At 38.8% G+C, this 139,621-nt stretch overlaps 17 protein-coding genes and 2 long non-coding RNA genes across 33 annotated transcripts in view; 10 read left to right on the forward strand and 9 right to left on the reverse strand.

The window, feature by feature from the left end:
• The first annotated feature begins 3,626 nt into the window (after positions 1-3,626).
• LOC147863890 (jasmonate-induced oxygenase 2-like) lies at positions 3,627-17,393 on the forward strand. The gene is made up of 3 exons (XM_087319543.1): positions 3,627-3,991; positions 16,291-16,612; positions 16,992-17,393. The coding sequence occupies exons 1-3, from the start codon at positions 3,642-3,644 to the stop codon at positions 17,232-17,234; spliced, it is 915 nt and encodes a 304-aa protein (XP_087175669.1). The 5' UTR covers positions 3,627-3,641; the 3' UTR covers positions 17,235-17,393.
• Positions 17,394-22,859: 5,466 nt separating this feature from the next.
• On the forward strand, positions 22,860-23,471 carry LOC147863891 (putative beta-D-xylosidase 5). The gene has a single exon (XM_087319544.1). It carries the CDS (start codon positions 22,917-22,919, stop codon positions 23,454-23,456), a length of 540 nt encoding a protein of 179 aa, XP_087175670.1. The 5' UTR covers positions 22,860-22,916; the 3' UTR covers positions 23,457-23,471.
• Positions 23,472-23,570: 99 nt separating this feature from the next.
• LOC147863892 (beta-D-xylosidase 4-like) lies at positions 23,571-27,196 on the forward strand. 2 transcript variants are annotated; one of them, XM_087319541.1, is made up of 7 exons: positions 23,571-23,904; positions 24,045-24,214; positions 24,372-24,469; positions 24,584-24,964; positions 25,335-25,793; positions 26,141-26,389; positions 26,830-27,196. In XM_087319541.1, exons 1-7 carry the CDS (start codon positions 23,587-23,589, stop codon positions 27,168-27,170), a joined length of 2,016 nt encoding a protein of 671 aa, XP_087175667.1. In that variant the 5' UTR covers positions 23,571-23,586; the 3' UTR covers positions 27,171-27,196. The 2 variants fall into 2 exon arrangements, with proteins under 2 accessions (XP_087175667.1, XP_087175668.1); XM_087319542.1 differs by having other exon boundaries at positions 26,836-27,196.
• A 2,607-nt stretch (positions 27,197-29,803) lies between these two features.
• On the forward strand, positions 29,804-31,175 carry LOC147863893 (uncharacterized). 2 transcript variants are annotated; one of them, XM_087319178.1, is made up of 4 exons: positions 29,804-30,145; positions 30,269-30,452; positions 30,578-30,668; positions 30,806-31,175. In XM_087319178.1, exons 1-4 carry the CDS (start codon positions 29,905-29,907, stop codon positions 30,959-30,961), a joined length of 672 nt encoding a protein of 223 aa, XP_087175304.1. In that variant the 5' UTR covers positions 29,804-29,904; the 3' UTR covers positions 30,962-31,175. The 2 variants fall into 2 exon arrangements, with proteins under 2 accessions (XP_087175304.1, XP_087175305.1); XM_087319179.1 differs by having other exon boundaries at positions 29,804-30,142.
• A 389-nt stretch (positions 31,176-31,564) lies between these two features.
• Positions 31,565-33,160, reverse strand: LOC147863894 (uncharacterized). The gene is made up of 3 exons (XR_015529811.1): positions 33,039-33,160; positions 32,584-32,662; positions 31,565-31,843 (listed from the first exon to the last, which is right to left on the reverse strand). It is a non-coding gene; the product is annotated as an uncharacterized LOC147863894 (long non-coding RNA).
• Positions 32,735-36,206, reverse strand: LOC147863895 (pentatricopeptide repeat-containing protein At5g39350-like). Its single transcript, XM_087319832.1, has one exon. It carries the CDS (start codon positions 36,146-36,148, stop codon positions 33,677-33,679), a length of 2,472 nt encoding a protein of 823 aa, XP_087175958.1. The 5' UTR covers positions 36,149-36,206; the 3' UTR covers positions 32,735-33,676.
• A 2,456-nt stretch (positions 36,207-38,662) lies between these two features.
• On the forward strand, positions 38,663-41,047 carry LOC147863896 (28 kDa inner dynein arm light chain, axonemal-like). The gene is made up of 8 exons (XM_087319875.1): positions 38,663-38,827; positions 39,206-39,285; positions 39,404-39,485; positions 39,581-39,661; positions 39,907-39,993; positions 40,377-40,484; positions 40,623-40,670; positions 40,794-41,047. Exons 1-8 carry the CDS (start codon positions 38,669-38,671, stop codon positions 40,938-40,940), a joined length of 792 nt encoding a protein of 263 aa, XP_087176001.1. The 5' UTR covers positions 38,663-38,668; the 3' UTR covers positions 40,941-41,047.
• Positions 41,048-46,118: 5,071 nt separating this feature from the next.
• On the reverse strand, positions 46,119-54,381 carry LOC147863897 (uncharacterized). 4 transcript variants are annotated; one of them, XM_087319777.1, is made up of 9 exons: positions 54,222-54,381; positions 53,526-53,631; positions 52,946-53,026; positions 51,041-51,193; positions 50,438-50,542; positions 50,239-50,349; positions 49,223-49,411; positions 47,262-47,375; positions 46,119-47,166 (listed from the first exon to the last, which is right to left on the reverse strand). In XM_087319777.1, exons 1-9 carry the CDS (start codon positions 54,320-54,322, stop codon positions 46,528-46,530), a joined length of 1,599 nt encoding a protein of 532 aa, XP_087175903.1. In that variant the 5' UTR covers positions 54,323-54,381; the 3' UTR covers positions 46,119-46,527. The 4 variants fall into 4 exon arrangements, with proteins under 4 accessions (XP_087175903.1, XP_087175904.1, XP_087175906.1 ...); XM_087319778.1 differs by lacking the exon at positions 52,946-53,026; XM_087319780.1 differs by lacking the exon at positions 53,526-53,631 and having other exon boundaries at positions 54,222-54,377.
• A 2,847-nt stretch (positions 54,382-57,228) lies between these two features.
• LOC147863898 (Aldolase superfamily protein) lies at positions 57,229-64,156 on the reverse strand. Of its 2 annotated transcripts, none has more exons than XM_087319783.1 (13): positions 64,016-64,156; positions 63,724-63,823; positions 63,485-63,563; positions 63,275-63,350; positions 63,092-63,175; positions 61,123-61,227; positions 60,959-61,039; positions 60,236-60,300; positions 60,058-60,127; positions 59,896-59,973; positions 57,898-57,995; positions 57,565-57,700; positions 57,229-57,482 (listed from the first exon to the last, which is right to left on the reverse strand). In XM_087319783.1, the coding sequence occupies exons 1-13, from the start codon at positions 64,133-64,135 to the stop codon at positions 57,336-57,338; spliced, it is 1,239 nt and encodes a 412-aa protein (XP_087175909.1). In that variant the 5' UTR covers positions 64,136-64,156; the 3' UTR covers positions 57,229-57,335. The 2 variants fall into 2 exon arrangements, with proteins under 2 accessions (XP_087175909.1, XP_087175908.1); XM_087319782.1 differs by having other exon boundaries at positions 57,229-57,488.
• A 2,115-nt stretch (positions 64,157-66,271) lies between these two features.
• Positions 66,272-74,588, reverse strand: LOC147863899 (uncharacterized). 2 transcript variants are annotated; one of them, XM_087319550.1, is made up of 7 exons: positions 74,405-74,588; positions 71,916-72,566; positions 71,742-71,840; positions 70,356-70,946; positions 67,547-67,873; positions 67,130-67,458; positions 66,272-66,847 (listed from the first exon to the last, which is right to left on the reverse strand). In XM_087319550.1, exons 1-6 carry the CDS (start codon positions 74,561-74,563, stop codon positions 67,189-67,191), a joined length of 2,097 nt encoding a protein of 698 aa, XP_087175676.1. In that variant the 5' UTR covers positions 74,564-74,588; the 3' UTR covers positions 66,272-66,847; positions 67,130-67,188. The 2 variants fall into 2 exon arrangements, with proteins under 2 accessions (XP_087175676.1, XP_087175675.1); XM_087319549.1 differs by having other exon boundaries at positions 66,988-67,458.
• A 1,999-nt stretch (positions 74,589-76,587) lies between these two features.
• On the forward strand, positions 76,588-77,250 carry LOC147863900 (uncharacterized). The gene is made up of 4 exons (XM_087319316.1): positions 76,588-76,649; positions 76,691-76,763; positions 76,925-77,005; positions 77,089-77,250. Exons 1-4 carry the CDS (start codon positions 76,588-76,590, stop codon positions 77,248-77,250), a joined length of 378 nt encoding a protein of 125 aa, XP_087175442.1.
• Positions 77,251-77,366: 116 nt separating this feature from the next.
• On the forward strand, positions 77,367-78,774 carry LOC147863901 (uncharacterized). The gene is made up of 2 exons (XR_015529814.1): positions 77,367-77,497; positions 77,597-78,774. It is a non-coding gene; the product is annotated as an uncharacterized LOC147863901 (long non-coding RNA).
• A 3,591-nt stretch (positions 78,775-82,365) lies between these two features.
• LOC147863902 (splicing factor U2af large subunit A-like) lies at positions 82,366-87,921 on the forward strand. Of its 3 annotated transcripts, none has more exons than XM_087319593.1 (18): positions 82,366-82,559; positions 83,360-83,613; positions 83,719-83,823; positions 83,981-84,048; positions 84,524-84,591; positions 84,684-84,728; positions 85,148-85,210; positions 85,384-85,441; positions 85,521-85,633; positions 85,718-85,833; positions 85,918-86,016; positions 86,115-86,190; positions 86,273-86,361; positions 86,450-86,513; positions 86,610-86,726; positions 86,813-86,894; positions 87,254-87,321; positions 87,429-87,921. In XM_087319593.1, the coding sequence occupies exons 1-18, from the start codon at positions 82,515-82,517 to the stop codon at positions 87,564-87,566; spliced, it is 1,668 nt and encodes a 555-aa protein (XP_087175719.1). In that variant the 5' UTR covers positions 82,366-82,514; the 3' UTR covers positions 87,567-87,921. The 3 variants fall into 3 exon arrangements, with proteins under 3 accessions (XP_087175719.1, XP_087175717.1, XP_087175716.1); XM_087319591.1 differs by having other exon boundaries at positions 82,368-82,559; positions 83,698-83,823; positions 85,151-85,210; XM_087319590.1 differs by having other exon boundaries at positions 82,369-82,559; positions 83,698-83,823.
• A 3,075-nt stretch (positions 87,922-90,996) lies between these two features.
• On the forward strand, positions 90,997-93,578 carry LOC147863903 (uncharacterized). Of its 3 annotated transcripts, none has more exons than XM_087320533.1 (7): positions 90,997-91,751; positions 91,960-92,055; positions 92,154-92,372; positions 92,527-92,587; positions 92,709-92,780; positions 92,923-93,038; positions 93,121-93,578. In XM_087320533.1, exons 1-7 carry the CDS (start codon positions 91,015-91,017, stop codon positions 93,221-93,223), a joined length of 1,404 nt encoding a protein of 467 aa, XP_087176659.1. In that variant the 5' UTR covers positions 90,997-91,014; the 3' UTR covers positions 93,224-93,578. The 3 variants fall into 3 exon arrangements, 2 of the variants coding, with proteins under 2 accessions (XP_087176659.1, XP_087176660.1); XM_087320534.1 differs by having other exon boundaries at positions 90,997-91,745; XR_015529874.1 differs by lacking the exon at positions 93,121-93,578 and having other exon boundaries at positions 92,693-92,780.
• A 3,525-nt stretch (positions 93,579-97,103) lies between these two features.
• Positions 97,104-103,589, reverse strand: LOC147863904 (RNA-binding motif protein 25-like). 3 transcript variants are annotated; one of them, XM_087319587.1, is made up of 10 exons: positions 103,101-103,575; positions 100,768-100,846; positions 100,554-100,656; positions 100,162-100,394; positions 99,936-100,079; positions 99,550-99,839; positions 99,331-99,464; positions 98,503-99,237; positions 97,828-98,390; positions 97,104-97,630 (listed from the first exon to the last, which is right to left on the reverse strand). In XM_087319587.1, exons 4-10 carry the CDS (start codon positions 100,369-100,371, stop codon positions 97,379-97,381), a joined length of 2,328 nt encoding a protein of 775 aa, XP_087175713.1. In that variant the 5' UTR covers positions 100,372-100,394; positions 100,554-100,656; positions 100,768-100,846; positions 103,101-103,575; the 3' UTR covers positions 97,104-97,378. The 3 variants fall into 3 exon arrangements, with proteins under 3 accessions (XP_087175713.1, XP_087175712.1, XP_087175711.1); XM_087319586.1 differs by lacking the exons at positions 100,554-100,656; positions 100,768-100,846 and having other exon boundaries at positions 97,828-98,384; positions 103,101-103,589; XM_087319585.1 differs by lacking the exons at positions 100,554-100,656; positions 100,768-100,846 and having other exon boundaries at positions 103,101-103,582.
• Positions 103,590-108,415: 4,826 nt separating this feature from the next.
• On the reverse strand, positions 108,416-112,831 carry LOC147863905 (type I inositol polyphosphate 5-phosphatase 8-like). Its single transcript, XM_087319551.1, has 10 exons — positions 112,699-112,831; positions 112,336-112,531; positions 111,893-112,003; positions 111,647-111,767; positions 111,387-111,497; positions 110,312-110,972; positions 109,723-109,934; positions 109,411-109,519; positions 109,033-109,199; positions 108,416-108,881 (listed from the first exon to the last, which is right to left on the reverse strand). The coding sequence occupies exons 1-10, from the start codon at positions 112,750-112,752 to the stop codon at positions 108,602-108,604; spliced, it is 2,022 nt and encodes a 673-aa protein (XP_087175677.1). The 5' UTR covers positions 112,753-112,831; the 3' UTR covers positions 108,416-108,601.
• Positions 112,832-124,513: 11,682 nt separating this feature from the next.
• On the reverse strand, positions 124,514-129,235 carry LOC147863906 (importin subunit beta-1-like). Of its 2 annotated transcripts, none has more exons than XM_087319552.1 (3): positions 129,052-129,235; positions 125,473-127,899; positions 124,514-125,086 (listed from the first exon to the last, which is right to left on the reverse strand). In XM_087319552.1, exons 2-3 carry the CDS (start codon positions 127,896-127,898, stop codon positions 124,888-124,890), a joined length of 2,625 nt encoding a protein of 874 aa, XP_087175678.1. In that variant the 5' UTR covers position 127,899; positions 129,052-129,235; the 3' UTR covers positions 124,514-124,887. The 2 variants fall into 2 exon arrangements, with proteins under 2 accessions (XP_087175678.1, XP_087175679.1); XM_087319553.1 differs by having other exon boundaries at positions 129,040-129,235.
• A 4,260-nt stretch (positions 129,236-133,495) lies between these two features.
• RHL2 (Spo11/DNA topoisomerase VI, subunit A protein) lies at positions 133,496-135,124 on the forward strand. The gene has a single exon (XM_087320406.1). It carries the CDS (start codon positions 133,551-133,553, stop codon positions 134,946-134,948), a length of 1,398 nt encoding a protein of 465 aa, XP_087176532.1. The 5' UTR covers positions 133,496-133,550; the 3' UTR covers positions 134,949-135,124.
• Positions 135,125-136,486: 1,362 nt separating this feature from the next.
• LOC147863908 (mitochondrial import inner membrane translocase subunit TIM22-3-like) overlaps positions 136,487-139,621 on the reverse strand; it is a 5,236-nt gene continuing 2,101 nt past the window's right edge. Inside the window, exons 2-5 of the mRNA XM_087320280.1 lie at positions 137,780-137,844; positions 137,628-137,700; positions 137,149-137,202; positions 136,487-137,017 (exon numbers count right to left, since the gene is read on the reverse strand). Of these exons, the coding sequence (XP_087176406.1) occupies positions 136,761-137,017; positions 137,149-137,202; positions 137,628-137,700; positions 137,780-137,844 (449 nt within the window). The 3' untranslated portion in view covers positions 136,487-136,760. The remainder of the gene's footprint in view (positions 137,018-137,148; positions 137,203-137,627; positions 137,701-137,779; positions 137,845-139,621) is intronic.

Below are 139,621 nucleotides of genomic sequence, written 5' to 3' on the forward strand. Positions count from 1 at the left end.
TGTCTTCTTTATCCATAGACAAGTATATATGTCTTCCTTTGTATGACACGTGTTAGGGAAATCACTCTTACAAGGCAAATTTCAATATCTAGCATAGATTCGAAGCATATTGTAATAATCATAACACCTCGATATTGTCGTGTGATTATTTGTATAAATTAAATACTCTTCCAATTAGCAAGTGGCAACTTAACATTTATAGGAAGTATACAATCTTGAGATCGTGACAACTCCATGTTACTTACATTTTCAAAGTTGATCGTCAACATTTGGATAGTCTTCCAATTATTATGTGATAATGCAACATTCCTAAGAATTTAAAATGCATTGAGATCGTGGCAATTCAATAGAAATTATTCTAGGAGTTGTAAACACAATGAGATCATGACAACTTAGCATTTCCTTGATTTTTTATATGGATAAAGTTAATTGATGAAACCTATTGTGGCAAAAAATGTCTTGGATGTGGAAAATGTAAAATTACTCTAATTATGGTATGCCAAATCGTCATTTTCCTATTTAAAAACTCATTCATAGCACACATTTCATATTTTATAACTACAAGCTACACATTACTTGTTTTGTCCAATTTTTCATATTCAAGCTTCGTTTTTTCTGACAACTTTAATTTGATTTTGGATCATAGTACGAACCATATGTACCATACGTGCATTCGCATTCAATGATGTTTCAATCACTCGAGTATTGTAAACAACCTCGAAGTATAGTAAATATCATACAATTGTATTCATTATGTAATGTAAGGTAAAACGTTTTCTAAAGTAAGAAAGTTAAGGTAAAAAACATAAAATAAAAACATAAGCATGTTTTCATAACATACACATTGGTTGCAAACGTATGAAAAAGAATGGTTGCAAATGCATTCGAGTATGTTAGATTCTATGTTTTGGATTACTAAATATCTATAACTACTCAAATATAATAAAATCAATTGTCAGTTACGACCAAAATGAGTGGCTAACTTGCCATTAACAAAATGCTTATTTGAACTCCTTACTAACATACCACTTCCCATTTGGCTCCTTCTACACTAGTCTTTGGGAAAACAACCTTGTCATTCACTAGAATGTTGGAACACAAATACTTAGCCAAATGGCAAGGATGTGTCATTAGTGCCTCACAATTGCCACTCATCCATCATTATTACATATGGATAGTCTTGTAACATCTAGCTAATAAAATGGTTTGCAACCACCAAATGCGACGGAATTTGTAGCTCAAATTTATGCCAATGTCATACTGCATGTCACACAATTATCTTAACATTTGCAAATACTAATGGATCATGTTTGAGTTGTATAGTATTGCTATTGGGTTGCCGGTCAACTTTACTAACTCAAACATCTTATACTTTCATTGTATATGATTGACATGCACAAGAATGGACAAAGACATATAATTGTCCCAAGTGAGATAACATGACACCTCAAACTTTGCCACTGAAAAAAGAGAGTTGAGTGGGTTCTGCCAAGAGTCTTACAAAAAAAGGCTTAGTGGAAAATAGCCACTTAGCCATTTCATGTCAATTTACAAAACACTAGTTCATTTGTTTAGGAGTTGTCCATCAACAATAACTTTTTATTCGTGAGGCAACGAGAGCCAAAAAATAAATAATCGTTGTCAAATGTAACAATTCCATATACAAGACAAAAGGGTATACAATCTACGAAGGACGGGAGTGGGTTGTCCATGATGAGAAGAGATGATCATGATCAGTAACCGATGGGTGAGAGAGAGAGAGAGAGAGAGAGAGAGAGAGAGAGAGAGAGAGAGAGAGAGAGAGAGAGAGAGAGAGAGAGAGAGAACTTGATTGGACATATGCCAGAAATAGGAGATTGACTATGATCTCAACAAATGATGCTTATCACAAGTTGATTGACAAACATAAGTGGATGGAAGAAAGTGTTATAAAGATAAGGGGGTTTTGTAAGCCCATTACCTGGTGGTTTCATGTGATCAAGGCAAGTTGGTGCTCTAGATTGGTGCTATGAGCTAAGGCATTCATTTGGTGAGTTACGGTTGGAGCTTTACCGTTGGGGGACGCATTAAAAAAAAGAAACATTGCTAGAGGAATGTGTTTTTTTGTTCAGTGGAATTACAACATAGTAGGCATTGATTTCTTTCATGCTTCGATGGCTAGGATGGTTTGGAGGTGTATCAATTTAGTGTGGATTCTCTAACTAGAGTAAGGGTATCTTCCTTCGGTTGGGTTTTTGCACATATGGAGAACAATGAACAAATGCCTCATTTCCAAATTATTTTTGAGTTCTTGAGGTATTGGGGGCTATGGTTCAATTGGAATATGCGGAATGCCTTCACTTTTGATTCACAAGTTGGGGTGAGAAAAACATGTTGTAAAGTTAAAAGGACTTCTTTTGTGGCAATTGACGGTGCTACAGAAGTCATGAAATCTCAACCATGAAGAGAGAGAACTTTGCAAGGTCACATATCATCATATACATCCTTAGAAGGGTTCTATACTTTGTTGTAAGTTAGTCACACTAAGACCAAATTTGGCCCATGAGACAATTGGTTTACAATAAAAATGGGGTATTTACCCATTCAAAGAGAGAGAGAGAGAGAGAGAGAGAGAGAGAGAGAGAGAGCTATGCAAGGTCACATATCATCATATTCGCCATTTGAATTGGTGTGTAGGGTAGCATTGAGTTTGGAGTCGTAGTAGTATTTATCTCCCTTATAATGAATCTATACTTTGTAGTAAGTTAGTCATGGTGGTGTATTTTTATTTACGAAAGAGAGAGAGAGAGAGAGAGGAAATAAGAAAAGAGGCTCGATATAAGGGGGAGGGGGGGGGGGGGGGTTCCACGTTTGTGTCGTACGAGAGATGAGCATGTACACGTGAGGAGACGTGGCATAGACATGGTTAGGGTGGTGGTGGGCGTATGGGAAATAGGAGACGGATGATTGATAGCACGAGACAAATTCATGGGTTGGCGTGTGAGACACGTAAGGCGCGTGTGATATTTGTTGTTGTTGTTATGTGTTATGGGAAGGTTGGTGTCATATATATATGTATATAATATATATATATATATTGAGAGAGGAGGAGGAGTAAATCAATCAACAAATTCTATCATCTTATCTATTCCTTTACCTTTTACTCTATAACATATGACATTAAACACTACTGACTACACTACTGAGTACACTACTAAAAGAAAAAGGAAGGGCAGAGCCTAGCCTAGGCAGAAGGAAGGAAGGAAGGAAGGAAGGAAGAAAAAGACAAAGAGACAACAGAACAGAAAGAGAGAGAGAGAGAGAGAGAGAGAGAGAGAAGAAGAAGAGAAGACAGAAAGGAAAGGAAGGCGAGAGAAGAGAGCAGAGAGAGCAGAGAGACAGACAGGTTTTGAAGTAAAAGTTACACAGAGCTCTCCTTCCGCCTTCATTTTTCTGCGTTTGGATCGGATTGGATGCAGGGCCCCACAACCATCGCCATCGCCATCGCCACCGCCACCACGTATGTGCAGGACCTGGCGGAGAGCTGCGTCAGCCTCCCCCCGGAGTACGTCAGCAGGCCGCCGCCGCCGCCGCCGCCGCCGGAGGAGGAGGAGGAGGAGCCGCTCCTCTCCGCCTCCGATGGCGACCTCCCCGTCCTGGACATGTGGTCCTACGATCAGTACCACCCGGCCGCCACTTCTTGCTTGCCGTCCGATTTCGTCCGCGAGCTTCGCCAGGCTTGCTCCGCGTGGGGCGCGTTCCAGCTGGTGAATCACGGGATCCCGGAGGACGTGCTGTCCCGCGCCCGCCACGCGCAGCGCCTCTTCTTCGGCCTCCCCCCCCACATCAAGCTCGCCTACGCCAACGACGTCTCAGCCGGACGCTACGAGGGCTACGGCAGCCTCCTCGGTGCCCATCGCCACGGCTCCGCGCCTCGCGACTGGCGCGATTACCTCTACCTCACCATCCTCCCCCGCTCCTCCAACTGGCCTTCCCACCCGCCTTGCTTCAGGTATGTCCATCTATACCTTTCTCCATATCAATATTACACACTCATTATGCGAAAATCTATATATAAATAGACGCGTATAGATGTTCGCATAGTATGAACCATACACACCATATATATGCGCATTCTCAGTCGACTAATGGTAAACACCCTCGAAGTAAAGTAAATTCCATACTTTTTGTATTCATTATTTACTATATAAGGTAAAACGTTTTTCTTAAGGTAAAAAAGTGAGAAAAAAGAGTGTTAAAAAAACATAAGTATATTCGTATGCTGAAAACGAATGTTTGAGCAGAAGAATGTGAATATTACGTTCTATAGATGTGCGTGTATATGTGTGTGTGTCTGTGTGCCTGAGAGAGAGAGAGAGAGAGAGAGAGAGAGAGAGAGAGAGAGAGAGAGAGAGAGAATTGTCATTGTCGGTCATTATATCGGAAGCTCGAATAATGTGGTCATTATATGAGAAGCATCATAGATGGTCGGAGCTGCTCCATGACAATGTCCAGTTAGCTCTACATGTAGGTAGGTGCTAGTAATGCCGGGTTGTTGGAAGTACCAAAACGTCAGGGATTCTCCACATGTGTGGAGGTGGTGTACCTAGAAGATCTTTCCTTCCTTCCAAAACATGCCATTAAAACATGTTACGGAAAGACACCCAGGATTTGCTTAAATGTATGTATGTATACACTAAATTAGCTTCACTCATGAACTCTGTCTATTCATCAAAGAACTATGGGATGTGTCACCTGGTCATGCCACATTTCAATCCTCCTCTAGGAAGGCCTTATATATAAAGGTAAAAAAAAGTCTTGGACAAGATTGTGGAACTATAGGCTGTAGATTGAGAAAAGAAAGTTTAAAAATGTAAGAGTGTAAAACAATCATTATTTCAAAGATGCTTGAAGCCTTTAGTGAATAATTATTACACGGCATATAGTTTGTGTCAAATCTTGATTCTTGATGAGAATGTTGGAATTCGAACCTTTATATAAATCGCTATGTCATAAGCTCTACTTTGGGAAATATTTTTTTTGGATTATTTTGTTACTCCAAAAATGATCAATTTCTTTGGTGTGAATTCAGGCTCTTCCTTGATACAAAGATTGCATTGCAATTTCAGGCCTTTCATAGCATCAAATTCGTTGATCCATGTAATATTATCAACTATTTCTTACTTTCTTTGTCTTCCCAAAATAGATAGTTACTCCTGGTACTCAAGAGACCTAGTCATACCATGACTGGAATCCACATCTTTGACCAGATGATTAGGGAATATGCAAGCTCATTTGAGTTTTTAAGTTTTGACACTATACGATAATGTGGTTTCTAGGGTCCCCTCTTTTGGACAACATCAATATTTCTTGAACTTTCTTACACGATCTATGTTCTAGATCAAAATTGCTCTCCTTTTTCTTAAGATTCGAGACATCCTATTGTTTTTGTGCAAAAATGCGTCAAGTTCGGGCATGTGTGGGTGGAAGAACTATGATTCTCGATAATCCTAGTTGTCTTAAAGAATATGTTAGAGGTGTTAGGACTGAACACATGCAATGATGAACTTGATTCACAAGGTTTCAAACCTCTTACCTCTGTATTAGAAACAAGATGTTTTAACCAACTAAGTGACGAAGGATATTTAGAATAAAGTCGAGATAATCAAGATAAGATGAGAAGCATCAAAATGTTTCTATAATGAATTGTATGGGTTGTTTGCAAAGTAGAAGTATGGTTTGTAGGCTAAGTAGAATTTTTGGTAGGATATTCGGTAGTATATTCTGGGTCCTCCCTCCTCACTTAATAAGGTGCCCTTATATAGGGTTCCTTAATGCACCTTTAACTAACTAAATGAGGAAGCATATTTATAATAAGTTAAGAGAATCAAGATACTAAATGGGCTCTCATCTTCTCACTTAATGAGGTGCCCTTATATAGGGTTCCTCATGTACTTAAGGCTAATTTTGTACCATCGCTTGACGCACATGTTTTATTTAGCCTTCGCTCAATGACTTGGAACCAACTTATCATTATCTAAATGGTAAGTGATTTTTTTCTATGTTTACAATCTCTATCTTAGTGGTAATTACATTGTTGTGCATGCTAAAGATACAGTTCTCGTCTCATTCCATTAATGAAGTGACATCTTATATATATATAATGTTTGATTCAAAATATTATCCTCTCATGCACTCTTTTTGTAATTGGGGAATGTATACTTAGTCTTGAGTTGATTGACATTTTCTTCCAAGGCCAATATGACAATTCCAATTTGTTAGATGTTTTTTTCGTCATCATTATAATACTATGCCAACAAGATAACTTGTTCATATCATATTCTTATAAACACTATTTTCAACTTGCAAAAAGGATATTTTATTACAATATTCAATTTCACAAGATAAAAAAAATCCTTATCATCTAGATTGACCATGTCGGCCTTGTCGGTCGGAACCGTCGACTCCTGTTCTTCCTCGCGCTCGCCTCTCCGTAGGCTCGTCCGACTCGTCGGTAGGTCCTTGCCGCGATCCCTCCTGTGCACGTGCCCCCACGTTGGCTCTTCGTCTGGCCCCTTGCACGCTCTGCTCTCCGCCGTATGTCTGATGTCCCCCGTTGGAGGAGCACCCACAGTGACCCGCTTGGCCTCAATCGTCTTGCGCGGTTGCAACCAGTCCGGAGCTTTTCTCACGCCGTCGTCCCCTCGCCCCCACCAACTTCTCATCTCGGGCTTGCCGCGACAGTCGTCGCTACCCCTCTTGCGCCGCCGAGATCTTTGAAGCGAGTGTGGAGGATCCTCCTCCAGCCCTTGATGTTGTCTCCGGTCGTCGCGTGTCCGTTACCGCGTTCCCTTGTTCGGCGTCGCCTGTGCTGAACGTTGTCCTGTAGTCACGTTTGATCCGGCCCGCAATGGCCACCTGCGTGACCCTTGTTCTGCCCCTAGGTGTGCCTTTCCGGCCCGACCCACCCCCATGCGTTAACTCCTTTCCGGCTCCTTCGGAAGTCGTAACCGGCCGGTAAGGGTTTCGCACTTAGACAGCTCATGTCTTGTCAGCTCTTATTGATGTTGGGCCCCGTTTCGTGCCGTCACTGTCCTTCTCTCTCGGTCTCACGTTGCCATGTTGGCTGAACAACTGGAGCCTCCCGATCGGTGTGAGGATCCCATAGGACCGGGTCTTCGTTTCTCCTTGCCGGAATTCGGGGTATCTTTTGTTTGAGTCACTCCCGACTCTCCTCGTGTCTTCCGCATTGCCAGGTCCTGTTCCCTGCCGCCACCATCCTTCTCTCTCGGGCTTACGTTGCCATGTTGGCCGAACAGCTGGAGACTCCGGATCGGTATGAGGGCCCCATAGGACCGGGTCTTCCTTGTCCTACATTCACGTAACACCTTGGTTGGTCGGTGCCTCTACTATCGCCACCTTCGTCCCCTTGCCGCCACCTTCCATTACCCTCGGTCTCACGTTGCCACGTCGGCTGAACAGCCGGAGTCTTCGGACAGGTGTGAAGGATCCTTCTTGGGCCTCCGTCTTGTTGGGTCACCGACTCGTGTACCAAGCGCGTCCAAACTTTGTCTTATCGGCCCTGCCGATCGGGCCCGTGTCCGGTTCGTGACCGCCTTGCCGGCCTCATACCTCCTTTCGCTCTGTTTTCCGTCATCCGATCACGTTCTCCTGCCGCCATCGTCCTTTCCTATAGGACTCACGTTGGCACTCGGGCCGACTGCCGGATCGGTGTGAGGATCTTCGTGGGACTTCCCCCTTTGGCGTCTTGGTTTCCCGCCTTGCCGCCGCCACTGTTCCTTACTCTAGTGTCTAGAAATGGTGTGTGTAAGGTCGCGGCTGCACAACTTGCCGTAGCCCCGACCTCCATGTTGGCCTCTTCTGCTAGTCATGTTCACCTACCACCACCGATCTCTCCTATAGGACCGATTTCGTAATGTCTTCTTGCCACCGACCCTTTTACTGGTGTCGGTGGATAGCATCTGCTCTGTGATCAACCAAGCCCCTCCTGGGCTTGATTCTCCAATGTTCAGAGTTTCGGCTCCGATGCCGATCCTGCCGGATTCGTTCTGAACCCTTGATCACCTTCTTCCCGATTCCCGAACTTCGCCCGGTCGGTCTTTCTCCCCATGTAAAATAGGGTGGCTCGTTCCACACCCTCTTCGGTATCGGCACCTTCATGCCGATTCTGGCCCCAGTCGAACAATCCACGACCGGATCGCGCTCCAACCGAATCGGAATGCCGCGCGGTTCGGTCCTCGGTCAGGTCGTTTCTTGGTCTCTTCGTACCTTTTCGCGGGCCATTTCCCATCCATCTTCGCTAGCATCGTGCCAGGACTCCTCGATACTGTCATCCATCTCCTCGATCTCACATGGGCGTAAGGGCCCGAATGTCGAGTTCTCCGGAATCGGTTCCGAGGGCTCTTGTCCGCTCCTTCCTCGTATCGTCTCGTCGATGATTCTCAGTCTCTCGCTGCTACCGCCTTCCTCCTCTTGGGACTCACGTGGGCACTCGGGCCCGACTGCCATCGTCTTGGGAGCAAGTGTGAAGATGCGTAGAATCGCCCGTCCTATTTACGCCCTTGTTCGTAGCCATCGGCTCCTCGTGGTCGGTGGTCATCCCTTTACCGATCACGCAAGCCCTGCCTGGGCTTGCCTCTCCAATGTTCGGAGTTTCGGGCTGACGTGCCCAAAACCGTCGGTCCCAACGTTCTGATTCTGTGATCGGTATCTCAGCCTTGTCCTTGTTCGTTCTATTTTCGCAAGCCGAGAGGGCGTTTTGTTCCGCTCCCTCTCCCGTGGTATCGTCGTATCGATCTTCTGCCATTGCACGAGGCAAGCTCGTCTCCTCGACGTCGGCTCGTGGCCTCGGTCTTTCCTCTTCCTCGAGCATTGCCTTGAGAGCTGCGTATGCCTCTACAATCCTGGCCCCGAAGTCGAGCCTTGCCGATTCTCTTTGCCGTTCGACCTCTTCCCGTTGTGATGGCGTGCCGTCGCGCGCCTTCCTCCTAGCCTTCTCAGCTCGCCCATCATCTAGCCGTTGGCATACCCTTTTGACCTTCGACCAGTCCTCGGTAAGGCCATTCGCTCCGTCCTCGTCTTTGAGCTCAATCCCGATGGCCTCCCGTTCCGCTCGGTCGATTGACTTAACGAACAATAGGACTTTGTCCGCCCCCACCGAACCTTGTTCCCGTTCTGGGAGCCGAGCAAGCCGTCGCTCGAACTCTCGGAACGCCTTTGTTGCGCCCCGGTGGGTCTTCGCCGACACAACCCACTGGTCGAAGCCGCGTCGTCCCCGGCTCTTCCGTCGTCCTCCATATGCCTGCATGAGCGCCTCTTCAAAGGCCTCCCACGAACTATGAGCTTCTCGAAGCTCCTTCACTTCCGCGTGCATACGGACGGCGACAACCCGACAGAAGAACTCCAGACTCAACGCCTCGTCTACGCCTCGCTCCATTTCCGCGTTGTAGGCTTCCAAGTAGAATGGGACCTTTGTCCCCGTTGAAACGGCCTACTCTTTCGACCACGCATTCGACAACTTGTTGCGCCGTCTCTCTTCTTGTTGTTGCTCGTCCAAACTCCCTCACCGCTTTGACAAAAAGTTGTGCGAAGTCATTTTCTTCCAACTCCATTCTCCCTTGCCGCCCTTCACGTCAGGTTCACCAAATATGTCACGTTGTTATGCACGTGCGAAAGGCGGGAGCACGGGGGCCTCGGACGAGGGAAGAAGGGATGCCAAGAAACCGACCTCAGACACGTGCCAGGGGGCAACCGAACACAAGAGAGGGAGAAAAGAGAGGGAGAGCATGCGCGCGACACCGACTCTTATGTACAACAAAACAAAGGAGGGGGCTATGCACCCAGCACCAACAGAGACACCATTATGCACAAACAGATATGACCATGTATATTACAAGGGAAAGAATACAACCCCGGCTTCGAGCCAAATCAAGGTAAGTTACAGCAGCAGTTTGTTGCCAAGCCGCCGATCGGGGAGCTCACGGGCTTGTCACGCCGAGCGGGGTCTTGGACAGGAGACCGAACAGAAGCAAAACCCTAAACAAACACGAACTCTCAACCCTCACGACGAGGAAGAAGAAGAAGAGAACTACCAAGTTAAAACCGCATAACCCTAATCTAATGGTATACCCTCTAACACAAAATGGGCAACCCTTTACAAAAGGGCACTCCCTTCCTTTTATAGAACAAGGAGAGGGATGGGTAACAATGTGGGATAAATCCCTTATTATATGGGATCCTCTCTCCCGAATTAACTATTGTCCGGCCCATAATGGCGCCCCTATTCTTTACACAATTTGTACAAGAGTGGGTACACATGGTGCACCTTGTCGATTCCTCCAATATCTCCTGGTTTCTCACCGTAGCCCAAAATCTTCACGACACCGTCTGTAGCATGCTCGCACCAGCGTCTTCACAATCGGCTCGTGCCCGCGCTCGACCTTCCTGTTGGCTTCCAGATTGTACGTTGTGCTGAGTGAAATCTTGACCCCTAGCCTGTCGAACAACTTCTCAGCTTCTAGCGCTTCCAGCTCCCCTTGGTCGGCCACAATCTTACCCACACACCCGTACCAGCAAATCACATATTCGATCAGGAACCGGCATACGGTTGCGGTCTTCTTGTTCGCTATGGCTCGACCTTCCTCCTGGTTCGTCAGTTCTTCTCTCGCGAGCACCAGGTACTGCATTTGTCCCACCCCATCAGCATCGTCACTAAATCGACCATCCACTTGAAGTGAATGGTTGGCAGTTAGGTCGGGTGCAGCTTGTCGCGGTGTCGAATACTGGAATGCATCCGACAGCTTTCGCATGTCGTCCGGAAATGATGCGCGTCGCGATACATCCCTAGCCATCAATGCTTCTCCTTCAATTTCTTGAATGTGGCCCATGTTCCTTGGTCTCCAAACCATGGGCTTTCGTGAAATTCCGATAGGAGCACCGCTTGCTCCTCTTTCTTGAAGGATGTTGCGGTATTCCTTGTGGATGTGTTGAAACAGGGCAGGACCATGGCATCTTGGGCCAAAGAACCGGTAGGAGTAGGAAGGTCTTTTGGATATATTCACCGGATCGGTTGACGGTCACATACCCGGTTTGGATCGGTTCCTGGAAGCCGGATAGTGAGTGCGCAGGATCAGAGATATGTTCCGTTCCGAACCGGTCGTTGGATAACGAGCAACAAGCACGCGGGCTTGGGACTTGGGTAAACACGAGCTAATGGACGGAGGTGCGTACGCAACACATAGAGAGCAATCGGATACAATGAAACGAAATAGATTATGCAAAGAGTACAACCGGACCTTGGCTGGTCACAAAGCCACGCTGTCGCAGAAATCCACGCGTACGTGTCGGATCAAGCGGGACCACCAGGGTCACGAATCAGGGAGAGATGGATACCAGAAGGCCGTTTTCTCAGGGGCTTGTTACACCGGCTGTGGCACCCATCAGGACGATCCCGGATGCGAGCCGAAAGCAACCGAACCAGACATATCCGAAAGAGTAGAAATCACGTGGCCCGACCAGGACCCAGTATATACAAGACAACAAGTCTCCGGACTGAAAGGGGAGACACGCCACGACTCAGAACGACTCAATGCACACACACACACATCACAAGCGCGTCCGGACAGAACGAAAACCCAAAGACACCGACACAGACATATGCACACTGAAGTTTTCTCATATGTATTTACAAGGGACACAAGTTACAATGCCGGTTTCAAGCCAGTTCAATACCAAACAAATACAACGACCATCCACAGGCAAGCTCCAGTGGGGCAGTAGTTGGGCTTGCCTACGCGACTGGAAGCCTAGCACTGAGAACAGGTCTTCTTACGGAAGCACAACAGTTGTCTACCGCCAAATAGCCAGTCAGTGAGCACTCGGGCTTGTCTACACGAGTGGGGGCTTGCACAGGAGATAGAGCTAAGAACGGAAACCCTCATAGCACAGGAACTCAGAACCACGCAACCCTAACAAAACCCTAGTATACGAAACTAACAAGACTTCACTCAAAAAGAGAAAACCCAACCCACATGACGAAGAAGAGGAAGACCTAAATGACACCCTAAAAGAAAGTAAGAAGAAGAGAAAGACTACCATACCTTAGATCTAACAATATATACCCTCCTAACTCAAAATGGGCAACCCCTTCACAAGAGACCCCTCCCTCCTTTTATAGTCCAAGGAGGGAAGGACATTACAATGTGGGATAAATATCCCCTATTATATTATTTACATTTCCTAATGTACATGTGCACATGTTGCACATCGACGACTTTGCCCATTCCATCCGGTTTTCTCACTATAGTCGGAAATCTTCACGACAACGCGCTCTTGAAACACACGCACACACCGAAACTCAAGATACTAAACCTTTGGTCGGAAGCTCACGGGCTTCCTGCGCAAGCAGAGGCTTCACCTTCTTCTTGGAGTCAGTACAGAGCACAAGACAGAGAGAGAGGAGAGAGAGCTCAGCACTCAAACCGACATCTCTTCGTCCTCCTCCCCGTTGAACCCAAAAACAGTCTCAAACCTCCCCTTTTGTAGAACAAGGGGGAGGTTGTTACATCACCCATAAAGACACTCGCTTCCGGGTAGAGATTTCCCTCGATTCCCTCCATCAGATATTATTATTATTATCTATGTGTGTGGCCTTAAAGTACCTATCGAACCATTCCTACCTAGTATTCCTCAATACTTAACTAATACCAACTTATTTACACATGATTGTACAAAAGACATTTCGTGTGCATCAATGCACCTCCCCGTTCACGCTCATCCGGCCCCTCTCCTCCTTGTAGCCGGAATTTCCCACGACAATGCGTGGATGATTATTGATTATTATAATCTAATGTATAAAGAGTACACTCATAAATGTTAAGAAGGGATAAAGTTGTAACGTGGAAAGGTATATGTGATGTATTCTAGTGAATTTGTAGTAATAGAGTAATGAATTTTGGTGAGTGGCTAAATGCATCTACATAGCAGTTTTCTTATTAGGTTAGATAAGCCAACAAACATATTTGGCTTCTATAGTTACCCTCCTCTCATATTTGAAATCATTTGATCCTACCACATGAACCCTTGTCATCACTTATCAGTGGGGTATCCATTCCTTCTCTTTGATTTCATCAATGTTATCATGATTTCTACTCTATGTGACAAGTGCAAATTACCCCCTAAATGTGGGCCATGAGAGATTCATGCATTTATAATTAGGAAATGTAGATGGGCTAGCAATAGGAACCGTAGAAAGTAATATCATGTCATTTCATCACTCCAGCATTGAGTTGTATTTGTATCTACTTGGTAGAGAATCACATACAGAAATGCGGTGTTAATTCTTCACTACACCATGTAGTTGTATTTGTATCTACTTGTTAGGAACGCATGAGCACCTCTTGTATCAAAACTTTTACAATCACGCATCAGCACTTCGCCAATATGATATTAATATGTTTGCATTTTATTCTTAGCTATGTTGAATGCTCAAACCATTGCATCAAAACTATTAGCATAGAATGGGTGAACTCCAAATACCCTATTTGCAATTGTCAAGGACACGATTGATTGTGTCCTAACAAATTCAAACATACTATAAAAAAGTGAGATGCTTGAAAATTTCAGGATCAAATTTATATATGGAATGAAACTAAAATAATAAAAAACTAGAGAATTACTTGGCCTCATAAAGGATGGTGGAAATTGAGAAAGTTGATGTTTTTGGAACAAGGATAAAGCATCTTTAAGGCTAGATGCAAGAAGATGTAAAGCTAAGATCGTGGCCAAAATGGTTGCAAAATGTGATGGCTTCGTCATAGCATTGACCATTGAGCTAAGTCATTCTCGAATTTCATTTCAGGAGTTAAGTTTGTTACTTCAAGAGGAATAGTTGCTAGATGGCGTAGGGAGAAACGTAAAGGTTTTAGGGGAAGATGCACAAATGTGGTAAAGAGGCACATATGGCTTAAGATTTCAACAAGGCATCTCCACACTAGGTCCATGATGAGAGAGTGAAGTTGTGGTTAATGTGGGAGGAAATGAATATTGTTGGGTTTCTAGGTAGAAATAAGCAACAAGACAACTATAGTATGGGTTCGCAAAACCAAAATATTCAACAAAATTATTGAAACTTCCAAACCTGGAAACCATACAAGTCGAATCCGTTTAAGAAAATCCATAAACCTAAATTGTTTGAAACCAATTATCATTTAAATTGGTAACCTTCGTGCATATTAAACCGTTAATGAGATTCTCAAATATAACCAATTAACCTATTTAGCTAATAATTTGTAGCAAACATAAAATAGAAATGATCAATTTTAAAACATGGATATAGAATTTGTAGCAAACCTTCAATAAAAATGATCAATTTTCATATTTAAAACATGATCAATGATCAATTTTAAATATGAGACGTAAGTTGACAAAGTTAATAAACCATGAGTAGTTCTAGCTCATCAAGTAGGAGTAATTACTTGTGATCTTGTTTCTTGTAACATATATTCACTTAATCAATAACACATCCAAATGGATTTCAGTCTTGTTTTCAAAGGTCAATGTGGCCTATGGGATCAAATGTGACACTTTCATGTAATAATGTGGAGTTGGGTAGTGATGCCAAATGTTTGAAATTTAACTAATGAACTTTGTAAATGAGGTAATGCACATTGTGAGTATATGAGAATTGTGTGTTAGAATAGGGTTGGATTAAAATTTTGAGGAAAGCAAACTTAAATGTGACCAAAGGTGGAGTACAATAATGATGTTTATCATGTATGGTATGTATGGTATGGGTACCTTACGTAAAGAGTTCCATCAAAGCTAAGGGTGCCATATATACCTAAGGAAAATAGAGTCTTGAGACATTGAAATAAGACAATATTTGACATGGCTCGATGTACATTTGATTTTTTCTTGGCCAAATTGGCGAATATTGGGGTCTACTTACTCAAATGAAGTCTCACATTGGTCATCGACAAGATGATTTCACTGGAGGCATCAAGTAAGAAACCTTATCCGTGCCTCTAGGTGCGCTTGTTTGCATATGTTATTTGTATAATATCAAACAAATTTGGATGACAAGAGTAGTTGATGCATCTTTGTTGAATATGGTCATGTCTTAATTATTACATTGTTAAGATCCTCTTGGTACAAAGAATATACTCAATTGAGATGTGGAATTTGATGTTCCAAATACCTCCGATGGGAGATAGGTATATAAATAGATTGTATTATCATTTTCAAGGCCAAGTATGATGTATGGGACTAGATTTGGCACTTCCCTATAGTTAGAGACCACATCTATGACTATGAGAGAACTATATGTTGCAATAAGATTGGATTGATAACTTATTAATACAATCTCTCGTTAGGTACAATATATAGCTTATTGATAGGGTTTATAATTGTGTTAATGACATATCTAACACATGTATCATATATATTTAACATATCGATATGGGTTAAATAAATTATACTCTTTTTATTTGTTAAATACTTCAAAAATACCTAAAGTATGCACTAGTTGTATGTTGAACACAATCTCCCATTTTTCTAAAAGAATGTCACAAACTTAAATAATTGCAATCATAATTGCCCAACCTTTTTAAACAATAGATCATATTATATTTCTTGAAGTTTATTTAATGCATAAATGCATCACTTTAGGAAAAACATTTAAGATTTATGATGAAACATACAAAAAATCAAGAAAACAAACAATTAGATTGAATTCACTCTTGGTAGCAATGAACAAGTCAATTAGTGTGGAAATCTCAAAACAAAACAATTTAACAAGAAAAAGTTAAATTCACACTGAATCCTAGAAACCATTCAAGAAATCCTCAAACTCTAAACAATTTAAACCTTCCAAACAAACCACTTATAAGAGCTTCAAATAAAATTGTTTAAAACCAAATCATTTTACTTGTTCTGCAAACAACTTGGAGCAAACATAAAGTTGAAATAATCAAAGGTAGTGAAAATAAAATATATGAACCATGAGTCATCAAAGGTAATAAACGACTTGGAGCAAACATAAAGTTGAAATAATCAAAGGTAGTGAAAATAAAATATATGAACCATGAGTCATCAAAGGTAATAAACGATCAGTACATTAAATATTTTATGTCATTGTATAAAAATAGTCTCAACTAAAATTGTTTCAATTAGATTGAATCTATATGCCCCAAATTGCAATGTAAGTATATGAGAAAGCTCATGGTTCTATAAGTGAAAATAATTAGTGTAATGTAATGATTAATATTAAAACAAATTTTTGTTTAATTGCAGGGAGGCAATCGAGGAGTTTAGCAATGAAGTCATACATGTGTGGAGGAGGCTGATGAGAGCATTAGGGGAGAGTCTTGGAATATCAAGTTTAGAGCAAACATTTGGCGAGTTGGATATGGGTTTGGCAATGAACTATTACCCAGTTTGTCCTCAACCAGATCTAACTTTGGGTTTATCATCACATTCAGATGTAGGCGGCATCACTGTCCTCCTACAAGATGAGCATGTTTCTGGCCTTCAAGTGAAGACACCTATGGACACATGGATGACAGTCCAACCAATAAAAAATGCTCTTCTTATTAACCTTGGTGATCAACTTGAGGTACATTAAGCACTTAAGTATCTAAAACCTAAATTGAATCACTATATTATAGGAAGTGGTAGGAGAAATTTTTATATACATAGAAATATAAATAACAAGTTGAAATACTACAAATATAACTTACTAGATTAAAAGTAGAGTCTATTTTATTGAATAAACATATTTTGGCATAAATTTTTTGAGCATTTTGGTGTCTTCCAAAGGTTATAATTGAGATTAACTTATTTGAATAAATATAAAAATAACAAATTCAATTAACACAAATATAACTCAATAAAGTAAAAGTAGTTTATTTTATCAAATAAACATATGTTGGCATCATGTTTTGGGCATTACAATGAAGTATACTCACACTAATGCATGTTTATTACTTATGTAGATCCTCACAAATGGGTTATATAAAAGTGTCGAGCATCGAGTGCTTGTAAATAGTGTTTCTCCTAGATTATCATTGGGATGTTTCATGAATCCGAGTAATGATGTAGTGGTGGCACCTTTGCAAGAACTTGTAGGGGATGAAAACCCTCCAAACTATGAACCCATGACATTTAAGCAATACAGGTCCATGATCAGGAGAACCGGAGTAAATGGAAAATCTTACATCAAATCAAGAGCTGCATAGAATTTTGAATTCATGTTGTAATAATGCAATGATGGTACCCTCCAATGTCATAGGAACTTGTAGAGTAGGAAAACCCTCCAAACTACCCATGAACAACATGCAAGCATACATGTCCTTGGTCAAGACAAAATTAGTGAATGTGAGATCGTAGAAATCCAATTACTAGGGTATTCCTTGTTGCGTGTGTTAGATGAATATGATTTTAGGAAATTGTCAAAACATGCTAATAAGCTAGAGGTAGAAGATGAAACTAAGATTGTGTTTGTTGAAAACAAAGAAAAGTTTGGTAAAAAATTGTGACATGCAAACACTTCCAAAAAACATGGGCATAACATCATGTTTTTCATGACAATACGCTCAACGTTAAACGCAATGTTTCATTGTCTCACTAAACTCTATGTTATGTGATGCAATTTTCGTGACACTAGACAACGATGTCAATGTTGCATTTTGAAAGAAGACAACCATGCAAGTGGCCAACTAGTGAATATGGTGGTCAGCTTGGAAGGATGTTGGTCCGAAATGGATGGTGTAATTCATCCAAGCACATTGAGATGCACCATGGCCACATCCTCAAATAGACTGTAGAAAACGATGGGGATATTCAACTTGACAACTAAATGAGTCATGTGATGATGGATATCTAGGCCAAGAACCTTCTCAAGGACATAAAAAGGAGGGGGGGGGGGGGGGGGGGGGGGGGCTACATCCACCAAGCTTGAGGAGAATGAAGAAAATATAATCCTTTTGTTATATAGGTGATCCATGACATAATTCACATTCAAGTGCCATGTTGGGATGACAAGATCAACCACACCTTATTTTGGGTATTCAAGTTGATGTTTACCGTATTGGGATGATGTTAGTAAGGACCAGTGTCAACCATTTCTCATCTTACTAATTAAATACTAACGGCTTCTATAAACTACTCAAGAGTCACCTCAATTTAAGTACTTGTTCTAATGCCCAAGATTCACCAATGTCATAAAGCATATTGAAGTTCTAATGTGTCGATTCATTGAAGTTTAGTAGACCTACTTCTATGAGTTTTCTAAGTATGAAAACTTGTTGAAATCGATATCTCATTATTGTGGCTCGTTTGAAATTTAGTGCATGTCACCTAAACAAGAAATATTCATATGTCCATGATAAAAAGTACTTGGATTGACATTTTCAAGCTCATGACTATACTGAAACCAATAGTAAGCAAGAACCTCATCAACCATTGAGATATCAACTAAACACGAACAAAATCAAAGGACACGGTCAATCAAAGGGATACAATAAACACAATACCTAACCTTCTCCAATGCAAGATGATGAGCAACACGATGATTAATTGTACAACCTTCACTCATTGGTGGTCATGTGAAAGAATTCCTTTGCTTTCATATAATCGTCTCTCCTTCAATTGGAGTTCAACCAATTTTGCATTGTTTCTTAGTTGTCTTTGCCATAAGTTTTTTGGCTTTGGTTGGTTGACCGATATTGGTTAAGTGGAGTGCTATATATCACTTGTATGCTCGACTTCTACAACTTTCTGCTCATAGGTGTTGGCATAAAAGGCCGACTCCTTCCACTTTGTATCTTAGTGTGAACATGTCTAAATAGTTAGTCCTTAGTAGATAAGCTCTAACCTAACATTGTAATGATAACCTTCTTGTATCTTGAGTCTTTGAGAGTGTAAGAGTTATAGAATAACGAGAGCTTCCATTAGAGCTTGAACAATGTCTACAGTTCCATCATTTTCTTTTGTCACACTCTCTGTGTTGTTTGTTGTGCACATAACAGACAAGTCCCCACATACTTCCGCATACATCTAGAACACAATATCCATCAACTGGTATAAGAGCGACTTGTTGTTCAGCGGCAACAAAAACATCAAAGACAACTGAAAGAAAAGACCAGATCAGTAAAAATCTCACTTTCAAAACAGAACATGGCTTCAACATCCGGTACAAAGAGTTGAAATCCGAAAGTTCGATGACAAAAACTTTGCCTTGTGGAAGGAGGTGTTGCAGGATGTGTTGATCATCAGAAGACAGGTCGAAGCCATTCGACACAGTGAAAAATATGCTTCGATGATAGGCGAAGAGTGGAGATCCATAGACGAAATAGCGTGCCCACCATCTGAATGCATCTGGTAAAAAATGTCTACTTCAACATGGCCAAGGAGATGACAACATTCTCGTTATGGGAGAAGCTTTCGGCTGTGTACGAAAAGATATCCTCATATTCGAAATTGATACTAGTCAGACAACTATTCAACAATGAGAGAAACTAATCCAACCACCTCCCACATCAACACCTTCAGTCGGGTGTTGTCTTACCTCTCCTCCCAAGGGATTCACTTCAAAGAAGAAGTTAAAGCCCTTGCCCTCGTATCGAGCTTGCCCGCGAGTTGGATGTGTTCTGCACGACCTTCGCCAATAGCAGCCCTAGGCTGAACTTGGATGAAACAATCGGCCAAATCCTCATTGAGGATATTCCGCGAAATTTGATAGGATTCACCGTCAACGAGTCGGCAGAAGCCCATCACGCGACCGAGTTGGTTGACCAACATAGTCGATTGAGAGAACAAGCCAACAAAACCGGTCGTAACACTAGTTGGCTGAGAATGAGGGGAGACCGACAACGGTCGAAGTCACGAAATATCTGACCAAGTGATTTCTACACACATTGTAGAAAAACCAATCACAATGTTTCTGATTGTTGGTCAATCAAGAGGAAAGAGAGTGGACGACGATTCGAGCGGAATCGAGGACGATTTGACTTGAACCACTCTCTAGTCGGCAACCAAGTCAATGTTGCCGACACCTGATCGGGAGAAAACCTCTCCTTAGAGGACTCAATGATCGGAGAAGTCCTCTACAATGCGCAAGATGCACATATGTGGTTGTTGGATTCTAGTGCCACATTCCACGTTGTCGTGAAGAATCGCGGCCACCGTGTGAAAGTCTAGTGAAACGGGCGGAAATGGCGAAGTGCACCATGGGCACATGTACATGAGAAAATGTATATAGAGGTAAAGAGAGGACTATAAGGTGTTAATGTGTAGTAAGGGTTAGGGTCCCTTGTAAAGGGGTCCTCCACTTTTGGGTTTCTTTAGGGAGCTCCGTTTTGGTTGAGATACCGTTATGGTGGAAGGCCCCACTCGCTCTTGGGAGTCCGTGAGCTCTCCAACTAGCGGCTTGACTGTAGACTCACGGTATTCTATTGTGGTGATTGATCGGTTCGGTGTCGGATGCACAGGTTCTTGTAAAAACATATATATAAACGGTTATTTGGTTTCATGTCATTTTGTGTTGTTCGTGGTGTCCATATCTCCCCTTCATTACCGGATCCGGAACAGTGTATGTGCGTGTGAATTTCTCTCTCTCTCTCACTCAAATCTTTCCTATGCATACCCTCTGACCCATGTTTATATACTCGACAATTGGCTGATGAGTCCCGGATATATCTGATCCTATATGTCAACGACATGCTGATTGCTAGGAGCAATCAAGCCGAAATCAGAAAGTTAAAGCGGAGCCTTCACGACAAATTCACGATGAAGGAACTTGGACAAGCCTAACACATACTGGGCATGGGGATCGAGCAAAATTCAACAATGAAGAATCTCCGATTCTCCCAATTCGACTACATCCGAAAGGTGATGAGGTGCTTCAACATGGAGAACGCAAAGCCAACACCAACTCTGCTTCCAATGTCGATCCGACTATCGGACAAAGATTCTCCTTCGACGGAACAGACAAGGAGAGAGAGCTCAATGGAAATATACCCTACACATCAGCCATAGGAAGTATCATGCACGCAATGGTGGCGACCAGACCCGATCTTGCATATGTTGTAGGGGTCGTCAGCCGGTACATGTAGAACCCATGATGGAAGCATTGGGAGATCGTCAAGCACATCTTCAGGTACCTAAGAGGAACCGAAGATGCACAACTGACTTTCGGAGTGACAAACTTGATTGAAGTCGAAGGCTACACCGACTCCGATTACACTGGGAATTCGAACAATTGGAAGTCGACATCGAGCTACATCTTCACCTATGGTGGCAACACCAAATCATGGAGGTCGAAGCTTCAAGAGTGCACGACCTTGTCTACCATAGAGGCGGAGTAGGAAGCGATCTGGTTGCACCGACTGATTGTTGACTTTTCGGCTAAGAGCCGAATCAACCGACCAACGCCGACCATCTATTGCAACTCATAGAGCACAATACACCTCATCAACAACCTTGTCTATCATGCCAAGATGAAAAATATCGAGCTGCGGTATCATCACATCCAAGGTGAACATCGAGGAGCTAGTAATCGAAAAGAAGCTCGAAGTCCGAAAGATCGACACCAAGGTGAACATCGTCGATTGCCTGATGAAGCCACATGGAACTACAACAAGCAACCGAGCAAAAGAAATCCGAACAAGGAGCTGAAGGGAAGTCGAAAAACAAGGGATTGAAGAAACAACATTGAGCAAGGGATACAGACTGGAGAGGAAACAATTGAGAGGTGAACAAAGTCGGATACAGATCGAGGATCCAACGAGGAGCACAAGAGCAAGGACGAGCGGACGACAACCAATCGACACAAGGCCGAAATAGAGAATCCGACAAACAAGCCAATTGGAACGGAAGACGATTGGAACAAGTCGATTCGACCAACTCGAACCAGTTGAACCTTGAGACTAGTCAAACTAAGGTAGACATCGACCTTAGCTTTGCGGACTCGGATATATGCCGAGTGACTTGTAACATAAATTTAGATTAATTTTGTATTCTAGGTTTGTTGGCAAGATAACCCCCAAATCACTTGTATATGTAGGAAAGAGTAGTCCTTTTACGGGGGAGTTTGTTGGCATAAAAGGCCAACTCCTTCCACTTTGTATCTTAGTGTGAACACGTCTAAATAGTTAGGGCTTGGTATATAAGCTCTAACCTAACATTGTAATGATAATAACCTTCTTGTAGCTTGAGTCTCAGAGAGTGTAAGAGTTGGAACCACGAAACTGTTGGAACCAAAACAGTTAAAAAAAAAAAAACACAAACCATTAAAACCACGGTTTGGTGGTTTGATGGTTCGGTTTTAGTTTTCAACTTAGGTCAAAATTCAAATTTAAAATTTAAAATTTTCAAATATTCAAAAGTTTAAAGATTTTCCTATAAAATGGAAAAAATTGTTTTAAAAAGAAAAACTATTAAACCGTTTAAACCGAACCGTTATGCCGTGGTTTCGCTGTTCGGTTCGGTTCAAACCGAGCCGTTGCCGACTGTTAACCATGGCCATGGCCATGACCATGATACATAACAGAACAGCCTTTCCCTTGGTGCGCCGCGTCGGTGGGGGCCAGCCTCGCTCACTCACTCACTCACACACTCGAATTTCACGTACATAATGAATAGACTATTTATTATGTATGTATATAGTACATATATACTGTATGTATATAGTACATACATACTATATGTATATGTACATACATACTGTATGTATATGTACATACATACTGTATATGTATCTAAATGTTTGGCATTAAATCCGAGAAAGAATTCAAACTTTATTGCTGGCTGCTTCTGGTTACTGCTTGCTGCTTGCTGGTCTGCTCTGCTACGCAGGTTATGGTGTTTTAAGTCGGCTATCCTGCCTGCCTGCCTGCCTGCATATATCCAGCTGCAGGGCCATGGCATTGCCTACACCTTCCCCTCCATCTCATGCCCACCGCTTCCTGCTCTCATGCTTTTCTGTTTATGTCCTCCTCCTCCTCTTCACCTCCTCCTCCTCGGGCCTCCTGCACCACCAGATCCATCTTCTAGGCACTGCAGATGCAGCTGCACCTGCACTGCAGCAGCTTTCAGCTTGCGAGAATGCATCATCTCCCAGCTTCTCCTATGGCTTCTGCAACCAGTCCCTCGCAGTCTCTGCGAGAGTGGCGGACCTGGTGGCCCGCTTGAGCTTGCAGGAGAAAGTAATGCAGCTCATAAACTCTGCACAGGGCATCGCTCGCCTCGGCATCCCCCCTTACCAGTGGTGGAATGAGGGCCTCCATGGGGTCTCCGACTCAGGCCCAGGCGTCAGTTTCCGTGCAGACGCAGGATCCAATAGCATCACAGGAGCTGTTAGCTTCCCCCAAGTCATCCTCTCTGCGGCCTCATTCAATACCTCGCTCTGGAAGGCCATTGCACAGGCATACTTTCCACAATATCTTCTTTGCCTACCCTAATGTATCTTCTTCTTTTAAAAAACAAAAACTCGGCCGACAGAGCTTCGATTGTGCTTATTTGTGATTATCTGCTGCTCTTGAAACCCTAGTTTTGAGAATGTGACCTAATGTTTTCAGCTTACGATCATGAATGTTGCAGGCTGTATCCACTGAGGCCAGAGGAATGCACAATGCAGGGCTGGCTGGTTTGACCTATTGGAGCCCCAATATCAACATCTTCAGAGACCCGAGGTGGGGGCGAGGCCAAGAGACGCCAGGGGAGGATCCTTTGCTTACAAGCAGCTATGCCATTAATTTCGTGAGGGGTCTGCAGGATGTCGATGCTAACTATGAGGGAGCTGCAAGGCAAGGCTCTGATGAGCTCAAAGTGGCAGCTTGTTGTAAGCATTACACTGCTTATGATCTGGAGAACTGGGAAGGTGTCACAAGGTTCGATTTCAACGCAGAGGTAGCATGTCTAAAAGGAAACTAATCTGTGACCTAAATTTGACCTGTTGATCAGCATTTGAAGGTTTTTCTTTTCTGTTTCCTTTCTTCCTTTGAGAGGGAGGGAGAGAGGAATGTCCAAGTGAATAATGTTTTCTGCAGGTTACACAACAAGACCTTGCCGACACCTACCAGCCTCCTTTCGAGAGCTGTGTTGTGGAAGGCAATGCTGCCTGTGTCATGTGCTCGTATAATCGTGTAAATGGGGTGCCATCTTGCGAAGACAAGGATCTCTTGCTGGGCATTGTAAGAGAGAAGTGGGCCTTAAATGGGTAAGCAAATTGAAGCATGAAAATTTCCAGTATTGTATTCAAATCTGTTGAAAGATAGATCTTATCCTCCTCCTCCTCCTCCTGGTTCAATTGGAACGTTTTCCTATCGTAGCATGATGCCTGGACTCTGAGAATAGCGTCTCTTTGATGGACTCAGGTATATCGTTTCAGACTGTGACGCAGTGGAAGTAGCATATGATGATGCTCACTATACAAGAACACCCGAAGATGCTGTGGCCAATGTTATCCTTGCAGGTAAAGATCATTTGTTCCTTCCATATATCACAAAGAGCTATTTTCCTAGTATCAAAGAAGGTACATGGAGTGGAGTTAATTCAACACACCTTTTCTTCCTGCTTTACATAACAGGTGTGGATTTGAACTGTGGGGTATTCCTAGCAAATTACACTGTCAAAGCTGTGGCTGAAGGCAAGGTCAGTGAGAGCAAAGTGGATGAAGCCCTATCACACTTGTACACTGTGCTAATGAGGCTAGGCTTCTTCAATGGAAATCCGACCTCCCAGAAACGCTTCGGGATGCTTGGCCCTTCTGATGTGTGCACCGAAGATCACAGGGAGCTTGCACTGCAAGCAGCAAGGCAGGGTATTGTCCTTCTGAAGAACAATGCATCAAGGAGTCATGACAGTAGTGCCCCGGTCGGCCTCCCATTTTCTCGGAGCAGCATCCAACGGCTTGCAGTCATTGGGCCCAATGCTAATGCTAGCTATACAATGATTGGCAATTATGCTGGTAAGATTAGCTCGTGATAAGATTTTGTAGACATTTTTTTTTGCATGACCATGATTCCTACAAAAGCAGCTATGGAAGAAGTGTATGATGTTGAACAATTGAACAACGATAATGATAATAATAGCAGAAAGACAAGGGATCGAGGTCCTAGCGATCTGCTTGTTTGTGTGAACCACTACTTCATGGTTTTGTTCTTATCACACTGCATATGTGGCTCATGGGTAATGCATATGCAACCCTTGAAGGGACAATGTCACTTCTCTGCAACGGACATTTATGAAACAATGGTCTTCGTCACATTCTACAGTTGGGAAACAAAATGAAGCGCTAAATCACGACGTTTTAAATGGAATTCTTGTCGATGACGCAGGAATGCCATGCCAATACACAACACCATTGCAAGGGCTGGGTGGATATGGGGCAAACATTGTTTATGCTCCAGGGTGTGCCGATGTGGCATGCAACTACAGCAATCCTGCCAACATGGAGGAGCAGGAGAAAGCAGTAAAGGCAGCCATGGGGGTAGATGGGGTGGTGCTGATCATGGGTCTGGACCAGTCCCAGGAGAGGGAAAGCTTGGACAGGAAGAGCCTGAGCTTGCCAGGGAGGCAGCAGGACTTGATTCTGAAGGTGGTTGGGACTGCCTGCGGCAGCAGCAATCATGCAGGCAGTTGTCCAAACATTGTGCTGGTCATCATGTCTGGTGGCCCCCTGGATATTGGTTTCGCCAAGAATCTACCCCACATCTCTAGCATTATCTGGGTGGGCTATCCTGGGGAAGCTGGTGGTCAAGCCCTTGCAGAAATCATCTATGGAGACTACAACCCAGGTATGTCTGATACGCAACATGTGCATGCAATACATACATTATACATGTATGTATACATACATTATGCATGCATGTATACATACATTATGCATGCATGTATACATACATACATACATACATACATACATACATACATACATACATACATCCGTACATATTCATGCATGCATCCATGTATGTGCATCCATGCATGCATACATACATACATACATACATACATACATATTGTTGTGATGAACTCCACATGCTGCTTGAGGAGGGGAATACTTATGTTGGTTATAGTTACACTCACTGGCATCATTTGGCTAACAATGCTTCTCATATTGGTTGGAATAAATGTAGTGCAGCTGGACGGTTGCCCATGAGCTGGTATCCCGAGAGCTACACCTATAAGATGCCCATGACAGACATGCACATGAGGCCCAATTCTGACACGGGGTACCCGGGCAGGACATATCGGTTCTACACTGGTGAAACCATCTTTGAGTTTGGGGATGGGCTCGGCTACACCAGCTTTTCACACTCCATCAGCTCCCTCACCCCAACCCATATCATTTTATCAATGCAACAATCATCCCAGCACTCCTCCGAAATTGGTAACTATGATTCTCTTCCCTCTTATTACCTAGTTCCTTCAAAAACCACACAAAGTTGTAAGATGGGCCTAGTGATTTGGGCAATTTCTCTATGAGCCCCAGGTTGGGAAAACAAGGGGCTACCCATGATGATCTTCACATGACACATTGCTGTTTTTGGTTGTTCAATAATTTCACATCAGTTTGGAAAAATCAATCATACACTAAAATGCTATCTCCATTTGCATGAAATTTGCTATGCATTTGCTCCCTCCCCACACAAACTTGAACCTTTTGGCCACGAAGAAAACAAAGATAAAAATTAGTATATCTGGAGCTTGGTTTTCTCCACATGGATGAAATCTATTTAGTTAGTAGTATTATATAAACATTGTCTTGCTTCACAAGAAAATACGTCTTCTAAATGCTTCTGAGTTTAGTTATCTTTCATTTTTTTGTAGCCACAGATTTCCATGTGAATAAACTCAAATGTGAGGAGCTCCACTTCTCCATTAAAATCAAAGTAAAAAATGTTGGTGACATGGCGGGAGATCATGTGGTAATGTTGTTGTGGAATCCTCCAACCGCGGCTATTAGTAAAGGTGCTCCAAGGAAACAATTGGTGGGATTTGAACGCATCCATGGCTTGCATCCTCAAGAAGAAACAGACATTTTGGTTGACCTAAATGTATGCAAGCACCTTAGTTATGCTCATGAAGAAGCTAATAAGGTTGTAAGCATTGGCATGCATACGATCACCGTTGAAGAACTTGAACATCATTTATTTGTTAGCATTGCCTAAGGAGGAGGATGCTATTGTTTCGTATCCATGTCATGCATACTCAAGAAGAAGCAAACATTGTGGTTGGCCTAAATATATGTAAGCACCTTAGTAAGAGCTAAAAAGCTTGTAACTGTTGGTATGCATATGATCACTGTACAAGACAGAACATTCCATTGCGTAACGTAATGGACAATGTTGAGGTTTGTCACCCACCGGTTGTGAAAAGTGGTGACATTTGTAATGTTGTTTGTTAAGGTAAGCAATCAGCTTGCATGCTCTTGGATAAGACAAAGCATGAGTTTTTTTATCAAGTCCAGTATGACATTTGGTGAACCAGTGGTAGGTGCCCAACCCAACCAACCCACTATGTGTGCCCTGATAATCCCACTTTCAAGCAACTTGTTAGCCTAGTATGTCGATGAATAACCACATGCTTAGGATGTTATGCATACCACTAAATTAAACATGCTTTTCTCGGATGAGGTCATGATGCACTTGGTCCTGGTCTCTTCGACAGTCTGAAAGTAATTGGAGTTGCCCTTGACTTATATAGCTTGTCCCTATAGACTTACATTAAATTCTTGTCTCCATCCACAATATCAAATACACTGTCACCCTTGCTTGTACACATTGCACAACTGTAAGGAAACCATAAGAAACAAGGGTTCGTAGAACATGGTTTGTTTGTTGGTATCACTGAATGAGAATAAAAGAACTCCCTATAACATCAAAATTGTGGACCCCCCCTTCCAAACAATAAATACATGGGTATGTATACTCATGCTTATTTGATTACACCTCAGGCTGACTTTGCATGCACACAAGTAGGCCCAATCACCTTAATGTGATCATCACCATGTGTGAACACAAGTGACATGAAATTTGTATCCACTACGACTTAGGTTGGACCTTGTTGATCTCATTGCTCACATGCGATGCATCACTACTATATAGGCAAAGTGCTAGCAATGACAAAACATGCCACACCTACCATCACATGAGTTGTTAATGTATGATGAGGCATTAAGCCATTTGCGAGGTTAAAAAGTCAATTGTAAGTGATGCATAAGCGGTTAATTAAGATAACATTTACGTGATGTTTGAAGTTGCCTATAAGTGATGATGGTTCATGCAATACCTTCCCTTATGAGTAGGTAGGATTTCCTCCTTCATGTGAATCTTAACTTGATAAAAATTTAGACCATTCTTTTCATTCCTAAATTTTTGCAAGGTGGTTGTTATATCCTACAACTATGCAAGGTGGTTGTTATATCCTACAGCTAGATCCATTGGCTCTTTTTGAATTTGGGATGGATATTGTTTCACTAGCTTCATAGTTCTCATTTCTTTGCCAAATTTTATGTATCCATTTCTTTCCCAACCAGTGATTTCATCACGTTACTTAACCTTGAATTCCTCTTCTTCCCCTTTTCTCATGGGTTAGATAACTTTGTTTTCCTATCAAAACTACATCTGGTAGTTGTACGATCGATGTATTGCAGTGCAATCCTCATTATGTTCACTTTTGGCGTCTTCAGAGATTATGTTCCATTTCCTATAATGCTTTATGCTCACAAATTTCAACCAAGGTCTTCTTAGTGACATCGGGTATCTCTCCTACATTTCATGTCAAAGTACTATTAGAATGTAAAGTTGATTATTTGGATCCAAAATAAGAAAGGTTCCCATTTCATCAATCTAATTTGTTTGCTTGTCTTCTCACTATTTGCATTGACTTTAGATACACTATCCAATAATACATTGATATTGTCAACCTAAGAATTCGCTTGATGATGACAAAGTGTTTGGGGTGGTTAAATAGATGAGCTACAAGTTTCCGTTGAATTTCGCCTTCTTTCTCCCCTTCCCTTGGGAATGCACTCTACAAGACCCTTTGTGGTTTGGATAAATCTTTCTACCATTTGTTGGTTGAGAGGGCAACTTCAAAATTAATTAAGAGGCATGTGATGGGAATCACAGACATACTTCATTGTCAAGTAGCGCATTCCATATTCCACACAATGAATGTTCCATTGGCCATGGTCAGAAAAACTGGTCGTCCCTACTCGAAGGTCCTACTTTCTTCATTTCCTACGATCATATATCATTGCCTACAATCATATATGAGCTGAACATTGATTTTGATTCGCGGATTTGATATCAGTTCCTACAATAATATATGAGCTGAACATTGTTTTTTGATTCGCGGATTTGAACCTAGCACTTGGGGCACATTTCCGTGGTGTATTTCGAGTCTTGATCCTTGGTGAGTTATATATCTTGGGGAGTGACAATTGTATGTAGAATAATGTGTATATATATAGCATACTCGAATGTAGTGGAAAACATTCTTTTAATATACGAATGAAAACGAATGCATATGTTATCTAAACATTTTTATGTTTTTTTTTAACACTTTTTACCTTAAATTTTTTTCTTACCTTATAATAAATAATGAATACAAAAATATGGCATTTAGTATTTACCATACTTCGAGGGTGTTTACCATACTCGAATGATTGAAACATTTCTCGAATGCTATGGCTCAAATTTCTAACCCTACGGAAACTTATGGTTTCTGCCTTCTTCTTCTTCTTCTTCTTCTTTCTTCTTGTTCAGAGAAGAACACACAGACAGAAAAGACAGCTTTTCCCGCCATTCATGAAATTCAAAATTTCCCATCTCGCCCCGATCAGCGATGGAGATTTTAGGAAGTAGCTAGAGACTGATCGATCCTGTCGTCTCCGTCGCCATGCTCAGCCGCCATCGCCGCCTGTCTCGTCCTCCCTTGAGGGATTTCTCTAACCAACAGGCACAGGCACAGGCACAGGCGAATCTTCTTCCTTCCCCCGCCGCTCCCACCATCTGCACCATCGCTCCCCATAGCCGCCATACTTCCCCATCCTCCGCCTCCCCCGACGCCTTCCGCACTGGCCCCGCCGACCTGTCTCCTCCTCCTTCCCCCGCCCCGGCTCAAGCTGCGCTCAAAGGTTGTTCGTACGTTTCCTTCTTCCTTTTTTTTTCTTTTCTTTTCTGCTCCTTTTACCTGGAGAAAGCCTCAGAAGGAAGGTTGCTCAGCTTCTTTGAGCGTTTCTTTTGTAACAATGCCCTTGCAGATTTGAACTACATGGAGGTGGACTCCAGTGTCGTCGTCTCCACCCCTCGAGTTAAGGTTCTTGAGAAACAAGCATCTCCTTCGTCTAAGGGAAGCCTTGTCACTTACAGCCGCAGAAAGCCTCCTTCATATGTCAGCATGAGCTGTCCTCCACCCGCCAATCACCAGTGCCACCGCAGAGACAGGCATGCATTCTCGTCTCATATTCCACAAGCCTTTGGATTTCAAAATCTATATAGATCAAGCGCAGCTCGCAGATTGTTTGAGGTGTTGGAAAGCAAACTAATCGGGTTTGAAACGTAATGTACAGAAGAGGGGCTGATGACGACTGGAACAATACAAGCCGTGTCAAGAGGGGGTTTTCTGCAATGATCTTCGATGGAGAAGACACCAATATGCAGGTGATTGTACTTCTATTTTCCGTTTCAATGATTTCCATGTTCTCTATGTCTGGTTTAAGCAGATATAATTGAGAAATGGGTAGCAGTAGGCAGATCTAAAGGCGTCATATTCCTATGATGTTTGAAACCGAATGCAGGTGGCTGCCTCGAAAAAGATGCGGAGGAGGTCTCTCCCAAACATGCCAAAATGGCTTCCTAAGGATTTTGTGTCAGAGCAGAAATACCATTTTGCAGAAGTAGATGCATTTCAGCTCATAGAGGAAGAGGGAGACCTGTCAGAAGAGGAAGATTAGCCTTTGGTAATGGCTGAGCCATTACAGCCTATGGTAATGCTCAGGGGGAGCTACATAGAATCTCCTGATTCTACAACCATGTATTCATCATGTTTCCACCGTGAAAACTTTTTCATGTGAATCTATGTATTGTTGCTTCTCGTTAGGCCCGCCACTGTGAAGGCTGTACCAGATTTTCTATAAATAATGCTACCACAAGCCTTTTCTTTTTTAAGTTTGAGAGGTTGCAAATGTTTCATTTTCATATATTAGCATCCAATATCCATTTCACATCAAAGTTGGAATCCATCATTTGTTAGTCATTTCAAAGGTTGCAGATGACTGAACATCTTCTCATATTTTCTGTAAAAGAGGGGATAAATATTTGCTCTTACAGTAAGTAGAAAGAAGATGATTCTCCTTATTGTTGTAGGCATTCACAGGGTTTTTTCTGGACATATCTATGTTGATTCCCCTTATACAAATTTTAAAAGAAGTTGGTGAAGTTGCCATTGAAGACAAGTTTTGGTGATGCAAATAGCAAAAAATGAATTTTATGTTATCTCAAAAAAAATTCGACATTTCACCAAAAGAAATGACATAATAATTGATGAAAATCCACAATGAAAATGTAAAGCTGGTGAGGCTTATGACGGAAATGCTACTATGTCTCTATCAGTTCTGCCTTAGCTTATGTACTTGCTGTACTATTGGCTCCTCCATCTCAGATTATAGGTGATGCCACACTATTGTAACTCTGTTGTTGCTATACCTCACTGTATTTATATTTTGTAAGATGCATGATGTTGAGAGCTATGGTCAAGAATATTTTGTCTGCACATTGTCATGTGGTCTGATTCACCGCTATTTAAACTGTGCTTGATTGGATCCACAATGACTAGTCTGCGAAATGGGATGAACACAATAGTGGCAATCAATTGCAAAATTTAGAGTAAAACCATCCCCCTGCCTTTGACAATTGACTTGAACGAGTTACCAAGCTGTTGTCAATAATAGAGATCACAGCCCAGCATGATGAAAGGGCTGGATGTTTTTTAAGAAATGTTTTAGAAGTAAATATTATATAGATAAGTTAAATAGACTTTATAAAGGATGCCCTCTTATTGGAATGTCATAAGTGGGATATGAGGTGATGTGTCTTACAACCTCAACTTTTTGTAAACTTATATATGCATGACACATCATGCAAGTTGTAAAATTTACATCAAGGGAACTTGGCAGTGGCATTGGGATTAGTCATAATCTGAAATTAAGTAATCGGACAGATGATAACACTGGACGATGTACCATCACTCATGGTATAGATGAACAACTTTCCAAATTGACTATTGTGTAGGTCATGTTTTTCTTCAAAATTTCATGCTTTAAATAAATTTAGAAACTGTTGTTTTTATCTAAATCGTTGACTAGAAGCTGATCATATCAGTGCTAGGGATGAAGAATTGGAACATTTATGCTAGAGGCTACAAACAAACATTTCTATGGTTTTCTTGTCAACAAAAATGATGAGTAGGGGCTATAACCTGATTGGGCACATTTTGGCTAGACAGGTGGTGTGTAGACTACAAACATTTCTATAGTCTTCTCATCAACAAATGGAAATGATGAGTAGGGTATGTAACCTGTTTTGGGCCACTTTGGCCAGGAGGTGGCACATTTATGGCCAAATCAACGTCTCCATTAGCAGTCTGATGAAGATCTCTATGAAGATGGAAGTAAATAATGCTTGAAATAGTGAAAGAAACAAATTAACAATTGTGCTGGAGGAATAGATTGAAGAATAAACCAGAAGAATCCACGGCATATGACTTTATTTTCCTGTTATTCTAATTTGAAACAGAAACATATTGCAACGCTGAAACCGCAGAATCCATGGCACAACACTTGAAATAGGCTTATGTGTGCATTTGGACAGGTTCATTGCTGTATATATTGATTGATACTTTAATGAATGGTCTTGTAACAACCATGACATATAATGCAAGGGCTTACCAAAATAACTACATATCATATGCTACCAGAGATAATTCAAATCTATAATTCTCTCCTAATATCATATATGGTTTTAGGAGGATACCCACGTCCAAGAGAAGGGCAAGCATTCTCCAAACGTGGACAAAAAAATTGTGGCATTTCCATTTGTTCTCTATCTGCTATGCCAGCCTTAAATATTTATGTGGCATCAACCAGATATGCACTTCTCAATGTGATCATAATATAGTTGAAAGTTTGTTATTGAGTTCAAATCTTCAAGATATGCATTAAGTCTTTAACAAGAACTTGGTACTGTTATTGTATCATCAAGTCAATGAAATTTTGAGCAGTCCCTATGTGATTATGACTATGAGCTGCATCAAAAATTAGTATCGAGTCAAGTTTCATCTAGTCAGTGTAGCAGAATGCTAAGCACTATTCACTAGCATGAAATCCTATATACAAGGTCTGGCAGCATTAGCTGGTAACAGCTTTACTGGTGATCAATTGATATACACCCCACATGTTTATTAACGAGGAGTACCATTATAGCAGGCAATCTGAAGAGTATCTGCTAGAAAGTTTGGGTTGATCTTGTTGATGTTGAATTGCTTCCTGAGATAAAATGTTACTTAAAACAAACCACTGTTTAGACATAGCCTCATACATATTCCCCGACACAGCAGAAACTCAACCAAAACATCAGGAGGTATATCAGTATAGTACACCTATCTCTTCGACTTAATCAAAATCCCAGCTTTCCACAAGTGCTCCTGCTTTCTGTCTTGAGATTTCTACCGCGGCTGCATAATCTTGCAATCCAGCCTCGGCATAGATGTTGGACATGAGAATATATGCAGCTGCCTGCTTGGGCTGCAAATGCACGGCATGATCAAATGCTCTTTTCCCCAGCTTCACATTGCAATGCTGTCTACACGCACCTAGCAAACACAGCCAAAACGCTACGTCAGCTTGCATGGGCAAGCTATCAAGCAGGGTTTCTATTAACGTGAAGTTTCCCGCACGCCCAAGAAGGTCCAACATAATGCTATAGTGTTTTAAATCAGGTCGGATGTGGTAGTCTCTACTCATGGATTGGAAGTATTCCAGGCCTTCAGCAACAAGGCCTGCATGACAACAAGCTGATAAAACTGCAGAAAAAGTGACTTCATCTGGCATCAAGCCAGCCCAAGTCACCATCTCAAACATATGTAAACAGGCCACAGCGTTTCCCTCTCCAGCATGACCAGCAGTGTATGCAGTCCATGACACAATATCCGGCTCTGATACCCCATTAAAGATCACTTGTGCATCTTTCATGCTTCCACAATCTGCATATGCATGAATTAGGGAGGCTGCTGTTGAGTGCATCTGATCATATCCAGCACAAATTATGGCAAAATGAACTTGAGAGCATAATTCTAAGTTCCCCATGCGACCACAAGCTTGCAGAACACAGTTCACTGCTACATCATCTAGTGGCACCTCTTCTTCTTCCATTTCTCCATACATCTGTATAGCTTTGTCTGCTTGGCCCTGTTCTAATAATCCTGAAAGAATTGCAGTCCATGAAAGCATAAGTGTAACGTCATCCAGGCTCACCTGCTGATCTTTCATTTGTCTATACAACTCTAGAGCTTTTTTGCCTTCACGTTGTTCAATATACACTGAGAACATTGCTGTCCATGACACGGTATCACATTGGGACATTGATCTGAAGACATCCTCAGCTTCTTTGATGGCCCCACACTTACCATACATATTCACGAGTGTAGTGCCAATGAATGGATACAATATAAAGTCATTCAAGCAGGCATCTAGATGTAAAGCTTCTCCAATGCTGAGTGACATTAGTTTGGAGGGTTCCCCATTTATAAGGATGGACTTTTCCATCTCTGCCAGTGAAGCACATGCTTGGAGAGCAATCAAAAACGTTAATAAGTCTGGAGTAACACCTTCATTTTGCATTTTCCAGTATAAAAGCAAAGCCTTGTCCCCATCATTCTGGTCAACATAAGCTGATATCATTGCATTCCAAGACGCTATATTTTTCTGAGATATTAAATCAAAAGCCACCTCTGCTTTGTCAATGGCACCACATTTACCATACATATTTACAAGTGTGGTTCCAACAAATGCATCAGTTTCCATGCCTCTCTCATGAGCAAATGCATGTACAGCACACCCTATTTCTAGAGACATAGGTTTAATTGATCTTCCTTCTACCAGTAATGCCTCTTCTTCTTCTGCAAGAAGAACACAAGCTTGCAAAACAGTAACACATGTTAGCTGATTTGGGCTCATGCCTTCCTCTTGCATCTGCCTGTACAATCGCAATGCATTTTCCCCTTGGCCCTGCTCCACGTATGCCGAGAGCATGGCCGTCCAAGACACTGTATCCCGACAATACATTGCGACAAAGACATTCTCTGCTTCAACAAGTGCTCCACACTTACCATACATACTAACAAGTGTGTTGCCAACAAATGCATCTGATGCCAAGCCTCTTTTCCGAGCATCCTCATGTATATGCATTCCCCTCACAAGATCCCCCATCCTACCACAGGCCTTGAGAAGGACAACAAAAGTAAAGCTGTCAGGATCAATCCCTTCTTCTTGCATATAGTGATGCATTTGGAGGGCATCTCGGTCTCGGCCACACTCAAAGAATGCAGAGATAATGGCCGTCCATGAGAAGACCGTGCGGTGAGGCAGCTTGCGAGCGGTTTCCCATGCATCATCTACAGCACCACACTTGGCCAGGGTGACCACAACATAATCACCCAGGTATCCACTCAGTGCACCTTGCTGCAAGACATGGTCTCGCACGTGCATGGCGAGAGATTTGGACCTGGTCTTGTTGCAGAGCCTGAGCGCAGTCAGGTAATCGAGGTGGGTGGGATGGCCTCCCATGTCGAGTTGTTCCTGGCGAGGCAACTCATCATCATGTGTATGCATTGAAACTACCCTCCTACTCCTACTCCTACTCCTACTCCTCTGCTGCAGCTGCATCGCTCTATACAATTGCAGGTCATTGCTGCTGCTGCTGCGAGATTCATTCACTTGAGACAGAGTGGAGGGAGAAGCTGCTATCTCCCAGTGGCGTCTCCGACCCTGCTTTGCTTCTGGAGGTCTCTGGACAAGAAACAACACATCCTGCTCCTTGCCAATCTGAAGGTCCAGTAACAGCAGCGATGGCGGAGACAGGTTCATACGCGAGATGGGAAGGAGGAGGAGATATCCTTTCTGTTTCCTGTAGGCTGCTCCTCTTCTTCTTCTCTACATTTCTCTATCTAAGTCATCTCTTCTACTTCTTCTTCTTCTTCTTTGGCAAGACTTGAACCTACGACCTCTAATTTAGAGATAAGGGATTTCTCTTCTTCTTCTTCTTCTTCTGCTTTGGCAAGACTTGAACCTACGACCGTTAATTTAGAGGTAAGGGCTTTCTCTTCTTCTTCTTCGGCTTTGGCAAGACTTGAACCGACGACCTCTAATTTAGAGGTAAGGGCTTTCTCTTCTTCTTCGTCTTCGGCTTTGGCAAGACTTGAACCTACGACCTCTAATTTAGAGGTACGGGCTTTCTCTTCTTCTTCTTCTTCTTCTTCTTCTTGTGGGTTGTTCCTTTTGGCATGGGAGCCTCTTCTTCCTTAGAGTGTCTCACTCCGATGTAAACACACAATTATATTGTGGTGCATAGTACGTAAATTTCGTGTTCGTCTAGCATAACATTCGTTTTCCTACGTTGGAAAACGAATGCGAATGTTATTCAAACATTCTTGTGTTTTTTTTTTGTTTTTTTCCATATTTTAGGCTTATTTACCTCATAATAAATAGTTAATCCAAAAGTATGGTATTTATCATTCTTTGAGGGTGTTTTTCTTACGCGAATGTGAATGCTATGTTGTGGTTCATACTATGTTGTGGTGTGCATGTGTTTCTTTATGCCACCCTTTTAGCACACCCTTTTTAGCTAAGTCAACCAAATAGGTACCTTTGTATCAACTATAAATTGAATAAGAATTAAGAAGCTAACAAGGCTGGTTTTGTTCTCTTATGTGCATATCACAATATTGATAAGCGATTGTGGAAAAAAAAACACTACAATGGTATCATGACTAAGTGGTGTCACTGCCAAATAGGCGAGACGCACACTCCACCAACTAGGAAAGAGTTTTCGACTCACTCCAATAAAATATTAATTGTCACCGTAAATACTCCTTTCCAACTTTCGAAGATATGCTCCGATTCCATGGCCTACCATCCGATACAAAAAACATTGTGCATATCCCAATTATAATACAATCCCCCTGATAATATCTCATAAAAAAAGAGGATGACAATCACCATCTCTAATCTCCAGTTGCACCAATTGTGCAAACACCTAACAATCGGCAACGGTTCGAGAGGGTCAAAACTGAACTGAACCATGAAACTATTAAACCGAACCATTTAAAAAAATTTCAAACCGTTATGTGATTAAACAAGTAAACCCGTGGTTTTGTGGTTCGGTTTTGGTTTTCAGGTTAGATCAAATTTTAAATTTCCAAAATTTCCAAAATTTTAAGATTTTCCTAAAATGTGAGAATAAGGTACGAAAATGAAAAGATGGTTTTAAAACAATTTAATTTAAAAAAAAAATAAAATAAAAAATAAAAAACCGTCACACCGTGGTTTCTAATGGTTGAAACTAAACCAAACCGTTAAAAAAACCCGAACCTGAGCTGAACTGTTTAAACCGTTAAGCTATGGTTTCGCTGTTCAGTTGAGTTCAAACCGAACCGTTGCCGATTGTTACAAACACCTATAATCTTTAAGAAACAACCATTATTGCATACAATCTCAATTTGTGTGGATTTGTGCAAATAACAGGTAGACAACGCGACGAAACTTGCCAAGCCAGAGAGATTTAAGCCCAAAATTTACAAGAAATAGGTTGGATATCATATGAAATCACGAGTACTATTGTCCACCTGAACATCGGAAAAGAAGCAATTATTTATTGCTAACTCACATGTCTTTAGGGGTAATCCTGAAGGAGAGCCCCCAAAAGAATCAATTACTTTCCAAAAGGAGACACTTTGCTAAAAGTGGCAATTCATAATGCCAAATATATTTATACTAAAGGTGCTCATCACGATTATTTATTTATTAGATTGCGGTCAGTTCAGGTGAATAACCTGCATAATTCTTATTATGATGAAATATTATGTATATATTTGGTCATATATGTATGGAAACGAAACGAGTGTGTGGGGTCGAATGAGTGAATGAATGAATTCAATTAAGGAAATCCATCCATGGCCATAGCCATTACAGATTTGCAGCAGCAGCAGTATTTCATATTTCGCCATTTCATTATATATTCCTATTTGCAGCAGATTATTAGTGTTTTTTTTTGTTTTATGTATGTAAATTCATACCCCCCCCCCCATCCAAAGGGTGCGCAGGCGGTTGTTTCTTCTTCTTCTTCTTCTTCTTCATTGCGTTGCTTTTGTTTCCTTATCTGATCTCCCTGTTTCGTAAGTATTTTGCCTGTTTCTCTGCTGTGTCCCAGAACAGGCCCTCTTTTTTTTTGGCCTCCCTCCCTTCGATCGATCAATCTCTGTATATCCCCTTCCCACAGATTTGCTGTCGATGCATATATAGCATCCGTCCATCCATCCATCCATCCATCCAGCAGGAAGGAAGGAAGGAAGGAAGGAAGGAAGGAAGGCCTTTGCAGGGACAAGTAATATGGGAGAGTCCGGCACTGCAGCCACAGATCAACAAGCGGCCCTCAAATCAGACGATGCACGTGCGGCATGGCCGTCCCTTGTCAAGTACAACAACCCCAGCGTCGTCACCACCAAGGACTCTGCTTCCCTCTCCCAACACAAAGACAAGTTGAAATCTGTATGCACTACTTTGTACTGCTTTTAAATATATGTGCATCTGTGTGTTCATTTTCTTGTATGTATATATATATATATATATATCTAGCAGAAATTCTAATTCACGAGAAATAGATGATCGTTTTACTCTCCAGACATCAAACACTGTATTAAACCATTATAGAACCAAAAGTAACACATTTTCTCTTAGGGTTATGTGTGTAGTTGAGAGATGAATACATGTTCCAGAATTTTACAAATCAAAGGGTGCAATTGAGAGTGCGCATTGTGACTCTAAGAGAGAGAGGGAGGGAGTTTTCTTACATTCTCCATTCTTAATACTAGTTGTATATCATGTGTTTATTTGGATACATGGCACATGCACACACACATACACTAGAACAAGAAAGCAGGCGCGGAACAGCAAAAACCAAGCATATTGCAAACAGAAGATGTCCTGGATTCTCTTCTGCCACCAAGGCACGTTACATTCTCTTTGCAAAATGAAGTGTTGTTACGTACATTATACATGCATATGCATTAGATATAGACAATTATAGGATGTAAATAAGTACTTATGTTGTATGCAAACTAGCAGGATATGGTCAGATGAAGGTGCTAAGTATATCCAACATGTCTCCAGCTCCCCTGCAACTAGGCTCGATGTTGTCAACCTTCAGGCAAGATGTCAAAAAGACATAGTTACTGTTATCTTACTCCAGTTACTGCTATCTTACTCGGGATTCCCAAAATGTTTGCATTCAATGATATTCAGGAGAAGTTGGACCAGGAATTGCAACGGAGACAAGCTCGTGAGACAGGAATTTGTCCCATCCGAGAAGAGCTCTATGCCCAGGTTTAATTCAACTTATTAATGATCATGACACCTCTAGTTAAAGGGATCAATCTTGAAATATGTAAGGGCCAAATGGAAAAATGTATGTGAAGCTCTTAAGCCTTACTGTCTTCAATGTTGGGTCGATATGAACATTGTTGCCAGGAAAACAATAATTTGAAATCTGTTTATATATAAATTTGAAGGATTATAAACATCAAATCCTCGTGTGATATATATTTGCTTTAGATTTTTGTATCATGCAGTGTTTTGATGAGATCATCCGTCAAGTGACCGTGAATTGTGCTGAGAGGGGCCTCTTGCTCCTTCGAGTGCGGGATGAGCTTCGAATGGTAGTAAAACATCGAGTGCTGCCTAAATTAATCCATTATGAACATTTGAAAGACTTCTAGGGTATGTATCATTGCAGATTCCTTCATCATCAACCTTTGCCTAGTTCCAAAAGGCTTTCACATAGATATCTGAGACAGTTGAGTCATGTAATTAGCTCTATTAGATGAAGCTGATTGTTACACATCTTCTGGCCTTATGCAGAAAATACCATAGTTTCCTGATCAATAGATCAAGCTATAGTAATAATAATGATATCTAATATTGGTTTAACAGCCATTAATTCATAAGACCATTTGGTAAGCTGAACAGTATTGATTGGTTCTAGTAAAATAGGCTCGTGATCTGGTCTGACTAATTATATCTTGAAGCAATTTTCCAACAGACCATTGCTGCATATCAAACTCTCTACGAGAGTAGTGTTGCATTCGGACTAAGAAAGGCTTTGCAAGCAGACTGCGGGAAAGTTAACATGGAAACTCGAATTCAGCAGGCAAAGCTTTTTATAACCCCCAAGAATCTAAACTCTATAAGTTAATCAGGGATTTTCTCTGGTATTTCCCCTGAGAAAGATCAAAGATACTCAAATTGATTAGCTTTTTTTTGTTGTTTTGGATGTTTAAATAAACAGTTGGAGATTGAAATCAAGGAATTGGATCGCCAAGTTGCAGAATGGAAGGTGGGCTCCTTTCATTAGATTAATAAAGAATTTGATGCGCCGACTTGTCATTCATGTGGTGTCCACCTTCTTTACTTAAACTTTCTTCTTGTTTGATGCATCACAATAATATGCATAATACAGAACAAATGTGATCTCATCGAGAAACGAGAGAGCGAGCGGAAGGCATATGATGACAAGAAACACGCAGAAGAGATCGCTTACTATACCAAGTCCAACAAACAATTGAAGACTCAGCTCGAAGCTTTCTTAGCTCCTGCAAAGAAATAACTATGCATTTTTTCCAAATCAGAACTGAATCTAATTAATATCTCATTGAGTAGTCCTCTGTGGTTGATCCACAGCATATACATACTCTTTTGGCTGATGCAATTTTTTGTATTGATGTACAAGATTCAAAACATGAGACACTTAATGATTACTGTCAAAACATTCAAAGGAATTGGTGAAGTCATGTAGATATTCTGTAAAACTAACTGACGAAGATGGAATACTCTCTTGGATTTGTCTCAACTGACAACACCTCAAGATGTGAATATTGCCAGGGTCTGGGACATGGGGAAAGAGGTATTAATTATTATGGGGCATCCTTCACTAGGCATAACACACCTAAGATAGCCTTGGAATCACACACTAAACTGGCTTAGATGCCATTAGTAACCTTGCATGAAATGCCTTAAGTAATTTCCAATGAGGAAGAATTAGTGTTAATGCAGAAATGAAGAAAAGGAAAAGGAAGAATTGTAAAAACATGGGAATACTAGTTTAGCATCAGAATGCTTTTCTACACTCTTTAGCCTTTCTGGTTTCAATTCAAAGCAAAACATAGTTGGTATCCTAAAGATTGTTGGCTTACTTCGAGTAATGTCAATGTTAGGCAACTAATGAGGTGTGATGAAGTTTTTTGGCGTACTTCTTGGAATGCCAATGATAGGCTATCTAAAGTGATTTTAGCCATAAAAGTTTGGGTGGCACGATTATTTGCTTGCTTCCTTCATGTGACATTCATGCTTGGCAATTTAAATGCATACAAAATCCTAGATATTTATGAAAAATAGCAAAGACCACGGAAAACCAATGCTACAACACATCCAACTATTTCTATTTTGTTGGATGTCATTTTCACTTTCGCTTTTGCCTAATGTAGTGTTTGAAAGTTTGCTTTTGCTTTTTTCTTCTCTAATGTGTTGTTCTCTCTTTTCTTCTCTTTTCTTGTGAACCTATGCTCTAACCCCTTGGGCTCCAATTGTCGTCCTTGCTAATGACAACCACATGCTTGCCTCCCCCTTGACTTTGCAATCATTGTTTCCTTGCCATCGTCGTTGACTTCATGGCCACAATTGTGAGGTTCACATGACATACATTAAGGACCAAGCTCAAGGAATGGAATGACAATAGGGATACACTTAAGACACTTCAATCATAATGAATTCAAATGTATGTTTCACAATATTATCAACTCCATGTCAACAATTTCCTCATTGTAAAGGAGTTGAAAAGTATTTTCTTGAACCTCAACATGAGCAAAAAGATGTTGGAAAAGCTCTTTCGACCCTCTCGAATCTTCTCTCATGAGATGGCCGTAATAAAGTAGCTTGCTAATATCCACAAAGTTTCCCATGAGAGTCTAGAATGCACCATGGCACGTGAACATAGAATGGACACCTCAATGAGGGTTTTGTATTTACTCCTGAGTGACAAAGAATATTGATTCACATACATGTCTCATCGAGGACATGGGGATTATAGCAAGAGTACGCTTCATACGTTTCTCCAAAACTAGTGTTACAAGCTTACCTTGTTTTATCCGTAGGATATTGGTATGATGGTGAAGCCGGTCTCACATTGGAGCCAACAACTAACAAGTGGTGGATGAGTCTTTATTACAAGCTTCTTCCTCGCTCTAGGTAGCTTCCAAAAACATGTGTTGCAAATAGACATACCAAAGGATAGGATCAAACGTAACATGGGAAATCACTGTGGGGTTGTACTTACGTTGAAGTCTCTTGATGACTTCAAAAAAGTAGGTTTTTTTTGTTAAGATCAAGACCATTAGGCCAAATCAAGATACTTACCAAATATTCAAAAAAGTTGGAGGATCCTATTGAGCTCGCTCAATGTTTCAAACCATATCATTTAGGCACCCCATTCTTAGAGGAGGAGAGTTCTCTCAAGTGGTGGTAAAAATCATATGGCACCAAGTTTATATTGATCTGAATAAAAATCAAGGTCAAACTATTTTGAGCATGCATCGGAAGAACATGCAAAGGTTGCAAAAGAAAGGTTCTATTTGTTACAATTACGGCTAGGAGAAAATGGTAAATATCTTACAAGTTCTATCATTAACAACTTGAAAGTTTTGGGAGTAGATTTAGTTATAATGAAGTGGTGAAATTTTCTCACGTTATCACCGATATCCAACAACATTATGAGTTTACATGCAACCTAGAATTTCAGGGAAGGTATATTTTGTAAAACATGTCAAACTTTTGGTATATTTCAGGGAAGGTATATTTTGGTAGTCCTTTGATATTCTAAAAACCTCGTTAATTGTCCAAAGCATAAGTACATATAAGACATTTGCATAAATCTACAAAATATCATAGAAAATGCAATTTATTTTTCTCATAGCTTTCTATGATAAAAAGTTAAAACAAAAGTAGCATCTCGTAACACTAAGTACAAACCCACATAATATCAATATCAAAGAAAGATAATATATCAGCACGTGAGTACATATTCATTTATCAACATTATGTTGATGTAAACGACCCACTTCTTCTAATATTTCTACCTTTCAAAGTAACAAAACAGTCACTGTGTATCATCTCTTTAAAATTTCTCTTATTTGGTGTATTGATTACCACAAAATTTAAGAGAGGTTGGTTTTTTTTTTCCAAAAAAATTACTACTTCCATTAGTTAAGACAATGTACATAGGATAGAGGTTGGTTTTTAAGAGAAACTCTTTTAGTTGCAAATGGTTATATTATATATATATATATATATATATATATATATATATATGAAACAACTTCTCATCCTCAAAATAAAATATCATGTTTTACTTTTACATATATATTGGTGAAGCAATGTATATGAATCCTTCCTAAAATGATTGCATAAAGCATGTAACTATTCCTTTCATGTAGCTTTCAATCCATAATAATTAATTGAGAAATACATGTTTTTTTAATTAGCAATAATTTATCTTTTTATGTGATATATCTCATATTGTGTACACAAGAAGGGGAACCTCTTTTGCCTTTTTGGTGGGCAAACGCTCCACTTATATAGAGGCCTCAAATGGGCAATTACACATGCATGCATGGTGCTTAACTATTACACATGATGGCCTCATGAGCAACCGCATGGGTTGTGTGCATGGTGCCTCGCATGGCCTCTCCACAATATGTTTCTTACCTTATACTTATCAATTTAATTAAGACAAATGTATCTCTCAATTAATGTAATGGGTATGTATATGTACCCTCATGCTTGGTTAATTTAAAAGATCTTGAGATCTTGCTATATATTGTTATATGAAGCCTACCATTTGTATAAAAGCCAAGTTTGTTGCTTCATGGCCTTGTATTTTTCAAGATATTTGTTGGAGACTTTTGCCTCGATTACGATAATCCATGTTGTCGTTTCTCATAGTTGATACCTTTTTGTTCCCAACTTAGAGCCCCTTTATGAGCCTTGTTATTTGGTATGACTTGGTGGACTCTTATGCCTCAATGGTTGTGGATTATAGCCAAGTTTGTCATTGGTCATAATTAGACTAACAATTGATTGACATTGACCCTTATAATTGTGCCACTAGGCCAACTTTGATATGTTACAAGGTGGTTCACTTGACTAGTGATCCCTATTATACTAAACATGTCCCTTCAAACTATTTGCATGGTTTCGTGTCAAGAGATGTTGAACATTAGACACATTAGAAAAACTCAAAGTAGCCTAAAAAGTAAACCCTATCCTCCAATTCTTAATGGATTGGAATCACAATAACCAAACAACTATGTCCCTTGGACTATATTGATACCAAATCAAATTGTATATCCTAAATGTATCTTAGAGTATGCATCCCTAATTTCCAATTACCCTTTTTCAAACTCGCGAATATTGCATACACTTCCACCACCTTAGGCTAAGTTTTTCCTTGTTCATGTGCGATGGATAGGTTCAAGTGATCCTAGAGTGCCCTACCTCTTGGTTAGCTTTCCCAACCCAACATAGGCCATGTGCCTAATTCATCGTGTCAAGTTGGCAAAGCCAAGATCCTCTAGGATTTTCCTCTTATATGGCACTCCCAATTCTACCTCATGCACATACATAAAATCCTATATAAAATGTAGAACATATTTGGGAAGCTATTTGGTTCACTTTTCCAACCCCAACCCTCAGGCATATATTGTAATTCCATGTTTGGGTCCCCCTAAAAGTTCTTTATAATTGTTTTCTCTCTCTCTATTTATATTTCTCATTCGCACTTCATCCATTCATTTTGTGAATCTTGCTTTCTCCATATAATTGGGATCTTTTTAAGTTTTGATGTTATTATTGTCCACATTGCACAACCATATGCCTAATGAGATTCAATCCATTGATGAATCACTCATGTATGATCAATGTCTTCGAGATGTATTCCTCCACATTTTCATTTATTCCCTTAGTTCCATGATGTTTGCACATAATAAGAAACTAGACTTCTCCATCCATAACCACAAGTGGCAACTTGTCAAATGTTTTGAACTTCTACCATTCAAATAAGTTTAGTTATAAAACTATTCTCCTCTTATCTATAGTTTACCCACTAATAAGATACCACCAACATATAGGCAAACACCTTGGCATGCAATGGGATTGAAAGTTTAACTACTAAGAAACTACTACTAATTTCACTATTATGAATGGTTTAGCCTACGACCTAACAAGAACTAATAGGCTCATTAGTGTTCTTGATTATTTAAACAACTTTGTCATGTATTTGTCAAATTTGGGTATTGTGTTGATCAACCAATAACTTGGCATTCATTAGTTTTGGCAAATTGATATTAGGTTCCAATAAAAAATCCAATAACTCAAGAGCTAACCCTAACATTCTTTATTGCTTATAATGAGACAGTACACTACAAGGTGCTTTTTGTACATATAATCTTGTCGCATGTGCATCTATGTAACATTGAAAATGCGTGAGAAGGATGCAGATAAGACAAGTGCTAACATGTAAAAGGGTGCACTTACTAACATCTAGCAAAGATACTACTAGTGGCCTATATCTACTTGATACAAGTGTAGACTTTCATAGAAACTCTTAAATTCCCCATCATATGCATCCCAAGGCCAAAACGCAGATGCTATCGTGATCCAACAACACATAGATGGGATTCACTTCCCCAATCCAGTTGCACAAGCCAGTCCAGAATCTATGGTTACCATAAACTAAGAAATTGCACGTTGCAATAACATTAGGCAAAGGAATAGTTGATCACATTACAAGATTAAACTAACTCATATATAATACACACTTTTCTTTTGTGCATTCTTGTGTACATTCTCTATTTGCTAACTCTGCTTATTGGCTTGCAATCTGCTTGACATGGACAGAATTTATACAGAAATCCAAGTCTTCCTTTCTGACCATATTGATTGCTCTTCTAACTCCCTGTGACCGCCAATTGGGATCAATAAATACAAGACGACCTTGCACTATTGGAGGGATATGAAACAATTGAAATGCTGTTGACAGATCCCCTCTGTGCTTGATGTGAAGGAAACATTTAAAAACCTTCTGCCACTTCAGAAATATTCAGCAAATTATAAGTTTGTATCAGTAGTTCACATCTCTCCAGCTAACTGACACTTAAAACATCATCATCACTTGTGAGAGATCCATACAACAAGTCATACCCACTATGATGAGATGGGTATGCAGCATCATCAGCTGGTGGATGTATTGTCTGACTTTGGGAGCTATGTATCTTTTGGAACAAATGCCTTAAAACTTTCTCTCTGTCCTCCCATGTCAAGTGGGAGATGTCCACCTTTGGGCCACCTAGTATTCTCACAGGTACTTGTTTCAAGCTCTGCATAATGTTAACAGGCATATTCTCCACATTATTCTTTGATACAGGAACTTCTTGGCTAGTCATTTTCCGGGTTGGGAGCAGCTGAGGGCTGGTCTTGCAGCGGATTAAAGGCGAGGATGGTGAGGCACCCCTACTGGCAGCGATGAGCCGATGAGAGTTGGTGGTGGACATGGTACTTATTGGCAGAGCCATTCTAGTTACTTGGGCTGTGGCTCGAGATGACATATTATTAACTGGAGCCTTTCTTGAATGCTTTTTTGATGTTTGAATATGTTCCATGACATGATGCAAAGACTCGATGAGGAAACTTTCGACCTCCCCCCGTTCTTTCAGCACTTGCTGTGCAAGCTGCCTCACTTTCCTCAGCTCATGGATTTTTGATTGTGCCAACCGCTTCAATGTCTATCATAAAACATTCAATGGAGATGGAAATAGCAATATCAGGAACTAAATCCTTATTATTCATGTGAGATACAATAGCAGTTGATGCATTGAACCTGTTTTTCAGCCTGAAGAGCTGCTGTCCGTTTCTTGTGCTCTTCTTCAATCTCTGTTCTCTCAGCACTATATTGACGGATCACTTGACCCAAGCTCTTCTCTAATTTTTGTAGCTGTCAAAACCAAGAATCAAGTCTCTCCTCTTCTTTCTTTTTCAAAATCCAAGAATCCAGGGTGAACAGAACTAAAATGCACTACACAAGGGTACAAGATGTATTTCTTTTTCACATTGGGGCTACACCCTAATTTTAATCGATTTTTATTGACCAATAGACCCTGATTGAAATCCCACAAGCTAACAACTAAGTTATATGTGTTTGGTCTTTCTATTTTTATAATCACAATCATATTAATTATGAAAAACAATACAGAGTAAGGTCAGTCGATCACCATAAAATACATAGAATTTATAAACCCTTCTCCAAACCATCACACTGAGAACAAGCCATGTTGAGACATGTTGAACAACAATGCAAATTGGGCATCATTAATTGAACAAAGATGGAAATCTCCCCCATCCCAAAGAGAAGTGCCATATTACCAGTTCCTTCTTTAAATATGTGGAGAAATTCCTATAAAATAAGAATGCATTGCAAATACACCAATCATGCCACGATCCGCAGAATCTCAGAAAGCAAAGACAACACTCAGCCAATGGTTGAAGTATCTCATCTGTACTTGAACAAAAACCTACTGGAGAGGAGAGAGTCTGAAACCCATAATAAAGTCCCATAGTCCAAAACATTAAACCAAACATTACATGCCTATGGACAATTGCAAGATCTATGTGAATACTGCACAAAATTTGTCTCCCTCAAGGATGGCTTACCACAGATTGTCCACAACTTGCCAGAGGATGGATTCAAATAGAGACTGAGGCAGTGCTCACAAAAAAATATGCCAGCCCAGAGTTTCCCCCACCATTAGAGATTGAAGCAGGACATGCTCTTTGAATTGGTACCTATAACTGAATAATTTTGCAAATAATGTGAAGGAGAGATTAAAAATGCACATCAGAGAGAAGTGCATTGTTATTCGCACCCATGGAATATTCTAGCGCCAAACAAGATATACACCTAACAGTGATCTCCTGGAAGAAATACCAAATAGAGATGGACTTCACTTCCAGTGTTTATACCAATCTATCACGCATTTTTGAAGACTCATTTGACTCATTTCAACATGTACATTTTCTTCAGTTTTGAGTGAGCTCTATAAAGTAGAGTACCATCATAGTTGTCTACCCTAACCACTTCAAATATTTTTTCCTCCGCCTCATTGAAATTTCATGTTCTTTTTTTATGCATCCTAAATAGGTTTGTGCATACCATGGAGTTAGATACAGTTTATGAGACCTATATGCATGTTGCTTATATTGATACTAATTTTGGCCCTTCAAAAGGAAGTGGGAGAAGATCCTAAGGAGAGATAACTGCGAAACCCTTCAGGAATATGAGCATAAAAAAAAAACAGGGTAGAAACTGAACCGTTTAAAAGGAAACACAGTTCAACTATTTAGAGAAAAGAACGCAATGTTGTACTTGAGGCGTATTTCATCAGAGGATGAATAACTTCAATTGCTAGATAGACAATGAATGAGACTCACTTCCTCGTCACAAAGTCCTATGGATCTTCTTGCTTCTAGGGTGTTCGTAGGGACATTGGGTGAAGTTAAGATTATGTGCACCTAAAGGGTTTCACGTTGAGGATGAAAATACTACAAGTGCATCTGGCATAATAAAAATTCATCTAGACAAACATATGACTGATTGGATACATAAGCAATCAATCCACATGTTCTTAATGTAATCATTATTTTTAAGCCTCCATGTTATAGATCTCACTCAATCTTGCTGATGATGGTTTTGACAACAAAGATAACATGACATAGTAGGAAAAGGCCATGTCAATGATCATCTTTTGAACACTGAGAAAATCCAGGAAAAAAGAAGAGTTATACCTTATTGCTATTGCCAGAAATACATCGTGCCTGGGTAGAGCTCCGTTGAAGGTGGAGAGCTTCAGCTTGTCGTAATAAATCAACATCACGAGCTAATTTTGCTGCTTCTAATTGCAAAGAAGATTTTTCCTTTTGGAGACCATTTGTAACTTCAACATGCATCCTCAACTCTTCTTGCAATCTCTCATTCTAGAGAAATGCAAGTTGAGTGCCATTGTTATCAGTTTCTTTGCTAATAAAAAAGGTACTGCCTTTAAAAAGAGAAATTCCATGGAATAAAACACACCGAGTAAAGCAAGAAATAGAAAGTGCCAAAAGGTTTGATGACCTAACCAAACAGCACACTTTTCATGCAGGATTCCTCCAAAATTAAATGAGCCTTTAAAGACACTAAACCAGAAGGCCGAATCAATAAGGAAAAACAGAATGGTTTTTTTCTCTCAATGATTTTTTATATTCTCTCTAGCCACACAAAGTCATTCCTTTATTTCCTGTGCTGACTAAAATTTCATCTTGATCACTCTGGTTACTATATCCTCCCATTCAGTAATTGTGAATTTTTTTGGAAGTGCAACTAAACCAGGTATGTCAGCAAGAGTGACAAAAGAGGTCATTTATGACTCTGATGAGCTTATAGTCTACCTTCACGAATTACATTATCTCGTGTATTGAACAGCAACCTTCCCCAGAGGAGGGTTCTACTCAATTTCAAATAGGGAATCCTCGATTGTCAGACATGTCAATCCCTGCTAAATTCTGAGCTCCATCAATATACAACATAAAACTGAGTATCAATAGGTGTAAAATTCCCAGAGTGGTTAAAAGTTTATCCATAGAGGACCATATCTCCAGAGTGATTTGATCTATTACTAAAGGGTAAACCACCATATGCAATGTAGTGATTTAGATATCCCCACCAGAGACCGTTCAGGATAGCTCCACAATGTATATACAAAAACGAATGAACATTTGTATTACACATCTTTCCAACAGTGTTACGGATTGAAAAGACCAACATCTTGAAGAATGTGCATAATTTTTGTTCCAACATGCTCCTCGATCTCCTTTTCAAGTTGAGCATGGATTTCAGCTAAACTCTTCTCGTAATCCCGTTTCAAATTATTGCTCTGAAAGATCACATCCGCATCATTATGTCATCCCCAGTTTGTTCATGATTGGACAAAAAAATCACAATTGTCAATAGTCAGAGCATACCTGCTCCATGTATTTCCTCTCAAGTTCCACAAGGTTATTTTTCTCCTTTTCTTGTTGCTCAATCAGCTGTTCTTTCCTCCGTTTAAGCTCTTCTTCAATTTCAATCTGAACAGTACAGAATCTAGCAGTTTAGGTGATTATTATATCATCTCTTACAAGACATTACTGCTTGATTGACTCCATAAAGAAGATATCCATTGCAAATCCGCATTTCCATGTTAACCGAAACTTAAATGACTTTGACAGGTTGACCACCTGTTGATTAGAAAATGAAAATGAAACTATATTGGAACACTTGATTTCTTCAATTTCTATTCTCATTCATGTTGTGATTTCAAGTAATTTTGAAACACCCACACAACAACTTATGTCTTCCAAAGCAGAGGCAACACATACAAAGTTTCCCATAATATGGAATAGTGGAGGGTGCTCATCTAATTTTGGCAATTGTATTGAAACATAGACTTCCACGATTGATATATCACACTCAGAAAGACCTGGGTAATCCAGGGCAGATCACTATCACACTCAAAACGACCTACGTAATCCAGGGCAGATCACACTTTAAACTGCAACCAGAGTTCAGGGAATTTATATATTTGCCTGGCAAGTACGGAACTTATGGAGAGATTGAAGCTCATCCTGCAGTGTATGTAATTGATTAACAACTTCAGCTTTTTCTTTGGTGAGAGTTCCGGTTTGCTCTTTTAGTTTTTCCTGCCACTCTCTCTGAATGCATATGATATATTCTTCTTTCTGCCTTACATAAAAAAGAAACAGAAAGACATTAAACCTTAGCTGTGCATACATTTTTATATGTCTTCAAAAGGTGGCTCGGTGACTTTCATTTACATTCATGTCTATTTATGTCTAAGTAATGAAAAAATTAGTGAAGTCATCACGTTGCAGTTCATGATCCGAAAATAGTTTGGTTCCTTGGTTCTTAATAGAATCAATCTACCATCTAGAAAGAAGAGCCCTACACTTGCTTTTCTGTTGTAGGCATTTGTCTAAACCTCAATTATCAGAGAATATGACTGACTTGACTGATTGACATCAAGGCCAAAAAGAAGAAGGCACATCTCGAGATATAACTTCGGAACTACCATTTTCAAAGAGTAGATCAGCTTGATTCTTCCATGAGGTTTCTTACTAATGGAAGCATGTGGAATAGCTAAAATCTAATTAAGACAATGTTTTGCCCAATTAGATGGCAGGGAGGGGACTGCATCTTTTGAGATCAGAGTTGCTTATCCACAATTCTTAAAAACATGGACAATTCCATTTCTGAGAAGTGTTCTTGCATTTCAATGCGTTCTAAATTTCATCATGTTCCAAATCTCTCTCCTCTGTGTTGACAATTTCTCCGCTCTCATGAGAAAGAAAGCAAATGCATGCAGAAAATCTTAGAGAAATCCTAAGCGTAAGCATGTTAAGAATAATGGTAACTTAACTGTTATGGATTTGTATATTGGTTATAAGGTCTTATTTGAGCAATCAAATGCAAGAAAGATAATCTGCTATAGTTCTCTTTCACACTTGCCTTCCTTCTTTACTATTGAGAGATAGGAATGGGGCTTAAGAAATTGGCCACTCACAATACAATGGATCTTCAAAGTATCAAGACCGAAATGGTTAATGTCTGGATTATTGCTATGTTTAACTGTGCATTGCAACATAGCATATCTCAAGATTGGAGTACGAATTGGATCAAAACTTACATAAATGATGTAAATAACTATTGGTAATTCTCAGTTCTCTTATGGAAAAGCTATTTGGATTTATAATGACACCTACCTTAAGTAAATGGGCTGAAAAGAATGGTAGGAGGGCTTACAAACAAGATGCTTTTCAAAACACCATAGTATCATCAATCACCTTGTCGTCGTTAACTGCTAATGGAAGAAAGTCGTTTTGACAGATAACAGATTCGGCTTGGCTTGTACTAGTTTTGATGCCATACGAGTGGAGTCTAATCACCTTTGCACATTACATCCAATGCAACTCTATGAATCTAAGCCACTCTACTTGGGTGATCTGCCTTCGATCAGATTAGAACCCTTTTTACCCGCATTTTTACCAATGGCATGGTATTTAAAATTATTGTATCATAGGTAACTACACAAGAGCATTCGTTGCTACACAGAGATAAGTGGAAAGTATATGATCATAATATAGTCCTAGGAAGGATTTTTGTCAACTCTCTAGCATGATGAGTAGCTCTCCACATGCCCCTGCATTAGCAACATTAGAGAGAATGTGGAGTCTTATCATAGCTAGCAAAAATTTGCCATATGTTAAGAACAAACGTTTGTGCTTCATGATTTGACAGTAATTTAATTTTGCATTTTGCTTTGGTTCGTTTTCAGTTTCTACCATTTCTTTAGGTTTCTCACAAGAAAGGAATCCAATGTTTGAATAAATTAAAACTTTATTTTGCATCATCTTCTTGAGCAGTAAGTGAAAATTGTCTCTGTATTCTTATAAAAACGATACAAGGAATATTACCTCTTCAAGCTTCAACTCAAGCTCATGCATGTATTCTTTGTCACGTCTTAGGCCTTCCTCATAAAACTCGGTGCTAGCAAACTACATGCCGCATACTCCAAAAATATAAGTTATGAAGCAAAAAGAAAAAGTATATACATTTAGATTTACTTTTATAAGAAACTTATATATACTGACTAGTAATATTTACACTTATCAGCACCAAAATATCCCTCACCAAAGAAGTGACATTGATAAAAGTACTCGTCAAAGTGATGAAAGAAGTGATTTCAACAATACTACCCAACAAAAGTAAAACACCATCATAAAGGCTGTCCCAAAAATTGTTTTGCATCAATTCATGTAATAGTCAGAAATGATTCAGCATGAAGAATAATAGTATTAGTAGAAACAAACGATATAATGAACCTTAATCTAATCTAATTCTTAACTTATTCATGACCTCAAATCTTACACGAGCATGAGGCTAAAACAAATAAAAAAAAGTTTCATGGAGCTAATCGAATGGATCTTGCTATCCACATCATCGATAAGAATTATATAATGTTCTACTCATTTCACTTATGAAAGTAACCCTTACTGCTTCTTGTTGAGTCACATCTCGATCTGCTTGAACTTTGTTATATTCTGTAACCAACCGTTCAATGCAACTTCTAGCTTCCTCCAGAGCATTTTTCTGCTCCTCACTGTTGACATTGCCAACGTCTCTCTCTCTCTCTCTCTCTCTCTTTCATAAGACATAAAGTGTGCATATGCATGTGTAGTATATATAGAAAATAATACTGTCCTCAAACAATGGCTTTAGTTAGCTTGTTAACTTGTAGTAAATATGTGACATGAGAGGTGTAATCAAGAAACACTGTCCAAGTAATATGAAATTTTGATTATTTCAAGTGTAGTCCACTACATTCTAAACCAGGACCTATCCTTGGATTCAGAAAATGAATTAGTTGACATCAATATGCTTCTCTTTAACTGTCTTGCTAACAAGAATATGACAATGATTCAGCCACCTCCTAATATAAACCAGTAATTACTTCCTCAAAACTTGAGCGAGTCTCTGAATGAATAATAATCGGATACTGTTTCACAAAAAATGAACTTTCCTCACTCGTTAGATCATGCTATTCATTCTAAACAGGAACCCATTCATCCGTATTTACAGTGAATCAGGAGATCAATTGGAGAGTTATTACAAGCATATAAATTCCCGCTCTCCCTCCCATTTTGAACTATGATTAGAAGCTGAAAATGATTCTGAGGAACTAGCACTCACGTGTAGATGTTGCTGGTCCTCTCTGCCTGTTGCACCTTCTGGATGACAGAGGCCACCTCCTGGGCCAGCGGAGTCGACTCCTTCTTCATGGCTGCATGCATACTCCACCTCCCCCTTCGTCTATGCCATCGCCATCGCCATCGCCATCGCCAATCGAAGAGAGAGAGGAAGAGAGAACTACGTTGAAGCCAAGAGACGCGCACCCCGCCCACCCTCAAATCTGTTGTTTCTTTAAATCTTTGTTTTGGGAGAGGGGTATGAGCCATCATTTGTTTTGTTTGTTTTGGTGTTTCCTTCTGTGTTACAGAGGAGGGTATATATATAAATAGGCCTTTGTAAAATGAATAAAGTGTTTCGATGACAAACAAACCATGAATGAAATCTTTTTCGGGTCGGGGGGCAGGGGCCTTCCTCGGGCTGGGCTGGCTGGCCTTTCCTATTAGGATCTTCTCATGGGGTCACACTTTCAGATAGTTTTCGATCTCTTGATGTAATCGGGGGAGGGAGGGTTGGGTTGGGGTTGGGGTTGGGGTTGGGGTTGGCATGTTTGGTTATCCGTATTCGAGACAATTTTTCGAGAGGTGAAGAGGACATGTATTTGGCAATTTGAATCGTAGCTCTCGTTTTTGGAAACCTCGGGGGCATTGTCACCTTAAAGAGTTCTAAATAAGCGAGCTAGTAAGGCGTCATAGTTTACCTTTTCCTGTTGGTTTTCCTATCACGTGGCCTCTCAAAATCTATAGGATCTTGATTGAGATCCCAATGTGATATGTCATTTGGTTATTTGTGGTGGTTTTTGTGTTACATATTTAATATGACTCTATTATTGATAGAAATGATTGCCTTACTCCAATACAGGGCTTCCGTAACTCTCTCTTCCAATTGCTTCTTCTTGGTTCTTCTTTCGATGGGTTAGAAATGACCTTCTTGTTTATTTAAATAAATTTAGGTACTAGTGGTGTTCTGTCTTATGTATTATTATTATTGCTCTAATTATATCCACTACAAACAACCGAACGACCTTGCGGTGGTCATTCATGTAATTGCCCACCTTGTCATTCAACATGTTGATCCTTTTCACATACAATGGTGTCATTACTAGGACCTCCTTGCCGTTCCCATTGTTGATACCTTCACCTTTGTTTGGCTTTTGTGGCATTTAATCACATTTTATTGTTGTTTAGTTTTGCCTTTCCGACTTTTTATTTTTCTAAAAAAATAAATCATCCATTGGTATTAAACTTGAGCAAAACAAAACAGTCCACTATATGAGTATTGCAACATATTTTACTAGAAAACTCTTGAACACTCATGTAGGCTTCAGCAATCCAAACACATTTAACATCCATATCAAGCAAGGAATTACAACCAACAACATTGGTTTCAAAAAAACCCCCTCTTTTTCCAAACTGAATATGGTTTTACCTTTCCGACTTTCAAATTTATTCTTCCCATTAGCATCAAGTGCATATTCCATTTCTAATCTTAAATATACTTTGTTTGGGATCCAAGATAGATAATCTTGCACATGGATTATAAAAGTACCAGAGAATTCATAGTGGCTACATTACTCTTTGAAGGTTTTTAATGGGTTGTTTCCCTATCATGTCTTGAAGGTCCCAAGATATGGCTGATCGTCATTAGCACTGGGCCCGATTCGGTTTCTTGGCCTTGAAACCAAACCAAACCATTTATTATAAATAAAAACCAAACCAAACTTTTTCAAAATTTTGAAGCCCTTTAAACCAAACCATTTAAAGAATAGGAGAAACCAAACCGTTTACGAAAAATTTAAAACCAAACCAAACCATTTTTTATTGATATTAATCATCATACTTATTATAAATTTGTGTGAGAAAATCATCATAAATTTATTCATCATACTTATCATAAATTTGTTATCATACTTATCATAAATTTTGTCATCATAAATGAAAAGGAGACTCTAATATAATGCATATAAAATTTAATAAGTTAAAACTAGAGTTTAAAATTAAAAGTTGAAAGTTGCCTATAGGGAAAACTAGAGTATTTTTTAATCTATAAACCTTTAAACCTTTAAACCAAACCACATAAACCGAAACCGAAAAGCCGATAAACCACTAAACCAATAAATTCAAAATCGAACCAAAACTGATTAGTAACATTTGAAACCAAACCAAACCGTTTATTTATTTTCGAACCTATAAACCGTCAAGACACAATTTTTCGGTTCGGTTCGGTTTGAGCCGAAACCGGGCCCATTGCTAATCGTCATTGAAAACTTTTTGTCTAGGCATCCTCCCTTCCCAATAATTCCTACCACAAGCCCTCACATAAGGATCAGTTTTTTCCATCTTATTTACTTGAGCATATTGCTTATTCAACATGCTATAGCCACATTTGAGTGTAAATGGTCTCACATTTGGCAAATTGAGCACATTTTCTTATTTAATGCACAATCTATTCACAAATATGAAATGTGTAGTTATATCATGCATGACACGTTTATTTCTAGTTTTGAAAACTTCACTCATTGTTTTCAAAACCTTTGTTATAGCAAGACTTGTGAAGCTACAATTAGTACAATATCAAAATGTAAAGAGCATGTTTTCCTTAAAAGAACTAATAGTGTTTCTATACTTGAGTCTCATGAAAACATGCTATAAAAAGCCCCTAGCTTTAATCCAGTTTCCAATGCAATTACATGAGCATTATAAGGATGGAGATGCAAGTGGTGATGTGCTTCTTGCAAAACTACTTGTGACATATTTGACCATATGCATTGACAAATGGAATGGTCAATAGTGTAACATGATCATAATCCTTTGTCAGTTTATTCAATTCAGCTACTAAGATTCCCAAGTCCACATCTTCTTACTAGGAATTACATAAAAAATAACATATTAAAGTTTACTTAAAATGTCTCATACTCAGTTATAGTTTCTTTCCATGCATGAACTTAAAGAAATACAGAGATTGTTAGATACAGAAAACATCCATAGTAATCTTAAATGGGCGTAACACATGAACCAAACAGTAGAGGTTTTATTTATGGAAGGCAATGAAATTGTCAAAATACACATTTCCAAACATGTAACGCAAATGGTTTAATGTATTTATATTGTAAGTGTTTCAAACATTCGGAGGCGGCCATATCTTGGCAAAGTAATCTTCCAAACGTTTCCTGTTGCTGATATACCCCTCCAACCCTTGACCTAATAGCTCCTCGGCAGCAGCGCCCAATCCCTCAGCAAATCTTCCTTGATCCCAACTCTGCAGCTGCAACTTAAATGTGTATTTGTATCACAAGTTTGAAATTAGATCTTGGAGAATAAGCACACACATAAGGGGTAGCTCCTACCTCTTGCTCGGTGAAATTAAATGTTTCCGCTTCACCTGGGCTAAGTAGCCTAGAAAAGGAGTACTTGTCATCCCTTACAACTTTGGTCTCTTGTAGGGATTGTAATAACTTAAGAGGCACAATCACATAATCAACACTGAAAATTCAAACATGCCACTTGATAAGAAGCATTTCATCTAATGCAACAAATAACTTGTAGGAAAGTTGTTCTGTATTCCTCTCCTTTTATCTAGTATATTGTGACACTTAGCCAGACACTATCAAACGTCACACATCACTAGTTGTTAACAGTTAAAAACATATTTTAGATATTGGGAGGCATCTGTTATCCACCCGAGAACGCTGAAAAGATCTTGTTTATTTCGAACAGCAGCCGCCATTAACTTTGTCTTTGATTGACTCTTGTGAATGTAATAATATGCTTTTCTCACCTGAAGGCAAAGGACAATATTGATCAATAACTCTCCACCATAAACTAAAAGAAAACTAAAAAAGTTGTTACTGATCTTGCCAAGAAATACGACAGGAAGTAGACAGCTTCACCAACAAGAGCACTCTAAGAGTTTCAATGGGAATCCGGACAACAGATGCTAGATAGTGACTGTGAGGACCCTGAAGGGCTAGGGATGACTGGTCAATATAGGTGACTCCTAATCCCAACTATGTGACCTGGGTGTGAATTTCCTGTTTCAAGTATGATACAGGATCTGGATCCATCAATTCCAATTCATAACTATCATAATCTACAAACAATTAGAATCTTCCAGTACTAAACTGGGTATCCTATAATCTAGTGATATCCATCCCGGCTTCTCTTCATATGGGGGGCTCACAAAGTTGGATAAGTTACCAAGAGGTCGGCATTTGAGATAGCTCTAACATTTATGACGTCACCGTCTCTCAATGTAAGTTGCCAAGGTTTAGGGATTCTTTTAGTTGCAATAAAAAACCCTATAATGCAGAAGAATGAAACCCTAGAAAAGAGCGCAGTGCAAACCCTAAAACTCGAAATACAGATAGACAACTGAGCTTGCATGAAGCCCAACACAACTTATAATAAAATCTAAAACGCAACAAATATCAAGGATCAATCAGCTGCAACGTAAACCCTAAAATACAGCATAAAGAAACCATAAAAAGGGAACACATTCAAGGGGTGGGTTCTGTTGTCCCCCCCTCTGTTCTTCGCTTTCTTGTGACCTCATCCATTTTTTGGGCCAGACTTTAAGTTTGGATTACCACGTTTCTGGTCTCATTTAGAAGACCTTTGCTAGTTTGTTTGCCATTTCGTTGAGTAGGATCCTCTTCCGTGGAACTCTTTGAGCACTATGATTTTTGGGAATCTCTTAAAACCTTCATAGCATCGATATGGCTTTTTTAAAGCAGTACGAAATCCTCCAGATTGCCATGAACTTAATGGTAAGGAGTCATGCTATTGTTGTTTATGTCTTGGGTTCGATTCCCAATTTTCTCATCTCTCTCTCTCTCACATTAGTACCATGGTCCCATAGGTCAAAATTGGCCTCTTTATGGATGATAAAAATTCTAATTCTAATTCTAATGAAGTTACAGGATTAATGTTTCTATCTAAATGAGGGGTGGACACAGGGTCTGCCATTCCAGGAATCTTTTTCGTTAGATGTAATGTTTTCGGCTCAACATGATGAAACGCAGATTCAAATCTTCCAAAATTATAAAACTCAAACAAGAAATTTTACTTAAGTTGGACATCCAAAATCTATTGAAGAAGCAATTCACAACATGTTATTTGATTGCAATGCTTATAGTTCACAGTGCAGTGGTGTTTCTCCTTCCTTAGTCATCCCGAATTCCCCTAGCAATCTTTCTTAGCTAAATTAGTGTTTCTCTAGGATATTAGCCTACTGCATGTAGATGAAATGATACAAGCTGACATAAAATACATGAGTTGGATATTAGCCTACTGCATTGGCTTCAGCAGAAGATACAGACAAAATCTGCATTGCATTTTTATGTCACAGACACCAAGATATTATAAATTTTATGTGCAGAATAAGCAAACATTCCAGGTTTTTGTTGCTTCCATCTCTGTCTCACTGGTATTATTCGTGCCATTCTGTTGTTGATTTATACAGTCAATCACATCTCCATAAATTCTACCAAGTGCTCCAACTATGCATCTACACATATCTAGGGATTTAGCTTTAGTTTTCAGTCTTTTCAATTTACACACACCAACCCAGGATCAGGTGTCTATATTACGAGAGATATTCACGATCATGTTTCCTGTAACGTACTTTAAAGTTTCCTTCAATTAGAACTTTTTTCCAGTTGTGTTGGTTAAGCATTTACCAAAGAAATACCCGGATCTTCTCCCTTCATCTTGGACGCTTCAATCTCCACATCGTTAGAATTATTTCTGGACCAATCCTGCAGGGAACCAAATATATAGCAGGAAATAAATCTAAAATTAAATGAATCACAAACTTATAGAAAATTATAATTATGACTCACTCGCAATCTACCAATGAAGATTTGTACAACAGAAGCACCAGCTTGAGCAGCTGCAGCAGCTTGAGCAAAACTGTGATACACAGTACAGAGAGTAGCTTGAGGAAACTGTGACCGCTCAATCTTCTCATAAAGAATTCTCTATTCGAACTTTAATATTCTTTTCTTGCTCAAGCAACACCTGTAAACTAAAGTAACATGTGTCTGGATACCCTCAGCTTCTAGCTGCCTTACAGCCTCAATTCCCTATAAAACGAAGTCGATCATTTGAAAACATATTAACATTGAAGAAAGTCCTGCCAAATATAGAATGCACAATAATCTAAAGCTGTGATTGACTTTTGATCAACAAATATCCTGCTTCGAATCACAGAAAATATAGTTGGATCTATACCATGCGTTTATGTCAAGAAAATTTATTCATCTACTAAAACGTTCAAAAGAAAATCAGATGCCGCAAATTAATGTTAGATTTCTAAAACCAGTAAGATGATGTTGAAATTCCCAATCACATCATTTTATAAAAACGTGAGACCCGACCCCTAAGAATACAATGAATTCCTTTCCGCAATATTGTCCAAAGTTTCTTTATATTAATAGATTTCATTAATGCCAAGCAAATCATTGACAGTCATGCCATAGATAATGTGGGCGAATTCATAGCGACAGGAGTTAAAAGCGCATCTGCATCTCTTTTATTTTTAGTTTAATTCTACCTTAAGGAGTTGGGAATCAATACACAATTTATAAAATTGTAATATCTTATCCAAACTAGGCATTCTTCCATGTTCCATAACTAGATATACTAATAACTAATATCATGCACAGTTAGCACGAAGCCTCCTATTGTAAGTTACCCATGGGCTTTTTCAAGGGAATGATTTTAAGATCTTTAAACACTTACTTGCCATGTTGCAGGAATTTTGAAAAGCAGCCTTTCTGTTGGAACGTCTACCTCCTTATATAGTTTAACGAGTTCATGAACCTAAAACAATATTATCCAAAGTTTTTGGAGACATTATTACGTCGGTTAGAATATTGGATTTTGGAAATCAAGATTCTTATTACCTTGGCAACTGTCCCAACCATATCATATGCCAATTTGGCATCTACTTCTGTTGAGATGCGGCCTGGCACAAGCTTTGTTAATGCACTTCCTACATTGACAAGTGCCTGTCATTAAAAGTCCAACTCATCATGTTAGGTGATCCCTCGACGCTTGCAGTAGCTTTAACGTTTTCTTTTTTAACCAATGTGCAATGCAAAGCTGTCACCAACTGCATACAACATCATCACTTTATGGTTGAAATGTGCCCCTAAAAAGGGAGAGTTCACCTCATACATGTACATCCTGGAGTAAGGTAAGATATTTAATCACTTGGATAACTGGGCTTTCCTGAGAACTAGTATATGGCTAAAAAACTCTTGGATGACGCAGCCATCTATCCATTTTTGGTATGAATCATTTAATCAATACATTTTAATTGAGTAAATAAATAACAAATTAGCATTCTGGTAAATGTATATTAGTTCAGAGTGATTGCATATTCTGTCCATTTGCATGTAAGATCATTTTCAATTTTGAAGAAGGTAAATGCAATTTGTTAAAATTTGAAGGGGTGTTATTGGAGTAAGACAATTAGATGTAATCTTAAGATAGTTCACTTCTCTCAGTCTTCAAGATACAAGATTACATCTTTAAGAATCTATAAATCACAAAATTAGACTGAATGAATCTGGACAAGACTCTCGAAAAAGTTAGGTATAAAAATGCTAGAATATGTGTCATCATTCCTTTCTTGCAAGTAAATATCAGTATTTCTATAAAGCAAAAATGATAAGAGGCAAAATCGGCAAATTGCCAAGTAGAAGACGAGAAAAAGTCACAATATGGATCTGACTGATGTTCAAGTTCAAGTTTAATTTAACAGATGGAAACCTGATGGCCATTTTTATGTTTTAATTGTTTATTGGCTTCCTCTACCAACTCTAATTATCTACAGACTCTGTCGTGATTGGAGACATTTCCATGTTGGAATGGCCTATGTTGGACATCCTTCAAAGGCGGAACTTGCAGTCCATCTATACTTACACTATCACAAGCTTAGCTGATGGGAATGACTCCAACCTTAGGCACTTATATTAATTTATTCAAGGCAGAAGTTCCAGTTAACCTAAGCTGACAACATCATGAGCTTAGCTGATGGGAATATCTCATACCTTAACTAACACCTTTTGATTTTGGTTCATTGTTCTCCAAGATCAGAGAACATTTTCAGATGTAATGTCTCATGGAGTCTCATGTGCCAAATTAGCCCCTTAAGAGACATTAATATATCTTTCTTGAGGAGAACCATTGATAGAAGGCACTAAAAGTTACATAAACATGCAAACCTTTAGATGGATAACCTACTTGCTAGCATAAGAAAAGTAAGTAAAATCCAAAAGAAGGAACTAGTTTATCACAGAAGCAATGAAAAGAATAATGCAAATGTTTTCTTAAAACAGACAATATTGAGACTTGCAGCAAATACAACATAAACTAAGAGCTCGTTTTGCCAAACACTATTGCATCGTTACTCCAAAATTGTCCTTATATGTAATCTTATGAGATGTCTTAGTTTGAACATTCTTCAAGTTCGGGTAGATAATAAAAATCAAGATAAAGATGAAGCATGCTATTTTAGACGAATCTCTGAGGTCCCCAGAGAGCCCCATTCTTCTAGATTTACATACGTAGACTTTTGAAAAATGTCAGTTTGGGTGCCCTCAAAGAAAAAAGGATTAGATATTTGGATTGAACCGCACATCATAAAACCACAACCAAAATCATGATTTGAACAGTGGATGGTTCTAATCAAATTAAAATTTAACAACATGGCTAACTATACATATCCCTGTACACTAATGAAACTACAGATGATGAAAGCATTGATATACTTATCGACATGTGTGTTGCATATGTATATATGAAGGCGCAAATATTTTCTTAAACAAACTGACTTGATAGAATTGGTTTGGTAAGATTTAAGGGTACCTTATCAGTGAAGCAGGCTAGCCTACTTTCAATTGAATCCTTGAGATAGCATTCACTATAGGCCAATGCTGTCTCAATTGCACTCTGCAAAAGGTATCACATTTGAAGCTCCTAGAATTTGTGGCAATTATACAGGTACAATCAGTTAATCGTTGAATAAACAGAAATGGCCAAAACACCAACATTGAACTTTGTTTTTGGAACACTTGCAATCCCGAGCAATAGTGATGAGCTCACAGTAGCTGCAGTAGGTGGAAGCCTGTGTAATAACAGAAAAAGAAGAAGAAGAAGATGATGATGATGATAGGTATTCACATTAATGTGGAAACTGGAAAGCTAAAATGACATTAAACGCACATTAGAAGGACTAGGAGGGTCTGTAAATTATTTCACCTTTCAAAATCATCGAAAATAACTGTGTCAGGGACAATCTCGCTGAAGCCAGAGATGGCATCAAGTTCAGTGTATTCAGCTGAAATTGGGATGGAAAAATATTCAGATTATTGATTTCATACCATCTAGAAACGCATTCACACATACATACACACATACATGTACGACGTAGGTATGAATGTGCATGTTCGTGTGTATCTATCTACATATGTGCGTGTACACAGTTACGTGTTTCTTGCCTGTGTTGAGTGTGGCACAGATATTAGAAGACCGTATGCATGACGTGGATCGGAGACCACAACTCCTCTTCCTCCCCGACCAAGATGTTGAGTGAATTTCCTGCAGTTAATCATACGTTGCGCTGCATCATAACTAGCTACAGAGCGCAGGAATTTAGGGTTTACGACTACTTAAATCAAGCGAGAGGTCATCATAACTAGCTTAAAGAGCGCAGGGTTTTCCGGAATGCTACTAAATCAGGTGATTCGTACTAAATCAAGAAATTATGAGAGCAGGGAAGGGTGCGCATACATTGGCCAGAGAGGAGGTGCGCGAGCGCATCCCATTCCATCCGCTTCCGCAGATCTGCAGAGGGCGGCGAAGAGGCAGAGGCAGAGAGAGAGAGATCGAGGAAGAAGCAGCTGCCGCCATTAACACACACAAAAAAAACTGACACGCTCTGTCTGTATCTCTCTCTCTCTCTCTCTTAATACTTCAAAGTTTAAAGAGTAAGTTAAGACGTAATCTCTGTTTTGGTCCAAAATATATATTATCCAAAATTCAAATCATAGTACATACGTAATATACTCGAATGCATTGGAAAACATTCTTTTCCATACGACTGCAAACGAATGATTATGTTATCCAAATGTTTTTGTAAAGACTTTTTACCTTAACTTTCTTACCTTTTAAAAAACAATTACCTTATAATAAATAATGAATACAAAAGTATGGTAAACACCATACTTTGAATGATTGAAACATTCTCGAATGCGAATGCACGTATGGTGTTATGGTTCATACTATGATCCAAATGTAGTTGTAGTTAAATTTTTGTCGTTCAACTTTTAATCATATGTTCTCGTCTTGTTGTTTGGAAATCACTCCCTAAAGAAAAGTTATGTTTGGTCTTGTCGAGAAACCACTTACCTAAAGAAGTGAGTCGTACATAAAGTTGTAGACGTCCTTTTCCTCTATTTCTTCTAGTAGGTTGTTCTTATGTAAGGCATTGGGGGGTTACCTTGGACTGTGGCTTCTTTCTTTTGTTTACACAAGCAGGATTAAAGGGCTTTCAAGCGAAACTCTTCCCCAATGACTTGCTTGAGGCTCTTCCTTGTGCCTCTTAAATGCACAATCTGCACTCTATTTCACTACCACCTTGTAGGCATACACTTACCCTGAACCATATTGTGCTTTGTTGTGTGTGACTAGGAACCAACTATCAGTACTCTCTGTGGTTTACCGTAACAACATATGAAATTTAGTTATGGTGAACATATGCATATAGATGTCATATGGTTCATTTCATGCCTATTAATACCTTAAGACTAATGTTGGGGTCATGGCATAGTTACAAGATGAATCACTATACAATCGTGTATCTTTCTTTGTTGCAATGGACCTCAATTATCACTTTTCAAATAAAAACTCTAAGTGAAATTTCAACCAAGACTACAAAATATTTTTTGGGCATCATAAATTGAGAATGCAAGATGCAACCATGGATGTCTTCCTTAATAGGGGACATATCTAAGCTAACAAATCTTGTTGTACATAAAATATGGTGTTGTCAAGCTTTCCTAGCCAATGCATGAGTTTCAATTATGTACTTTTGCATGCATTAATGAAGGAACTCCAATTTTCATGCCCCCAAAAGCTAGTCACTAATAAACAATACTCATCATATATACCCATGAGTCAACATTATCCAAAGGTCTTCCTATTTTCCATGTTGTCTATAAAGAGGGAGAGGGCACTATGAGCAACGATTACCTATAGAATACCATCACTTGGATCTCTTATCTACGGCATGGTCGTGCATTCCTTGCACTCAACCAAAGTTTCGCGCACGTCAAATGGTCAACAATCAAGAGCAAATGGATCAAAGTCAAACAAGGAACATCAAGCTGAAATATAAGGAGCTATATGTGATGGTTCACAACTATGAAGATACTAATCAAAATGTGGATGGGCAAGTCGAGCAATGGAAACATACTCATTGTCACTACCTCTAGGGAAGATGGTGCATGCAAGTACTAGTCTTCATGTTTTGTTTTTAATGCTTGTCAACACATTCTCCTCACATCAAGATATTGCTTTTCATAGCCCAAATGTCGTAGCATCAATGGTTATCTTTTCTAGCAATATATCATGCCACAACCAATTCTAGCTATGCTATCACATCTTCCCCCAGCTTATTCTATGTCTAAATGGGAAAATTAAAGTTGCCCAATGCACTTACTCAATTACAACAAAAAATGGGGCACCTCTTGTTTATCAAAGATCTCAAGATTCTTTATCGATGAGAGACCTCTACTATGATTAAGATCAATTCCAACAAGCAAGAGAAAGTTGTCCCATTGTTATAATGAAGACTCTGACATCTTAGATGTACATGTATACACTTCTACAAAGCACCACATAATGAATGGCATGTGCCTAGTACATTGTGATTTCATCCTAGATGTAACAATGCAAGTTATAGATGATATTACAATAAAAAGGTACCTAGAGGAGAAAAAGAATGAGAAGTTACCACCACATAGACAATAGAACTTGCATCTTGGCTACAAAAAAGAGATTATTATTAATCACATTGACACATGTCCAAAACAAAGAATGCATGGTCTAAAGGATTGATTCTTATGTACTTACCCTCTAGGTTGTCAATAGATTTGCTTTGTCTATATCAAAAGATGCCATTATAAGTAGGTCTAGGGTTGAATTCAATTACACACTAGGGAATAAAAACTAAATTGGCTTAGGATTTATAGGCGATAATAGTTGCAGTTCAAGTGGACCCAATGATCAACAATCTCTCATGGGTTTTGTGCATGTCGCTTATCGATACAACTTCCCCCAATCCATGATTAGCATCTCGTCACCAGCCTATACCTACTTGATGTAGGGGCAAAGTAAACAAGACCTAGAGTACAAGAGTGGTGATCACATGGCAGTGTTCATACTCTCAATGTCATTCTGCCTTTTACAGTCTCTGCTTGTTTGTAGTTTCCTTCAATTGCTCTTGGGTCTTATCTGTGGTTTTTGTTGCTACTGACTCTTCTACAATGCTTCACTAATCTGATCCACACTGCTTGAAAAAAATTCCGTGTTATTCTGCACCTCCCTTTATCCTTGCTCAGCCTAGTGTAAAAAGGAAACATATTTAGCCACACAAGCAAATCGGTTTATATGGAGCAAGCCTCAGTACAAAATATTGAAATTTATTAAGTTACACTGAACAAGTTTAAAGCAGTAGATAAGACGACCAAGAAAATAAATACCCCCATATTTGAAAAGTATATTTGGAGCATGGGGTGCAAAACTTCTCCATTTCCTTTCTTTATTATCATTTCATAAAATTCATTAGGATCTAATGTGTATTCTGCTATCTCATAATGTTCCTGCTCGAAGATAAATACATACAGAGCTGTGGAATTCAAGACAAACGGACTAGAAAATGAAGTCGCCTCCTGCAATAACTATCATGATTGTCGGAAAGTGAGATTAAGTCGGCCTGGCCGCAGGTTAGTCCTCTCCGAAAGGCATGAAGGCATAGTTTGGGGAAGGATGGAGCGCACTCCATGATAGCATAATCTTGATGGGCCACCAAATATAATGACATCTCCAGATTCAAGGATTATATGTTCATCACTACTTCGGTCCAACCCATATACAAACTCCGCTGAGTCACCAATTGAAAATGAAACTACGGGCACTCCACATCTCAGGCTCTCTTTACTTTCATCTTTATCCTGATACATTATCATGTCTCTTAAACAATAAAAAAGAAAGAAATCAGGTCAAATTTTAATGTTATTTTATAATTATGATTACATTTACCTGATGCAACCCCAGTTTACCACTGAGTTCATAAAAATTGACCAGGCAAATGTTTGGATGCATTTCAGGAAGTAGACTTGTGCCACTTTCTAACGCATCCTGAGCCTCATGTAAGCATTGAGCTACAAGTTCTAAAAATAATGGGGGGATGGAAGGTGCCACTGCATTATCAACAGATCGTTTTCTTTCATATGAGTGGATGGTGGGCTCCCAATGCATGCCAAGGCACATCATCCATAAATGCAGTTTGCTTTCAGTTCCATAGCCTGGCTGATAAAACCCACCATTGCCAATGCCCAAATCTCTACAGATCTGAACAATTTTCACCTGTACATCAAAATTCTTTCTTCTGTTTTGGCTAAAAAAACAGGGCTTAAATTAACTGTATAGAAACCTCTCTCTCTCTCTCTCTCTCATAGGTCATATTTGACCACAACCTCAGCACCCTTGTCATTGACAGATAAAGGCCATTATCTCCCGCCATTGCAGGTGCTTCTTTCACTTTGGAGACCTCTCCATTCTGGATCGACCTATGCTAGAGATCTTTCAAAGACAAAAGTTATAATATATCTAACTTGAGAGTCTCACATGTGCCGAGAACCAGATTCTTTAGTCTCTTTTTATCTTATTTACTTTTATATTTAACTGAGTAATATTTATTTTATTTTGATTTGTTGTTCTCAAAAACAAGCCAACACTTAATATGTAATCTCTTGCTTGGTCTTATAGGCCATTTTGGCCTCTTAAAAGACCTCTCTCTCTCTCTCTCTCTCTGGCTGTTGTCTTGGTGGTGTAACGGGCAAGGCTCCGTCTCATATTTTACAATTGGTCTTCCTGGATGTTAAATCGTGCTATAGCTGCACTCTGATGGCATTTGATCTCTATCATTCTTTTCCAAAGATCGCTTCAAGAAAGCCTTAACACTATACCAAGGAGTAAGCTTTGGAAAAGAATGATAGAGATCGGAAAGCCATTAGAGTATCAAGCAGCTGTAGCACGATTTTATGAGCAAGTTAGGTGTCAACTGAAAATGGATAGTGGTTTCTCAAAGTACTGCTTGAGCAACATGGGGGGTCAAGTAAGGGTGCTCTGTCTCACCCACACTCTTTGGTTTATGCACCAATAAACATGAAATAGCAACCAAGGCTTCAAAAGAAGAAAGATTGGATGATCCAAAACTCATGCATGATCTCATTTTATACTTCTATATGCTGATGATGTTGCTTTATTCTCAGATAATTTGGATGATGTATTGGACACATTTTGTTCAATCAGTGGGCTAATTGTTAACGTGGACTAAACAAAAAATGATGGCAATAAAGGCAATACAACCAAGACACTACCCCACGTTTACATACAAGGGAGAACCAATACGAGTGGTGCAAATCTTCAAATATCTTGGTATGCTATGAGTCTCAACTTCAAGTGGGTTGGAATAGAGAGATCTCTTGTATCCATGGTCTCTAAGATTATCTTGGGTAAAGTGTCAGTATCATATGAGCTTATCATAGATGTGATGATTGCACCAACTGTCATAGAGACTCCAGTCAGCCTCAACATCCATATGCAAGATTTTTCTGAGGTCTTCTAGAACGTTGGTGGTTGCAGGTGATACTTTATGTCACCACCATGGTTCGAGGTAACAAACCAAGTCCCTTTCAATAATCCAAGAATCCACAGTCTCTTGCTCTAGTCCCTCACTCAGACATTAACAAAATCATCAGGCCGTATCTCATTCAGCTGAGACTAAGAAGACATGGATTTAGACTTAAATGGAATTCTATAAAGACCATATAAAACCTTCCCGAGGATGATCAAAGATGTTTGGGGCTATTTTTACAAGAGATCCACAATTCTGAGTCTCTTCCCAGATGTTGGACTTCTACAGATGGGTGTGGCAGGACACCTTAGAGAGAGCACAACAGCCAGGATCTTCCAAAGGGATATGACATCACAAACGGATACTGTTTCATCAAACACTTTAGCTGGACCACTCTGGACCCTGGATGATACACAGATACCATGTGCAATCCCATAGACAGTTCAGTTGACGGGCATTCACACAATCTTATAGAAGTGTTCAGTAGATGTCACTACAAAGGACATGGGTGTCATACGGCATCATAATATGATTATCAAAGGGCTGGGCCACTGATCTGACTCTCCTACATTTATTAATTTTGTAGAATGCATACTTAGTATTACATCACAGTTTCTTTAATGCGACATTGCTCCTTATCCTTGCACTGTTTAGGTACAGCTGTATTCTGCTTCATTCTAACAGATACTCTACAAGATTCACACGGATGTATTTTTAGTGTCATATATCACTTTTACCTTATGAAAACTACAACATTCCACTCATTCACAGCAGTCGGAAATTTTGTTCTAAAAAATATTTCTGCTGTCACTTGTTATGGTATAGTATAATACAACACCTATGTATTAACAAGCCAATTAGCTTCCATGCTAGAAAACACCTTAGAAAATATCAGTGTTATGCACTGTTCAGACTACTGGAAATAATAATATAATTCAAATATGAAGGGAGAAGATTCTAGTTGCATCTCAATTTTAATATCAACTCTTAAAAGTTTTGAGCCTTCACGAATATATGGAAAAGAGGATACCCCAGAAGATGTCACTATCATCCTGTTTCTTGCCATTTAATATTTATTTAGATATACAAATATTTCTTATATCCTGGCACTTGGCAACTAAACTTTTCATGATATAATAAGACCTTGAATCCACAAACTCCTAACATTTATCAATAAACATTTTCATAATAAACATCTAGGCTTCATACCTGATCTTCTTCACTTAACCAACCTCTCAATAAAATCATTCCTGGCATTAAGATTTTGACTTTTGAACTACGTTCTTTAACCTTCCGGCCCGCCTGTTTGATTGCCAATACGGAAGGAGAAAGTGAATATCGCTTTCCAGTCTGAGGTTCACATATATCAAATACAGTTGCATGTGAAGTCTCTGCTTTATAATCCATCAAACATTCTTCATCTTCGAAGACTGTATGAGGTTCATTTTTCAGATTTGGTGTACGCCAAACATTGTTTGCATTGTCAGATCCATAATGTTTATGTTTACCACTTGAATCAAGCACAGAAATAATAGGATCATCATGTTGTACTCGTCCACTTTTCACAGATGCTATGGAATTGCCGTTGTCTTGTTGTCTTCTACCCAATTTTGTGCTCTTCTTTTGTGGATATGAATCTTTGGATTGCTGATTATTGAGAAAAACTGGGTATTCCAGTACCGACGGATTTGGTTTAATTCGTAGATCAATTGTTTTCCTTGTTTCTTTATCAAGCTGACTATTATCGATGCTGCTATTTATTTTGATATCAATTTCACCATCTCCATCGGCCATCAAAACCTACACATGGGAGGTAAACATCAAAAACTTAATGGCTATAGTTGGGAGAGTTTAGTAGATATCATATTTACTGAATGTTTATACATGCGATGCACTGCACTGGATGGATTGCGTCTTTTAGCTTATGTTCATGCATGTGGACTATACACAGACATACAGAGTAATTAACAAATGCACATGGATGGTCCCTTGGGAGCCCTGCTATCTCTTCTTGGCTACATGCAAATATTTGTTGGAGGCAATCAGATGTATCTGCATTATCAAAGTATGTTCCTGCGTAATTGGTTGAATACATGCAAATATTTGTTGGAGTCAATCAGATGTATCTGCATTATCAAAGTATATTCCTGCGTAATTGGTATAAACAAAATGCTGACAGATGCTGGTCCGTATAAAACCAACCCGATAGCTGCTAGCTGAGTGGGAACCTCAAAAACCCACTGATCCCAGGTATTCAATGAACAGAATGAACATAGTAGCTTGCTAATAACATTTTAGATCTTTGCAAATCATTCAGTTCTGTGATCATTGCAACCATAATGACAAATGTCAATCTCATGAAACTTGTAACCAAGTGGCAACTTGGTTGCAATATATTCGCTGAAACTGATATTCTTTTGGCCTATAGGTTAGTTAACAGCGAATTAACCAATTCTTTCTTGGGTTCCTGTATGTTGTACTTGTTTTATCTCTATATATACATGCATTTAAACACACGTGTTTCTGTAGGAAAATAGCTGTAAAGAATCAAGTTCTTCATGACAGACACAAACATGAAAGCATGACCTTTGATACCTTCTGGCCAGTTATATCAATTGTCACAACCATTTTTTTCTTCCGAGCCTCTTCTTTTAACTTGAGTTCTTCTTGTTTTTCCAAAATAGTTTTTCTTTCCTGTCAAAAGTAAGTCCAGCAAATTAGCAGCTTAAAACTAGAATTTAGCAATTCAACAGCTCAAAAGAGTCCCACCTCTTCAGAAAGCCAGGGGTTTTGATCAACTTGGAAATAATCACTTTGATCATCAATTACAGATGTTCTCTGTGATGATGTACGCCCATATTCGACGAGTCTGTTCTTGATAGCTTGTGCCGCAGCCTCAGATTCCGACATCGGGATGGTTGTACCTTCAAGGCCTGCATAAGCACTACCTTCAAGAAGTACAAGAGATCCACAAAAGTTGCAAGGGCCCTCTCCTTCCTGCTCACAAACAATCCTACCACACGAAAGGCAATTGTTTATAAGTTTGTGTCTAGTTGCCTGGCACGTACATGGAGCACCCCTAGAAATGAGCAGCTTTCCCTCAACAGCCTCTGCAAGTGAAACTCCTCTCGCCCCTTTTTTTGCTTTATTCCCTACTGTCTTGCCTTTGGCCAGTGCATTGGACTGTGCATCCAGGGATACAGCAGCATCTGAAGAGCTCTTTTCTGACACAGTGATTTTTTCCTTTGAACTTTTTGAAAGCTTTCTTCCTCCAGAATTCATAACTTCACCTATTTTTGGTTTAAAATAGACATGCATTCCATCTTTAAGACTCTGCTCATTTTTTAGAGGCTCGTCAACTGCACGTTTATGAAGATACTCTGTGATTATGTCTTTACAGTTCTCCTCCCCTATCACATTCTGCATATCAACAAGTATTCAGATGACTCTACAATCATAACCTTACCCATGCACATAAACTAAGATACCTTTGACAGAATATCGCTTATCTCATCTAATAAAATCAAGACAAGCAATCAATACAACAGATCGATTCTGAAATTTAAGATGTCAAAATATTAGCATCGTAAAATCTTAACTCTGAAATAATAATAGATAAGCTTGAAATCCTTATATGTTGTACTATTATAACCAAGAATTTTAGAAATGGTAAAATGGAAACACTGAATAAATAGCAGAAAGAAGTAAGAAAAAACAAAGTTAAAATCCAAAGGATACAATTCGAAGATTAAATATTTGCGCAGAAAAACAGAGAGAAGGAGATTTAATGATGTAAACACATGCCACATGTTAACATGGATATAGTACAAATTTAATTACAAACTCTTATGATTTAATGTATGTTAAATAAATCATTGACCTTCACAAGATTTAGTATTATCCATAAAATCATTAATCTTATAGTAGAACATGAAATTCAAATAATCTAGGAGAGGGGTTAGAATTAGAATTAGAATTAGAATTTTTATCGTCCATAAAGAGGCCAATTTTGACGTATGGGACCAGAGTATACATGTGTTCTTGATATGTGTCTCCTTCCTAAGAAGGGGTATTCATACATTGAAGCACAAAGTCTCTATGTGTGAATAAAGCATACACATATGAGCTCAACCTTCTCAGTGGTGTCTTAAGTATGGCACTTAAGTTATCACTCCCTCTTAGTATGTCAGCATCTCTTGAACGAATTGCACTATATATCGAGCATGTGAAGGGGTGAGAAAAAGAGAGCACTTGAGGTAGAAATTATGCCTTTATAAGTCCTGGCAAAGGAAGAAAACTTTGCACACTTCCAAAAAGTAACACAAAATAAATCCGAACAAACAATACAGAATCCTTCTTTTCAAAACATTAACCACGCAAAGAAAGTACTAGACAATAACGAAGGACTCATACAAAGGGTGCACAAACTGTTTGTTCAGATATGTAGGGGGGTTTTACTGATATGTATCTGTTTGCTATTTCCCAAAAGCATTTGCACTTGTTGACAGGTCACCTTACTCGTGTAGAAGCATGTTACATGTGCATTCGGATATGCAATGTGAGATTTTACCTAAATGTGGCAGTTCACAATGGTGGATTCAAGTTCTACACTTGCTAGGAAGTAGTCTTACTGACAGTACATGATGACAGCATAATATACACAAGGAGACATATATAACTAATAGGATATATACATGGATTGGCAGTGAACGAACCACAATGTGTGCTGTGAAGAACCGATACAAGGGGAAATTTCTGCAGCCAATGGAGATTTCCAATAAATATGCCCAGACAAACTCCATGCAGGATTGTTGATGTATAGGGTTATGCAACATACTGGGTTGCAGTATACTTGCATTGAATATTCCATCACTATGGGGGATGGAGCATACAATTATAACCACTGCACCTCTATTAGGATCCATCGGCATATGGATCCCAGCTCCAAGCAAAACTAATGCATGCATGGCCTGGCATGTTTATCCCGAGAGCAAAAAACAAGGTCTTTTATACGATATATTGGCAATGGAAACCATAACATTGGTTTCATTGACAATGATGAGCATGGGCCATTATATTTATTGGCGGTGAATTAGCTTGAGTCACCTACTTGTGTTTTTCATTGCCATTTTGGATTGCCATGTAACTGAACTACCATCTGACGTTAAGATATAGTAAAATAATGAAGGGCGGGAATGTGGTGAACCAAACAAACGTTTAACTTAGAATCATAAAAGATGGTTAGTGCGCAGACTCACACTGAGGTAGTCTTTGGCGAGCGAGGGCGGGGCACTCTCGCAGTAGGAGACGAGGCTGGAGATGACGTCGGGATCTAGGTGGGTGCTGCAGAGCTCCAGCAAGGCTCCATGGAGCCATGCTCCCGCTCCAGCAACGTCTGCTGCTGCCGTGCCCGACATGGATCGATCAGTCCTTTCTGCAGCCTCCGTCCTGCTTCTCATCGATCGATAATAGTAGACTGTAGTAGAACATACATACATACATACATACATAGAGAGGCATTAGGTGGATTGTTGGGATGGCTCTTGTCAACTCTTTAGAGACCAGATCCCATCATGGCCCATGAGTAGTAGTGGTTCCATACACACACCAATATGTATGGCATGATTGATACATATAATATATATAGATATATCATATATGTATGTATGTATGTATGTATGTATGTATATGTATGTATCGGTATGTATATGTATATGTATATGTATATGTATATGTATATGTGTATGTATGTATGTATATGTATGTATCGGTATGTATATGTATATGTATATGTATATGTATATGTATATGTATATGTATATGTATATGTATATGTATATGTATATGTATGTATGTATGTATGTATGTATGTATGTATTGGTGTAAGTTGTAACAAAGAGAAATGTGGAAATGACCTTGTGTTGATCAAAGAGTGCACATGTTCCAAAGCCTTTCCATATGTAACAAAAGAGAAATGTGGAAGTGACCCTGTTTCCGTCAAAGAGTTGAGCAAGGTTATCTATCCATCGATGGTGATAATGAAGTGACCAATGAAAAGCTTAGATGGGGAGGGAGAGTGTTCTAGGGCCTTCCCCATGGAAATGCACATTAGAGTGAGTTTCTAGCTTAGCTTCCGCTGAAATATGACACTTCCCCTATGATACCACCAAATAATGCAAGACCACAATAAAGAGAGTATTTGTGAACCTTAGGATAATAACCTAATGTCCACGAACATAAAAAAAAAAGGAAATTGAAATTCATCAAATTTAAAAGAAGCATAAAAATGAAAGTATTCGGCATTTTCATATTTTTTATCCAACATTGAAATAGAGCTCTTTGTTCTTAATCCTTGTTTAAATTCTTTTCTCTATTGTAGGTGTGCAGTTAGTAAGAAATAGGAAGTTGGTGTTAGGTTAACGCTGTGGATTTCTCATTGATTTCTTTCGTTCAGTTTAGAATTAAGTCATTCTTTGTGTTCATTAAGTTTTAGTGAGGTGAATATGATTAAGGGGCTCATTTAAGTAGACTAGGGTCCCCTATAGTTATTGCACTCGATGGGGTTGACAACCTCTCTTTGCCAGCTTTGCCTATAAAGGGTGTATATCCATTTGATATTGTGGAACAAACTATTTGTGAGCAGAATTGTTAGTTAGGTAAAGGCATCATACTTTAATGACATTGGCATTGCTTTCAAGAACTACAATGAATACTTGGAAGTGCTTGACGCAATTGTTTGCAATCTCTCGAGGTGCAAGCTATCCTATTAAGAGGAAGCAATTTTTTTCTTTACTAATCATTCCTTAATTATATTCGTATTTTCACTAGGTGTTTTATAATGTTATGTTGATTTTATTCCACTAAACTTGTTCACACCAACATTTTCCTACCAATATTTCTTAACTAGATGTTTATGGATTGGCATCCTAATGATGGAACAACACAATGAAATGTGGCCTAGCAATTATGCTTAATTGTATCATGATGTTTCAAACACTAGAAATTCATTGATGTAGTTGCTCTACATAATGCTCCTCTACTGAGGAGTGACTTCTTACATGTTCCAGGGATAGAGATCGTCGATGTGAACAAACTCCAATTATGGTTAATATATGGTATATGAATTATGGACGTTATATCCCATTGCCTTATTGCATACTTGTTACATATGATGATTCGAGTATGGTGGTTCTCATGGCACTAAGAAAAATTTGACCTCTTCTAAAGGTCTTTTATTAAGGTAATTCAAAGTGTCCACTAGTTTGGCAGTAAGTAGAATCACTCTGCACAATATTGAAAAGTTGGAAGAAAATAAAGCGGAAGATAGTTGGTTCCGTTTCTCATTATTTTGCAAGCATAAAAAGTTAGGTCTAGTAAAAGAGCAAGAAATGCTTAATGCATATCACTATTGCCCCTAGTTTGTAATTCGATTTGCCTAAGTATGGAAAATCTAGAAGAGCTAAAAATGGAAAAGACTGATATTTGTCCAAGAACAAGAGTAATGTAACTAAGAAATTGCTAACTGAAACACAGTGGAAAACCAGTATTTATAGCTGCATCACTAAACAAATGAGCAACGTTCTGAAACAGGGCATGAACTACAAAAAGCTACATGAGGTATGTGTCATCGTGTCTGCAAGTTTTTTTTTGTACCAATTGTTTTTTTCTTTACAAAATTGATCACCTTTTATGAATTTTATTGTTTAGAAAAATTCTCATTATTACCTCATGCAGTTAATTACCCATATTTTATTACAATTTTCTGTCATTACATGAAGGTTGAGATTCTGTCAGCAGAAATTAATAGTGTTGCACAAGCAGTTCAGGCTACATCCATAGTAGATGTTGGAGCTAGACAGGTATTTCTAACAATCATTCTGGTGGATTTTGTTGTGTTTTCTTTTCTTTCTAATGATAGATTATTATGTACACTTAATATCAGGGTTACCTTTCTCAAGTATTAGCTTTTGAGTATGGTCTCCCTGTTGTGGCACTTGATGCATCTGAACACCATTGCAGTATAGCAAATGAGTGGAGTGTACGAATTAAAAAGCATTTCGTGGCATCTGCGAAAAATAAGGCTTTGACTTCTGAGATTGTTTAGATTCTGCAAATGCAATGTGTGTTATGCTGATGGTAGGAGATTATTCCAAATCTTAATATTCTCTTATCACTTATTTTGTATCTTGAGTAATTCTTTGTTGCTTGTCAATTTTGTCAGAGTGCAGAGATGTGGCAGGGTGTGGGGTCTGCGTCAGCCATTTATAATTTCCAGCAACATTCATTAAGGGCTGGATTTCAACTGGTAAAGAGAACAATGTGTCAATAGTTGCTATGCAGGTTAGGTGCTAGTGATCAGCTTGTTAAATCAAAACACGTTTTGAAGGTTCTTCGCAAGCATTATCCAGACCTGGCAATGCTTAATCCTACAATCGGAGTCGGATGATTAGGCAAGGCTCGCCCGCAGAAAGCAGGTCAGGAAGCATGGCAAGGCAGAAAATATAAACAATGATGAGAATACCGAAGATTTTAGCTCTGAAATAGATAAAAGGCTGCGACTTAATGGAGGTGACACAAGAGAGGATTTTCTCGAATTTTGCCGAGCTGCATTTGAAAGGCTGAATGTGGAAAGTGTTGCTGAAAATGTTGTGGACCAGATATGGATGGAAATTGAACCTAAAACTGTACGTGTTGTTTATATCTTTACAAAACTTATTACATTGTCGGGGATAAACATCAAAATACCTGACTCATTGGGTACTTACCAGAATATCCAACTTCAAAACAATTATCAGAATAGTCCAATGTAGTTGTAAAGTCTGTACTAGAGCGCTATTCTGATCATTTGAAACAATGAGCATTCTGGTAAATGCTGGAAAGTTAGTGTAAGTCTTGTGTTTTTCTATACATTTGGTGTGCTATATATTTTATAGTAAACTTGAAAAGAAAATCATCTGTGATGAGCTGGGGCTAGTTGGACCTTATTGGTCCTTGAGGGCTGTCTTAGGCCCCGTACTGGAGACATACATTTTACTCGATAGGTTGCTTTATCTTCAAGAACAATTGCCGTCACACGAAGCTGATATGGATTCCTTGAGGGGATTATCAGGTCCAAGGTTCATACCATTGTTTGATCCAGATGTATCGCCACGCACATGGCCATATTGGCCATCAAAAGATAAACGTAGTTAGAGGTTATCTTGACAGTTAGAGGGTTTTATTCCTCATCTCTCACCTTCTCTCATAGTTTTGCATTCTATCCTAGGGATGGTTGATTGAATTATGAAAAATGACAGCTTTGGGTGCAACCAACAAAGCAATCACTTACCGGAGAAAGAATTACACATCTCTTATTTCATTTGGTTGCAGCTTGCAAATTGAAAGTTCAAGAAGTGTCGTATCAAGCTTCCATCGGGTCCAGAAGATATGTTTCGCTCCTCTCCCTAAGCATGGACTCTCCATGCATCAACACATGCGAGGATCTACAATCTACAATTCTTAAATGGCTTTCAATCTAATTAGTATTTGTCTTAATTATGAATAATGGATGCATTGAAATGCCATCATTGATGCTCTAAAAGTCTATGATGAGATTGAAATTAAACAAAAACGATTTCATTTTGATGGATGAACCATTGCTTTCTCTAACAACCTCTAGTCTATCAAGAGCATTGGTCACAAGTAATACCCAAACCTGTGTCAACACTATTGACTAAGAGTCAAGGAACTTTCTATATTGATCATGACAATTTACATGTTCCTTATGGTGCAATTCAACATCCTTTGCTTGTCTTGTCAATGTCCTTAGGGTGGCATTTTTTACGAGCAATGGGTGCTTGTGCCTAGATTTTGGTAGTATCTACATCCATTTTTCTAATGGATATGTGATGGAAATTCTTCTTGTGACAAAAGAGGTCACAAAAATAGGAATAGAGAGATTGCAATGATCTAAACTTGTTAGATTATAAAAATTGAATGGATATATAATCGAAATACTACTTGATGTGGCAAAAGAGGTTCCACAAATAGAATAGAGCGCTAAAGCGGATTCAAACTTGTTGGATTATTAAATAAAATGGAGCTGCTACTTGAGATCACAAAAAGAGCCACAAAATATAGGGCAACATGGTGAAAGGGATTCAAACTTCTTGGAGTATTAAAAGTCATAGAGATCCTACATTTTATGGATGTGATTAAAGACATCATTGAAGGATGTTTTGCACTAATGGTTGTAAAAACATGCAACATATGATATTCTGGATGTTCTATTGTAACTTCTACTGAAAGACAACGTTGATGGGGCCTATTGCATCTTTTGGATGTTCCACCACCATTCTGAAAAAGAAGTGATACAATGAAGGAAGAAGGTTATTTGTTCTTATATATATGAATTTAAATTGTAGACTTTATTATGTATATACTCATTTTTTCTTTTTGATAGAAAAGACACACCATGCATCACTAAAAATGAATAAAGAATGCTAGACAAGTTTGTTTTGTGCAAGAGGATCATATGACCAATGTCAACGATGTCAAACTAAATTTCTAAAGAGTTTCTATAATGGACACGACATCAAACAAGCTTGTTATGTGTGAAAGGATTATATTCCCAATGTACAGGATGTCAAACTAAATTTATAAAGAGTTTCTACAATGGATGTAACATCAAACTTATTGTGAGAGATTTGAACACGTGACCTTAATTATGTAACACAAAAATTGTTTAGATACCAACCCAAATAAAACCAAACAACATAATTGTTGTTATTGTAATTATAATCTTGCTCTATTTTTCTTGATATTATTATCTTTGGTGTATTTGTCACTCTCTCTTCTATAAAATGGGCGCACACAAACATCTTACTTGATCAACTCCTCAACATTGAACTATATTCTCTAGTTCTTTACAAAAACTACACCCATGATGTTTCTATATATATAATGTAAATTTAAATTAAGTAGGCTACCAATCTATAAGTCTCCACCTCGCTAGTGCATATGTATATACATAGATTGACCCATGCGTAATATTCGTGGTATTCGACATCCGTAATATTCGCGATATTCGAGAATATAAAACAGCCCCAAGAATATTATAAAACCATTCGTTTACATATACATGTACACACATACATATATGATATATACATATACATACATACATACATATATGATATATACATATACACACATACATACACAGTATATAGTATTGTGGGCAATTTACGTGTTGTTGCAACATATCATGACAACCTTCAAAACTTGCACTTGGACTTTTCCTATCGCATTCACTCCTAATTTATATGTTAATTTGAAATACATCAATGTATTTGGGAACTAGAGATAATATATCACATTATGTTATGAAGATAATGCCTTTTGCATAATTAGATAATGTAGCAAATCATTTGTAGCATATGCCACTAGAGCCTTTTAAAGACCTCAATATAATATTTGATTTGATTTCACTCCCTCTCATGTATTCAAATCGTAGCAATGCCTTTCATTTGGGGGAAACATTGAGAGATTGTGATCCATTAGTGGATTGGCTACCTCAACCTCAACATGGCGAATCTAGAACACCTCTCCATCTTGTCGTCACTAAAAATAGAATATTTTAAGGTTAAACATCCAAGCCCTTCTAGAGTGGTATCTCATTAATGGCTCGAGGCTAAATAGACTTAAGAGGGTGTAAGTAACCTTGAGCCATCAACAAGATACCACTCTAGAAGAGCTTGGATTCTAACCTTGCACCAATGGTTACAAAGTCAAGGAATAGCCCTAAGTAGATAGTGTCTATGGGGTGTTGGTGCAAGTCAAGGATGCCATTACATGCCTTCATTGCCATTAGTGCAAGTCAAGGAATTGCATGTGTTCCTCCTAAAGGGCGATGAAGACATGTAATGGTATCCTTAGGTTGGATGGATGCAAACAACATGCCTAACATATGTAGGTAAGATGGAAAGCATCTCACATGGTGTTTCCGATAATGTGTGAGAAACACAACTTTGAGAGATGAACAATTGGAAACAATTGATAATACCTCATAGGACGAGGAGAAAAGGGAGGTATTTGCAGAAAAGACTATCACTTCTAAAATTATTAGTTGTGAGGAATAGGAGGAAGAGGTCATGTACAACTCTTTGTTCCATTTGTACAAGTGACCCCTCCACTCCACCGCATGGAGTAGGAAATGAACCCAAATATTCTTGAAAGATCCAAACCACAAGTAAGAAATTAATGCAAGGTGTTTGAATCCTATGTGAATCAACCCCATCACATGGTAGTTATGAGGCAGTTCATGATGTTTGATGGATGAAACATATAAAGTTGACGCATACTTTTTATGGTGGGAATGTTGCTTAATGAGTATCCAATGAAGAAAAGCTAGTGTTCTCTTTTTATCATGACGTGGATGAGTAAATGTTAGTAGTTAGATGTCTAGGAAGTTATCACAAGAATGATCGATGTGAAGCAAGGACTCTTGCTCTCCCCCACTCTCTTTAGATTACGCATTGAGAGGTAGCAAACTACATCACATTTGGAGGCAACAAGGGAATCAACATATAATGTACCCCTTCCAAATTCCTTTTTTGTGTCGATGAGATAGTCTTGCTCTTTAAATCTCTATGGCCATGATCTTCTATAATTTTGGTCTATGGTTCGAGAACCACTCAGTCCTTTGATCTATTTCTTATGAGATCCACGATAACAAGTGCCAATTGACACTTTCACCACGATTCTAGGTATCAAAGCTTGACTCACTCAAGGAGATGCAACTATGGCCACTCTAGAAACCAAATTGTGGCTATTCTTTTATTACAGTGGTCAACCCCTTGCCTCATGTACTATGCATGCGACAACCCAAGTGGGCGGGCAGGGCAAGCCTTGCGGATCTAGATACAAGCATACCGTACGATCAATCTTCCATCCAATGTAAAGATTGGTCTTGCATGATGGGTGGAGTGATCGTTTCGGGCATCTAATAATGTTCATGAAATCGAGATCCAGAGCATTGGCACCTCAAGAGAATGAAATGTGAGGCTTGGGTATTTATAGGAATAAGAGAAAACAGAGGAGAGAGGGGTATCTGCAGGAATAAGAGAAAACAGGGGAGGGAGGGGTATATGGGGAGATAGATTAAGGAAAACTCAGAGCTCTCTCTCTCTCTCTCTCTCTCTCTCTCTCTCTTTCCTATTTGTTACTGAAGCTACAACAGAAGTTCAGACAAAAACACAAGTTCACACAGAAAGGGGAAGCTGAAGCTGATACAGGAGAAGGAGAAGGAGAAGGAGAAGGAATACAGTGGCTCTTTGATCTCTGTGTCTGTGTCTGTGTATCTGCGCATCTTTCAGAAAGGAAGCCGCCATGGCCACCTTCGATGAATGGGAAAACAACGGCCTTCAGGACAAGGTACACTCCTCTCACCCGTTTATTTATTTATTTCCTGCCCCCCTTCTGATCTATCTCTCTGTCTCTCTGTCTCTCTGTCTCTTTACCTGTGATTTTCTCGTCTTTCACCTCATTTTTTTCTTTGCTGGTCTGTGATTTCTCAGCGGTTGTCTTTTCCCCTGTTTTTATTCTACTTGCGAGACATAGTTTATTTTTCATGTAGAAAAGCTGTCAATTTTCAAGAAATGTAGAATTGAATGTTAAGGTTTTACTTTAATTTCCTCCTCCGCTGGCTGTTTTGTGATACATGTCCTAAATTGTTTCTCATAATAAAATCTCTTGAGCATGTAGAAGCCTAAGCTAGATTGTCAATATGTGTGGTTCAGCTGCTTCCTTTGTATATAGTTTTTATTGCATACTAATTGAGTGATGAATTTTGTCATCCAGAATCATTGATCGACTTGAAAGAAAGGCTAGATCTTGTGATATGCTCCAATTTCCTCATTATTCTAACCTTTTTTGTACGCATCAGAAATAGATTTTACATTTCGAGGAAGTAGTTTGATTGTCTGTATATGTAGTCTAGACTCTCGAAAAGAATTGAAATGCTTCAATTCTTCCCTCTTTGCCCCCTTTTTTTTGTTGTGTAGGCTCAATTTGGGTTTTTATCATCAAGAAAAAATGTCAGTTGCCTAGGAATATAGGCTAGATTTCCTGCATATGCTTCAAATTTCTTTCCTTGTAATACCAGATTTTGTTGCATTTTATTCTAAGCTGCCCTTTTACCATCTAGATTAGTTTTGTTTGAACTTGTGTTACAGGAAGTGGCTAGAGAGTCTGGCAGAGACAGGGACGTATCAAGAGATAAAGAGAGGGACTATTATAAGGACAAGGAATCGTCGAAACGCCGAGAGCATAGAGATAAGGACCACCGAGATGGAGATCGAAAAGAGAGTGATTCTAGAAGTAGAAGTGAAAGGCGTAGCAGAGATCATGGTAGTGAAGGTCACCGGAGCCGGGACAGAGATCGGAAAAGCAGAGATAGAAGCCGAGACAGGAGCCGAGAGCGAGAGAGGTAATTTCTCAATATAATGGAATTGTGGATCCTTTCTGTATTGGGTTATGTCAAGTGACAAAAGATGAATATTTTATTTTATAGGAAACATCGTGATTATGACAGTGATAGAGATAGTCGGCATAGCCGGAGAACACATTCTAGGTCAAGGGGAATGTCAAGAGACCGTGCAAGATCACGGTCACGCTCTGGTTCTAGAGATGAGAAGAGGTAATTCTTTCCTTCACAACCAGGCCCTTAGACTTATCTTACCTTCCACATGTACGTTTGTGTAGATATAGATAATGAAGTCTAATAGATTCTTAAGGCCTGTTGAAGGTTTTGTTTGGTTCTTGCTAATGGTTATATGTTTATTGCACGGTTACAGCAAACGAACAAGTGGATTCGATATGGCTCCACCTGGTGTACCCGTTCTCCCAGGAATGGCATTACCAGGTATATTTCTCATATTAATTCATATTCTGTAACCTGTTTCATGAAACCTTATTATTTCGTTCACATAACTGGCACTGAGGAAATCCCTCTTTTTTGGTGTTTTCTGGTTTTGTTTTTGTTTGTTGTTTTTCTTTTTGTAAGTTCGGAAGGCAACCTTGAGTCACGTGGCCTTTTCTGCCTCTCCACTATATACAACAAGGAGAGGATTTGATTCATCTATGTCGAGCTGATCCTTGATCATCTTTATTTTGGTAGTTATGCACATTCTTCTTCAAGTTTTCAGAATAAGCCCGCTTAGGCTAGACCTCCTTTGTCACATAAATTGCAGAAACAAGCAGACCTTGGTCAGACAATATCCTATATCTTAAATCTCTCATACGGGAGTTCTAGCTTACTTCACATATGTAATTTAATGTCTTGGAAGGTTTTATTTATTATCATTTTCATAGCTTTAACATCTTTAATAACAATGCAGGACAGTTACCTGGAATGCCACAAACATTGCCTACTGTTTTCCCAGGTTTCCCATTTGCAGGGACTCAGGTAGAAGATGAAAGCAATAAAAACTTCATTATGCTTTTTGAATTGTGCTGATTTAATCATGTCATATTTTTGCTTTTGTATTCTGTCTATAGATTGCAGCCTTGTCAGCAATGCCAATGCAAGCTATGACACAGCAGGTTTCCTCCTAATTTCGTGTCATACATTAATGTTTGTGGTGATTAGAAATTTAGATTGGAGGATTATCTTTTTATTTGAACAGAGGAGGTGGTTAAAAATCCTATGATGATAGATAATCTCAGATCCTACAGCACTTCATGCAATACATGGGATGGTCTGCATATGTAATTAACTGCATTGCTAGACTTGCCAGTATCATCATATTTGTCTTTAAACCAAGAAACACTGGGCACTATTGGTCTTATGTGATTTATGTATCTTTGTGAAACAATTTCTGGTGTCTGGTGTTACAGCAATGATGATTGGGTTTTGACGATGATAGCAATTATAATGTTACTGTTTCTGTTTCTCTATATCAACCTATGTTAAGTCTGCATCTTTAAAAATTCTCATCAATTTATACTCTTGTTCAAAATAGCAGGCAATGAAGCATGCTCGTCGGGTATATGTTGGTGGATTACCACCACTAGCAAATGAGCAGGTATTTCCCATTTCTATCTAATGATCAATGGAGATCTTGTATTATACATCACACCTTAGCTCCTTGATTAGTAGGCGACAGTTTCTCATCCATGACTAAACTAAAATTTGTGAGCAAATGTTACTGTAATTTGAATTTTCTGCTTTTTAAATGGCACCGTACAATTTTTGCAGACTATTGCAACATATTTCAGCCAAGTAATGCAAATTATTGGTGGGAACAGTGCACCAGGTACTCTGATTCAGACTAATTTTCTTTATGTGTGGACATTAATTGACACATATTTGATACATAATGCGGTCTTTTGTAGGTGATGCTGTTGTGAATGTCTATATCAACCATGAAAAGAAATTTGCGTTTGTGGAAATGCGAACTGTTGAAGAAGCGAGTAATGCGATGGCATTGGATGGCATAATGTTTGAGGTGGATAGTTGGTTTTTGTCCCTTAGGATTTTTTGTACTTCCCATTGAATATGTATTTTGTTGTGGCATTATTTCCATTCTCAGGGCATGCCAGTAAGAGTTCGAAGGCCCAGTGATTATAATCCTTCTTTAGCTGCAACACTAGGTCCAAGTCAGCCTAATCCTCATTTGAATCTTGCTGCTGTGGGTCTTACACCAGGGTAAGGGAGTTTTGTAAACATCAACATTTTTGTTTCTTATTGCAGAAAGCCCTTCAAGATATGTTCTCTTAACTATCTATGCAGAATCACTGGCGGTGCTGATGGACCGGACAAAGTCTTTGTGGGTGGTCTTCCCTACTACCTAACAGAAGTTCAGATAAAAGAACTTTTAGAATCATTTGGGTATGCCTCCAAACTTTACATTTCTTATCTTAAATCAGAGTGACCACTATAAATGAGATATTTGTTTATATAGTTTTTAAATATGTATGTTTTCACAGGCCTCTTCGTGGCTTTGACTTGGTGAAAGATCGGGAAACTGGGAACTCAAAGGGCTATGCGTTCTGTGTTTATCAAGTAATGTCCTCCACGAGCTTTTGCTTACAATTGAGCGAGAATATTTGACTGTCATAGTAAAATCATTTCCGTAATTGCGCAGGATCCTGTTGTTACAGATGTGGCATGTGCTGCATTGAATGGATTGAAAATGGGGGATAAGACATTAACAGTGAGGCGTGCAACTGCGGGGTAATATATATTTTTCATTATTTCTTGTCTTTATGAATGCTTATTTAAGTTTTGAACTTGTGGTTTAATGAACTCTTGAGTCACGCAGTGGGCAACCAAAATCAGATCAAGAAAATGTTCTTTTCCAAGCACAACAACAAATAGCAATGCAGGTTCTTGTTTCCCTCCTGAAAACAATATGAATGTTGAAGCTGAATATTTGAGCTATCTTCATTTGATTATTGATGGGTTTTCTTTGTGAATTACAGAAACTTGCGTTGCAAGCTGGTGTTGCTTACAGTTTAATAACAGGAATCCCCACAGGAGTTAGTGGAAGTGGAGTTCCTCCCACAGAAACGCCAACGAAAGTCTTGTGCTTAACCCAAGTACTGTTTTTATAATATTAGGATCTTATTGTATACTGAAATAGCATATGTTGCTAAGCATTCTGAAAATGTGTTATATGTTACAGTTAGTGTCTGTAGATGAACTAAGGGATGACACTGAGTTTGGAGACATCTATCAGGACATACATGACGAATGTACTAAATACGGTAAGTCAAATCCAGTGCACTCTAATAACTACTTATTTGCGAAGTTCAATCAATGGATTATGTGACCAACTATGCTCATTTCTTATTTACTATATGCATAGTCATTTTGATTGCTGGGCAAATGGATTATGGTCATTAAGAAAAATAAACAAGAATCCTTTTTCCTTAATCAATTAAGGATAATTATTGATATTATGAGGTGCCAGGGACATCTAGAAAGTGCAAGGTAAATTTTTAGTTAAGGTCAAAGGATGTAGGGCCATTTTTGTAAATTGTTAGAGAGCCTAGAGGTATACATTGGAAATTTTGTTAAGTTTTCATTCTGTGGTGAAAATCTACTAAGCCTACAGCCTTTGTAGGAAGCGTAGTGAATCTTGTGATACCTCGTCCAAGGACTACGGGAGAGGATGTTCCTGGGCTTGGAAAGGTGAGCAAGTCTAAGATTGGATATGTGTAGAGTTGTCGGTCAAAAACAAAAGAAAATTTGAAAGTTAAGAATGTGTACATAGTTCTTAATGATATTTCCATGGTTAGGCCTTTGTGGAGTACACAGATGTTCAAGGCTCCAGTAAAGCCAGGGCTGCTCTGAATGGGAGAAAATTTGCTGGTAACACTGTTCTTGCTGTATATTATCCAGAAGACAAATTCTCGAGAAGAGAATTGGATGGCTGATCTTTGCTCATGTTGTACTATGTTTATATATCCAATAGCTTTTTCCTTAATGTCCAATTTTGAAATTTCACTTGAAATGTCACGTCAATGGTGAAATACAGTTACAAAGGGTAAAGAAAACCCTTTTTGTTTGTTCTTTTTTGCTCGAAGTGGATCAACCCCATCAGATGGATTGATGGCCAGTTTGTTCTTGTCATTTAGTGGACTAACTGATTTCAGTAGACATTTGATAGCCAGTTGAAAATTTCTGATGACTCTAATTTGTCTTACAAATAGTTTTGATTTGCTACCAAAGTTTTGGTTGCTAGTCACAATTGAAACTTTCTGTTTCTTGTAATTGTATTGTTTTAGTTTCTATGCGCAATTCAGAAAGTCGGCCATCGGCCATCTGCTGAAAACAGTTTTTGAGCTTTCATATTATGATATTTATGCTAAGTTAATTCTACTTTAGATGCATATTATATATAAAACAAGCTTACTCTTTTCTTCATGAAGGGGTATTTTCATAGCAATGAGCATTCATATTATGATATTCATGATAAGTTATTTCTACGTTAGATGCATATTATATCAAACCAACTTAATCTTTTGTTCATGAAGGGGTTACAAGCTTAGTCAAATCTTTGCCAAAAGACAAATTGTGATTTTTCACCTCAACCATCTATTTTCCATTGAAAGATTGACTGCTCTTTAGTATCATAAAGATCTTGCAATTACTAGAGGCATGCATTGCTCATATCAGTCAATCATCCACTTGTTTTTACCTGAATTGGAACATTTTGCTTAATGTATATTTGCTTTGTGAAAAGAAAGATAATAATATCAATTTCTTCAATATGAACCAGAAGACTACCAATTATTACCAAGCAGTCATTGGTTGTGTAGTTGCTGGACTTTTAAATGGTAGAGCAAAAAGAAAAAGAAAAACCTAAAACTGTCCTTTAACTTTGAGCCATTATTTTTAGTTGCAATACTCAAGAATGAGCTTAAAGGTAATCAAAACCAATATCATTTGTTTTATCAAGTGCTACATCTGACTCTATACTTATCTAATGGGTGCTTGTGAAATGAAGGGCTGAATGTACAATGGATATGACTACAATAAATGTGATGTGTTTGTAGGGAGTTGCACAACAAAATCACTAATGAGGTTATTGGAGCATGCCACGAGTTTTATGATGTGGTTGGATGTATTGTGCACGATTACCTTAGTCATGAATTGGATGCATATCTTTGAGAGGTTGACATGGACATGGTTTTACTGTCTTCGTAGTGATTGGAAGTTTGGTTTGGATGACTTGACAAATGAATTTTTCAAGTGATATTCCAATATTTTTAAGGCATCCCCAAGTTTGATGTTCTAATGTTTTTTTTTGGGATTCTACTTGTATGCCTCAAGCTTCTCCATTTGATCTCATCAACATGGTCCAAAGATAGCACCATTCAAATAATTTCATCAATGAGGCCTTATTTCTTGATTGAGCGATTTATTTAAGGCATTTGCAAAGGTTTTAGCAAATAGATTACAAAAGTATTTGCCAAAGATGATAAACGCAACATTATGGTTCCATTAAAGATAGGGATATATTGCATAATGAGCTTTATGTTCAAATGACCTTGGATTATGGCCAAGACTTATCAAGTATTCATTATGGTGCAATTGTTTTTAAGAAAGCTCATGATCATACCAATTAGTCCATTGTTTCAACTCTCAAGGTTAATGCATACAATGGGATTTGGACCATATATGTCATGCCTTACGTATTTATTAGGGCTAGAACATTGTCGCATGAAATGCTTAATGGTGGAGTTACATCAAAGATTGGCCTTTGCTTCTCAAGATGATCTACTTAGCCCATTGTTGTTTGCAATAGTTCCTCATACCCTGTTGGTGATGTTATCAAGGCATGCGACTAATGATGATATTCTAGGTCTACACCTTCCATTTGAGGACAATTGGTAGTGCTAGCTTATGTAGATGATACTTCCATGTTTGTCTAAGCCTCACTTGAGAATCTTGGGAAGGGGATGCATGTATGAAAACAATTATCCTTGGCATTTGGATTACGTATTAACTACAAGAACTCTCACCTCATTTGATATACTGAACGAAATTTGGAATGTCTAGGATGGTAAGGATCGATAGTCGAAGAAGGCTTTATTTTTTGACAGTTTGTGGCCCCTCTGTTATGACTTGAACACTCACCCACTCCGTGATGGTGTGTGTAACAAACTATTTATAATTCATGGTTGTGTGTTAGGCTTTCTTCAACATGATCAACATATCTTTCTATGGTTAGGGTTTAGTGAGAGGCATTCTAGCAAATAGTGAGATTGGAGTTGGTTGCATCCAATGAAGAAAACTTGGGTGTGGCTAAGGTCTATTCTATCCAAGACGAACTCCATCTTAGAATATCCACAATATTTGGGGTACTTCATGTGTTAGGCTTTCTTCAACATGATCAACATATCTTTCTATGGTTAGGGTTTAGTGAGAGGCATTCTAGCAAATAGTGAGATTGGAGTTGGTTGCATCCAATGAAGAAAACTTGGGTGTGGCTAAGGTCTATTCTATCCAAGACGAACTCCATCTTAGAATATCCACAATATTTGGGGTACTTCATGTGTTAGGCTTTCTTCAACATGATCAACATATCTTTCTATGGTTAGGGTTTAGTGAGAGGCATTCTAGCAAATAGTGAGATTGGAGTTGGTTGCATCCAATGAAGAAAACTTGGGTGTGGCTAAGGTCTATTCTATCCAAGACGAACTCCATCTTAGAATATCCACAGTCTTTGGGGGTACTTCTTATCTTACACGCTTTATGAAAGTTATCATCTTCACTTTTAACAATCTTATTGGATTACCTATTTTAAAAGGAATTTATCTTCACAGACGAACTGTGCCGAGAGTTGAAGGTTATGCACACTTCTTCTATTCACATATATGTGTATGTGGGTTAGCATATATATATATATGTATGCTAAGAGGCATTCGCTGCCTTTGTATTATTATATATATATATATGTGTGTGTGTGTGTGTGTGTGTATACGCAGTCGTTCTCTGAGTCACACTTCTGTTCTGCAACTCAGTAGTTGCTGTGTGAGAACGTAATAGAAAAAAAGCTGAGTGTGTGTGAAGAAAAGGGAGAAGAACAAAAGGGAAGAAAGACTAGAACTGAGAAGCCCAAGGGGAGTTTCGAACGGGAAAGACACCTACGCATTAGGGTTTGGGTATGCTCATCTGAAATCTTGGTATCAAAGAACATTCAGACCAGTACAGGTTCTTTCATTCAGTCGTTGTATTCTGTCTTTCTATCGTAGTGAAATTTCTGTTCCGTGGTTTTTCCACGGAAATCAGGGTTTTCCACGTAAATCTTGTTTTACTCTTTATTTCTGTTTGTGCCTGAGCTTATTTCGTAATCCTTGTCTGAGTGAAAATTTTAACATGCATAAGTGGAGTGATGCCGAAAAGGTATTCAATGAAGAGATGAAAATGCAATCTAGCAAGGACACTACAAAGAAGAATACGTCGGGAGAGAGCAATGATTTGGGGCCTTTTTCTGACAAGTTTGAGGATCAATCTATTGTTTTTGATGGTTATACAAAATGTATTGAGGATAATACATTACAATATAATAAAAAATCGTCGAATAAGAAGAAGAAAGGACAGGTGCCAAATTTGGGTTCTCTGATTGATGATAAAGAGAAACGTGTGGACAAAAACACAAGAATTTATGTATTTGATGAGCTCAAAACTCCAGTAAAAAGGGATTCGTCTGATGCTTCAAAAACAAGTGATAAGGGGAGAAATACACAACCCGGAAAGGAGTCTGCAAAGCAAAAAGAGGAAAGGAGTGCAATAGAACTTGTTGGTTACACCAGCAGAGGTACATCACATGAAGATGATGACAAACCAATGCGCAATTCGACTACAGTTGAAGGAGACCTTAACTCATACCCATCTAATGGCATCGATGAAGAGAATATAATTCTCAACCTCAAAGATGAAGATCAGGCAATACAGGGTACAAATCCGATGCAAACCCCAAAATCATCTATTAAGAATACAGGTGATGAAAATGATGATATCAGTAGTGATGAAGATAGTGATGCAGAGGAGATGGCAAAGATTTTTGCCAAGTCCATAAAGGAATACGTGCAACAAACTGAACTTAGGTTAAGGTACAAACTTTTATGAATGCAAATTGTTTAATTTGATGAGTATTAGAGTTTCATTTTCAGTTACAATTAGATTCCAATCCCACTTTGTACTAGATGAGGCTTTTTACCAATAATGGTAATGAAGAAAAAGTAATTGTGTGAATGAAAATTAGTCGAAATAAGAAGGATGACATTGTGGTTCCGACTTTTTGTTGGAATTTGGATGCAGTGTGATAGGCACACCAAGGAGAAAAGAAGAAAAGAAAGAAAATTCAGTGGATGATGAGAAGAGTCTGTCAGTAATGTTGGATGATAATTGTTCACGGTATGCTGATGGAAATACCTCTTACTTTACTGGCAAATCAAAATCAATATATATTTTGTATTCATTATGAATATCATTGATGCTTTTTTGTTTTGCAGATTGAGTAGTTTGGATCGTATTTGGTGTCCAGAAACCAGGTTGTCATCATTTACAAATGCGAAGGCAACTAATTGGCAATCTTCGGGGAATGTTATGGCCGAGAGTATCTGGCAAAAAGAAGGGAAACTTCAAGATGGGCTGGTTGTGCCACCTATAGACCCATTGATACGCAATAAGCTGGCAAGAAAGCAGAAAGATAACACAGCAGGAGCGAAATGGTAATGCTTCATTTTCTGGTTTTGATAAGCCACTCTCGATGTCAAATTAAAAAGTAGAAATTGAGAAGAATTTTTCTAAATTCACATCTGCTGTGCTATACATAGAAAAAGCCTGAAAACAAACTGTCTGATATGATTCTATGAATAATGACAGGTTTAACCTCTCAGCTCCGACTATTACACCAGAATTAAAGAAGGAGCTTCAAATTTTGAAGGTGCTTTCAGATGTTCTCTTTTGATAAACGTCTGCTTATATCTTATAAGAGTGTTATTTTGAAATTTTCTGTTGAGATAGTCATTAAGTTCTTTACATAACCTAGAATTCTTTGTTGGCAGCTTCGGGGTGTTGTTGATCCAAAAAGGCATTATAAAGCTGATGACTCAAAAGGATTGCCAAAGTATTTTGAAGTAAGACTTTATGGATCTGTCTCTTAAATTCCGCTCCTGAATATTCTTTCACAAAATGGATTATCTTTCAATGGTTTATGAGTCTTTTAATGCTATTTTTTAATGGTTGAAATTTCTAATGTGCAAAATGAGTATTCATCAGGTGGGAACAGTAATAGGAGGTCCAACAGATTTCCATTCTGGAAGATTGACAAAGAAAGAACGGAAATGCTCACTTGCTGATGAACTCCTAGCAGACTCTTCAGTTACTGCATACAGGTTACTATTCTAATCCTTTCTTGTAAATTTTCATGTTTCTTTATAGGTTTTGAAACATTTTATATGGGTTTTCAATCATCAGGAAGAGGAAATATTTAGAGATTCAAGAGCAGAAGCAAGCGGGAGGAAAATCATTCTGGAAGAAAACAAAAAGCAAACGGACGCCTGCATGGGCAAAGATATAATGTATGCTTGATTAATTTGCATTCACAGCAATTGCCAATTCCTTTTTTATGCGAATTGTCTGGTTATCCTTGCAATTGAGTAGACATTTTTGCATGTACTACACATTTTTGCCTGAAAGGATTCTTTGTTAGACTTCGAGATTTTTGTTAATAGCTCATAGGTGAAAAGATCGCCTTCAAACATTGATGTGTTGCTTATGAAAAGTCCTACCTGTTTCAAATAAGATGAGAGTGTTTTTTCCCACAAGAATGTTTTGACATTAAAATAAAATAACCAGTTTGTTAGTAGTGCATAGGCCAAAGGTCATCTTTAAACATTTCATGTGTTGCAATTAAGACTCATTGTTTTCAATCAGATGAGTGTTATTTCCTGCAAGGATGTTTTCGCATTAAAATAATAAAACCATATACAAGATCAAATTGTCTCTATCTCTTATCTCTCTCATGGCCAGGATGTTTCTTAAGATTATCTGATGTTGTGTTTGAGTGTCTACCACATGCATGTGTTGATTGGAGTTGTATAAAATGTGTACATGAAGAATTCAATTCTTACCAATATATGAGACCAGAAATTTTTTATTGGATTGGAATAGGGTTTACTTTTGTTCAATTATGGATATTAGTATGCGACTCTGTTCTCATAGTAGCAAAATGAATATGTACATATGAGTAAAATACTTCCTTTGAACAAATCAAATTACATAGAATAAGTTTTATTCACCATCCAAAATACGTTTATCATTGTCAATAGTCTCACTAATGGCAAGATTATTTGGATCTATAATGGAATAGTCATGATCAATTCACTAATGGCAAACCTATTTGAATTCATAATGGAATAAAATGTAACTACATATGTTAAAAAGAAAATGATAAGAGAGGATTGAGTTCCTAGAATCATAGGGAAGCGAACCAAAAATTTACAAAGGACAGGTTTGCAAAATTTTGTGTTCTACTTGGATACAAAATATGGACAAATGGTTCGGAAGATGGGATGCAACACACTTGCTTCATGATGCATAAATAGATTCCTCTATGAATGAAGCCATTTTGCATGTATCATGACATGGGAAAAATGTGGAGGTTCATTCTTCCCTAAATGGGAAATTCGAACACGTCAATATATGTCAGAGCTCGTCTCGTTATCTGCCATTAGAACCATTGCTTCCATGAGAGTTAGCTTTCACTATGTTGTAAGACGAGTTGTTAGGGCACATGTGATGATAATAGTCAACAATGCACATTTTGCCCTAAACAAGTTTGGGAGTTTGAATATCAAACTTTGATATTCAATGTTCTACATTTGCTCACAATGTTCAACCAAACTCAATCCTTGCACAAATTTCTCGCACAATCACAATGTGCCTTTTCAATTGTGGCATTCATTAATAAAGTTCTTGCACATCGATAATCACTACTCACATTCACATGCACACGTGTATTTTTCGCGACAATGTGAAAATGTTATATTTTTTGTCTCATAGGTCATATTTGACCTCTGAAGTTGATGATAATTCTATCTTTCTTTCATTCTATTTCAACATGTAATCAATCATTGCTAATGTAAAGCCTACATAGCTTGGACATGGAAGAACCCCATTGTCACTTGTGTGAGAAAAGAAAGAAGACAAGAAAAAGACGAAGTCATCACCAAGAATATGAATTCTTGAGATCATGAGTAACCCAACGATTGGTGGCTATACGAGATCACAAGGGAGAACTGTGTAATGACTATACCTTGAGTATACAATCACTGTGAAACTCCCTTGGTACCATTGATGTCAAGGTCGAGGACAATGAAATGGTGGAGATATGCTATGAGAGTCCCCCAAAACTGTTATTAGGTACTTGGGTGTACGTTGCACGACCCATGAAGACATTGGCATTGGTACTAAAAACCAAGATGAGACCAAGAGAAGGGGAACACAATAAAGTTAGCTCTATAGCTTTAGGGTTAATGGTGTGTTTTGGAACCTCGTAATTTCTCCTCTTTAACATAAACTCTCTCTCTCTCTCTCTCTCTCTCTCTCTCTCTCTCTCTCTCATACTTCTCCAATTATTAAGCCAAACACTAATAATTCTCTTCATTGTGTGTGTGGTGTAACTTCTCCAATCAAAGTGTGGTTAGCATCATTATGTGTAATGTTCTTTACTTGCCTTTAGGAGGCATTGATTAGTTACACCTTAGTTAGGCTAATTTTGTGAAGGAGGTGAGTAAAAGTTCACTAGGTTAGCGGCTCGAGAGTGATTAACAAGCAACCATCCTCACTCGACTCGCCATCAATAGGATCGGTATAAGCACCATGGGGAACATAAGCAATCACCAACAAAAAATCTCCAAGTACCTGCTGCCAGGCTTCTTAGAGCCAGAAGAACCTTCTTTAGATCCAACCCCTCACATCAAAAGTCGCTCTACTAGAGTCAAGCTCAACGATAATATTGATACAAGGAAAATACACAGTTGGAGTTGCATAGAGCACAAAATCTATCATTAATCTTGCCAATACACCATTAGCTTATAATTGGGATTTGTATAGACTATACTGTCATTGTTTGTTTTATCATTTGAACTCCCACCAAGTGCACCAAAAGGAGTACAATCTCGATCATCAGGGTTTATAACCCCGCCTCGCACAAATGTTTTACCACCCGGTTCATCATCAGCCTTGAAAGAATCCACAAATTTCTTGCAGCTTCTTCATCTCCTCTCTATATAAATCAACCAGTAAACTATTTATATGAAGCGAAATGTACATGTAGGAAGGAAGAAAAAAACATTTTACTATGATCAAATGGGTCAAAGCATGAATGTGAACAGATAAAAAACAATAGAGTACCTTCTTCTTCTGTATGGGTGGGAATTAAGGCAAACAGCTTCGCGGTTTTGTGGATTCCATCTTTTCTCCATTACACAAGAAAACTCTACAAGTGATTTCTTATACTAAAACGATCAAATCCCGTAATCTCATGAATAAGCTATCTATCTCTATCTGTTTAATAGTGATTTCTGTTTAGTAGTGTAGGCATATCTCTATCCCCTCTTCATGCTTGAGATGTCGAGACCAATTCTCAATCAAAGCTCCACCATTCCCGTTTTTGTTAGGTGTGCTACCAATTGTAACCAGATGCAATTTTTAAATCAATTTCCTGTGCTAAGGCATTTCCTTTAGAGGTTGGGTCTTACCTCATGTCATGTCAAGATATCATCATTTTTTTTCATTCAATGTTTTAATATCATTATGAAACCAAATGGCTAATGCAATGGCATATCAGTTGCATGTAGCTATGGAGGTACACCATACACTAACTATTCTCAAAATGTGGGTGTGGCTAAAAAACCTTCAGCTCTCCAAGGCGAATAGAAATTTCTAAGTGCATTCCTGGTTTCACGATTTACATTGTTTAGCATCATCAAATATTGTACATAAACAAGCCAACTTGTGCTAGTGAGTACCCACATTATTTTACATATTCAATTCATTCTTGATTATTGTTTCCAAATACAAATTCTTGTCCAAGCATACGAGCTAAACAAGTGCCTGCTATCACATCCCACATTGAAGCATGCTGGTTACTATATGTGCTAATTTTAAAAGTTGATTTCAAAGTTGTTAACATAAACCAATAATAAACTTAATGTCATTTGCCAGCACAACCTTTGCAACAATCTCCATTGAAAGACCCTATCTAGCCTTAGAAAATCAGGTTCTGATATAATGAAATGCTATGAGGAATACATACATATAATATTCCATATCATTACCTCATTTGAACAATACAAATTCCCTTTTAAAGGGTCAAAAATAATGAGGAATGGCATTAACACATTCAATGATTAATTCAAATAATTACAGCTAACCGTAGATCATGGATAATCTAGTAATTCAACTGAGCACAAGTAGAATTTTTACTATACCTTGGCATCTGTAAGAAATTAATAAAATGTGTTGTATTCATAAGTTGCTTCCATGCAACGCTTTTGTACTGAGAAGATAACTCATATTCCATTAGTAAACTTAAATGCTGATTAGTGAATATCCCAAAAAAATTGTAAAACTTTATGCTGACAAGAAAACTGAGGTCTTTCATATAATCATGACGAACAATTCCCACCCTTTTGGCAAATATAAAATAGCATTCATTACAATTTTTAGCTCAGACCTTTGTCTTTGGTGACAATCCTATTTCCACTTTTTTTATTTCAAAAATTAGCATTCTCCACATTTTCATTACAAACATTTCTGCCTCATCATCCAAAATTTTAGATAGAAGCTCAAGCATAGTGGTAGCACTCGCATGTTTTCTCAAATTTGAAATAATGTATTCAACCAACGTATTCTCCTCTTCTCCCAAGTACTCTGCAATCTTTTTCTGGATCCACGGTTTCATCCTTTCATGAATTTCATGCTGAAAGAAAGAAATATAAGACTGATATTTCCAGGAAAAAACAACAAGTAATGATTATTTCCCACACAAACCTCTAATGACAATCAGCATAATATTGTATTTATACGCTACGCAAACTTCAAAGAGACCTCAGATTAGATAATATAATTCAAATTCCAATATCTCTTTGTTCTTCTAGGGTGGAGGGGCATATTTACCTGACTGTATATTTTCCAGTCTACCTCGTAGGCAAAAAGCTCATCTTTTGTCTTTGGGATGGTATCAATCAAGTGTTTAACATCAAGTTTGGCAGGTGCATGCTCCTTTTCTCTATTGCACTTCTTTGCATTTTCTTCCCGTTGACCTTTGTTGTTTGACTTCTCATTCTGTCTCCTTCCTCGACCAAGATCAAGCTCCACCTCCTCCTTGGATGTGCTGGTCCGCAGATTTGACAAGCTCTTAGCAAACTCAGCTGCAGCTGCTAAATTTGGCTGGATAGTCCCCATTGTAGTGGGCTTCAAAAATGCAACTGCTTGCATCTCTTCAGCAGAATATTCAATTGGTACTAGCTGCCTTAATCCACAATCTTTAGGTACATCCTCTTCATCATCCAGGTGGAAAACAGAATGCATAGTTGCTCTTCTTCCAGCTCCCATCAGCCCAAAACCTAGTTTTGTTGGACCAGTGTTTGGTTTCTCAGCCATGTCCATAATGCTTACAGGAAATCTCCCAACATCTTCATCAGTAATCATATTGCTGATAGTGGTGTCTTTCTCTGTACCTTTGAGACATGCAAAAGAACTATTAGCATTGACTGATACAAGTGAAGATAAACTCATGGCCAAACGGTCTTATAATTAACTATATCTTCTTGAAAAAGATGCAAAACATACCACCAACACTAGACACATGACTCCCTTGCTTGCTTTCAGGTTGGCTTAGTTCTGCATTATATGTTGCCTCAGGCTCTATGCTCCCTTCCTCAGCAGTGTCTGCTGCCTTTGTGGCAGCCTCAGCCTCAGCCATTTCACTAAGTCTCTTCTTCACTTGTTCTTCATAATCCTCTTTCAGCCTCTTTCTCTTTGCTTCCACAATCTCCTCTTGTTCTCTCAAACGATCCTTCTCATCATCCTCCCATTCCCTCTGTATTCTCTTGCGTTCACCATAAACATCTATTCCATTTCTCTTCCATCCTTCGTTGTCATCACTCTCTTCCTCTTGTTCTGTGATTAACTTCCCTCTTTGCTTCTCCCGCTCCTTCTCTTTCTCTCTATCCACATTTCTTATGCGCTCTTTTTCCTTTTCCCTCTCGTCCCATGCTTTCTCAGATTCCTCATACAGGCGTTCTGAATCTCGCAGCCTCATCTCCCTGCCCCGTTCCCGACGAGCATGATTTCTCTCTCTTTCTCTTTCCATTTGGTCAATTTCCCAATCCTTTTCCCTATTCCGCCCTTTCTCCTTATTTTTGTCTCTATCCCTATCCCTTCCTCTGTCCCATTCTCTAGTCCTCTCTCTATCCCCAGGCTTTTCAGTTCGTTTTCCTTGATCAGAAGAGTTCAAATCTAACCCATCAAGTTCAGAGTTCCCTTTGTTTTCGTTGGTCTCCTCATTAGCACCATCATGTCCATCTGAAAGCCAATTCCTTCACTTAGACCAAGGATATTGTTGACAATTCTTACTGCTTGTACATTGCAAGTTATTGTAAATTCAAGTTTATTCACCATTCTTCCCTCTATCAGCAACAGAATCCTTGTCCCGAGAGATTGCAAGCACATCAGGCATTGAAACAGAATTTCCAACTGCATCTGAGACACAAGTCAAAGGTGGTGGAAGGGGTAATGGCATCAGTTTCCCCCTGGAACAATGATCAAATTTTCAGCAAATGAATGTTCATCATCTCAACGAACTTCCATTTTATGCAGGAGCAGTTAGAACAGGACCTTTCTTCCAGCAAGCCAGCAAGTCTCTTCTGCGCACGCTCATCTGCTTCCCTGTCTTCATTATTGACTATTCCAAATGTCTTCTCATCTGATTCTTGATCTTCTCCAGTAGATTGATCTTCCTGTGGAGCCTCAGAAACAGGATCTTTAACAGGGTCAGGGACGTCTACACCTGGTGCAGCCTCAGCTTCCCTCTCTGTATTTGCTTCTTGTTTCAACTGCTGCTCAGTTTCCTTCTTTGTCTGGACATAGCGATCCAAATACTCCCTTGCAGCCTGAGTAACAGTGAGCTGAACAATTACAAACACAAAACCATTTAGCGTTAAAGATACACAAAAAACAGAAAGAAGATATTGTAATGGCTTTTGAAACTCAATTTTATCAACCTTAAGTTCTCGCCCATCCAGGCTGAGCCCATTAAGTAACCGTAAAGCTCGTAGAACTCCATCTGCTGATACAAACTCACAAAAACCAAAGCTTGCAGCTGTGGGTTCTTGGGCTCGTTTCCAGCTTTTGATGGATCCACAAAGCTAACATGCAAGTTTGTAGATATTAAGTCAGGCACCTTAAGACAAATATGCACATCACATAAAAAAAATCAGATGGTCATACCTCCAAGATAGGTTTAAGAAATTCATCATCCACTGAAGGTGCTATCTTTCCAACATACACAAGGGTCTGTGGTTTCTCAGGTATTGATGGACGAACTAGGGCATTAGGTTGAATTAATGGTGCTCTAACCAAAAGGTTAGGTGCTCGGGGTGGAAAAGTTGGTGGCCTACGCATAGGTATAAATGGAACCCCAGGGAACCGAGGAGCCATGCCTGCAGGTGCAGAGCCAAGAACTGGATGGCAAACCAAGATGGAAATCAAGTAAAGAAACATATATAAGCTTCCACCCAGGGTAATTGCATTGCAGTAACGTTAAAATCATCATCTAAAAAATGGACCTTATGAAAATCTTCCTTTGCAATATAGATAGAAAATTAAAGTCAATTGCTCACCTCAAAAGTATCAGTTGTGTTGAATATGAAAGCGGAAGGAAAACTGATTTAACAAGTCAAATAGAACCTAGATACACAGAAATAAGCCTGGTGTAGCTCAATGCTACACCAAACTGACAGAAGCGAGTTAAGCTCTTTATCCTTTGTCATTATATTTAACTCAACGTAGTAATAAAAAAAGAGCAACAAAACACACAAAAAAGTTTTTACCCACCCTAGAGAGTAGGGGCCATGGGGCTAGACTCTCCTCTGACCGCATGGAGGAAATAAATGCTAAATGCTGACCCTCAAATCTGAAATTCAGAAAAATATTACAACATCAAGGACCGCACTACGCTAAGATAATAAGTCTAGAAAGTTGATCTACTTTCGGAAAGTTTAAAACACTGCAGTCAGAGATTCCACCCAATAGTCATGTTCATCAAAAGACTGCTTTCACATGTCAAGTAATGAAGATTCTTGTGACTTTAAAACTAATCTCACTAACTAAGCCCAGTCTGGAAAATGATAGGCTGCATTCCCATAGCCAGAATAGCACTCCATGGACAATAGATTTTCATTTGAAGTTTCATTATAAAGAAGAATACAGTGAGCATGATAATTTCACCAATACTTCAACATACAAAGTGCCCAGTCAAGGAATTCTCCATGGTTCCAGAGGAGTTAGAATGTTGATTCTATTAGTAATGAAACATTCACTGCAAATCGTGTTACTATCAAATACATTCGCCAGAGTGTGCTGAACATTTGATAATCTATATATTGAAAACATCGATGCATCTTATAAAATGAAAATCAAATGTCTCAGGACCAAGAGACACACAACACATAATGGTACATCAGATTACTGATAGCAGATAATAAATACTATCTGAAAGGCTACACATCAGTAGTCAGCTGCATGCAAACCCTATTTCTAGATAACCGAAATTAATGAGTTGGAACCTCAGACTTCCACACATGAATCACCAAACATTAACCTTAAGTAAACTGGTGGCTACAACTCTTGTTGAAAATTCTCCTAATGCTTTAATGCAATGAAGAGTCCATACATTCTTATGAGGATTGTAATAAGCCACTTCCAGCTGACTATAATGCATTTGGACTCTCCAGATTAAATACTAAAATCAAACAATTATATGGTATTGATTGCAAAACAGTTGATAACGCCAAAACTGTTGCCAAATCCAATTATAGGAGGCCCAAGTCTACAGTTTAAAAAAAGTGGTAAGATGTCTTTAATTAGTTAACAATGAAACATGCCTAAGAAACTTCCAGGAGAAAACCACAATTTTCACTTAATTCACCACCAGGGAAAATCATATAAACAAAGAAAGATCTACTTAAGATGTTTATTAACTATGACTTAATTTCACATCCAGTACGCTAGGTTGCACCTCTTCAAAGAATTTGGCATCCTATTGGGCCCAAAAATCTCTCTTTCTGGTATTTCTTTTATCGATAACTAATAGAATATAATGTTATAAGATAGAGACCTAGAAACACAGAAAGTAGTTTAAGCCTATGTCAACATCAAAACCATATAAAGTCTTCCAAAGTATTCTTAGCCAAGCTAGTAAGCACACTACCTATGATTTCTGAAGGTTTTTTATCTCTAGCATGATTCTTTTTTTACTCTCTAAAACTGAGTTTTGAGTTTTTATCAAAAAAGGGGTTTGTTTGAAAAGACAGACCTTTGTCATGCTGTTAAGTGCCGCCTCGTCCAAAAACATACCTTAACACTCTCACTTATCGACTCACATAATCTTTTAAATCAATTCATGCAGGCCTTCACTTAATGTGACTTTATAAGGCATAATTTTAACATTGGATGCATACAAAACCACACACATCAGAATCCAATCCTATCTGGACCGACTCATTGTTAATCTTGGGGCATACAGCTGTAACTCCCCCAATCTTCAAACCATTGACCCTTGACCATTTCATGCTAGCCATGAAATGTCATCTTGCTGGACTTCAAGAGTTCAGAAGAGCAAGTAAAAAAATAATGACAATAATAATGTCCAATTCTATCTGGACGGATCCATTGTTAATCTTGGGGCATGCTGGCCATGAAATGTCATGTTGTTCGATCTCATGAGTTCAGAAGAGCAAGTAAAAATAATAGCAGCAAAATAAGATAAATAATTCCATAAAGAGAATAAAAAACTCAACAGCTCTTGGTGATAAAGATATCCATTTGCAAGACGAATTTCAGGGGGTGACCATCAATTTGGCATATTATATAAACATGGAAATAAAGATATAATCAATATGTTTCTTTGGTTTCAAACAATCCACACCAGAAAGTGACAAACCCAATGTAGATCTCCTTAGAGAATCAGGCCCATTACAGAAAATGCTGATGTCTTCAACTGAATTTATCAACTTTGATTAGACTTGAGAAATGAACATTGTCGTGTGAGGCAACATCCGATCACCCTATTTGTACACTCTACTCTTTTAACCATAGGAATTCATCAAGAGTAAATTCTACTTGCCATACATCTTAAAATTTGCTCAAAGCTCACAAAAAAAACCCACCTCCTGGGGGCATGAAGATGGTGGGATTTGCCGCGAATGGCGCTTGATACTGGGGCCTTGGGATTGCTCCTGCGGAAACGGCCAATACTTGTGGCGGCCTAGCAACATCTGCCATTTGTAAATGAACGTGTGGCATGTGTCCTTGAGACATGACTGGATGAGAAGGTTGAGATTCTTGTCACCAATGCACCTCCTAGTCCAGACGGTGATAAGGCAAATGGTGGGCCTCGTATGGGATTGTGGTTTCTCTTGATGAGGAAATGCTAGTGGTAATGAGAAGCTCAACGACACTGGCGATCTGGCAGCTGCAGATGCAGGGGGAGGAGAGGTGAAGCTGAGATTCTGCGGTCTGTGCTGTACTCGTCCTTCTTCTTTGGAAAGACCCTCCAAATGGCATCATCAAAAACCGATCAGGGCGGACGAAAACGATGGGGGAGGGATTAACTCCACCTGTGCTAAATGTTACTAGTAACTACTGAAGGAGTGTCCCCCGCAATGAAGCAGGAAAAGGGAACAAACAAGCAACCTCACAGAAACCCTAATCATCTCCTCCTAACAGAGAAACCAAAAGGAAACAGGCAGGCGTCCTTCCCGGCGCCGAGCTCTCTCTCTCTCTCTCTCTCTCTCTCTCTCTCTCTCTCTCTCCCGTCCTGCTCCTGCTCCTCCTCCGGCATGCCTTCAGTCTCTTCTTCTTTGTCTGAGAGAAACAGAGCATGTGTGTGTGTGTGTGTGTGTGTGTGTGGTAAGAATAAGAATTCTGAATAAGAATAAGCAATGGTGTGGAGTATAGCAGGTCGAGGGTTCGAAACCGGCGAGACCCACTTTCTTCACACTAACTCCATGGAAGCACTTCTTTGAGGGGGCTCTTCTTCTTCCTCCTCGCCTCTTCAAAAGTTAACTAAGGGCCGTACAAATGGTTAACGCGGGCAAATGCATGCCCTTTTGCTCCCTCCGAAAGCCCCCCATTTCACACTACACAAATTTCATGACATATATCCATCGTGTTCCATCATCCCTCTGCTACCAGCAAATACTCCGTAAACTCTCGTCGTGTTGTTGTAAAGTGTAATTTCATCCAAACCTTATATTTGTTGACGAGGGGGAAAGAGGGGGACGTTAATACTAACAATGACAAACTAACAAATTGCTCGAAGTGGAGTAATTTCTGAGCATTGATAGCGATAGAGGGGTGTTGATAGTGATATTTTAGCATCCTTGAGGAGAGATTAATGTGATCTATGGGACCAATGGTGTGTTACAAGCGATCCATCAAGAGCCCCGCAAGTTTGCTATGTTTCTTTCGATTCTTGCATCGAAAGGGAGAAGTTACAAGGTGATAAAAGTTCCCCCATTAATATGTGGAGCCTCCCTCTAGTTGATATTTCACTCACACCCTTCTTTTGGTACTCTTCTCTCTTTCTAAAGTTTTAAAAACGCTATACATAATTTATTCTAATTATTTTCTTGCTTTGTTCAACATTCAACAAATCCTTAGTTTCCTTCTTTTCTAATTTGCTCTACTTCCCTACAACATTGGAGTTTGTGACTATAGAGCACCCAATCCCCATTACTTGATTATGTGCATATAAAAATGTTAGCATGTAGTTACATGATTCATCATTAAAGCTCGTAGGCATAGAATGAAGCTTTTTTATAAATATTGCATTACAATTTACATATCATGTATTATTTATGCATGATAATAAGGGCCCTTCTTAGAGGATTTGTGAGTGAGGGATTTGGCGTCAACTGAATTGATATTAAAACACACAATGTTATGAAATTCAATGCATTGAAACATCGTTGAAGTGAAAGCTAATTATAGGTCATGCTCGACTATGATGTCCTTACTTCAACACCCTAATCACCTATATTTATCAAAGCCTAAATTGATCACGTGTATCTTCACAATGTTGCACTATGTGCATCATTCATTACAAGAAAAGAACACCTATGGATCATATTTGGCCTTAATCTCATTACTAACATGAGTATTGCATCACATAGGGCCCTAACACTCCTTTGTACTTGGTCACACAAATTGGGTTTTGAAGTTGCATTATGGCATCAACATTCATCAAATATAAAGGCATGTACGATATGCAAGGAAAGACTAATAGAGGATGGGCATCACGATAGTTTTACATGTTCCACGTGTAGTTCAATTCACAATAGCTACGATGACGAATTAAAAGGGAGTGACGACCTTAGTGTCAGACAAAAGAGGGAACACCAAGAAGTTTGACATCATATAATATAAGTATGCCTTATTCACATATCATGTGCTCATGGGTTAATACTAGCTTCATGATCATGCAACTCTTTGAGTGCCCCATTCCCATTCCATCGTCTTTGTATATAACTTTACTTTTGTGGTGATTGGTAAATTATGTATGGAGGTCACTTGGTTCACATCAAATAACACAGTAACAAGATTTTTGTTTATGATTTGCACCATTTCTCTTGCAATTTACGAAGTACACAAATGTTATTGCCATTTCAAGTAAGCAAATTAGTTGGAAACCAATATATCTTCATGCTTCCAACCATATTCTAGAGTATCTTGAGCATTTTTCAACTGATTTGCATTCAAACATTGCATGACTCATTCAAATTCCCTACAAATTCTCTCCAACATGATGGTTTAGTATTTCCCACATTTCCTAATAGTTGGTTAGATCAGTCCATGGTGTTAGTGATTTTTCTTGCAATTAGTGACAACCATTGGATATTATGATTGGGTATTGTCCTTGTGCCAAAATTCCTATGCACTTCCGCACATTGGTACACAAAATGTGATTCAGTTGAAGCTAGATTCATATGAGACAACAAACAAGCTTTTGAGCTTCCTTTTTTCTCTTCATGTTTGCCAAGGATTTTGTGAAACGTTGAGGGAAGCGTACGATTGTAAAAGTTGATCAAATCAACGACAACTTCAAGTCTCTCAACCAAGATCGAAATCCAAATTTTGCTAGAGGAGATCAATGAAACATTGAGAGGCCTTCCACATAACATCTTTTGTCCGGTCCATAGGAAAGAGTAGTCATTAATAATTATTAATAGTAAATACCAGCTAAGATATGTGCTATATACCTTGGGATCACAAATTGGATATATATATGTATATACACATAGTTAATGAAGTGAATAACACACACCCTACCCTTTTTGTCTATTACCTAACGCGCACACTAACTTATCCACATGACAAAACCCAAATGCAGAATTTTCAATGAGTTGAAATTTACCATTTCCTTCCTTAATTGAGTTCCTTTCAATGGCTTTATTTTTTTATTTCGTTTTCTTGGGTGGGTCCTCTTATTGGTCCAATAGATGATCCAACTTGGACCATTGGTTATGTGTACATAGGATTATAAGAGAATTCATAAGACGATTTGGTTGGAATTTATGTGGGGGTTTGTGCTTAACATCTCGAAGTTAGTGGACTTCAAAATCTTCAAAATTTGATTGCTACATGTATGTGTGCTCATAAAGGTTATTCTAGTGTCTCCTCACAAAAATCATGTACAATGAAAGTAGTTTGTTGATTGGCGAAATTACTTCAAACTCTTAGTGTGTTTCCATGAATTTATGTATGCATGTTCATTCCTCCCCTTGTAAAAGTAGAAGTAAAAGTAAAAGAAGAGAAGGTAAAATCATTCAGAATCAATCATTTTGAAATTCATTCTATAACCAACTCAAATATGTCACGCCTCTCCATTAAGTTGTATGTTGTCTCCCGAGTTTGATTGCATTTAAAAAAATTTAAACAATTCTTGTTCGAATTTATGCCACTTGGACCTAGTTTTACAAACCATTCATTTTGATTGATTCACATTCAATAATATTCTACACCGTTACTTCTTCGCATCTTATAATGACGCTTTCAAGGTAATGGTTTACATGCTATTCTTTTTATTTAAATGCATTGGTTGAATTTCAGTTAATGCTTTAAAGCAACACCTTAAATTGTCAATGTTGCAGTTCACATTGGTAGATCTCAAGAGATAACAATGTTTTGTGCGTTAGTGCACTGCATAAGAAGATTAGGCATAAGGAAAGAAGATGATGGACTTGCACACACATGAAAAGCAAGTTTGAGCCAACACCACTCCTTTCACACGGAAATCCTACCATGAAGGGGCACAAATGATACTAAGCCCCTCATATTTAGTAGTTAAATATCAATAGGTAGTATGGATCAACAAAATAATAAGGTTTTTAACATTAAAATTGAATGTGCAACCCATGGATTAAGCAAACATCTTCATAATATAGAAAAGGACAAGAAGTTGAGAAACTCTTTCCATGAGAGGAAGAATTAGTGACGGTGTAGAACTTTGAGGAGATACAACATAACATGGAAAGAACTTGCAAAGAGACAAACAAGATTTTGCTAAAGATGTTTTGTTGCTATAGAGAGGTCCTTATCTACCTTGACACATTATCAGTTACTTATTGACTTTAGATGTAATAAGAAGTTTTTATCTTGTCTAGGAACCGAATCCCATGTAGTCATTCAATATGGATCCGTCAAGGGGTGCACTTTCTTGGTTTACACACATACATGATGCTTTGCCAATCATCGGGCTGGTCTACATAGTTCATTTTCTGATATAAGCTTGTAATTCATGGCGGAATTAAAAACATCATGCTTGCAATATTAAAGAGCGAGTCTATTACACAAGAAGTCACACATATATATTAGATTCTAGAACATTCATATATATATTTGAAGAGCATGACTCACATTTCATAACCGAAAAAGATGGAACTCCTCCTAGCTAATTTCAACCCCAAGATGTTTATACAAGTACAACTACCACGCAAGAGAAAAACCCGAACCACTACTCATGATAATGCTCTTTACTTATAATCAACCTATCCTCTTTACTTATAATCAACCTACTATGGTATCTTATGTATGCCTTTTGCAAAATATCTTCAAGAGGTCTAAAGTAGTCACACATATTTAGAAAACGAGGCACCTTTTTCCCGACCAATGACCAAACCAAACCATAGTGCTTTTTCGTCAATCACAAGCTTATCCCTTCTAGGGTCACAATGTGGTCGTTTGAAAACGAGCATCTTTTTCCCGACCAATGACCGAACCAAACCAAACCAAACCAAACCAAACCATAGCGCTAATTGTCGATCACAAGCTTATCGCTTCGAGGGTCAGCATATGGGTTGTAAATTGTAATTGGGTCTAGTAGAGACTCGAGAGGGACAGAGAGACAAAGACAATAGACAAAGAGAAGGTATATATAACATTTAACTTCTATTGAGAAGCCAAGAGAAATGGCCAAAATTCAATACAACTCACGGATGTCTCTACTTTGGAGAATACTAAGTACTACTAGCTATTACTACTTTTAGTAGTAATTAATTACTATTACTGCTACTACTACTACTACTACTGCTACTCTACTACTATACATGAAGCGAATATACAACATGGCTGCCTCAATCTTAGTACTGCCTATTACTACTACTACATACTATTCCTGATAGATCAAAAATCTCATATCTTCATCATCTGTGGGCATGCAATCCTCCTGGAGACAATCAGATCTCAGCAGCTTCTTCTGCTCCCCATCGCCATCGCCATCGCCATCGCCATCGCCATCGTTCCCTTGCGGCCCTCGATGGCCACAGATCAAGACGTCCACCTGCGCAGAGAAGACCGCATAGACGGGTCGGTGATCCGAGAATTTGGTCTCGGCACGGACATAGGCCAGCTGCTTCAGCCCACTTCCGTACCACAGGATCCTGTCGCACCTTCGCCACGACCAGAGTACAGATTAATTAGGATCATAGACATTACTGGATGCAGGATCAAATGTATGCACTTTGCTTGCCTTCTGTTGAGAGCAATCGGATTGATTGATTGATTAATGGATTAAATCCTAAAGCATATACATATGATTACCATGCCGGCGTTCGTTTCTTGTCTCCGATGTTGATCAGCTTCGTGGTGCCTGCTTTCCCCAGCGTGTAGGAATCGGAATTAGCTCTGTACTTGTAGGTGGGCGCGAAGTAGATCCTCCCCTCATGCCATCCGCTGAACACCCGCCCCGCATCCCGTTGAATCTGTAACTGCAGAAGTTACAGTACACACTCACCATTGATTTCATGACCAACGAAATAAAACTTTAGGGCATGGATTCAGCAATGTAAAGATCTGTGAATGAAAGATTTTAAAACACCCCATATGTACATTGAAGCTTAGAAATGATATGAAACCATGGGGCAATCATGTGAAAAATGTAATGGCTAAACCTTAATGAGGTGTTGTTTACTGATTTACCTGGTCCTTCTCTAGGAGTGCTTCCCAGTCTTCTCTGGCAAGGAGTGATCTGGTGAGGCTGGGGGACAATGCGAGGCGGTAGTTGAGGTCGCCGAGCCATATCACACGGCTGCCCGGACAACAATGCAGCCACCGAAACGAATTAAAACCCACCAATCAAGACATTACACAACATGCAGACATGGACACAATTCATAGCATCATAAAAACCAGCAGATTTTAGTACTTACTTCCACACAAACACACAGAAAATGCACACAATGTATGTATGTATAAATAATATGTATATAGGATCATAAGCTCCTTCCTTACTCATGTTCCAAGATGCTCTCGGGCAGTACGGGCCCATGACCCGCGGACTGCTCGTGGATTCCGTGGGATCGCCGGAATTGCGTCCGCCTCAGAATCTCTGCGACGTCCGCATTCCGACGGATCTCGTCACCATCCTTCTGCCCAGAGGCAAGGTGGCTGCACACAAAGCAGAATGTGGTTTGATGGATGCACATACTCACTGATATAGATCCCTACATTTCATAGCAAGATTTTCAAGCATAGCCAAAACAACAACAACAACAACAAAAATAAACAAAATTGTTAGTCCAGGATCCAACTGATCATCTAGTGATTGATTCAGAAGGGGGGTGGGGGTAAAGCAAAAAATTCAACAGTAGGAATTACCAGTTATATACATAATCCATGAATTTCTACTTGTAAATTATATCTATCTTGTTGGAATTTCATTATAATGGTTGGATACAAAGTTAGGAATTACCAGTTATATACATAATGCATGAATTTCTACTTATAAATGATGGATTCCATCTTGTTGGGATTTCATTATAATGGTTGGATACAAATCGATTAGTTCTGGGGGAGGAGTATGATTAGTAGTAGACCATACCTTGTTTCCGAGGTAACCCATGAGGCCGCACCCGATGCACGACACCTTCACATCCCGAACACTTTGGCGCAAGCAGCTTTTCACCCATACAGATACATAGAGTCCCACCATCTGCTTGCTAGCAATCATGGTGTAGTGTGACCGGCTCACGATTTCGGTCGAGCCGCACCTCGGCATCATGTGGTCGTGATTACTGTTTAATCCGGCGGGGGACATCGGCACTGCACATGGCCGGCTTGTACTTAGTCCCATGGTGCTACTACATGCTTTAGAAACTGAGGGAAGATTATTTCCACCAGTAGTACTCTGAGATTGATCGTCTTGGTTGAAGCTGGTTACTAATGGATCTGCCAAATCCATGGATATGGTTTCAGCCTCCAGCTGCCTAGCAGACCTGCTGCTAATAATAGGTTTAATATTGCCTGCCTGGGAGGAGGATGACCTAGGATTAGGATTGCTCATGTAGCAGCATGGGTTAGTCCTTTCGTCTAAGCCGCCCTTGTAACCGCCATTCATTTGCAGAAGGCGATCACTGCAATATGTGCAGGTGGTGCCCATGTTGTTGAGAGTCTGCTGGATGAGCTGCTGCCATCGCGCAGCTGGTGCGTTATTCTCCGCCCCCAGCACATTTCCAGCACTCAGGGGAACAACTTCTTGGAACCTGCAGAGCCAGGAGGAATCCATGGGGTCCATGAGATGATAGCATTCATAGCTTATGCATGTGATAATGGTGGTGGGGAGGACATTGGACAGGGCGGCAAAACCTCTCAGACATCCATATGTGGTCACAACAGATGAATGGTAGCTATGATGATCTTAAATGACATACATATATCATGATGATGGCGATGGAGATGATGATAGATGAATGGTGGCTCTGATGATCTTAAATGACATATGTACATATATCATGATGATGGCTATGGCGATGGCGATGGAGATGATGATACATGAATGGTGGCTCTGATGATCTTAAATGACATACATATATCATGATGATGGCAATGGCGATGGCGATGGCGATGGAGATGGAGATGCAGATGATGATGATAGATGAATTGATATTCATAATTACCCGATAACATATATATCAGCAGGTTCCTTCAAGCTGCCCAACCACTCCTCCAGTATGTCTGGTTTGTCGCCAGGAGGCCTCCCGCCCACGTTCCACGTTCCTACGAAAACCCTGCACACCACAATAATTTACATTTGGAAGCCAAACAATACCATCAAATACTAACACAATCATCAGATAGATTCGTTGAATTCTTTACTGAACTTCAGATATGTAGATTGAATGCATAGACACACAGAGCACAGCACAGAGATCGGAACCTGAAATTCTGTATATCCGTGAAATATTTTGAATCCAAACTATCGCAGCTGCTTGAATCGTGGTCTCCATAAGATGCACCTGCCGCTGAAGATTGCCTGGGCCACTGTACTTCTTGAGAGCCTGTACAATTTATTGATCAACCAGAGTGCTGAGATTAATCCTCATCATAATTCAGACGATCTTCATCATTAGAACAATTCAGGTAGCATATATATATATATGTATATGTGCTTATTTATGTGAACCTGTAGATAAAGACCGCAGAAGTTGGAAATTAGCAGAAGCAGCGGCAGCAGAAGGCGCAGCACAGCTATATCGTCTATGTCGATCCCCTGATTCCAAACCGGTCCATACACCTAATAATAATAATAATAACAATAATACAGCGACTCAGATTTTTTATTAAACATTCCTGCTTTATTCTGCATAATTGTCGGAGCAGAAAATTGGATTGAATTACCAAAACACAAGTACGGGGCCAATTAGCTACTAAAGCAGCAAAACAATGATGCTATTGCAAGTAATATGCAGAGAATGTTCACAATGGATGCAGAAAATTGGATTGAATTACCAAAACACTAGTACAAGCCAATTAGCTACTAAAGCAGCAAAAACAATGCTATTGCAAGTAAATATGCAGAGAATGGTGACAATGGATGCAAACAATATTATGGGGGCTCTGACCCACCTAGCTGCTCTTCCATCAGTTGATCACTATCCATTGTACTAGTGGTGGTGCTGCTACTAGTAGTGGTATATTCCTCCTGATCTGCTTGGTGGCCCACGTGATAAGTGTGCCATCTACTCATAATCTTCTTCTTCTTCGACTTCTCCTGTTTCCGACTGATCAGCCATTTCTTGAAGGACAGCTTGTACCAATCAAACTGAAATTTAAACAATCAGCAATCAGTGGTAACAAATGGGAGCATGAATTAGCAATTTAAACATGTAAAGCTTGTAATTTTTTTTATGTAAAGTGATCCACAAGTACGATTGAGTGAGACAGTGGGTGTTATATTTTGTGGGCTATGAATAGAATTGAGACAGAAACCTTGCGGTTGCTGCTGTTGGGCTCCAGTTCTTTGTCTGAATCTACTAATCGCATTTGGGCTCCAGCATTCAGGTGGTTGAAAAACGCAGGAGAGGAGAATCAAAGGTGGGATTGGGAAAGGAAGGAGCAGTTTTATAAGTTATAGGGCGACCAAAAATTACAGCTGAAGGAGGGAGGCAATGGTGGTACTGGTAGCAGCACTGGTTCAGATCAAGGATATAAATTATAATTATGGATGAGATGATATGAATGATGATTTCTTTCTTCTTTGGCACTTGTTATATGAGAACTGTGACCTAGTAAAATTTAGTACTATTATCATACATATAGGTAGGGTTTAGCTAGTACATAGCATAATTACATTATACATATATATGTATGTAAAATACTCGATTCTAAATCAGAACGGATCTCTGTTATCTTCTTACACAGCAGGCTACTGCTATATAGGATACATACATCCTGTATTATTCTAATAATAGAATACTACTACTTAGGAGAAGAGGAAGAAGGGAGCAGTAAATACGAACACATAACATAGACTCGTATACATACATATATATGTGTGTGTGTGTATTCGGATTGGTATTTAATCTGTATAAATAGTCTGCATATTTAAGCTTTCTAACAGAATAATTCCTCTGCTCCTCTTGCTGCTGCTGCTGCTGCTGCTGCTGAATGTTTGTTTGTTTGTTTTACTCTTTACTAAGCGGGGAAACACAAATTAAATGCAGATCATCAGCTTGGGCTTCCCTCAAAACATGAAAGCGCAAGAGGGGGATTCTGTCTGTCTGCCTCTGTGTGTGTGTGTGTGTGCGCCTCTGATTATGTAAATTAAGAGCTAATTAACTATAAAAACGCTAGATGCTGCTGCACAGGGCTAAGAGAGATGAAGCAAATAATGACCAAGCCATGTATGTCATCATGGGTATAAGGAAATAGACACACGAGAGAGAGAGAGAGAGATAGAGATCGGATAAAGCAGGGGATCTGCTCTCTGTCTGCCTACGTATGTATGTATGTATGGTATGTATGTATGTAAGTATGTATGTATGTATATGTATGTAGCTAGGTAGGTATGCTTATATATGTATGTATGTATGTATGTATGTATGTATGTATTGATTGTATGTATGAGTAGCAAGTAGGCCCATATAGCTAGTACTCTCTCTCTCTCTGTGTGTCTCTGTGCCTGCCCACCCAACAACAGATATTCCAACCGTAGAGAGGCAGGCAGGAACTCAGGGAATGGCTGAGCTGAATCTTCATAAAACTGCTTCAACTCCTTCCGCTTCTTTTTTCATGGTCGGCGTACAATTTTGTGAATGTTATGTATGTATGTACGTACGTACGTACGTACGTATGTAGAAAGAGACAGAGGGAGGTTTGCATGTATGTATGTACATATTAACAACTAACTAACAACGTCTGCATACATAGAAAGAGAGAAGAAAGATACATATATATATATATATATATAGAGAGAGAGAGAGAGAGAGAGAGAGAGGAGTGTGGTTTGTGTAAAAAAACAACAAATATGTACATATGTGTAATCTTCGTTTTATTGAATAGGATATTTTACTAAGAACTATTTAGCTTAAGCTCTATTTTTATTTATTTATTTACTTTCCATGTATAAACCAATTGTCTCATGGGCCAATTTTGGCCTTAGAAGACGTTAATATATCTTTCTTTCTTTCTTTCTTCTTTCTCTCTCTCTCTCTCTCTCTCTCTCTCTCTCTCTGTCTCGCTGCTTCAACTTGTGACTGACTGCCACCCAGTAAAATGTTAAAACGATGGAATCCCCTCCTCCCTCTTCTTAAATGTATGTCCATGCAGATTCCTAAGAGAGAGAGAGAGAGAGAGAGAGAGAGAGAGAGAGAGAGAGAGAGAGGATCACTCGCAAGTCATGATTCATGACTCATGCCATGCCATGGCGTCAAAACAAAAACGTAACACACATACATATTACGCATACACACACACACACACATGTAATGAATCATGATGATGATGGTGGTGTATGTATGTATGTATGTATGTATGTGAGAGTAGTCATGGCATGTGTCTCTTGTGGTCCGAGATGTCAATCCATTTGCACACAGCCTCCTCCTCCTTTGGACTTCTCTCCGTTTAAGTTTCCCAAAACTCACACCATCTTTTTTGTATCTGTGTATGTCCTCCTGGCAACGTTTTGGCCTTACATTTGCCCGCCCCCCCACCCCACATTTTCAACACCTTTGTCTTGGTAACCAATGCCGAGGTTACATACATTCGTTCGTTGCCCAAATACGTTCCGTTTTGGGAAACCTCAAGTCTTATCTCACCTCCAATTTTCATCGATTGTGCGTGTGCATGTGTCTGACACCTTAACCTCAATTGTTTTCCGTTGTAGTTAGTGCTATACTTTCTCCACTACCTCTTTTTTTTCTTTCTTTTTTTACTTGTACTCCTTGCACACCAAACCTCGGAGTTTGGAGATCATCTCTTGACCTTATTACCTATGCTTTGTCTTGATTGTATGCTTAATATATGGAGCACATTTCGGGGATAACTCGCTTGCTTTCTGTGTCTAATTTATGTGTATTATCATAACGTTGATCTCCGTAAATGTTTAGTTTTGTGGGACATGTACATAAATTAATCCATTTATCTTGCATTTCTATGTTATTAAGTGGTGTCTCACATGAATTCACATATATGTTGAAACGAACTTGCCCAATACTTAAAAGCCTCAAATAACTTTAACATCATGGACCCTTACTCAAAACAATCAAGTTGAGTGAGAAAATGGACTTGCTGACTAAACTCTCTCTCTCTCTCTCTCTCTCTTTCTCTCTGGTAATTCTTGGCACACTTTTTTTCAAAAGTACCAAACTTTTTACATTCATTAAATATTGCTTCACTAGTTCCAACCAATCTACTCTCAATGCTTAATATTGTGATGAAATCATCCCTGACCCCGACCCTTTTTAATATGAAAGACCATTTGAGACCGACAATAATCAAAATATGCTTCAAATAAATGTTTGTTAGGATAAGAATGGACAATGTTAAAGCCTTCAACAACATTGTCAATCAAGAACCTAAATAATTCAGCCAAATATTTTTAATACAAACCAACCAACGAATATGTGAGACACCTTGATAGAACATCCGAATCTACATTCCAAACAAGAGTTCCATATATGCTTATCCAACGTTGGTTGCACGGCAACAATCTCAAAAATCGATCAATAAACATGAAATAGAAATGGTTGGTGCTAGGAAGACGAGGAAGTCAATACTATATTACAAATAAACTTAGCATATGTACCTTGCCAAATCACCTCATCCATAGTCCAAAATTGGGTGTGGTGATTCTTATGAATGTAAACCTTGTGACATAAACTCTCCATAGACCATATACTACATAACATAATACATATATTATGTGCTTCATGAGTTATCTTGATCTCTATCACATAATGTAGAAGGAATTGATGGGCTCGGAAAAATTAACTAGGCATTTGTATGTTGTTTGTAATGTGATAATATGTCAATTTCTCCCAAAATAACATAAGTTTACTTAAAAGAAACTATTGTCAATGGGGGTGCTTCATGCAAACAAATAAACTTTTTAAGAATTGAAGCACATTTTTGTAGCCACTTTTTAGAATGCTTTTGTAACCGATCGATAGATAGCATATCAATATGTGAGAAAAACTTTACGGGATCACAAATAGGTGAAGCAAATACAAAAGAATAGGGTGAAGATATGTTTTGGAAATAATTATGAATCGCGGTTAGGTCGAAGGAAAGGAGAAGGATATGATTGAGACGTAGCTTCATCAAATTACTGACTTGGCATTAAAGGTGACTCCTATCTACAGACAATCATGTTGTAGCAAATGTTCAGCCTTCTCAATGTTTAATTATGAAGGTGTTCTCATTTGTTTCATAGTAAAATACCATTGCTAGAATAGGCTTGTCAATGGCTTAATGTTGTAGTGCATTGAAAAGTGTTGAAGTTATATACAAGGCCCCAGGGATTTTTGCAATGTTATATTATGAATATAAGTACAAGAGGTAAAGGTCTCCGCTTCCCACCTTTTTGAGTAATAGCAAATTCATTTATATTGTCTTTTTTTTCAAAAAAAAACTCCTTCCATTAGTTATAAAATTTTATAAATGAGATGATTATGTACAAATCCCTGTTGGGACGCGATAGTTCCATCTTATGTGGATGCCCACTGACTCAAGAAAGGGAGAGGACGACCATTGTTGGATGAAGGCTATTCATTGTCTTTCAACTCCATTGGAGCTGCCCTTGAGGCCATCATATTGGCTCTTTAGAGTGGCTACAATTTCACTCCATATCCCTTGTAGTAACATTGTTGGATGAGCGGTTTGGTTGGAGAAAACCCGTCTACATCGTTGTTTCCATAGAATCCAAAAAGTTATTGGGCTGACCAATTCTAACACAACTTGAGATTTGTCATTAAGAGGAGTTGAGTGGACATTGCCAATGGTGGAGAAAAAAACCTCTTGTGCTTTTATCACCAAAGTCATCCCCTCTTCCTGATGCTCGTATTTGCCAACTGGGGTCTGCCATGATAGCCAACATATATTTCCCCACTTGATTGAGCCTTGCACCTGACATAATTGCAACATGCGGCCAACCCCCCGCCATATTGGATGGGACGCTGGGCAGTTCCACAGAGCATGTCGTATTGATTCTATTGCATTTGGACACTCTACACTATTAGGAGAGCTAAGGTTCCCACGTTGCCATTGGTAATATTGTCTTGTTAAGACCATTGGTAATATCCAAGAAATATGTGCTAAGAGCCAAATTAGTGTGGTGGATATTCATACTCAAGGAGATTCAAAATTCAAATGTTCCACAAGCTTGGTGCACATCAATAAGTAGAAGACTACTTGACATGGAATAAATTGGGAAGTAGGATTGACATATGAGATTATTTTCCTATGAAACGGTTGTCCATATAAATGTTACAATGTTCTTGAAATGATGTTCTTTTCTGAGAACGAAATACCATTGAATGGGCTCTTAGAAAATTAGTATTGGCTGATTTGAAAGTGTACTTTACCACAAATGATGTAGTGGAGTATGAAGGACGAACTCTATGATCAAGGACACCACCAAGGTGATATTAGACAAAGTAGTTAGAAGCCAATGTTCAATGCAACAACACAACACCACAACAATGCCATCAATGGCCAAACTTTTATATGAATAAATAATATGTTGACTTGGATGTTCATTGTTGTTGTAAGTCCGCGACTTCCGCGACTACCATGTTCACCGTTGGTTGCTTGTCGTAGCTCTTCGCCGGACATTGGTTACTATAGTGGCCTTCTTGCTAGCAATAATAGTAGTACGCCTTCCGGGTGTTGCTGGATTCGGCGTTTGTGCCCGCACCCGGTTGAGGTCCTGTGGTAAGTGCTTGGTTTTGGTCCAGTTGGCTGCTTGGAGCGCCCTTTTCCGGTTCCTGTGGATGACCCCCCTTTTTGTTGAAATGACGTTTCTTGTTGAAATTCTTTTTGTTCCGGTAACCTTGACAGGGTTGGTCATCATACTTGCCATAGTTGTCCCGTCGTTGGTTGTAACCAGGGGAGTGATCTCGGTTGTATCTCTCGTACCGTCCATTATAGTCCCGATATCTATCCTGTCTGTCATACCGGTCATAAGCATCTCTTTGATCGTTGTACCAGACATCTTGTGTCGGCCGGTAGCACTCCTCTCGCCGCCAACGTTCTTCTTCTTCCTCTCGGTTGCTTTGTGGTTCAATTTGCCGGACCGGTGGTGCTTGCCGATTTAACAAGTTATACTCACACCGTTCCATTGTGTGACATCTGCAGTGGCAGAGCAAGCATTGGGAACGCATGGTGCATTCCAGCGCCGAATGTCCGACATTCAGACATGTCGTACATTGAATTGCTTGCCGGAAGCGGAGGTCCTCATCTGTCGGTAGTGCACGCTGAAGTGCGCCCAGGGTTAGCCATGAACTTGATTTTTCCATTTCCCGAACTTGGTCGATCACTTGATCTATGTTGCTGGTGCGGAAATCAATGACGGTGCACACCGTTCGTAAGGGTTCCCGGAGTGCTGCTAAGAATATGGCCTTTGTTTCTTCCTCTGGTGGTGCCCGACTGAGCTGACTATGGATCCGCTGGAACCGGATGACAAACTGTTGAATGTTCTCCGTTGGTTCCTGCCGAATAATGTAAAATAGGCCTACCATTTCCCGTTGGTCCATCTCCTTGTGAAAGAAATGCAAGAATTTGGTCTTTAATGCTTCAAACGTGGGGATGGTGCTGGGATCTTGTGTTCAGTGCCATCTGGCGGCCGGTCCCTCCAGGGTCATGCCGAACTCTGGCATTTTTTAGCGTTCCTCTTCGGCCGCATTTAAGCGTTGGGACACATGGTTTGCCTCCCAGGTCTGCTAAAACGCATGAACGTGGGCTTCTGCGTCCAGATCATCTCGGTATCGGGGATATTGGAACGACATATCGTCGTCTAGTGTCGGTACGTGGGCTGGTGGTGTCGGTGGCCTTTCCTCCTCCTTTGTCGGCGTCGGAGGTCTTTCCCGCTCCTCTGTCGGCGTCAGAGGTCTTTCCTGCTCCTCTTTCAGTGTTGGAGGCCTCTCCTCCTCGACTTCCGATGTCGGAGGTCTCTCTTCCTTGACTTCTGGTTCCGGAGTGTGCTCGACTTCCGGTGCCGAAGGTTCCAACCTTGTCAATTCTGGTTCCGGTGTCGGCAAGGTATCCGACTCCTCGTCCTCCGGTCCGTCTGGGTGTCGTTACTGCTGCGGTAGCTCGTATGCGCGTTGTATTCCCCTTCCGAACCCGATTCAAAAGCCGAAAATGCTTCGGATTCGCCTTCGCCCGCTGCCAATGCCTGGAGAAGGGATTCCGCTTCCCGGAGGCTGCTTAGGCTTCCTTCGTCCAGGTAGTCGTTTTGTTGTAAACGAAGTGATTCCTTGGCCACTCTCCGGATCACCTTGGAAAATGAGCGATCCGCTCTAATTTCATCTACCGCTTGCTGGAAAGCCTCTCGCTTCCTCAGTCGTTCAACAAGTCTCCTTGCTCGCTCCGTAACCGGGTCGTTCATTGGTCTAGTCATCCATTCCCGTCGTTGTTCGTTGCGATTGTGCAGGAATCGTGGTCGCCAAAAACTGTGTTATTCCTTAGGGCCGGACAATGGCCTAACACAGGGTGTCTACGAAAGACACTTCACCAAAGGGGCGCTACGGCAAGATAACTTAATACTCAACGATTAATCAGACTTTAATTGGTTACTTAGCAATATGGCATTAGACTTGATACACACGTATGATAGAACAATTAGCACAGAACGGTAATCAACACTTAAAGATAAAACAAGAAGTTGTATTAATTATCCGTCAAAGTTTTACATTGTAACCGGGCCTTTATATAGGTCACCGGTGCTGAGTACAAAACGGTGCCAACCGGCACCTGTTCGGAACCGGTCCGTCCATTCACGTCTCATAAACTACTTAATTATAATAGATTCCGAATATACAATCCCTTTTACTGCCTTTGCATGTAATTGAGTGGATACTTTAGATACCCTACTCACAAACCCAAAATTACTAAATTAATCATATCAGACTCTGTATTCTCGCATATAAGTCTATGTAAACCAATCCCACTTACCCTCTTCTTGTATAAATTTGTCAATTAGTATTTCATTAGGATGGTTCTTATCATTGTAATCTTCCATTTATTTGTTGTTAATACAATTTCATGTATTCAGTACATTTTTATTTCCCTTTCTTAGATACATAACACTCACACACACATCTATCTATTTCCAATCTGTGATCAAAACTACCAATCTAGATCTCTAAAGCTTCACGTGATATTAAAGCCTAAGGGTTAATCATCCATATTGGTTATCCTCTGTTTTGTGTTTTGTTGCTCCGTGAGGCCATCATTAATGTAGAATAGCCTCATGTGTGTTGATGTGTTCAATCATTGTTGTTGTGGTGGAACTACATAATTTGTATGTTGTCACATTAAGTATGCGGTTTTGTGTGAAACCTTAAGCACGAACACAAGGGTCTTGAATGAAGGAAGTGGGGGTTTGACGTTGTCTCCTTTTGAAGTTTGGTTATTTGTATGTTTTTGTAAATGTGTATAGGTCGTGTCATGAAAGTGTCTTGCGCAAGTGTGTGTGTGTGTGTGTGTGCGCGCGCGCTTTCAAGTGTTTGTGTTATATGGCCTATGTTTGCACCAAATTTCCTTCAACAACAACTATGTGAGGCAACTTCAAAAACTTGAGATCAACTTCTTCATATACCTCTTGGTATCCAATTGCCAAGAGCATGTTTGCTGCTATGACGCATGTTCCAACCATATGTGAGACCTCCATGTTATTTGACTTTGAAGATTCTTATATCATTTCAAGAATACCAAGATAATACATCTCAAATGATTACCTCTATTTGTATAGATAAGCTTGCTTTGACCACCAACACAAATTCCCCACAACTCTCTTTTCACCTAGGCGTAATTTTGTTGGCTTTCACAAATTACTTTGCCCCAAATCAAATTGCATAGTAACTCTCATCTCCACTCTCTTGATTAATGACCTCACTTATTCCAATTGAACCAGTGTCTAGTGTCACAAATTAGATTGGAGCTCTATCCATATAAAGCTTTTTGTAGTGTTGGTTCCTCAAGGGAAAGCTCCTTTAATCTTTGCATATATTCCATATATGCCTTCAATAATCCATATAGGAACTCGACAACGAGGGCATATTGTGGGGATGTGATAAAATGAACATGAGGCTCCGAAGGATCATGTCACTTCCAAATATTCTTCTAGCTTTCATATACCTCCATCTCGTGGATGATATTCACCTTCTTAGGAGCTTCCAAGTATACAACCCACAAAGGCTCTTTTAGCACAACAGTTGTCCCATTATCAAGGCATCATATGTCAAAAATTGCTCCTTCGAAAAGTTTTGAGATGATGGAACTTGATGGTAACCATGAATTTGCAACTGTAGTTGGTTATCTAAATCGTATTTTTGCAGAAGGAGAGAGATTGCATTTCATTCATGGGACTGCTAAAAGTTTGCAAAAAGAAAGTCACAAAGTTTTAGCAATGCTTGGAAGAGTTGTTAGTCAAGCACTAGATCTAACTGGGTATTAGTATACCGGCAGACCTTCAGTTGTGAAGACTACCACTCATCATTCTAGTGTGCATTTAAACTCAAATATTCTTACAGATAGAGATGTTTGGATGCCCACAAAAGATTTGAGAGAATCTTTGACAGACTTTAGTGAATTGCCAAGGTTAATAGAGATTGAACCAAAGAGCACTAAACAGATTGAATTTTGTACAAAAGTAGGGTCAAAATGATGGTACTGATAGAAAGGAACCAAGATATCACAGTGGAGTTTTGAGAAAAAACTATATTGACAACTTCGATCGGAAAAATGTTGCTCAATATGCTTATGGCTTGGTTGCCTTCGGTCATCAGTTATTCTCCTTGGGCCTATCAGATATTCCCAAGGTTGATCCACATATCAGTATAGTAGATGCTCTGATGGATATGTAGAGATGCATTAGCATTACAATATGGTGGATCTGATGCTCATAATATTGTTTTTCTTGAGAGGTATGCAAGGGAAACCCTCACTTTGGGAGCTGGATTCTAATTATTCTTTACACATTGGGAGTAGTGGTGATGATTCACATACATATGATTATTGGTATAGCTGCACATACCTAATTATGCAAAGCTTACAAAGAAATACGCTTGTTGTTGAGGCTGAGAGGATGCCATATGAAAACATGTTTGTTTGGAATTATTTTATATGTTGTCTTTGATATGTTTTTTTTTAAACTAATGGAAGTATATTTTGTTTTGAAAAAAAAAACTACTCCTTCTATGAGGTTTTATGAAAAGATGCACTCAAATCTAATATCCAACCTTGTCTATAGGCATTGTCATGATGCTTGAGAATAGAAACTCAAATGTAATTTGATCAATTTCTTCAAGTTTGGTTCACTACCCGATTTGCCCCAATAATGGGACTTTCTTGGATTGAAGTTGATTGCTAGCTACATAAGCATCACCATTGTTGTTGCCAAAGAGGAACTTCCTTTGAGCCTCTTTGGCGACAAAATTTGAAGCATGACCTCAGTGATTCAATGTGTTGTATGTTATCAATGGCTCAATATTGTAGCTTTAAAGCTTAACAAATCCCATATCATAGTACATAATATACTCGAATGCATTGACAAACATTCTTTTTCATACGAATGCGTATGTTATCAAAACATTCTTATGTTTTTTTAACGCTTTTACCTTAACTTTCTTACCTTTAAAAAATTTACCTTATAATAAATAAAGAATACAAAAGTATGGTATTTTACATACTTCGACAATGTTTACCATTCTCAAATGATTTAAACATTCGGTTCATACTATGTCCCAGACATAGAATGAACCATATGTAACATACGTGCATTCGCATTCGAGAATGATTCAATCAAACGTGTATGGTAAATCATCTCAAATTTGGATTGGATTGACTATGGTCTATATTATATATTGATTCACCTTCAATCCCAATAAGTGGACTCTAATCCATTGTGAACCACCAACATAAGTATGGTTACAATATTTGAATTGTATCACATGCATACTTTTGGGATGCTTCTTAAGAATCAAGATATCTCTATCATCCTCACTTTAGAACTTTACCAAAAAATGAGTATGAACTATAGAGATTGAATCAAAATATGTCGTTATAAATTATAATCAAACGTTCAAAAACTCATAAAACGTATATTCGAGAATATGACGAAAACATGACATAGGCAGTAGTAGCATAACAACTTACCACCAGGGTGAGCTAATTTCTAATAACAAAGAAAAGAAAAAAGAAACGATCAAAAACTCATAAAACGTATATTTGAGAATATGAAGAAAACATGACATAGGCCGTAGTAGCATAACAACTTACCACTAGGGTGACCTAATTTCTAATAACAAAGAAAGAAAGAAAAAGAAGAAGGAACATGCCACTAACAAGAGATTTTATGCCATGACACTAAAAAGAGGATAAAGTTGGGAATTGAACCCAAGACACAAGTAATAGTAGCATAGCAACTTACCACTAGGTTGTGCTTAGTTCTAATAATAATAAAACAAAAGAAAGAATGTATTATAATATCAACATAAAATTTTGCTATAAAAATGATACTAATGAGAGAGAGAGAGAAAGATTGAGAAATTTGGCAATCGAAGCCAAGACATAGACAGCAATAGCATGACTCCTTACCACTAGGGTGAGCTGAATTGTAATGACAACAAATGAAAAAAAGGAGCACGCCATTTCAAACGTATTCGTTTCCAAACATTTGAATGCTTGCACGAACACGAATATTACGTTCTATGGTCCCAGATATTGATAATGGCTCCCTAGCAAGTATTGCATGGTCTCTTTTACAGTACACATTATGTTTGAGGCATGCCTAACATAATCAGAACACTCATACTAAGATATTTTCTAGTTCTACCTTTTCATATTTTCAGTTGATGACTCTCTACTTTAGTAAAACAACTCAGCTGATACAAAGAATAAAAGGTTTCTAAAGCCATACCAATCTGTACACGAGAGTAAACATCAAACAAGCATTTACTTAAATCTAATGTTTAAAACAAAAAATTATTTACCACTCATGAAATGGGATACAACTTTTTTATTTAAATGTTTACAAGTAGCCAGAAGATTGTATAGGGCATTAGCAACACAGTAAACACTCATAAGGAACAAAGAATCTTTCATAAATAAAATAAAAAAGACAACATATGTCACATATGTTGATGAAACACTACTGATTAAAACACAATAGTGTTTCGTAGAAACAGCGAACCCCCAGAAAGGAATTCACTCTCACAAGCTTAGCTATTCAAAAATAGCAATGCTCCTAGGACTAAAAAACATCGATGTGTCCCTATACATGGGACACTTGATGGAAAGCCATGTGTTTTTAACACATTTAATGGAATTTCCTTTTACATCAAACTACCTATTGAAATTGGCGATGCACCCTACAAAACCCATGTGTCCATGTATATAATGCAATCCATTTGTAATACAAAGAAGCTTTAGAGAATATTTTTTGGGTTATAACTAGCGTCATCCAGAGATGATGCGGCTGATAGTTGCTAAAGCCCAATCTGCTGTTTCTTTGAGTGAACGATCATCGGAGGTCCGGCATTCTTCTAAGAAGTTCTTATAAAATGTTGAACTCTGGAAAAGTGAGGAAACATTTGGACCCAGTGTATCTGCTAAATCACCAAGCACTCCAACTGCTGCTTTTGTCACAGTTTCATCCCTGTCCAAAACATTGAATAAAAATCATGAAATATCAAATAATGTGTTTCTAATGCCATGCTCCAAAAATATAAAATAAAATGAAATAAATTTTTTTTAAAGGCATCTACCAAAATACCCCTATCTTCTAATTAGGTAAACCACCAGAATACCCACTCAGTTTCTTCAAATTACCAGAAGACCCCTATTTGTACAGAATTTGTTACAACATAGTAATACATATTCTGGTAATTTTAGAGTACTTGGGGGCAGTCTGGTAGATAGCAAAAAGTAAAAGTTGATTAGGATTTTCTAAACATGAACAAAAGACATGCTGTTAATAAAAAAGAGTAGGTGGAAATCAGATTTAGTAATACATTGTTTAAAGCAAAGATCAGAGGTGTCTACCTATACATGTCGGCACAAATACTCTCAAGGAACCGTAGTATATGACCAGCATAGGGAACCATGAGATCGGATTTCTTGTTCTTAAAACCTTGGAAAATCCCAGAATATGCTTCTAAGATACCAATACGAAGTTGATTGTAGTATTCAATCACTTCGTCGTCTTGATTCGTTGCCTGTGCAGAAAGCTCAGCAGCTCCTTGAAGCATAGGCATAGCATACATCAAATACTTCTCAAAATTCTCTCCAATGGCAAGTGCAATATCACCAAAGCATGAAAAGATAGGTGGCTTCACAGAGCGATGAAGCTGACTACTAGATAAATTCTTCAGCAAATGGGTCATTATACCATCACAAAAAGGTAGAACCTTCTCATCTAAAGCTCGACAAATATCTCCAACAACACCAACAGTGATTGCACACACTTGATATTCCTCAAAGTTCTGAAGACCCATCTCTAGATACTTATAAAACTCAGGCATATACTTTGCAAATTCTGGCCCAGTAACATAAGCCAAAGCACCAATCGCAAGCATCGCTTCTTCATGAACAGTTGCACTCCGACATGCGAACACTCTAAGGAAGAGAGACATCATCTGATCAGCATATTGCAAAATACCGAACTTAGTTGATTCAGAAGCACCGAGTTTCTGAACAATCACTTGCAATACACCACACAACAAGGCTTGCACCTCGGTTTGTTTCTCCCTGTCATCAGATGAAACTACTTGCATGTCAAAGGTATTGCTCAGCTTTTGCATTACAACAGGTACTAGCTGAACAACTATAGGCGCAGTATCCTCAGTTGAACATCGAACGATCTCATTCAGTGTTTCGTATGCTGATGCTCTTAATCGAGAATCACCTGCATCTTCTCTATCTGTTGTGACCAAGAGAGCTTGAATGATACTTTGAAAGAAAGGTGACAATGGAGAAGTGGTGTGGTCAGATTCCTCATACCCTTGAGCAAGAAGATAAATAGCACCACACACTTTTTCAGCCACATTCGGAAGATCTGAGATTTTCTCTAGCAGGACTCCAAGAATCTGAGGAAGATTAACTGGAGTTATGACTGGAGCTTCAATATTAGGGCCATGAAGAAACTCAAAAATCCTACCTAAAGTCCATGCTGTAGTATCTTTCACCTGATTCTTCTCATCCTTCATCGCATTCAACATAAAGGAAAGGGCATGATTAACAAGAGGAGTTAACTGTTCTAGGGAAGGACCTTCAAGAATGGATCCGAATGCATAAGTGGCTGCCTCCCGGCATCGCCAATCAGGCTTTGAAATGTTTTCTTGGACATATGGCATAACAAGAGGAACGATATCATCACCAACTGCTCTTGCCACAAGACCTAAACAAGTTCCACCAGCCATCGCTAAGCTCCAAGCCTCTTCTTCTTGATCTGATATTTCTTCTTGCTTTGTTAGTGTTTCTAACAGCATTGGTACAAGGGCAGGAAGCGCTTGCTTCACGAATTTGAAGTATGGCACCTCTGATTCTCCTGAAAATTCGGCTCCATACTCTTCTTGGATTTCAATCTCTTCATCACAGATAGAGCTCCAAAATTCTATAGCTTGCAATGCAATAGGTTCTTCATCCTCGCGCACAGCCTTGGAAGTAATAGAGAACAAGTCTTGCATATATGGAGCTAGTTTATCATAATAAGTAGAGGAAATAGACACAAGACACTCAAAAGCTGCCAATCGAACCCTTTTATCTGGAGAGAGGGTGGCTTCACAGACCACTCTCATGATGTAATCTCGTTCCATTGCATTCTCAAAGTTACTATGAGCAAAATCAAGTGCATTATAAAGAGCCTGAGTGGCTGCCAATCTGATATCATTATTGGTTTCAGTAACATTCATTCCTTGAACAACAGCAGTAAGGATTGAATTAACCTGTTCTTGAGCTAGCACATTCGCAGATACTTCCTCACAGACATACCCTAGAGTCTCTAAAGTAGATTGTCTAAGCAATGCCGATTGTTCCCCTTGGGGAGCTCCCATATTTGCTAGCAGTATTCCTATTAGCTCTGGCCATTGACCTTGGGGAATCTCTATGGCAGCCACTTTAGCAATAACTTGTGAAGATGTATGCCTAGCCTCTATAACTGTAGAAGATAATGTATTTAAAAGAGAAGTCTTGATCTGAACTTTTAATGCACTATTAAGAGAAACCCAAGCTTGCATTAATTCAGCTTTTCTTATTGCATCTTTAGCATCAAGAGAGTTTTTCAATATGAGACCTGCAAGCTTGCGACTCTCAGGTGGTTTTTCATTGTTTGCTAGCTCATGTGCTAGCGACAAAAGAAACGATGGTAAGTTTTGTTCTTGGAATTGTTTGAGATTATCTTCTGCAAGCTTTCTCACTGTGCCATCGGGCGATTGTGCATTGAGAAGGATTTGTGTGACCTCCATTGCCATGCTGAATATACATCATGAACATTTAATTTATATATATTAAAAACAATTTCATTTCTAAAACCTCTCTCTCTCTCCCATCCTCTCAATCAAATCAGTGGTTTACACCATAGCATCACGGTTATAAAATTGAATGCTTGCTGTGTTCTCAGTCCAATCACATGGATTGAAATTAGTACATATATTTATATGTATGTGTGACAAAAGTTATGTCCGCATCAATAGTTAGGGAATTTTAGGAATTATAGGAAATCTCTATACTCTGACAATCACATACATTGATCTGTTCAGTGTACAAAGCAGCAAATATACACACACAATCAAGAAGATGGACAATAGTTGCTGAAATAATAGCTCAAGACATTAGGATAAAATAAGTTTGGATTTCAGGGCTAGCCAGGTTGTTTTAAGATACCTTACAACTCTAGGAGTTAAAGTGGACATTAAACCAAACTTACTTCGGCTTATAATTCTTTGCATTACATGTTGACTACTTTAGGTTTATCGTACTAAAAACCATTCTAAACAATCAAATGTAAAAGATTTCAATCAAACTGCTAGATCAACATGACAATCACTTTCATGTAGGATTTACTAAACTAACTAACTCTAATTCAATGGTCAGCTTTTTAACTTGCTCCTAATGCAGATCTCATCTCATCCAATTGCATCATGAACGATCTATAAGAGAATATTATTATAGAGACTTGCATCCAAATTCCCTTGCAATAGTATAGTATCGTGTCATTATTGAGGATTAGATCCAAATTTCTCTAAAAAAATGAAGAAAACTAACGTCAATCCAATTATATTTTGCTAAAGGAGATTTAGATTAAAAACATTCAACATCTCGAATTTTGTTTCTGATTCTGATTCGAATCTATCTGTTTGTATACATACAATCAGACAGACTTAAGCAGAATAATCTGATTCGATCGTTACAATATGAAAAAACTTAATTCATAAAATGTACAGATAAACTATCCGATCATTGGATAGCAAGAAGGGGAAAAAAGACTTTTTAGAACAAAGGTGAGATAGAAACAGATCAGATTCGATTCATAAGCAAGCAAAATAATGAGACATAATAAAACAAAGAAACACCGGAAAAAACATTTTTTTAGGGACAGAGGATTCATGAAACCTGAATACGTACAGGGAAAGAGAGAAAGAGACAGCCTTCCCTTATACCGCTGATCAGAGAGCGCAAATATTGTTGTAGCTCCCTGTGCAATACTCTAGAGCAATACCCTGTACACAGGAGAGATTTCAACGCATAGACGAAACCCTAACCCTACTGCTGAATAGAGCTTTAGAGAGAGAGAGAGAGAAGCAGAGACGCAAGAGCTAATTTAGGGTTTAAACCCGAGGAAACCCTAATTTCCATAAGTAGCCCGAGGCTTTGGACGGCCCAGATCAGGGTGGGTCAATGATTCCACGGTCAAGATCCTTTTCCTGTTGTTTTTGAAAAGCTAGCGCGCTTTCTTCCTAAAAGCTTTTCATATAATTTCATTTCATTTAGAAAATACCCACAAAATATACATATACATAACATATTATACATATGCATATATAATATTATTATTTATATATATAGATAGGTTATAGATAGATATGTATACACATATACATATACATATACACATAGATATATACATAGATTTCTTGCTTGTTTCACTCTTTATTCCTTTTGTTGATGCCGGTTAGGTTAAGCTCCGATGATGAGCGCGAGAGCTCTATCTTTTAGACATAATAACTAACGAGTGGAGTGTGGAGCATTTGGTGTGGATGGTGTGGGCCATCACCAGTCAGCCCTACAACCTTGCACTCACTCATTTTGTTTTGAGACTTCCCGAACTTCTCATGATCCCTTTGTGTGTCCATTGAAGCTCTTGTCTCCCTCCATATTTAAGGTTTGTTTCATAGGGAAAGGCCGATATATGGTTTGCGGTTCCTTTTCTGAGACCCTTGGTGTTGGACTGTATAGATTCATTTGTCCTACACCATGTGACTTCTTGTGATATTTTTTAGATATAATGCTCTTATTCTAACTGAGCTTGGAGCTCTTGTCTCCATACAAATATATAAATATACACATACACATATTAATAATTTATTGTTTCCCAGATTGCGCCTAAATTATTGCCCAAAAATCTTATGAATATAAATATGATTTGTTTTTTATCGCTTTATATACTTTTATACCTTTCTATAACTACCCTTCATATATGTGTTTGTTTTATCGTTTTATCCATTAACGTCTCCTTTTTACTCTTTTTCTTTCAATGTAGCATGAAACCTCGACATAAAATTAACTAATAATGCAATTAAACGATTTTCACATTAACGTCCACACATGTTCGATACAATATAAGAAGCGAGATTAACGGCACGAAAAAGACCCTATGAAGTTTCGTTCCCACATTCTAGTTCAAAACATTGCTAATATACAATCTACTTCTTATACTTGAAAGAAAAGTTTTTTGCATGGATCAATTGTTGTCTACAGACAAAAACAATCGTGCTTGTGATATGGTACCCCGACTTATTCGTAGATGACTAGCAATCAAATATAGACATATCTTTTTTGGGAAATATGTGTGTGCGTGCGTGCGTGCGTGTGTGTGTGTGTATCTACATCACTGTTTTTATGTTAAAAAATGAACTTAACAATAAAAAGTTGTTGAGTCATTTCCTTCTCTAGCTTAACCAATAGTTGCGTTAACTTGAATATCATCCAAGTACTTATAAACATATCTATGCCATTGTTTTTATGTTGAAAAAACAACTTAGCAATAAAAACTTGCTCATAAATTTTGTCTCCTCCCTACATCAATTTGTTTTATAATGCTTCCCCAATTCATGGTTTCTTGAAAGCTTTCTCACCATATCGCAACGAAGGTGAAAGAAATGTAATTTCATGTAGCATTTTAGTGTGAATGTCATGAAAACAATAGAGAAAGTAGATACATTATATCAAAGTCAAAATATATCTTTGCTTCTTCTTCTTTTTCCAAAAAGAAGCTACTTTCCCATTAGTCAAGACAGGCAACATGCTTTCCATACATACCACAGGGTGAAGCCTACGGTCAACATCCAAATCTCCCAGAACCGAGGGGATGCAGTCTTCAAGCCTATCTCAAATAAGTTCTTGACGAGTTCACCTCTTGTGCAATCATAGTATCAATTGGTTGCATTGAAGGTGTTTGTCCAACTATCAACCGAGAGATCGATCCAAGCCGCTATGCTACACGATGTTGTTCCTTCCACTTCACATGCAACTAGGAGACGAGTCACTTTGTCCCATATCCTCTAGGCTTGAGGTCAATCCCACAAACAATGTCTCAGAGTCTCAATAGGTGAAGAACAGAGTGGGCAAGGTATCGGGCCACCACGTTTACCCAGTCATTCGCCAACAGGGACCACGTTATGGCCGATCTACCACCAAAATAGCTTGAACTTCTCAGGCACGTGGAGATGCCAGAGACCCTTCCAAAAGGTATTGAGCACTTCGTCGGGGATTCCCAATGTCTGCCAACCATTGCGTAAGGAACCATTCAACTGTTGTTGTATAGCTTGACCTAATTTAGTGTTGCAATCGATGAAGCAGCGTAGTCTGTTGCCGTGATTCCACCTGAAATCCCTTGGGTTCCATTCTAGTTCCGTGAGGGAGGGAGCGACAATTGTCGTAGACCCACAATTTCTAGCAGGGTTCCACCTTAATAACATCAAGATCCGTCTTCTAGTTGTTACCAACCTGCACCGCCATTGAGACCGGGTGCCAAATGCCAAGTAATAAGTTGAATGTTGTCAACGTGAAGTTAATCTAGTAATGTTAGTACACAAAACTTTTTTATGGAGCTTAAAAAAATTAACACAATGCTAAAAAATTTGCTCATGAGCCGAGTATAGCTAAAGAAAAGAACAATATAAAGATTAAATTGGGAATTCAAATTCTTTTGTTTCAGTTCATATACAAGTAATAAGTTGAATGTTGTCAATGTGAAGTTAATATGATAACATTAGTACATAAAACCTTTTTATAGAACTTAAAAAAATTAACACAATGCTAAAAAATTTGCTCATGAGCCCAGTATAACTAAAGAAAAGAACAATATAAAGAATAAATTGAGAATTCAAAAATATTGAAAGGGATTCAAAGATATGTAAGAGAATGTAACAAGCTATTTCTACAATTCCTTGTACATTGGGTATTTACGGGATATACATATGTTTCTCAAAAGGTTTTTAGAATATCCCTCTCTATTGCTGCATAGAGGAGATGGGTATTCATTTTGGAAATTTCCAAAAACCTAACGGAGGGAATTCAACATAATGGGGATATGGTTATTTTTCCTCTTTGTTTATTCAAAGCGGCGAATAATATTTTAGTAGTGGAAACCACCATGCTTATTCTAGCATTTTGTGGGCTAAAAGGATAAAGCATTTATATGTGCCACCATTGAGGGAGAGAACTAGATTGTCCAAAGTTCAACCATGGCCCATGGGGCCAATGACGATAGGAAGTGGCAATAGAAACTTGCTTGGAAGTTATATTTGCAAAGGTGTCCAAGTTAAAGCCAAATGTGATAGTCATTGATAAAGATCGGACACCATATAATGTTGTATCTAGTGTTATTGTTCAAGACTGTGAATCTTTGATTGTTGCGAATGGGGAACGTTCACAAACATGTTGTCATCTTTTAATTGTGTCAGTTCCACGCTAAAAAAACATGGGTTGACAACTTGTTGCCCAGCGTAAGCGTTGCTAAAAGAAACCACCTCTACCAAAGAAACTTATGCATTGCATTACATAATATGCCTTCAATGCTATGTGTGAGGAGGTAAGGTAAGAATACTTGTACAAACTCAAAGTTTGCCAATATATAGAAGCTAGATGTTGTGGACAAAGTTGTGTTTGGAGGAATCTATGGCCCAAGTTTGGTAGACTATTTAACTATGGACATGTTGATTATTTAGGTTTGTAGTGTGTAGAGTTTGTATGTGTACAACTCTAAGATTTTGATTTCGTGAACATATATGACATGTCGACTCCAACACGTGATCTTTGAAGTTTATAATCACGTTGAAAAAACTAGTGGCTGAAATTTTTATGGTGGCTAAAATTTGAATCTTCATTTAAATCATGTAGGTAACCCGGATTAGGTGTGCGTAATCGGGTTGTAAATTCGGTCCCAGGCCAGAGAAAAAGCGTATGGGTTAGAGCTTGCGTCTGGGTCAAGATGTAACAGAGCCAGTGGGCGGGGCCGAGTTAGATGCGAGAGAGGCTCATAAGAGCCGGCTTGGTTTTCGGGCGCATGTATTTTTTTGTGGATAATGATCGGACGATGTAGATCGCACGCGCCATTCGAAACGTGCCCTGCACGGTCTGTGACCGCGATTTCCTCACCAAGCCACATACATGCATACATACATACATGCTCGTGTTGATTTGCACCATACATAATATGTACATGTACATGTACATGTATGTATGTATACATACATACATACATATACATACATTATTACAAATTTACATACATACGCATGTATCTCTTCTCTTCACTTCAACATAACTGTAAATCCTATACTACTTTGTACACTTTTGGGCGGGAAACGTCTGAGGGTCCATCGCTGCCGCCATCGCCTCCCATGGCAGACAGAAGGAAACGAGCAACAGCAGTCGTCGATTACGATGAAGATGAAGAAGGAGACGACACAGACGACGACACAGACGACGGCGAAGAAGAACGAGAACAGAAGAACACGAGCAAGAGCAAGAGCAAGAGCAAGAAGAAGCGTGGCGAGGAGTCCGCAGATTCTTCTAAGCAACAAACAAGCGCAGCTCTCTCCTTCAAGAAGAAACTCAAGCCAGACAGCACCATCTTGGCCACTGTCACAGCCCTCGCGAAAGCGGAGCAAGAAGCAGAGATCAATAGCCTCTCCCTTTCTGACCTGCAACTCCCGCACGCTTTTAAAGAGGTATCTGAATTGTCTCCTGACTCTGTTGTTTCTGAAATCGAGAAATGCATTCTTTCAGTTGCCAAATCCATCCTCTCTGGCAATGGCTTTGGATATAACGTCCCTTCTCGTGGCGGAGCTAACCAGATATATGTTCCTGAGATCGATCGCATCGTTTTGAAAGATAAATCTTCCTTTCGCGAGTTTTCTAACAGTTCTAGTGTCAGAAAAACTGCCATAACCACACGTATCCTTCAGCTTATTCATCAACTCTGTATCAAGCAGATCCATGTCACAAAACGTGACCTTTTCTACACAGACGTGAAACTTTTCCAAGATCAAGTCCAGTCTGATACTGTTCTTGATGACGTTTCGTGTATGCTTGGATGTACTAGATCGAGCTTAAACGTTGTAGCTTCTGAGAAAGGAGTTGTGGTGGGACGTCTTATCTTCACAGAGGATGGAGATAGGATCGATTGTACAAAGATGGGGGTAGGAGGTAAAGCCATACCTCCTAACATAGATAAGGTTGGAGATATGGAAAGCGATGCTCTCTTCATTCTTCTTGTTGAGAAAGATGCAGCGTTCATGAGACTTGCAGAAGATAGGTTCTATAACCGATTCCCTTGCGTCATTGTTACTGCAAAAGGGCAACCTGATGTTGCCACTAGGTTGTTTCTTAAGAAGATGAAACGAGACTTGAAATTGCCTGTTTTAGGTCTTGTCGATAGTGATCCATATGGATTGAAGATCCTTTCAGTTTATATGAGTGGATCAAAGAATATGTCTTATGATAGCTGCAACCTCACAACTCCTGATATCAAATGGCTCGGTGTTCGTCCTTCTGATCTGAACAAGTACAAAATTCCTGAGCAATGCAGATTGCCAATGACAGATCAGGATATAAAGACCGGTAAGGACTTGCTTGAAGAAGATTTTATAAAGAAAGACCCGAATTGGTATGCTGAGCTCGAGTTAATGGTTAAGACGAAGGAAAAGGCTGAAATCCAAGCTTTGAGTTCCTTTGGATTTCAGTATCTTTCAGAAGTTTACCTGCCAATGAAGCTTCAGGAAAAAGATTGGATCTGATCAGAATCTAGGATATATATGCCAAACAATGAGAATTCATTTTGCACTTGTCTTTACTGGCTGAAATATTCCTCACTAAGGTTGGTCAAATGATATGCACTAGTCCTTAAAATTCTTAATGTAATTCAGACAGGCACACCAAATGGTTTAACTTAAACCCATATGGTTTATATTTCTTTCTGATTTTTTGATTCTATTCTTAGTCCACATTTAAAGAAGAGAGCCTGAAAATGAAGGTGAAGCATGGAGCACGAATAAGGACTAAGAGAATGGAAACTGTTACAGCTACAAGTTTATGCTAATAAGTACATGCACTGTGCTCATGTAGAACATGATCTTGGTAGTGCATATCTTGAACTTTCTTTTCACGAAGTGCTTGGTTTGAACGTATTGTGGCATTTTTGGAATCATCAAAGGTTTTAAATAAACAGAAAAGTATTCTATTGATCCAATATTTGCATGAATACAATAAACCAAACTATCTGTTGTCAATATGAATGGCTAAATTGAAGCATGATTTGCATCACAAGGTGTTACAGTGAGTGTGGCTCTAATCAAACGATTAGATCGTCAAATATCAGAAACTTTTAAATTGCCAGTCAATTTATTTCTGCCATTGAGTTTAGCTTGAAAGCCATTGAATAAATATTTGCATCCTCATGAGGAGTGTCCAAAACTACTCTGGGTATTTTCAGTTTACTTTTATTATGTGGATTAGGTCTTAAAATTAACCTACCTTAGTCAGTTACATACATTTAAGCACCAATCCTTCAAATTTCTAACGTGGAAATCAATTATTAACTTACTGAGAATTATTAACTTATTTCCACATAATGGAAGAATAAATCAATTTGTGATTGATGCACCCCTTCCTAATGATTTAATGGAGGGGTCATTTTAAGAGCATATACTATTCTTGAGAAAGGTTACAAAGTGATAATTTTGAAAATATCGAGGATAGAACCATTATCACTCTTAATATAAAGTGGATAATATAAGCACATTTACTATTTTAATCATAAAATATATTGCAAAAATGTACCATCTTTTTACCTAGGCCATATAGTGACATCTATGAGGGATAATTTTATATTTTCCTAAATGTGCTTGTCGTTTTCCTAATCATACGGTTGCCAATTTCAAGCAATAATAATTGATGTTTATTGATTAGTACATCTTATAATGTGAAGTACAATTCAATTCCACACATGTCATTCTTAGATTATGATTGAGAAATGACTGACGTAGTTAAAACATTCATAATCCAACCCATATATATCATTGTGTGGCACTTCATACTGTTCCCCATAGGGTGAATAATCTATCAATAACAACTTGGTTATGTTTTAACCCAATGTATGCATATATGATTGAGAACTTATGTCCACGCCATTGTTGAGTTCCACAGGGCGAATAACCTATCAATAACAACTTGGGTATATTTTAACCCAATGTATGGATATTTGACCATAAACTGGACAGAGTCAAGAGAACAATGACACCCTAAAAGTACATCAAATGTTCCCCTATTCCATAGCTTCGCATAATGATTTCGCATGTGTCTCACCATAGATAATTAACTTACATTATCCTGGATCATATGGAAAGTCAAACGTGATCAATACATACAGTCAGGATATGCAGATCTTGAGTATGGATTCTGGGAAAGCATAAACAAGAATAAGAAAAATAGAACACAATAGAGATTTGCTTTGCTTTGTTACAAGGTTATTATGGCTTTCAAAAGAACAGAACAAAATTTTGAAGCAAAAAACTTTTGCATTGAAAATCTTAAGAGTTGTCCTGTGAAGATCAGCGACTAGCATATGCACCTACTTTCCATCTACTAGGATCAATCCGAAGACCATCCAAATAACAAGGTGCCATAACAAAAGGAGGGAGAACAGGAAATGAGAACTTATCTCCTAATAATGGCAGTTCTCTTTCATAACTGCCCAAGACATTGTTCATTCCTGCTGCTATAGCAGGCTGAGGCCTGCCAAACCTCTCCATTATATACGAGAAGGCACCAAATGTTATACAACTCCTCAGAAGTGCTTCTGGATTTCCTGAAGTGCAAGAAAGTTCCAAACATTAAAAGAAGCAGCAAAGAAGTTATAAGAAAGGTAGATAATTAGCTGTTTTGTGCAACATTCAGTCACTGTATATAATGGCACATCCAGAATTCGTTGTCATTCACCTGGGGTGCTCAAAGCAAGACCAGTGGCACATCCAGCAATACCTGCATTAATAGCTGCAAGCAATAAAGAACCACAGATTAGCCCTTCATTACTTCTCCACAGCCTTTTTGAAAAGTGTATTGAGCACCGACACACAAAAATCTCCTTTGATATTCAAAAATTTCACCAGCCATTTAGATGGATAAGAAAGTGAAAATAACAAAGCACTCACAGAAATCAACGCTCTATAAGGTAAGTTGCTAGATGAAAGCCTCACAAATTTCATTCTACACCATATCTAATGTTGATATACAATCCTATATATCTTTATTAATTTAACTTGCACAATTTAGGTGAATAGAGACAGAATAATATGCATAAGACTTTGACAGGTAATTCATCATTCACCTTACCTCTATAGAAACTATAATCTTTTTAAGTATGAGGCTCTTTATTTTAGCTATGAAAGCTACATGATGCATAGGCTGTACAGACTTACCATCTTGCTTCCCTCGAATTTTCCTCAGAAAACATGAGACAAACGTATGCACTCCAGAAAGCAATGCGAATGTCTAAAATAAAAATTGTATCACATGAGCCCAAAAACATTTCTATATCTATTTCTTAAGCACAGTCTTGATGATTTATAACCTTTGCAGATGAGCCAGCCTCTTTTAGGGATCCCTTGAAACCTTGTCTCTTCCACAATCCTTGGCCTATATGAGCATTCAGAAACTCAATCAGCAAAAAACTAAGCATAATATTGTTCACTTTAACTTCATAGAAAAAGATAGTCATACTGGTGATGATGTAATAATGACATCCTCCAGGAGCCTTAATGTGCAAAAGTAACATAAAGGGAATATTCCTCATTTAATGTGAGTACATGATGAGTCAATGCTTTAGCCTTTAGGATGGCATACTCAATAGATCATTCGTAAGACCAAATCATTCCATCTCTTTCCCCCAATGTGTAAATGTGACTAAATTTCAACTTCTTGATATTACATTATTTGAACGAGACCATATTGAAAAAATAATAGACCACTACTTCATGGCTAGAAGAAAATATGACCTGCAGCTTTAATTTGGTCAATATTATGTTAGGATATGAAAACAACATTTTCTAGCAGATAAATGATGTTGGGTGTGAAAAAACACCAGCTATGCTCACATATGTGGTCAACGAAAAAGGGTGGGTGCATTGAATTCAGTCGATGGTTGCGTTCGACAATGGGCCTAACAATCCACTATATATAAACAAATCTTAAAGTGAATTCTGGGGTTGGATCTCACTTCATCAACTGAATTGTTTCAGTATTTGTGAGCTTTGGCGCACATGAGCTAGAGCTGTGGTGCATAAAAACCCTCGGTGAAAATCATGCTTCAACACTCTGCTAATAATACATTAATTTCCGTTCTCTCCATTGTGTACTCTGTTGAGTATCTGTTTGTGCATCTTGTTCCCGTGAAAACATACATGGAACCAAAGCTATATAGAGGTTCTGCACTTTTTACTTGAAAATAGTGAGGAAGGCAAACATGAAGAGGCAGAGATGATTGAACAAGATTTATGATTGATAGGTAAGCACCGCAGATGACGCCAGAAAGTGGTGTTAAATGTGGAATTCCTAGCAGGGTGTGGCCAGTCACCAGTAATGTCAGAGGGGAAGCTCAATGTGACATGCTCAAAATGTACAATCTTGGATTTGAATGAGCTCTTGCACACCAGCCTCAGACTTGATGTCAAACTGGTGAGAGCAATGGATCCATAGAACCTGATGGTCATGATTGCTCCAACCGTTGCAGAATTGCAAGCATGTAACAGGCATAATGCAGATGCATGGTATGAAATCATAATGGGACAACTGATTCAGTGTTGATTTTGACTCAACACACATTGAAGGTGATTTGATATGATGCAAACACTCTGTATACAATGGTCATGGAGACAGCTGATTTAATGTCAAGGTTGATTCAACATAAGTTGAAGGTTTGTGATCATTCTGTCAATAGTGCAGATGATATCAACAAATGGTATTGGAAGTGGGACTCCTGGTCACATAAAGCCATGGTTGTTGCCAATAGTGTTGGAGGGAAAGCGGGAAAAACTACAATCTGCGGAAGTTGGAAAGTTTCCACCATTTGTACAAGCTCCTGCACACTGTACTTAGACTAGATGCCAAGCTGATGGGACTATAGGCCCAAAGGACCTGACACTCATGGTATTTGGCTGAAGATGAAACTGGAGTTGTGGTTAATGGAGGAAGCAGATAGAATCAGGTTCCCTGAACTCACTAAAGCATGGTCAAGAGCAGATGCATCAGGACATTTGGTCCTTGATACCGAAGTCAGCACATGTTGAGTCGAGGGAACTAGTTTCGGAACTTGAGGAATGTCAACGATTGTTCGTCATAATGCAGAACAAGCAGAAATGTCCAGCAGATGGAAGTAGATCAATATATCATGTCATGTGAGAACTGAAAGGGGTGA

This window comes from Azolla caroliniana, unplaced genomic scaffold, assembly GCF_043228905.1.
Source record: "Azolla caroliniana isolate FFs.n. ecotype wild unplaced genomic scaffold, voAzoCaro1.0.p SCAF_5, whole genome shotgun sequence".
NCBI classification, from domain to species: domain Eukaryota; kingdom Viridiplantae; phylum Streptophyta; class Polypodiopsida; order Salviniales; family Salviniaceae; genus Azolla; species Azolla caroliniana.

Excerpts from the sequence above, each read along its gene's own strand:
- LOC147863902 (XM_087319590.1), top strand. The coding sequence starts at position 82,515 with ATGGCCACCTTCGATGAATGGGAAAACAACGGCCTTCAGGACAAG. Across the intron at positions 84,049-84,523 it reads CCCAGGAATGGCATTACCAG|GACAGTTACCTGGAATGCCA; the intron begins GTATATTTCTCA and ends ATAACAATGCAG. Across the intron at positions 85,442-85,520 it reads TGGTGGGAACAGTGCACCAG|GTGATGCTGTTGTGAATGTC; the intron begins GTACTCTGATTC and ends GGTCTTTTGTAG.
- LOC147863900 (XM_087319316.1), top strand. The coding sequence starts at position 76,588 with ATGGAAAATCTAGAAGAGCTAAAAATGGAAAAGACTGATATTTGTCCA. Across the intron at positions 76,764-76,924 it reads ACTACAAAAAGCTACATGAG|GTTGAGATTCTGTCAGCAGA; the intron begins GTATGTGTCATC and ends CATTACATGAAG. Across the intron at positions 77,006-77,088 it reads TAGATGTTGGAGCTAGACAG|GGTTACCTTTCTCAAGTATT; the intron begins GTATTTCTAACA and ends ACTTAATATCAG.
- RHL2 (XM_087320406.1), top strand. The coding sequence starts at position 133,551 with ATGGCAGACAGAAGGAAACGAGCAACAGCAGTCGTCGATTACGATGAA.
- LOC147863897 (XM_087319777.1), bottom strand. The coding sequence starts at position 54,322 with ATGCATGCAGCCATGAAGAAGGAGTCGACTCCGCTGGCCCAGGAGGTG. Across the intron at positions 50,350-50,437 it reads AGAGGAAATACATGGAGCAG|AGCAATAATTTGAAACGGGA; the intron begins GTATGCTCTGAC and ends GTGATCTTTCAG. Across the intron at positions 47,167-47,261 it reads CTCTTCAGGCTGAAAAACAG|ACATTGAAGCGGTTGGCACA; the intron begins GTTCAATGCATC and ends GTTTTATGATAG.
- LOC147863905 (XM_087319551.1), bottom strand. The coding sequence starts at position 112,752 with ATGCGATTAGTAGATTCAGACAAAGAACTGGAGCCCAACAGCAGCAAC. Across the intron at positions 109,200-109,410 it reads CACTCCTAGAGAAGGACCAG|TTACAGATTCAACGGGATGC; the intron begins GTAAATCAGTAA and ends TAACTTCTGCAG. Across the intron at positions 108,882-109,032 it reads AAGAAACGAACGCCGGCATG|GTGCGACAGGATCCTGTGGT; the intron begins GTAATCATATGT and ends GTCGTGGCGAAG.
- LOC147863896 (XM_087319875.1), top strand. The coding sequence starts at position 38,669 with ATGGGAGAGTCCGGCACTGCAGCCACAGATCAACAAGCGGCCCTCAAA. Across the intron at positions 39,486-39,580 it reads TCGATGTTGTCAACCTTCAG|GAGAAGTTGGACCAGGAATT; the intron begins GCAAGATGTCAA and ends AATGATATTCAG. Across the intron at positions 39,994-40,376 it reads TGCGGGATGAGCTTCGAATG|ACCATTGCTGCATATCAAAC; the intron begins GTAGTAAAACAT and ends ATTTTCCAACAG.
- LOC147863890 (XM_087319543.1), top strand. The coding sequence starts at position 3,642 with ATGTGGTCCTACGATCAGTACCACCCGGCCGCCACTTCTTGCTTGCCG. Across the intron at positions 3,992-16,290 it reads TCCCACCCGCCTTGCTTCAG|GGAGGCAATCGAGGAGTTTA; the intron begins GTATGTCCATCT and ends GTTTAATTGCAG. Across the intron at positions 16,613-16,991 it reads ACCTTGGTGATCAACTTGAG|ATCCTCACAAATGGGTTATA; the intron begins GTACATTAAGCA and ends TTACTTATGTAG.
- LOC147863904 (XM_087319585.1), bottom strand. The coding sequence starts at position 103,251 with ATGTCTCAAGGACACATGCCACACGTTCATTTACAAATGGCAGATGTT. Across the intron at positions 99,840-99,935 it reads TGGATGGGCGAGAACTTAAG|CTCACTGTTACTCAGGCTGC; the intron begins GTTGATAAAATT and ends GTAATTGTTCAG. Across the intron at positions 99,465-99,549 it reads GCTGGCTTGCTGGAAGAAAG|GGGGAAACTGATGCCATTAC; the intron begins GTCCTGTTCTAA and ends TCATTGTTCCAG.
- LOC147863893 (XM_087319178.1), top strand. The coding sequence starts at position 29,905 with ATGCTCAGCCGCCATCGCCGCCTGTCTCGTCCTCCCTTGAGGGATTTC. Across the intron at positions 30,146-30,268 it reads TCAAGCTGCGCTCAAAGGTT|ATTTGAACTACATGGAGGTG; the intron begins GTTCGTACGTTT and ends ATGCCCTTGCAG. Across the intron at positions 30,669-30,805 it reads GAGAAGACACCAATATGCAG|GTGGCTGCCTCGAAAAAGAT; the intron begins GTGATTGTACTT and ends AACCGAATGCAG.
- LOC147863899 (XM_087319550.1), bottom strand. The coding sequence starts at position 74,563 with ATGTCGGGCACGGCAGCAGCAGACGTTGCTGGAGCGGGAGCATGGCTC. Across the intron at positions 71,841-71,915 it reads ACCCCTGGCTTTCTGAAGAG|GAAAGAAAAACTATTTTGGA; the intron begins GTGGGACTCTTT and ends TACTTTTGACAG. Across the intron at positions 70,947-71,741 it reads TTGATATAACTGGCCAGAAG|GTTTTGATGGCCGATGGAGA; the intron begins GTATCAAAGGTC and ends TCCCATGTGTAG.
- LOC147863891 (XM_087319544.1), top strand. The coding sequence starts at position 22,917 with ATGGCATTGCCTACACCTTCCCCTCCATCTCATGCCCACCGCTTCCTG.
- LOC147863892 (XM_087319541.1), top strand. The coding sequence starts at position 23,587 with ATGTTGCAGGCTGTATCCACTGAGGCCAGAGGAATGCACAATGCAGGG. Across the intron at positions 23,905-24,044 it reads GGTTCGATTTCAACGCAGAG|GTTACACAACAAGACCTTGC; the intron begins GTAGCATGTCTA and ends TGTTTTCTGCAG. Across the intron at positions 25,794-26,140 it reads CTATGGAGACTACAACCCAG|CTGGACGGTTGCCCATGAGC; the intron begins GTATGTCTGATA and ends AATGTAGTGCAG.
- LOC147863903 (XM_087320533.1), top strand. The coding sequence starts at position 91,015 with ATGCATAAGTGGAGTGATGCCGAAAAGGTATTCAATGAAGAGATGAAA. Across the intron at positions 92,373-92,526 it reads AACACAGCAGGAGCGAAATG|GTTTAACCTCTCAGCTCCGA; the intron begins GTAATGCTTCAT and ends GAATAATGACAG. Across the intron at positions 92,588-92,708 it reads AGGAGCTTCAAATTTTGAAG|CTTCGGGGTGTTGTTGATCC; the intron begins GTGCTTTCAGAT and ends CTTTGTTGGCAG.
- LOC147863898 (XM_087319782.1), bottom strand. The coding sequence starts at position 64,135 with ATGGCGGCAGCTGCTTCTTCCTCGATCTCTCTCTCTCTGCCTCTGCCT. Across the intron at positions 60,128-60,235 it reads CATGTTACTTTAGTTTACAG|TTTTGCTCAAGCTGCTGCAG; the intron begins GTGTTGCTTGAG and ends TGTGTATCACAG. Across the intron at positions 57,996-59,895 it reads AAGATCCGGGTATTTCTTTG|GTGAGAAAAGCATATTATTA; the intron begins GTAAATGCTTAA and ends CTTTGCCTTCAG.
- LOC147863895 (XM_087319832.1), bottom strand. The coding sequence starts at position 36,148 with ATGAACCTGTCTCCGCCATCGCTGCTGTTACTGGACCTTCAGATTGGC.
- LOC147863906 (XM_087319552.1), bottom strand. The coding sequence starts at position 127,898 with ATGGCAATGGAGGTCACACAAATCCTTCTCAATGCACAATCGCCCGAT. Across the intron at positions 125,087-125,472 it reads ATTTGTGCCGACATGTATAG|GGATGAAACTGTGACAAAAG; the intron begins GTAGACACCTCT and ends TGTTTTGGACAG.